The 140,862-nt window shown below is 56.9% G+C and overlaps 3 protein-coding genes, 1 long non-coding RNA gene and 1 other non-coding gene across 9 annotated transcripts in view; 3 read left to right on the top strand and 2 right to left on the bottom strand.

Moving 5' to 3' along the window:
• Positions 1-4,147: 4,147 nt before the first annotated feature.
• Positions 4,148-12,668, top strand: LOC144579842 (uncharacterized). The gene is made up of 2 exons (XR_013528292.1): positions 4,148-4,699; positions 7,921-12,668. It is a non-coding gene; the product is annotated as an uncharacterized LOC144579842 (long non-coding RNA).
• Positions 12,669-13,495: 827 nt separating this feature from the next.
• On the top strand, positions 13,496-69,158 carry LOC144579688 (maestro heat-like repeat family member 5). The gene is given in 28 exon segments (XM_078352475.1): positions 13,496-13,532; positions 14,492-14,727; positions 14,729-14,820; positions 15,568-15,796; positions 16,193-16,321; positions 19,523-19,802; positions 21,229-21,339; positions 27,213-27,412; positions 31,028-31,094; positions 31,097-31,116; positions 32,347-32,451; positions 33,964-34,099; positions 34,387-34,553; positions 38,062-38,208; positions 39,029-39,183; positions 54,001-54,163; positions 55,602-55,783; positions 61,317-61,465; positions 61,820-61,953; positions 62,736-62,776; positions 62,778-62,877; positions 66,232-66,311; positions 66,313-66,394; positions 66,996-67,047; positions 67,050-67,138; positions 67,807-68,218; positions 68,420-68,494; positions 68,927-69,158. Coding segments are annotated over 28 exon segments (3,771 nt in total). The 3' UTR covers positions 69,028-69,158.
• On the bottom strand, positions 56,699-56,774 carry LOC118148709 (small nucleolar RNA SNORD5). Its single transcript, XR_004735625.1, has one exon. It is a non-coding gene; the product is annotated as a small nucleolar RNA SNORD5 (small nucleolar RNA).
• Positions 69,159-71,332: 2,174 nt separating the features above from the next.
• Positions 71,333-116,122, bottom strand: PTP4A3 (protein tyrosine phosphatase 4A3). Of its 5 annotated transcripts, XM_035276571.3 has the most exons (7): positions 85,538-85,648; positions 83,828-84,045; positions 81,712-82,643; positions 77,827-77,919; positions 75,991-76,121; positions 75,259-75,333; positions 71,333-71,952 (listed from the first exon to the last, which is right to left on the bottom strand). In XM_035276571.3, the coding sequence occupies exons 3-7, from the start codon at positions 81,814-81,816 to the stop codon at positions 71,835-71,837; spliced, it is 522 nt and encodes a 173-aa protein (XP_035132462.1). In that variant the 5' UTR covers positions 81,817-82,643; positions 83,828-84,045; positions 85,538-85,648; the 3' UTR covers positions 71,333-71,834. The 5 variants fall into 5 exon arrangements, with proteins under 5 accessions (XP_035132462.1, XP_035132463.1, XP_035132461.1 ...); XM_035276572.3 differs by lacking the exons at positions 83,828-84,045; positions 85,538-85,648 and adding an exon at positions 116,041-116,122; XM_035276570.3 differs by lacking the exon at positions 83,828-84,045.
• A 21,449-nt stretch (positions 116,123-137,571) lies between these two features.
• GPR20 (G protein-coupled receptor 20) overlaps positions 137,572-140,862 on the top strand; it is a 13,185-nt gene continuing 9,894 nt past the window's right edge. The window contains exon 1 of the mRNA XM_008983168.5: positions 137,572-137,658. The gene's annotated coding sequence lies outside the window, so the exon portion shown is untranslated. The remainder of the gene's footprint in view (positions 137,659-140,862) is intronic.

Here is a 140,862-nt window from a genome sequence, read left to right on the forward strand (position 1 = left end):
TGCACTGCTCAGGGACCATGAGAACCTGGCAGCCAGAGACCGCCGGCCTGTCCCCACCAGCACTCTTCCTCCTGACTCACCTCGGGTCAGTCTGGTGTCCACAGCTGCAGCCTATGAGTGCTCTCAGGGCAGCTGAAGCCTTGATCCAGCCTCAGGCTAGCCTGTCCCTTCAGACCACAGGGCTCCCACAGGCATTCCCGAGACCCTCAGAGCCCAGCTCAGCAGTCCCATCTTCAGCAACTCCAGAAGACCCTGTGAAGTGGGTCAGACCTGGCCCCCGCCACAGAGAGCTCATGCAGGTTTCAGTTCCCCCTAAGTGGGATCAAGCGCTGGTGGGGGTGGGGACATGAGACAGAGAAGGGAACCAAGCCTAGGAAGACACATCCCAGCATGGTTTTACCGGGGATGGCCTCAGACCTACCCCGCCTGCCCATGAACAGGTGTGGCCTGCTGTGTCCCCAGCAGGGGTGGTCTGCAGGCAGCTTGGTAGCCAGAGATGGCCTCAGGGAAAGAAGGGTAAGTGCTCCCAGGGGCCTGAGCTGAGGCCTGGCTTCCCAAAAAGAAAACTCCAGCCGCAGACTCAGATGTATGTGATCAAGCAGTCAATGCCCCTGGAGCAAACTCATGCTCCCCCTTCAGGTTCTAGCTCACACCACCTCCTCCAGGAAGCCCACCTGGCCTGCTCTGCACCTTACAGCCTCTCAGACCTGGCTGGAACCCCCATCAGAAGTCACTTGTTTGGATATGCTCCCATGTGTCCTGGCGAGGACCTCAGGCTGCACATGGTCCCATGTCCAGGGCCCTGCCCCTCAGGGCCACACCCTCTGAGCAGCTCAGGCTCCAGCTCCCTCTGCTGAGATTCATAGGTCAGTGCCAGCCTCAGACTTAGGAAGGTGAGCATGTGGGAGGTAGGGGAGGCCAGGGTTGTAATGGCAAAATCCTGTACCCACTCTGTCTTCCCACCCCTCTGAGAACCCCTCAGGACAGGCCTGGGGCACCTCCTCTGGGCCAGACTTAAAGGCCTTCCCAGCCCCAGCGAGTGAGCTGGAACCCTTCTCCCCAGGTGAGCTACACTCCCCGCCCTGCCCAACCTCCAGCAGGCTGGGGTGCAGCCGAGGAGACCAGCAGCAGCCAAGGCTCAGGGTGGGATGCTCTAGACCTGGGGCTGTGCACCCTCCTCACCACCCTGTAGACCTGGGGCTGTGCACCCTCCTCACCCCGCTGTAGACCTGGGGCTGTGCACCCTCCTCACCCCCCTGTTGACCTGGGGCTGTGCACCCTCCTCACCCCCCTGTAGACCTGGGGTTGTGCACCCTCCTCACCCCCCCTGTTGACCTGGGGCTGTGCACCCTCCTCACCCCCCTGTTGACCTGGGGCTGTGCACCCTCCTCACCCCCCTGTTGACCTGGGGCTGTGCACCCTCCTCACCCCCCTGTAGACCTGGGGCTGTGCACCCTCCTCACCCCCCTGTTGACCTGGGGATGTGCAGCCTCCTCACCCCCCTGTTGACCTGGGACTGTGCACCCTCCTCACCCCCCCTGTTGACCTGGGGCTGTGCACCCTCCCCACCTCCCTGTTGACCTGGGGCTGTGCAGCCTCCTCACCCCCCTGTTGACCTGGGGCTGTGCACCCTCCTCACCCCCCTGTTGACCTGGGACTGTGCAGCCTCCTCACCCCCCTGTTGACCTGGGGCTGTGCAGCCTCCTCACCCCCCTGTTGACCTGGGGCTGTGCAGCCTCCTCACCTCCCTGTTGACCTGGGGCTGTGCAGCCTCCTCACCCCCCTGTTGACCTGGGGCTGTGCACCCTCCTCACCTCCCTGTTGACCTGGGGCTGTGCACCCTCCTCACCCCCCTTTAGACCTGGGGCTGTGCAGCCTCCTCACCCCCCTTTAGACCTGGGGCTGTGCACCCTCCTCACCTCCCTGTTGACCTGGGGCTGTGCACCCTCCTCACCCCCCTTTAGACCTGGGGCTGTGCAGCCTCCTCACCCCCCTTTAGACCTGGGGCTGTGCACCCTCCTCACCTCCCTGTTGACCTGGGGCTGTGCACCCTCCTCACCCCCCTGTTGACCTGGGGCTGTGCACCCTCCTCACCCCCCTTTAGACCTGGGGCTGTGCACCCTCCTCACCCCCCTTTAGACCTGGGGCTGTGCACCCTCCTCACCTCCCTGTTGACCTGGGGCTGTGCACCCTCCTCACCTCCCTGTAGACGTGGGGCTGTGCACCCTCCTCACCTCCCTGAGCCTCGCTTGCCCATCTGTGAAATTGGACTGAAGACCTGAGGTGAACAGAGAAATGATGAGCCTTTGAGTAAGGACGATACGGTATAGCAAAGCTGCAGCTCAGCCTGCCTTTGGAGAAGCCCCTCACCCCCGAGGGCTGACTTCCTGGCCACCATGTGATGGGGCCTGTGTGGTTGAAGACCCTCTGATCTTATGAGAAGTGGGGCTGGGCCTGGAACCTGCCACGGGGCTGCTCCGAAAGGTACACGTGTGTCTCCCATTTACTCACAAAATGGCAGAGGTGGCACACAAAATCGAGTCCCCTGCATTCCTGGAGCAACGTGAGTGGGGCCTGCACAGTTCCTTCTCGTTACCATCCTGTGTGACACCCCACTGACGAGGCCACAGTGCTGGGATCACCCCCATGGGCACAGTGCTCAGGAATGTGGAGCACACCTGGGATCTGGCCTCCAGCCATAGGGTCTATGCCCTCTGCTTCCTCCCTGCAGGCCCTGAGCACCATCTGAAGTCCCGAGAAGCAGCATCCCTGTGCCCCGTCCAGCCTCCAACCCCCAGCCTTTCCCAAGTCCCTGGCTGGGCCAGGGTCTGAGCTGGGCATGGAGAAGGATGGGAAGGCTGAAGCCCAGCCCTCCAGGCACCCCTGGGCGGGAACACCCCCGGCTCTCGGACCTCAGAGTTGGCCATAGTGACTGTGGTCCTGTATTAACGTGACCTGCACGTTTTCCGCCCTCCTGTTCTCCAGCTAGCTTGCCCCCAACACCAACTCTCAAGGCAGGTGCAGATCAACTTCAGCCGAGCCTGGTGGGCTCTGCTGAGCTGCAGTCCTGAATGACAGCTCAACTAGCACTATCGTGGGGCGACTGCGAGAGGAAGAAACAGTTGGTCCTGACACACTCGTTCTGCAGACCACCACTGAGCACCTCCTGGGGGCCAGGCCCCGGCTGGCTAGTACGCTTAAACCACGTTGTATCAGTCAGAGAGACATCTAAGCTGTTGTAACAAAGCACCCCAAATACAGCGGCTAAAACAAAACAGAACATTCGTCCCCCTCCTGCAACAGTCCAGCCACTGCAGGCCTCAAGGGCAGCTCTACTCCATGGGACCACTCAGGGACCCAGGCTCTTCAGCCTGTGGCTCTCCCCTAGGGGCGGGTGTCCTCATCAGTATGCACCACATCGCAGCCCAGAAGGGGCAAAGGCAGTCGTGGGCTAGCAGCTTCCTTTCGAGAACACAAGGAGACACTGCCCACACCACTTCTCCAATTCCAGGGCTGAGGATTTGGTCTTGTGGTCCCCCTTAGCTTCAAGAGAGGCTGGGGCATGCCATCCATTCCTGGGTGGCCATTTGCCCAGCATCTGGAGGGACAACCTCCATTTGGTGGCAAGAATGAAGGCAACATCTTAGCTTGGGCTCCCTGCAGTGGAGAGCGTGGACTTCCTGGGGCTGCTGTAGCTAATTACCATCATCCTGGGTTCAAGTGGCATCTCTGGGCCAAAACCAAGGAGCCAGCAGGCCCACACCTGCCACAGAGGCTCTGGTGGAGCCTTCCTCGCCTCTGTGGGCCACTGGTGGCCGCCTCCCTCCAGCTCTGTCTCCACGGCCACATGGCCTCCTTTCTCTCTCTCTAGTCAAACCTGCCTCTGCCTCCTGGTAAGGCCACACAGGACTGCATTGAGGGACCACCTGGGTAATAACGTCCCTAAAGATTCTGAATTTCATCACAGTTGCAAAGTCCTTTTTTGCCATAAGAAGTAACAATGACAGGTTTCAGCCAGAAGAACATCGATACTTTTGGGGCCATTCTTCGGCCCCCAACACAGACCCCAAGGCAGCAACTTAGGGCAGGCATGTTCTCAAGACATGATCCCAGGTACCACCACAGGGTGTGGGAGGAAGAGAGACTCAGAAGGAGGGAAGCCATCATGGAGCTGTCAAGCACTCGGCATCCTGGAAGCCACCAGGCTTGACCCCACTGGGTCAGCCCATTTGAGGGGTAGGGCTGAGCTGTCTGTCCCCACCCTCAAGTCACAGGTCAAGGGCTGCTCCTGGGAAAGCTGGATTCCCTGGCATCTTCAGCAGTGGCCAGAAAGCCCCCCACAGAGAAACATAGGTGCTGGCAGGTGAGGGATAGTGAGGTTGAGAGCCCGAGGGCCGGGCAAGGGGCAAGAGCAGCTTCGTGCAGCCCACCCTCCAGAGCCTCAGGACTGAAAGCTGGGAGAACAACAGAGAGACCTGGAAGGAAATGCCGGCATGAAAAGGAAACGTGTAGGGAGCTCTGACCGCATCGAGGTGGAGGGGACACTCCGTATCCATTCTGCGATCTGAGATGGCCTCTCCGGGAATGACACTGAATTGGGGGCGGCAGGCCTGAGGAGGAGCACATGCCAAGGTCCTGTGGCAGGAAAAAGCCCCGCCCCCGAGGAGCAGGAGGCAGCAGTCCAGGACGCCTGTGGCTGGTAAGCAGTGAGCCGAGAAGAAGCCAAGGGCCCCAGCAAGATGGGAAAGACGTGTAGGAGCCAGCTCCCTTTTCCCACCAGGCCACGGCCCCACGTTCCTTTGCCCTCTGCCATTACTGTCAGCCCCTCCTTCCCCAGCAGCTCCCTCCCTGTACGCTGGCCTCTGCTGCCTCTTCCAGCGGTCAGGAAGGCCCCACCTCCCTGAGGGACAGAAAAGGGGGCCCAGCAGAGGAAGCCTGGGGTGGAGGCAAGCAGGCCCCAGGCCCTGGCCAGGGTTAGGGGGGTGGCTGCTGAGGGAGGAGGGAGAGCAGGCTCGTCTGGTCTCCCCAGAAAGGCCCCTCCTAGCACTCCCGCCCCAGGAGTTATTTTTAAAATCTCATTTTCAGAAAGCGGAGGAGAAAACCTCTTTCTTTTGCCTTTTCTCCACTCTTTATTCTGTGAAAGCGTAGGAGAGGGTGTGGAGGAGGAGGGGAGCCCTGGAAGGCAAAGACAAGCCCTGGGCACTGTCCCAGCTTGGGGACCCCGGCCTGCTCCTGACCTGGGGCTGCCCCACCTCGTGGGCCCCACAGCCACCAGTGGGACCCTCCCCGAGCAATCTTGGCATAGGGAATCACCCACTTGCAGGATGGGGACCCACCCAGGGCCCGGAGTGGGCGCTCTCACTGTCCCCCAGAAAGGGCCTCAGTCCATGCCCGCTGTGCACCTGAGGGCAGCGAGGCTCAGATAGGACGGGGACTCCCTCCACTGGGAGCACAGGGCCCCAGCAAGAGCCCACAGCCCCACCAGACCACAGCTGCGGGGAGAGGGCAGGCAGGACTCTAGGCCCTGCAGCCCCAGGCAGGGATCCCAGCGCTGCCACCCGAGGCTGGGTCAGGTGTACTCAGTGGTGGGCTTTTTGCTTTTGTTTTTCTGTGGTAAGAACACTTACCATGAGATCTACCCACTTCACAAACGTTTCAGTGTGCGGTGCGGCCTCGTTAACTGTGGTGCAGTGCCGACTGCAGACTTCTGCAACTTACGGTGACTGAAACCGTATCGCCACTCAACAGCAAGGCCTCCTCTCCCCTTCTCCCCGCCCCCCAGCCCTGGGAACCACCACTGCACTCTCTGCTTCTGACTTTGACTGTTTTTGATTCCACGTAGAAGCAAAATCAGGCAGAATTTGCCTTTCTGGGTCTGGCTCCATTGCACTTGGCATAAAATCCTCCAAGTTCATTCACGTCGTCAAATATGGCAGGTTCCTTCTTTTTAAAGGCTGGATAACATTCCATTGTATGTATAAACCACATTTTCTTTCTTCGATCATCTGACCGCAGACACCTAGGGCGTGTCCGTATCTTGGGTGTCCTCAACAGCGCTGCCGCCATCATGGCAGTGGAGCCACGTCTTCAAGATCCTCAATCCACTTCCTCTGGATGGCACCCAGGAGAGGGGCTGCTGGATCATATGGCAGCTCTATCTTTAGTTTTTCCGAGGAACCTCCATGCTGTTTCCTTCCTCGGCGGCACCATCTTACATTCCCACTGACAGAGTACAAGGTTCCCTCTCTCCGCACCCGGTCAACACTTGCCATCTTGTCTTTTTGATGCCAGCCATCCTAACGGGTGCAAGGTGATCTCACTGTGGCTTGGATTCGCTTGTCCTGGTGATCAGTGATGTCGCGCACCTTTTTATATACCGGTTGTCTTCTTTGGCTAAATGTCGATTCAAATCCATTGCCCGCTTTTTAATTGGATGATTTGACTTTCTGCTATCGAGTGACAGCAGTTCCTCATGTATCTTGGATGTTAACCCCTTATCAGAGAGAGGGTTCACAAGCGTTCCCTCCCGTTCCACAGGCCGCCTTTTCATCGTGTTGTTTCCTTCGCTGTGCAGAAGCTTTGAGTTTGCTGTAGTCCCACTTGTCTATTTTTGCTTTTTCGCCTGTGCTTTTGGCTTCATATCCAAAAAATTGTTGCCAAGAGCCATGTCAAACAGCACTTCCCCTGTTTTCCTCTAGGAGTTTACAGCTTCAGGTCTTCTGTGGGGGTGTCCACTGGTCAGACAGGGCCACTGTCTCCTGGGAAGGGAACCTCAGGGAGTCAGGCCTTGGGGCAGCAGCCAGGGGAGCCGGTGGTGGGACCCAGCTGGACGAGGGGCATGGGTGACCTCCTGGCCCCTCTCGTCACCTCCAGTCAAACCACAGCCCCCACGGTCCCACCACCCAGGCAGGCACAGCACAGTTGAACAAACCACACTGAGAATCAATGCTATGGGAGCCCGGAGAAATCAGGGGTGGCTTCCCCGAGGAGGTGGCCTGGGCAGGGGGTCTCAAAGGACAAATAGGAACGTGCACAAAGGAGTTTATTTAGGAAAGTTGGGGGCAGGGTGCATTCCAGGAGGAAGGCACTGCCCACAGCCTCAAACCTGGATGCAGCCTGGGAACCCCAGGGAGTTGTGCAGGGGCAGAGAGAAGGAGCCTGGGAGGAGGCCAGAGGACTGCCCCGCCCTTCAGTCTGGCCCCTTCCTCACTGCAGGCGAACAGCAGGAGGGGGAACGGCCTATGCAAAGGCTCGGCGGTGGGACCCACGTGGCCCCTCCTGCGCTCCCTGCCCCAAGTGGGCGGTGGGATGCCACGCACCCCTACCCACGACGCCCCTTCTGCGGGTCCCCGGCTGGAGGGAGGGTGCAGCGGGAAGGGCGGGTCCTATCAACGCGGGCGCGTGGGCGGGTGGCACGTGTGCCGCTCACAGGCCCCCCAGTCGGGGCCGCTGCCCTCGCGCCGCGCGAGTCCTGCCTGGGCCCGCAGCGCCATCTGCCGGCCGCGCTGGGGGCGCGTCGCGGAGCAGGCGGCGGGAGGGAGGGGCCTTCCCCGGGCCCACCCAGACAGACTGGCACCCTGGGGAGGGGGTGCCGCCGGTCCAGCGGCCTCGTCCTCACCCTAGGCTTGGGTCTGGGGACCTGAGTTTGAGACTCATTTCCAACACCGACTGCTGTGCGACCAGCCGCTGGCTCCGGCCCTCTCTGAGCTCCGCCCCAATCCCAGGGCGCTGAGCAGAGGAGGAAGGGCCACTGGGACCCTCGGTGGTGCTGCGCTCTTACAGCGGGAGAGTGCACCGCGAGGCGCGGCGAGCTTCCCGGGCGCACGGTCGGCGGAGAGGGGGCTGGATTTGATTGGGGGCGGCCTGCCCAGACCCACAGGCTGAGGTCCCAGGCTGTCCCCCTCCTGGTTCCTTCGGCAGGAGAGGACCCCGGAGGCGGCGAGCATCGGCACCTGGAGCGGAGCCCGGCACAAAGCAGGAGCAGAGACCTAGGCCCAGAGCGGGAGTCACAGCTCCAGCCCCGGAACCTGCCACCCGCACGGGGACCTGGGCCTAGGGAACGAATGGCCCAGGCTGGGTCATCCACGGGTCTCCCAGGAGGCAACTGACGCCCAGAGGAGAAAGGGGCGGGCCCAAGGCCCCTGGAGGACACACGTCCGAGCCCGCATGCACAGACACAGGCCCACACACAGGCCCACTACCCCAGAACACGGAAAGGTTGCTGGATGCTGGAACCTGCCGCTGCTAAGCCGAGAGCGCTCCTCTGTAGATGTTGGCTATTAGTGCGTTCACATCATTTTTCTATTTTTAAAAACACATTTAACTCTGGAGACCACAGAGGCTGCGATGTGGGTTTGGAGGGGCAAGGTACGGGTCTCCCTGGTGCCTGCGGCCGGTGCTGTGACCTCTGCTGTCCCTGGGGGAAGCTGGACTCGCGCTCCAACAGGACCCTCGCTCCCACTCCGAGTCGGCCCCAGCCACATTTGTCTGGGAGGCCACCCTTTCCAGCATCAGGGAACTGGCTAGTTTTCTGGGAGGCCACAGGAAGGAGGCGGCTTTCCAGAAGGGTCAAACTGTGTGTGGACCTCTCAAGGTCAAGAGAGCAGAACTCCAGAGTCTCCCCCGAGCCGCTCTGGCCCTGAAACGCCAGGCCGTGTCAGAACACATGATCTCCAGGATGCGGGCTCTGGAGCTTTGGGACAGCAAAGCTCAGATGTGCAGAAATGCAATTTCCCAGGCAACCCCCACACTATGATGCACTTATGGGGTGGAGCAGCCTGGCAGATGTCCTCCTATAGTCCTGGCAAGGGGACAAAGAGAAAGGAGGAGACAAACTCTGGGCAGAGGGACCAGGAAAGCAGAGCCCAACAGGGTCCACGGGAAGGCCTTTGGGAAGCTGTATCTGGTGTGATGGTTGAGGGGGACAACAACCTGGCCCCGGCAGGATCCTGGAGAGGTGGGAGGGCGGTCACAGTGCTGTGTCTAAGGTCAGGACCCGGCCGTATTCACTGAAGCACTCCATTCATTCCGCCGGTATTTTCTGAGCACCTACTGCGTGGACCAGGTGTTCTAGGTGTCGGGGATACCGCTGGGAACAAAAGGGATAAAGCCCCTGCTGCATGCCTTACATTCCAGACTGCCAGTGGGAACAGAAGCAGGAAATAAACCCTATGGTGGCACAGGGCGTGAAGTGATATGGAAAGAAGAGGGGCGGCGAGTGGGAAGCGTGGGGTCAGGGTCTTCAATCAGTGCATCACGAAGGGGACAATGGAGCAAACACTAAAATCAGGTGAGGGACTGAGAGCCAGGCGGCCCTCCAGATTCAGAAGGGTGTTCCCCAGAGGGAAGCAGCAGCCACTGCCAAGGTCCGGAGGTAGACGTGCACCCGGTGGTGTGAGGGCCGCATGACGGGTGGAATCGGCAAGGGAGAGCGGAAGGAAATAAGGGAGGAGACCATTTTTGTTCTCATGTGTCTTTTTTCTTTTTCTATTAAAGTATGATTTACAGATGATAAAATTCACTATTTTTAGCGTATAACTCTCAAATTCTGACAAATGTTTATAGTCATGGACTCACCACCACAAACAAAATATGGCGGGGGGCACGCGACTCCCAGACAGCACCATCTCCCAGACACCCGCTCCGGCCCTCTGTAGTGAACTTTCTCCAGGTCCCAGTCCCTGGGAACCGCTGACCTGCTCTCTGTTTAGTTTCACTTTTCCAGAATGTTGTGAAAGTGAAATGGCACCACATGTAGCTTTTGGAGTCCGGTTTCCCTCGTGCAGCATCACGCATCGAAGAATCCATGCTTTTGTGTTTATCAGGAATTCCCCCCTTTTGTTGCTGAGTAGCAGACTGTGGATGTGATATGGCTGCTTTGTACATTCCCAGGTCGAAGGACATGTGGCTTATTTCCATCAAAAGCCACGACAAGTGTTTGTGTATAGATTTCAGCCAGTAGTCATTTCGCTTGAGAGAATGCCTAGGAGCAGGTAGCTGAGCCATGAGAATGTAAGTGTACATTCAACTTTATTAGCCAATACCAGGCTACCTTCCAAGAGGGCTGTGCCACTGCATTCCTGCCGGCCACACGTGAAGGCTCAGAGCTGCTCTGCACCCTCACCAGCACTTGGCATTGCCAGTGTTTCTGATTTGGGCCATTTTAGTAGGTGTGTGGTGATAGCCCACTGTGGTGTCAGCGGGTTTCCCTCATGAGGAATAGTGCTGAGCACTTTGAGGTGCCCCCTTGCCGTGCGTCTGCCTCCTCTGATGCCTTGTCCCAGGCTTCCTCCTGTGTTTTGTTAGTAGGTGTGTGGTGATAGCCCACTGTGGTGTCAGTGGGTTTCCCTCATGAGGAATAGCGCTGAGCACTTTCAGGTGCCCCCTTGCCATGCGTCTGCCTCCTCTGATGCCTTGTCCCAGGCTTCCTCCGGTGTTTTGTTAGGCTGCCTGCGCTTTGTTTTGTTTTCCTTTGTTTTGAGTGTTCTTTATATATTCTGGAGACGGTCCTTTATCAAATATGTGATTTGCAAATACTTCCTCCAAGTCTGCAGCTTATTTTTTTCATTTTTTCGTAGTTATCCCTTAAATAAGAGAAAGGGGGACCCGGTGCAGTGGCTCATGCCTGTAATCCCAGTACTTTGGGAGGTGGAGGCAGGAGGATCATTTGAGCACAGGAGTTCAAGACCAGCCTGAGCAATAGAGAGATACTCTGTCTCTATAAAAAAAAAAAAAAATAGGCAGACATGGTGGCATGCCCCTGTAGCCCTCACTACTTGGGAGGCAGAGGCAGGATCATCTCTTGAGCCCAAGAGTTCGAGGCTACCGTGAGTGAGCTATGCTTGTGCCACTGCACTCAGGCTAGGCAACAGATCAGGACTCTCTAGAAAACAAAAATAAAATAGAGAGGGGAATCTCTAAAAGAAAATGATATTTATTCAAACATTTAAGATTCTTATATCTCCTTGATTAATGAACTGATTCTCTTTATCCCTGTTATATTATTTACTCTAGAATATACTTTGTCTGATATTAATATAACAACACAATTTTCTTTATATTTACGTTAGCATGACATACTGTTTTCCATCCTTTTACTTTTCATTGATTGGTGTCTATTACATTTCAAGTGGACTTTGCATAGGCAGTGTACATGTGGGTCTTGCTATCAATTTGATAGTCTCTGCTATTTGATTTTGGTGCCTTTATCATTTATATTTAATATGACTATCCATATGGTTTTAGTCGACCATCTTGTGATTTGTTTTCTCTTTGTCTCATCTCTTTTTGTGCAATGTTTTTCTCTTCTTCTGCCTTTATTTGCATTGAGTGATTTTTATGAATCCACCTTATCTCCTTTGTGGAACTGTTAGCCACACATATTTTGTTTTGTGTCGTTTTATTGTCTAGTCATTGCTCTTGGGTTTCTATTATACATGTTAGCTTATCTCAGTTTACCTTCAAGTGAAATTAGAGTATAAGAACCTTGCAACATTTTGTTTTTATTTCCCCCTCCTGGCTTTTGTGCCATTATTGTTACATATTTTACTTCTATATTTGTCATAAACCCACAATGCATTATTATTTTTACTTTACAATTTAAAACTAAAAATTCTATTTACCTACATTTTTACCATTTCCAGTGCTCATTATTCTTTTGTGTAGTTTCATTTTTTCCATCTGTTGTCATTTTACTTCTGTCTGGAAGACTTTCTCAAACATTTTTTATGGTGCAGGCCTTCTGGTGATATGGTCTTACGGCTTTTGTTCATATGAAAAGCGTTTTCATATCACCTTCCATTTTTACAGGTATTTTCTCTAGGATGGAATTCTAGCTTGACAGATTGCTGTTTTGTTCTGTTTCGCTCTTTCAGGGCTTTAAAATATTGTCCACTATCTCTGGCTCACACTGTTTCCAACAAGAACTGTGCTCTCATTTTTCATTCCTTTCATGTGTCTTTTTTCTATGGCTGTTTTTAAGATGTGACTTCATGTAGTTTTCTTTGTATTTCTTTTGCTTGGAGTTGATTGAATTTCCTGGATCTGTGGATTTATAACTTTCATCAAATGTGTGAAGTGTTCAGGTATTATTTCCTCAAATATTTTTTCTTTCCCCCTTCCTTCTCCTGTAGAGAGGCAAATTCCACATACAAAATGCCATGTGATGTTGGTCCACAGCTCACTGATGCTGTTTTATCTTTTCCAGTCTTTTTTCTCTATATGTTTCATTTCTGGGTAGTTTCTATTGCTGTGTCTTCAAGTTCACTCATCTGCGTTTCTACATTGTCTAATCTGCTGCTAAACTCTGTATCCATCTTTTTATGTTTTCCAGGTCTCTCCTTACCATGCTAATGTGTTGCTCTACCATGTTGAACATGAGAAATATATTATTTAAAATTATGGCAAAAACCACAATTACTTTGGTACCAACCTTATAGTTACAACTGGTTTACTGTCCTTGTCTACTAATTATATTATTTCTGTGTTGGTTTCAATTAATCGATTTTTTTCTCCTCATTATGGAGCATATATTTTGCTTCTTTCCATGCCTAGAACATTCTGATTGGATGCTAGACATTGTGAATTTTGCCTTGTTGGGTACTGGATATTCCTGTACTTTGTAAATATTCTTCAGGTTTGTTCTTGAACACAATTAAATTACTTGAAAAGTTTGGTTCCTCTGAGGCTTGATTTTAAAAGTTTGGTAGGAAGAGCCAAAACAGTGTTGTCTAGGGCAGACTTTTCCCCCATTACTGAGGTCATACCATTCAGAGCACGCTACCTAATCCCCTGTGAATGACCAGCTTTTCCACTCTCGCTGGTGAGCAAAGGAACTCTTGCCAGCCCTGTGTGAGCTCCAAAGATTGTTCCCTCTACTCCTTTTGGGGTTTCATGGTTTTCCCAAGTGCACTGAGCTCAGATGAAGGCGGGGGATGCAGGGGATCCTCTGCAATGCCCCAGAACTCTCTCCGCCACTCTCTCCTGTCCCTCTTCCCAGCAAACTCCAGCCCCTTTGGCTCCCCCAGACTATCACATCCACTTCCTCAACTCAGAGAGACTACTGGGCTTTATTGGGCTCCCTCTCCCTGTGCTGCAAACTGGAAACTTCCCAGGCAGCTGGCTGTGGCCACCAGGGCTCACCTTCTTGCTTTTCCATTTTCAGGGATCTTTCTCCTGTGCTGCTGTTGTCTGATGTCTGATAATCATGGTTTTGTATATTTTTTCCAATTTTCGAGTTGTTTAAGACAGGAGGCTGAAGCTGGTCCTGGTTATGCCCTCATGGATGGAGGTGTCAGTGTCTTACACGTCATTTAAGACAGGAGGGTGAAGCCGGTCCTGGTTACGCCCTCATGGATGGAGGTGTCAGTGTCTTACACGTCATTTAAGACAGGAGGCTGAAGCTGGTCCTGGTTACGCCCTCATGGATGGAGGTGTCAGTGTCTTACACGTCATTTAAGACAGGAGGCTGAAGCTGGTCCTGGTTACGCCCTCATGGATGGAGGTGTCAGTGTCTTACATGTCATTTAAGACAGGTGGGTGAAGCCGGTCCTGGTTACGCCCTCATGGATGGAGGTGTCAGTGTCTTACACGTCACTTTCAGGACTTTGAGTTTGGCTCTGAGTGAAATGGGAGGCAGGGCAGATTCTGAGTGGCATGATTGGACATGCATCCCTCCCATGGTGGGACAAATGAACGCATAAAATATTGAAAGATGAACTGCCTTCTAATGCACCACAGAATTCACTGATTTAATTTGCTGACTTTGTTTATCTCATTCACTGAGGCATTCCAGGAGATGCCAGAACATGCCCCTCCCATGGCAGCACTTGGGAAGTGGCTACTGAGAGTGAACAAACAAATAAGGTCAGGAAGTGGGTGGAGCCGGAGGCCGTTTCTGCCCCAGCGGCCCATTGGCAGGAGTCGTGAGAGGGAACCAGGCTTGGGCAGCTTCCCCCCAAAAAAGATATGGTCTCTTTTGGCCCCTTATGGCCCCTAACACAGTCTGAGGCAGTGCTTTCCCCACATTTGCAAGAGAAGAGGAAGGAGAGGAGGAGAAGGCAGAGATCAGCTTAGAGGAAGGAGAGGAGAAGTCAGAGGCCAGCTTGGAGGGAGAAGAGGAGAAGGCAAAGGCCAGCTTGGAGGGAGGAGAGAAGGAGAAGGCAGAGGCCAGCTTGGAGGGAGGAGAGGAGGAGAAGGCAGAGGCCAGCTTGGAGGGGCTGGATCTCCCTTGCTGTGTTCTCACTGCTCCCACAGCTCTCCCCACTTCCCTTGGGAACTCCTCCAGTGATGTCTGGGTGACCAGGGCAGTCTCACATGTGTCTGAATGAGGAATGCCATACCCTGAGCCCTGCCATGTCCCACCAGCCATGTCTGTCTCAAACCCAACCTCAGAACCTGACGCCTGCTGGGAGGCCAGGCCCCACCAGGCCTGCAGGTGATGCTGCCTACTCAGCAGTGTCCCTGAGGCCTCAAGACCCCGCCCTCCTCCCAGGGCCCAGCCAGTCCCTTGAACGGAAGGACAGACACGTGGAAGGATGTAGCCGAGCCCAACGGAAGCCAGTGCAGCACTTAGCACCCCGCACTAATGCGGAAACATACACACCCAGACACCGACTCCCAGGACCCCTCCTCCATTTCAGAATCTCCCCCGCTGTCTCCACATCCCCGAAGGACTCGTCTTGCATGGAAGTACCCCAGGACTCTGCCCACAGGGATAGACGGCCACACCCCCACCACCATCCTGCTCCACAAGTCGCAGAGCAGCCAGGCCGCGCTCCTGCCACAGGAGTGCCGGTGTTCATGGAGGAGGCTGCAGTGCAGGTGACTTTCTGCCCCGGCTCAGACAGGACAGACATGGGTTGGCCCCAGAAGGGGTCAGGCTCCAGCAGATCCCACCCTGTCCCTCCAACAAAAGCAGTCCTGAGAGTGACAGCCAGAAGGAGTCTCCACTCCAGGACCTTGAGGGTGTCAAGTGGTGTGGACATAGTGAAGCTTTCAGTGGAGAGCCCTGCACACCCGGCTCAGCCTCTTCATGCCTCCCGAGGCACCATCCAAAGCCCAAGCAATGCCCAGCTCACCCTACACCCCACCCTCCACCATCCTCCCATTCCCTTTCACACCCCAGCCCTCAGTCCACGCCTGGCCCCTCCGTTATTCAAACACCATTGACTGCTGGATGACTGGATGGATGGTGAAAGGACATGGAAGAATGGATGCGGGGAGGGAGGGATGAATGCATGAGTGGGCAGGTGAACACATTTATGAATAGATGGATGTTGGGCAGATGGACAGGTGGATGAATGGAAAGATGGATGAACAGGTGAGCTCGTAGATGGAAGGATGAACAGACGGAGCATGTGGGCGGACAGACGGATGGCTGGATGGACAGGTGGATGAGGGAGGAGTGGGTAATGGGAGGATGGGAGTATGAATGGTGAGTGAGGACGTGCTAGCACACCTGCGCTCCTGCTCCTTACCTAGGTTGAACCCCAGAAAGTCCATTTGGACCATCAGGAGGTCCCAGACTTCTCGTGCATCCATTCCCCAGTTCTCATTTTCCATCCCCAGAGCCACCCTCCTGCCCGCCCAGCCTTGCTGCCACCATGTGACCTACCCACAGCCTGCTCACACTCATGCCTTCCTGCCCACCTTAGCCATCTGCTTCAAGATGCTGCAGGACATGAGCAGTGCAGACCCCTTCTGCCTGAAGTACATCATCAAGGTCAAGAACATGGCTCATGGCTCCCCCAGCCTGGTGATGGAAACCACCCACCACTACTTCATAGACAACTCAGAGGTGGGGGCAGCTTGGGCCACTGGGGCAGGCACAGGGGGCAGAGGGAAGGGTCGGACCCAGAGGTGGGCTCTAACCCGGGGTCCTGCATAGAACAACCACATGACTTGGGGCAAGCCTCAATTTCCTCATATGTGAAATGGGCTGAGTGGGGAGGGAGAAAAGTGGACCCACATGCATTGGCCACCCTCAGAATGCGCTCGTGAGGTGGCCATCCCGACCCTCACTGGGGGGGAACCTAAGGCGTAGGGAAGCCAAGGGGTTTGCCTGGAGTCACAGACCATGAAGTGGCAGAGAGAAATGGCTCCTTTGGACCCGCCCCATCCACACCTCTGCCCACACCTCCCAAACCATCTGACCTGATCTGTCTCCAACCCACCATTGCTCTGCCACCCACAGATTTCCAGCAGGCACAAGTTCCGGCTGTTCCAGACCCTGGAAATGGTCATCGGGGCCAGTGACGTCCTGGAGGAGACCTGGGAGAAAACCTTCACGCAGCTAGCCCTGGAGAACATGACCAAGACCACAGTGGGCCTCCCCTCCCCAAGCAAGTGGGCCAACCCCCCATGGGTTTTGGGAATGCCAGTGGCTGCCCCAGGGACCCAAGCGATGCCAGGTGTGCCCAGCCTTGTGGCTTACCAAGCAATTCCATCCAGTGCCTCGCGTCCTTGCCCCCAGCCACTTCAGTGAACGAGCACACTTTTCCATCTCACTTTCCCATTTAAGGAAGGTGAGGCTCAAAAGAGGGCTCAGAAGTGGGGGAGCCCTCTCCTACCAGGAGGTCTGTCCCTACAGCAGGCTGTGGTTCTGCCTGCAGCCCAGCTTCTGAGAGGCCCCTGCAAGTCTAACCCAGTCCTCAGGCTGTACCTCTGTCCTTGGCCTCCACCTTCTGGCTTCCTGGCTGATGGAGACTTGGGGTCTGGACCTGAACTGCCCCACCCACCCCACCCTGCCCCCAGCTTGCAGTCTGAGATCTGGCCCTGGCCACCAACAGTCTCCACTCTAGAAGCTGGGGAGCAGGTGGCTTAGACTGACTAGGCCAGGGCGGCCCCAGGGGACACCTCAGTACGCGCACACACTGGGATGCCCAAAGAAGCAGGAGTAGGCACCATTTGCCCTCTGTGTGGTGCTGTGTGACCAGTCCTGTGGTCACGCAGAGGCAAACGCCACTGCAAGTTCTTCATACAGCTCCCCCCGAAACGAGAGGCACAGCACACCACACTGGGCCATGAAGGCCTGCCCCACGCAGGGGTCAGGAAGCAGACACAGGCCAATCTGGACACGCCTTCGGGGCCATGGTGGCGGGAAGTAAGCAAGTAGAGACGTCCCCTAGGAGCTACGGGGGACAGCGGCAGGTCAGGGCATTGTAACGGGACTTCCATGCTCCCGCAGATGTATGCGGCTTTGGCTGCTCATCCAGCCCTGCAGTTCAGCAAACTCATGGAGGGGGTATTAGGAATAGGACATCAAACAGCACACGGCCTGCAAGCATGGCCAACACACCCTCCACACAGGGCTCTGTGACCCCATTTACAGATATAGAGGCCGGGGCTCAGAGCCTTAGGGACTGGCCTGTAGTCACCGCCCAGCTGGTGGACAGCAGGTGGGTGAAGCCCCTGAGCTCCCCCAGAGGAGTGAGTGAGGCCACCCCAGGTGTGAAGGATGGGGAACGGGGAGCATGGGCCATGTCCACCTGGTTTTTCTACCTCGTTTCTTGTTGCTTTGGAATCCTATGCATGTGTTTCTCACACTCACTGTTGCCAAGTCCATCAGACGCCTCTGCAGTTTACAGATCGAGGATCCTGGGGAGCTGGGGTCAGGGAGCAGTGCCCCTGGGAAGGCGAGGACTTCAGGATACTCTCAGGAGCATGGTCTGGCCTCAGCCTCCCTGAGGGTGGACAAGGCCCTCCTCGGGCTTCATGAGGAGGGACCCCTGCACGGAGTCACGCATGAATGAGGCTGCAACCAGTCTACATTTTCTGTTTCTGAAGATACCGCAGCCCTGCTCCAGCCCCCAGAGGAAGTACACACTTCTGTGGGTCCTATCTGCCACCTGGGACACAGAGGGGCATCAAGCACTCTGGCACCTAGGGTCAGTCTCCTAGTGTGCCTGCTCCCCGCTTCCACAGTGTGGTTGCTATTGTCCTAAATGGACTGTTAGCTGACGTGGGTTTTTTGAAAGAACAAAATCAGATTCAATCACCTTCTTCATGAGAAGCCCCCATGGCCATACTTAGCAAAAATTAGAAATGATATATCCATTTCATGCGATGATTCAAGCTGCATGGCAGGGCTCAGAAACTCCGACTTTCAGAAGCCCCCAAGTGCAGGCAGGCCTCCTGCTCACCTGCCTCAGAGCCACAGAAGCTGCCTATAGCTCCCATGAAGACCAAGAAAAGTGGAATTCAAAACTGTATCAAGATCCAGAGGGAAGCACACACTTCCTGAGAAAGGGCCTGGGTGTGACCACATAGAGCCTCGGGGCCCACTCAGGTCCTTCCTGCTGAAGAAGCCTCCCCCCGGACAATGGGGGCTTGGCCAGGGTCAGGGAGGCCAGGGGCCCAGGCAGCGGGGGTCTACCCTTGAGCAGCTGATGCCCTGGGTCTCCTGGACGGGAACATGGCCTCTGGTTCCGAATTCATGGTGAAAGAATTAAGGGAGGTGACATTGTCCTGGGCCACCAGGAGCTCAGGAGGAGAGGTGATGTGGACTAGAGCTTCAGGATGAGTGCCTGAACCCAGGCCTCGGAGCACAATCTAAGGGGAGTGGAGGTGCAGACAGGCACACAGCATGAACCAGGGTGCAGAGGCAGGGAGGAGGAGTGGGAGGAGGGACTCAGAGGCAGGGAGGAGAAGCGGGAGGAGGGACTCAGAGGTAGGGAGGAGGAGGGGGAGGAGGGGCTCAGAGGCAAGGAGGAGGAGGGGAGGAGGGGCTCAGAGGCAGGGAGGAGGAGGGGGAGGAGAGGCTCAGAGGCAGGAAGGTGAAGGGGAGGAGGGGCTCAGAGGCAGGGAGGAGGAAGGGGAGGAGGGACTCAGAGTCAGGGAGGAGAAGGGGAGGAGGGGCTCAGAGGCAGGGAGGAGGAGGGGGAGGAGGGGCTCAGAGGCAGGGAGGAGGAGGGGGAGGAGGGGCTCAGAGGCAGGAAGGAGGAGGGGAGGAGGGGCTCAGAGGCAGGGTGGAGGAGTGGGAGGAGGGGCTCAGAGGCAGGGAGGAGGAGGGGAGGAGGGACTCAGAGGCAGGGAGGAGGAGGGGGAGGAGGGACTCAGAGGCAGGGAGGAGGAGGGGGAGGAGGGGCTCAGAGGCAGGGAGGAGGAGGGGGAGGAGGGGCTCAGAGGCAGGGAGGAGGAGGGGAGGAGGGGCTCAGAGGCAGGGAGGAGAAGGGGAGGAGGGGCTCAGAGGCAGGGAGGAGGAGGGGGAGGAGGGGCTCAGAGGCAGGGAGGAGGAGGGGGAGGAGGGGCTCAGAGGCAGGGAGGAGAAGGGGAGGAGGGGCTCAGAGGCAGGGAGGAGGAGGAGGGGCTCAGAGGCAAGGAGGAGGAGGGAGAGGAAGGGTTCCAAAAATGGACACAGACCAGGATGGCCTCAGACTTCCTCACCCTCAGTTTTCCACCAAAAGAAACATGGGTTGTGGCAGCTGTCCTGCCCCTCAAACCAGCCCTGGCATAGGAAGACACCAGGGCTCAGAACAAGCTTCTCTGATGTACCTCCCACCCTGCCTGCTCCCACCCCACCCAGGAGCTGGAAGACATATGCCATGACATGGCCAGCAACGTGGTGGTGGCCATCTGCAGGCACTCGTGGTGGGTGGTGGCACAGCATCTGGAGACAGAGCTACTGACGGGCATCCTCCTGCACCGAAGCCTTCTCTATGTGATGGGCGTCCTGTCCTCCCTCGGTATGTGGGCGCGAGGTTGTGGACAGGATGGGGCAGGTCATAGAGAGTGGTCCAAGATGGGGGCTTTGAGGCCTCACACGGGCAGGGCACAGGGGCTGCATGTCACTTGTGCAACATCAGGTAGCTGCATGCTGAGCGGGAACAGGCTGCTGCCCTGAGGATCCCCACTGTCCCCCACCCCTCAGAGGGCCCAGGCTGTGCTCAGGACCTCCCTGGAAAGAGCAACCCAGGCCCAGCTGTGCCAACCCCTCCAATGGCTCACCCACTCCTGCTGTCAGTATTGCAACAGCTGGGCCTGGGCGGAGCCAGGATGACAGAGGAGGGTCAGTCAGTGGCCTAGGACAGGTGTGTTGCTGGCACACAGCTGGGCAACTCCACGACCAGCTGCTGCCTCTGTCTCCTCCCTTGGCCACACATGGAAGGCTGGCACTCAAATGAGCCCTGGCATGTGAAAATGCGAGGGCTTGAAACAAACCACTCAGAGAAAGAGACAGAGCTCAGAGAGGCAGCATGGCAGGCCAGGGCCACCCGAAGCCTTTGCCGCCTGCAGTGTCTGGGCCCTTCGTCCACCATAGCCGTGGCCTCCAAGCTACAGGAAGGGCCGGCCTGGACAGTGGGGCCTCTGAGGACCCCAGAGGAAGGACATACAGGGAGGTGCTGACACAAAAGAGCACACTGGCTGAGCACCCACCCAGTGCCAGGCCCCCAGCCACACAGAGGCCAACCTTCATGAATTCACTCATTCATTCACAAGCACGTGCTGCTGTGTTTCCCACTGGGAGGTCCAGGGCTGCCTTGAGAGCAGCTGGAGGAGCCCAGAGAGGAGAGGGACCAGCTGCCCGGGGGCCATCAAGGAGGGCTTCCTGAAGGAGGCAGCCAGTGTAGGCCACATCTAGAGATATCCATAGGAGGGTGAGGAGGGAAGCTCCCTCTGCCAAGAGCCTTCAGGAGGAGTTGGTGGGCAGCCACAGTGAGGGGTGGGGTTGGGGTGTGGCAGGGCCTGTGACCTACAGGGAGGCCCAGGTCCAGCAGGGGTGTTTGGACCCTAAGGCTGGGGAGAAGCAGGACCCTGCTTGGCTTGGCCTTGCCCCCCACCCCGCCCCAGGATTGGCAGGCTGGGTGGAGGTCCCTCTGCACCTGGGAGTACTGCTGAGAACCCCAGATCTCTCCCCAAAGCAGCGTCTCCCTCTGAGATGGGTTCCAACGTTCCCAAAAAGCTCTCCACTCTCAGAATGCCTCCCTCCCAAAGCCTTATTTTCCCACTCTTGAGGGGCCATGCTTGGCGATGCCCCTCCATTTACCATGAGTGAGCCCAAGGCCCAGAGAGGAAGCCCCCCACCTGAGGCCACACAGTAAGGGCAGCAGGGCCACAAGCCCAGCCCAGCTCTCTGAACCCAGAGCCAACCCGGCTCACATCCCTCCAGCTCCCATGCCCTACCCACAGAGCCAGGGTGGGCAGAGGCCGGCAGTGTCAGCCCAGGCCAGCACTAATGCTTGGAGGTGACAGTGTCAGACAGGTCCCTATGACCCTTCCCTCCCCCTACAGAGGAGCTCTTCAGCCGGGAAGACAAGGCCTGCTGGGAAGAGCAACGGAGCCACATAGAAAAGGGGCCTAGCTCCCAGCCACCTGGCCTTCCACGGGGCCACCAGGGGAGAGGTGGCAGGATGGGTGCCTGGAGAGGAAGGGAAGGTGGAAGGAAGGAGAGAAGCAGAGGGGAGGGAGGAAGATGGGGGAGCAAGAGGGAGCAAGGAGGGAGGGAGGAAGGTTCCCCACTCTGTAGATGAGCACACAAGTCTGGGAAAGGGAGAGGACCAGTCACAGAGCTGGTCACTGAGGCATCAGGATTCATACCTTGGCCAGAGCTGTGGCCACGGAAAGAAGGAAGCAGGCAGGTGGACGGAGGGTGCCCCAGCCAAGAACCGGGCTGTGCAGGCCCTTCTCTGAACACACCCAAGTGAGTGAGGGGCTGCCATGGCTGAGAGAAGGGACACGACACCCCTGCCGCCTGGGTCCAATTCAACCAGTCCAAATTCAACCAGTCACCACTCTGTGACCCGGGGGACCCACTTCACCTCTCGGCACCTTAGTCTCCTCATCTGTCAAATGGGAATCCAAGCACTTCACTCAGAGGGTGGTTGTGACAAGTACAGGAAGTAATCCATGTAGTGTCGGGCACCGTGCCGGCGACACAGGAAACCCTGGCTGATGGCATAATTGTCCTTTGGTGAGAGCTGTAGTGGTAGTGACAGGAGCAGCGGTGGCAGCGGAGAACGTCGTATCGGAACGGCATCCAGTAGAAACAGCACCACAGCAATACAAGCAACTCAGAACAAGAAGACAAAATTCACCGAGCACAGAGAAGACTTGAACACAACGTTAACCAATTCATCTAATAAAGTGCAAATAAAATATTTGCCAGGGTGTGGTTGGGGGAAGCGGAGATGGTTCACGGCTGCAGAAAGTAGGAAGAATGAGCAAGATGTACGTTGGCTAGCACAGCAGGGTGACCATAGTCCATTGTTTAATTTCAGATTTTAAAATCGCTAAAAGAGGCTTGGTGTGGTGGCTCATTCCTGCAATTCCAGCACTTTGGGGGGCCGAGATGAGCAGATCACTTGAGGTTAGGAGTTCGAGACCAGCCTGGCCCATATGGTGAAGCCCCGCCTTTACTAAAAATTCAAAAATTAGCCCAGCGTTGTGCCGTGCACCTGTAATCCCAGCTACTCGGGAAGCTGATGTGGGAGAATCCCTTGAAATCGGGAAGCGGAGGTTGCAGTGAGCCAAGATTGCACCACTGAACTCCAGCCTGGGCATCAGAGTGAAACTCCATCTCAAAATAAATAAAATAACTGAAAGAGGGCTGGGCATGGTGGCTCACCCCTATAATCCCAGCACTTTGGAAGGCCAAGGCAGGCGGATCACCTGAGGTCAGGAGTTCGAGGCCAGCTGGCCCAACATGGCGAAACCCTGTCTTTACTAAAAAATAAGAAAATCAGCTGGGTGTGGTGGCACGCACCTGTAGGCCCAGCTACTCGGAAGCTGAGGCAGAGAATTGCTTGAACCTAGGAAGTGGAGGTAGCAGTGAACCAAGATCATGCCATTACACTCCAGCCTGGGCAACAGAGTGAGACTCCATCTTAAAAAATAAGAAAATTAAAAAATAACGAAAAGAGTATAATTGGATTGTAACACAAAGGATAAATGCTTGAGGTGACGGATACCTCATTTACCCTTATGTGATTATTACACATTGCACACCTGTAGCAGAATATCCCATATACCTCATAAATGTATATATGTGCTATATACCCACCAAAATTTAAAATATTAAATTTTAAAAATTCACCAAGATAGACCATATGCCAGGCCATATATCAGGTTTCAACAAATTTTAAATGGCAGAAATCAAACAGAGTATATTCTCTAACTAAAACACAAATTAGAGTTCAATATAAAATATATCTGGAGAAACTTCAAATCCTTGGAAATTAAACAAAACATTTCTAAATAAGAAGAAGAAATCGCAAGGAAAATTAGAAAATATTTTGAACTGAATGATAATGAAACACGACATATGAAATCTGTGGGATGCAATAAAAAGCAATACTTAGAAGGAAATTTATATTTAATGTCTATATTAGAAAAGAGGAAAGATACAAAATCAATTATCTAAGCCTCCATTTTAAGAAGTTAGCCAAAAAATGAGAAAAGAATCGACTCAGAGTAAGTAGAAGGAAGGAATAACACAAACTAGAGCAGAAATCAAAGAAACAAAAAGGGACAAAAACAGAAATGACTAAAACAAAAAGATCAATACATTGAGCCAGATGCGGTGGCTTCTGCCTGTAATCCCAGCTACTCTGGAAGCTGAGGCAGATGAATTGCTTGAGGCCAGGGGTTCAAGACCAACCCGAGCAATGTAGTAAGATCCTGTCTCTAAAAAAACATATTGGGGTTGAATATGAGATTTAAAAAATAAAATTTCTAAAACTTAGCCAGGCATAGCAGCTTATACCTGTAGTCCAGCTACTCATAAGGCTAAGGCAGAAGGATTGCTTAAGCCCAGGATTTGAAGCTGCAGTGAGCTAGGATCAAACCACTGCACTCCAGCCTGGGCAGCAGAGCAAGACCAATCTCTATAATAAACAGATAGATAGACAGATAGATAGATAGACCTGTCACTAGACTGATCAAGAAGCGAGAAAACACAAAATACCAATTTCAGAAAGGAATAAGGGACGACACTACAAATCCTTTGGACGTTAGAAAATTATAATGAATATTCAATAAATTAGATAATTTAGATGGAATATACAAATTCTCTAAAAACCACATATTACCAAACTGATATAAGAAGAAACAAAAAATGAATAGTCCTGTATATATTAAAAAATGTAAATCATAATTTAAAACATTCTCACTTAGAAAACTTCAAGCCCAGACATTTCTCTGTGAATTCTATCAAAAAGTTAAAAAAAGAAGTAATATTGATTCTACACAAATTTCTTCAAGAAAATAGAGAGGAAGGAATAATTTCCTAAATCATTTTATAAGGGCAACACAACCAAAGACATTACCAAAAGAAAGAAAACTAAGGACCAATGTATTTTATGAAAATAGACTCAAAAATCTTAACAAAATATTAGCAAATTGAATAAAAGGATAATACACCATGATTAAGGAGGGTTTATCCCAGGGACACAAGGTGAATTTAACATTTGAAAAACAGTAAGTGCAATTCAACACATTAACAGAATAAAGCAGAAAAAGTTCTATCATATTTATAAAAAATAATGTGGAAAAGGCATCTGACAGAACCCAACACCTTATCACGATAAAAGCTCTCAACAAACCAGGTGCAGAAGGAAAGTGCCTCAGTGTGAAGTGGACGTCTAGAGCTAGAGTTAACACACTTAATAATCAAAGACCAAACACTTTCCCACTAAGATCAGGAATGAGGCAAAGGTGTCCTTTCTCTCCACTTCCAGTCAACATTGCACTGAAGTTGCCAGCCAATGCAGTAAGGTAAGAAAAAGGAGAAGGGCAGGAGGCTGAGGCAGGAGAATTGCCTGAACCCAGGAGGCAGAGGTTGCGGTGAGCCGAGATCGCCTGGTAACAAGAGCAAAACTCCGTCTCCAAAAAAAAAAAAAAGAAGAAGGGAAAAAAGACATAGAGATTGCAATTGAAAAAGTAAAACTATCTCTTGTGTAGACAGTGTGACTATGTTCTTAGAAAGTCTTACAGAATCATATTTAAAATACTAGAACTGATAATTACTAAGAATTGGATCGAGCAAGATCTCAGGATACAAGTTCAATATACAAAAATCAATTGAACTTTTATATACTGGTGACAAACAATTAGAAAATACACTTTTTCTTAAAAATGACATTTTCGGCAGCATTAAAGATACAAAAAAAGATAAATGCAACAAAATATATGCAATATTTTTAAAAGCACTGCAAAGAGAAATGAAAACAACCCTTAAAAATGGAGAGAGATGGTGTTTGTAAACAAAACGATTCGATAACTATGTCAATTCTCCCAAAATTGATTCATATACTGAATGTGACACCAATCAATCTCAGAAAACTGTATTGTAGGATTAAATATAAGCTATGGAATACATTTTTATAAAGAAATTCTGAAGAACCTAGCATAGCTAAAACAATTATGAAAAAGAAAAAAGTTGCAAGAAATCCACTACTTGATTTCAAGATTTACTGCAGGGCTGCAGCAAACAAGACATGAGGCCCTGGCAGGGGTTAAACGAATAAATCAATTGAACAGGATAGAAAATCCAACATGGAACTACATGTAAACAGTTGATTGATCTTTTTCAAAAAGGTATCAAAGCAGCTCAATGGGGAAACATTGAACAGATAGTTCTGAAACCATTTCACATACGTAAGAAAATAAATGAACTTTAGTGCCTAGTTCAAACCATTCCCAAATGTTAATTAGAGATGGAGCCAAGATCTAAAAGGTAAAATTGAAAACTGTCTAGAAAGAAACATGGGAGAAAATCTTGCCAGCCTTAAGGTAGATAGATATTTCTTAGGGCTCAGGAAGTAATCATCATAAAGAAAAAAAATATGCTAGAGTTTATCAAAATTAAAATGTCTCATCAACTGATATCACTAAGAAAACAAAAAGGAAAGCCACAGACATGGAGAAAATACTCAATTTATGTATCTGACAAGAGACTGTATCCAGAATAAATACAGAACTTCTACAACTCAGTGAGCAAGAGACAAACAGATCAGTGTTTAAATGAGCAAAATAGCCGCAAAGCACTTCAGGAAGGAAGACAGCTGAATGGCCAATAAGCAAGTGAAAAAACGATCAGCATCGTTAATCCTCAGGGAAGCCCCAGTTAGAACCAAAAGAAGGCTGGGCACAGTGGCTCATGCCTATAATCCAGCACTTTGGGAGGCCGAGGCAGGTGGATCATGAGGTCAAGAGATGGAGACCATCCTGGTCAACATGGTGAAACCCCATCTCTACTAAAAATACAAAAATTAGCTGGGCATTGTGGCGCATGCCTATAATTCCAGCTACTCAGGAGGCTGAGGCAGGAGAATTGCCTGAACCCAGGAGGCGGAGGTTGCGGTGAGCCGAGATCGCGCCATTGCACTCCAGCCTGGGTAACAAGAGCAAAACTCCGTCTCAAAAAAAAAAAAAAAAAAAAAAAAACCACACAAGAAACCGCCTCTGTGTCTCCCCCAAGGGCACACAGGTGAAAAAAAGGACCACGGCAGACATTGGCAAGGACGTGGGGTGCGTAGAACGTTGAAGGTGGGATGGGAAATGGCACAGCCTCTTTGGAAAACTGACATTTTCTTCTGAAGTTAACATACGACTCAGCAATCCCACTTTTCAGTATTTTACTCAAGAGATGTGAAAACACACATACACAAAATTACTTCTACAAAAATGGTCATAGCAGGCTAATTCATTCTAGCCTTGAACTAGAAACAACCCAGACAGGCAGAATATTGCACAGCCCCACGAAAAGATCTAAAGTCAATCATCTAAGTGTCCATCTCAGGAAACCAGAGAAGGTTCAGGTTAAACCTGAACCAAGCAAAGGAAATGAAATCACAAAAGTTGAAATAGTAAAAGAGGAATGAACTTTCAGTACACGCAACGACATGGGTGAATCCCGGAAACCTTGTGCTGAGTGAAAAAGTACCAGACACAGAAGATCACAGACGGCATGCTTCCAATGACATGCTTCCACACAGACGGCATGCTTCCAATTACATGCTTCCACACAGACGGCATGCTTCCACACATTACATGCTTCCACACAGACGGCATGCTTCCACACATTACATGCTTCCACACAGACGGCATGCTTCCACACATTACATGCTTCCACACAGACGGCATGCTTCCACACATTACATGCTTCCACACAGACGGCATGCTTCCACACATTACATGCTTCCACACAGACGGCATGCTTCCACACATTACATGCTTCCACACAGACGGCATGCTTACAATTACATGCTTCCACACAGACGGCATGCTTCCAATGACATGCTTCCACACAGACGGCATGCTTCCAATGACCTGCTTCCACACAGACGGCATGCTTCCAATGACCTGCTTCCACACAGACGGCATGCTTCCAATTACCTGCTTCCACACAGACGGCATGCTTCCAATGACATGCTTCCACACAGACAGCATGCTTCCAATTACATGCTTCCAGCGTCATGTGAGTCTAGAAAAGGCAAAACTAATCTGCGGTGAAATCAGAACCATTCTGTAGTGATGGAGCTTAACCAGGAAGGGGCAAGAGAGATTTTTGGGGTGGTGGCAAAAGCTCCCTATCCTGAGAGGATGTGAATTACATGAGCCCTGTTGGAAATAGATGTTCAGTGTCGCAAAGAAAAATTAGCACTGAGACAAAGGATCTTTCAGCAACGCAGTTTTTATTTTACGTCCTGGACTGCAGGAAGGGTACCTTTGCTAGCCATCTTGCCACAAGAGTACAAGGAACAAAGGAAAACACACAAATGTATACCTTACACATTTGGAATTGTTCTTACTGCTGTGTCTGATCTCCATTGGCTGGAGCCAGATCTCACAATTTAAACTAAAACCCAACTGATTAACAACTTAAAACTTTTTTTTTCTCTCGAGACGGAGTTTCGCTCTTGTTACCCAGGCTGGAGTGCAATGGCGCGATCTTGGCTCACTGCAACCTCCGCCTCCTGGGTTCAGGCAATTCTCCTGCCTCAGCCTCCTGAGTAGCTGGGATTACAGGCATGCGCCACCATGCCCAGCTACTTTTTTGTATTTTCAGTAGAGACGGGGTTTCACCATGTTGATGAGGATGGTCTCGATCTCTTGACCTCATGATCCACCCGCCTCAGCCTCCCAAAGGGCTGGGATTACAGACTTGAGCCACCGCACCCAGCTCAACTTAAAACTTTTCTAAACAGGTAAAAGCTGGAGAGCTGGGACATGCCTGTAATCATGTCCAGCACAGATATCCTGGTTAAAGCACAAGGACACAGAAAGTACTATGTGCCTGTAAGCACGGCATGTTTAACAGCTACATAGGATAGGGCTTAACAAAGAGTTATTAGCACACTTATTCTGTAACAAGAAAGGAAATGTTAAAAAGGAACTATTCTACTTCCCACCAGCTCTACAGCAAAGATCTGTGCACTTCATTGTGAGTTAAAATACCTTGAGTTATTTTAATACTTAAAACTTTAAAAATGAAAAGTTTTGGGAAGGGATGTGCTTCAAAAATCAGAATATTTTATATTTTTTAAAAGTAATACGATATACACACTGCATATTCCAAGAACACCCTTAGCAGGTCTGGGCAGATGCAGAATGAAATAGATTAGCATCCCTGCTACAGAAGCAGACAAACAGTCACACCAGGTCCCACAAATTGCATCACGTCAGTGTGGCCCAGTGTCTGCTATCCAGTGAGGTTGCTGCAAAGCTGTGGGTGAAAAAATGTTTAATTTTCTGAGTTCGGGAATTTGAATTTTAGGCAAGGAACTCTAGTGCTGTTATATGCAACAGTGAACAAAGACAGTGAACGTTTGGGGGAGGGGACCTTCTGGGGGACCTGGAGGCTTTCTGGGGGTTGGGGTTTCATGGAGATTCTGCTGAGACCTGTCTTATGGGTGAGAGAGCCCCTCCAGGTCCTGCTGTACCCCAGTGTTTTACAAATGGCCAGGAGGAGGTACACCTTGGGCAGACCTTGGTGGGGAGGAGGCATTTCCATTCCAGGGACCAGGGGATCAACCCCAAGGAGGGTGGAAACAGTCCCACCTATGTCTTCTGCAGCACCAGATGCTCCTCCTGCTCCCGGCATCATGAATTCAGTTTTCCTTTAGGACAGACTTCTAGAAATGGAGTTGCTTGGGAAAACTGTATATCTTAAGCTTTGATATCGATATTGCCTTTTAATTGAGATTGACAGAATCTTCCAAAACTGCAGATCCATTCACTCTCCCACCACAGGACACCTGCTTGCTGATAGTCGGTGTTCGACTTTTTGCCAGTCTTAGTCAAAGCATTGCATTAGTTTTCATTCCGTGAGTATTAGCGAGGTTGCATGCACAGTATCTTCTGTGCACATCTCCTGATCATTTTACCATGTCTCGTTTGTCGCCTTCTTATTGATTTATAAAGTGGGGGTTGTTGATCTCGGGTGTTAACCCTTGGCAATAGACAGCAACAAAACTCAAAACAAAACTTCACCTCATCTTTCAACTTGATTGACAGCAATTTTGCTGAACAAGCTTTTTAAAATGTTTATCTTCACGTTTGTCAATCCTGCCTCTGACCCTCCCTCCCTCCCTGCCGACCTTGAGAGCCAGCGAGAAGTTCGGGCTGTCCAGCTCTGCAGGCCTGGCCATCATGCTACGTGGCAGGGTCAGGTCTGAGTTTTCACCGAGCTCCCCAGTAGCCTAAGGGAAGCAGAGAAGAAGAGAGATGAGCTCCCCAATCTTCTAGGGGTCCCTGCAAAACCTGGAGTGAGTCTTCTTCCCTGCAGGGTGGGCCCACTCTCACCACACAGCTACTAAGTGGTGGTGCTGTGCCCAGGGTGTGCCCAGCCCACTCTGCCACCCCAGGAGGCTGGAGGAAGGAGCTCCAGGATTGCTCTCCTGGCCTGGCCAGTGCCCACTCCTTCCTGGGTCCTGTTTAGTAGAAGCCGTCCCTGCAGGGAGATGCCAGCCATTGCTCATGGTCACCAGCTGGTACATGTGTGGCTCCTGGACACAGTCACCACACCTGACCTCCTAAGGTTGAGCGGTCCTCAGCCTGTGGCCAGAGCTGGAGTTAACAGAGCCCCTGCTGGGTGCCAGGCCCTAGCTCCTTTATCTCACCTTCCCCACACCAGCCCAGGGTAAAGAAATGCTCCAAGAAATGAGGCTGTCTGGGGGAAGAGGCAGGGTTTGAACCCTGTCTGTGCCTCCCAAGGCTGAGTCCAGGCTGGAACTAGACAGGTAGACATTTAGGGTGTGGTGGTGAGAGAATGAGGGTACCCTGGGCCCAGGGCAACACAGCTCTCCAGAAGGGTGGCACCTGGCCACACCCCAATCCCACTGCAATTCAGAGTGACCCCGTTACCTGGTGACATGGTAACAATGAGGCTGGTTCACCCAGGAAGTGCCACCCGGGGTCTGGGGCTCTGGCACTGGGAGTACTGAGCTGGGGTTCCTGTTGACTCCCATGCCTGCCTCCGCCCTGGTAGGTGGGGCAGGATTCATGCCATTCTCAGGTGAGGAAAGTAAGCTCAGAGAGGTAAAGCAAGTTCCCCAAGGCACCTAGAGAGTGGCCAGAGCCCAAGGGCTCTGCTTCTGGTGGGGCCTTCAGGAGAGGGGAGCCGGAGGCATTTCTGTGGTGCCCACCCTCCCTGAGCCTGCCCAGCAAGCAAAGCAGTAAAGACTAGGGGCATGGCATGTAAGACCCAGAACTCAGCCCATGGCATCATTGGCAGGGCCTGGCAAAATTAAGATGCCAGCCCCTGCTTCAAACCTAAGAACCTCCAGAGCATTCACCCAGCACATGGCCCTTTCCAGCTCGGGACCCTGGGACCACTTGGGGCCCCTCCTGTGAAGCTCACCCTGCAAGGAACAAACTCCCCTGTGCCACTGACAAACCTGTGCCCTGGGTAATCACTGGAGGCCTCCCCAGCCGTCCCCACATCTGCCAAATGGGGGCCATGGCAGCCCCCTCACAGGCCCAGTGGTGAGCCCCAGTGATGAGCAGCCTGGCACATGCAGGAGGTGGGCCCCCCTCAAGCCCTGCGTTCACCTGGGCATGGTGCTGCCTGACCACCCTGGCCTCTATGCAGAGCCTGTATAACAGGACCACAGAGGCGCTGGACCTCATGCTGCAAAGCCTCATCATGGAGAACCCCACCAGCTGCATTTTCTGCTGTCGGTGAGGCTGTGGGGAGGCCAGGCAGCTGGGACCAAGGGGTCCTTGGCCTGTGGCCAGAGCCCAAAGGTGGGCTTCCCAGAGGAGGCAGGGCCGGACCTAGAGGCTTCAAGTGGTCCAGGAGTGAGGAGGGGTGAAGGCCCCCACTTAGGGATCATAATGGTTTTGGGAACTGGGGAGGAAGGGACAGCAGGTGGCCTGGTGGAAAGAGGGCTGATGGGCTGGGCACAGTGGCTCATTCTTGTAATCCCAGCACTTTGGGAAGCCAAGGAGATGGATCATCTGTGGTCAGGAGTTCAAGACCAGCCCGGCCAACATAGTGAAACCTTGTCTCTACTAAAAATACAAAAAAAAAAAAAAAATAGCCAGACGTAGTGGTGGACACCTGTAATCCCGGCTACCTGGGAGGCTGAGGCAGGAGAACTGCTTGAACCCGGGGGCTGGAAGTTGCAGTGAGCCAAGATCATGCCACTTCACTCCAGCCTGGGTGAAAGAGCAAAACTCTGTCTCAACAAAAAAGAGAGAGAAGGAAGGAAGGAAGGAAGGGAGAGGAAGGGAGGGAGGGAAAAATGGAGGGAGGAAGGAAGGAAGGGAAGGAAAGGTCCAGGCCTCCCCTCCTGGAGACTTCCCCTGCAGTGTCCCCTGAAGGGTCTCCAAACCCTCTGCCCCTACTCGCACCTGCACTCCCTGCCTTGTCAGGAGGGAGACCAGTGAGGGGGCAGGCGGAGGTCCAGGGAGGGGCGGCTAGCTCTGGCTCAGAGGTCAAGGCTTCTCGCAGCCCTGGATGAGGACTAAGGCAGTCACGGGCAGAGAAGGGAAGGGCAGGGCCCAGCAGGCAGAGAGCACACAGGGCAAAGGTGAGCAGTGCAGAGGAGCCTAGCGGGTCCTGGGGTAGTCACAGATATGTTTCTGGGACACCAGTGGTCACAGAATCTCCAAATACCGGGTACCTTCATCCTACTTCAGAGTCACTAATTATACATCTCATCATTTATCACCTCAATAAAGAGCTCAGATTTGGCCTAAAACTATTGAACATACCTGTTTCGAGATGCCTTTGTAAGCCTCTGAAACCCAGAGGCAGGGCGTTGCCTTGGATGGATGGAGCCTTGCGGAGGGGTGGAGCTGGGGTGGGCGGGCCTGGGCCCAGTGGGCGGCACCTGGGCACGTGGTGGGCGGGGCCTGGGCCAGCGGCCCCACAGAACTCTCTCCCTGACCCTGCCCACCCCGCAGCACCTGTACATCTGGCTGGCGTCGGAGAAGGCGCAGGAGCGGCAGCAGGCTGTGCACAGCTGCATGATCCTCCTCAAATTCCTGAACCATGGTGACTACTTGGATGTGAGTACGAGGCTGGCACGTCCCACACCCCGCACCCGCTCTGCCGCTGGGCCTCCTGCCCTGGATCACTGGGGCCCAGCCAGAGCCGCTGTCCTCCCAGATCCCTCCAGGGTTCGTAGGGTTCAAGGCCCTCTGAACACCTGCCTCCAGGACAGGCTGGATCCTTGAGTCCCCTGCACCCCGGCCAGGCTCTATATTGACAGGCGACCGAGGCAATCTCCCTCCTTGCAAGTGAGGGAACAGGTGGGCAGGGGCAGGACCTGCCCGAGGCCTCACAGCTGGGATCTGAAGGCAGGTCACGCTGACCTCTGACCCCTGACCCCTGACCCCTGACCCTGGAGCTAGCCACCTGTCCATGCACCTGAGGCTTTGTACAGGTGTTTCTGTTTCACAAGCCCCAGCTTCTCATCTGTAAAGTGGTTGGAAATGGCCCCTCCCTAGAGGCATATGGTGGGGCTCGGATGAGGTGGAGGCTGTGAGAAGGCTGGTAAACTGTGCGGCCCTTCAAGAGAATAGGGTTCCTGCTGCATGGAGTGGCCACCCCACCCCCCCCCCACCAGTGCAGCCCTCATCATCACATGGCTCACAGCCCCCACAGTAGTCACATGGCTACTGCCCCTGGGTTGCATCAACACGTGGTCAGAGAGTGCGCTTGGTGACTATCCACCCAAACTGCATTAACTCCCTAGGCAGACTGGGGGATGCAGAACTGAGTTCTTTGCCCTGGTGCCTGGAGGCTGCCTGGCCTAAGCAGGTCAGGAGGCAGAAGTGCTGGAGGGAGACGGGCTGTTCTGCCAAGGGAAAGACTCTGCACTCCTAGGAGGAGGAGGGCAATTAAAGTGGCTTCAATTTACTCAAAATCCATTTCAACATCGCAGGACTGGACCAGAGTAGGGCAGGAAAGGTACTCACCTTGCACACGAAATTTACCATGGCAACAAAAATTCTGTCATCAAGAGCATTCACATTTTCATGTGATGTTTTTAAAGATCAGTTTGCCAAGCTATGGCCCATGGGCTGACCACCTGCTTTGGTAAATAAAGTCTTATTAAACCAGGACCAGGATGAGGATGGGACAGGCAAGGTGACAGGCAAGGGCAGGGTCAGATCCTGACGTCACTGGTCTTAGTAAACCAGGACCAGGATGAGGGTGGGACAGGCGAGGTGACAGGCAAGGGCAGGGTCAGATCCTGACTTCACTGGTCTTAGTACACCAGGACCAGGATGAGGGTAGGACAGGCGAGGTGACAGGCAAGGGCAGGGTCAGATCCTGATTTCACTGACAGTTTTGAGATTTTGTTCATCATGGAGTTTTTTGCATTTATTCTGATTTTTCTAAATGTTGCATTGAAATATTATTTCTCTTGATTACTGAATGTCTTGCCCAGTCCCCAGGCCTGGCCCTGCCACACCACTGGAGGGGTCATCTCTGACGTAGGCTGTGCTGGGTGACTACATGGCAGAGCTCTGCAGGGAGACTCTGCATCAGTGATTCCCTTTCCTTCAACACAGCCAAAGGAGAACTTCAAACGAATTGGGCAACTGGTGGGCATACCAGGGATGCTGTGCCAGGACCCAGACAGGGTCGCCCAGTGCTACAGCCTGGAAGGGGCAAGCTGTCTCTACCAGCTCTTGATATGCCACAAAGGTGAGCTCTGTGGCATACCAACCTCTGCCCCAACTGCAACCTCTGGCAGACCCATACCCACACCCCTGACCTCAACCTTGCCCCAGATTTGCTCCAAAACCCAACTCTGATCTGAACCCTAACCCTGTAATGGCCTCACCCTAACCCCCACCACTCTGACCCCAGTCCCGAAACTGGGCACAGGCCTGACCCTGATTACAAATTACCCTACCCTAACCCTGCCCTGTCCCAAACTAGACCATAAGCCCACCTTTGCCCTGCCCTTACCCCACTCTGCCCCTGGCCAGCTGGAGAAGGCTTGCAGGCAGAATTGCAGGCCCCCAAGGAGCTCTCCCAGGCCCATTCGGATGAAGCCCCACTCTGGAGCAGTGGAGATCAGAAGGCCACTCCCCTGGACCCCCAGGAGATGGCGAAGAACCACTTCTCCCAGCTTGGCAGCTCCCAAATCATCAAGGTCAAAGCCTTAGAGTGGAGGGCAGGGCAGGGGCATGACCAGAGAATGCCACATATGGGGGAGTGGTGGGTAAAAGCACTCTTTCTCTCCCGTGTTGTTGAGATGGAGCCAGGAGGGTTCAAGGGGCCAGCACACATTAGATGCCTACTTATTACCTATACCAGGGGCTTCACAGACATTACATCCCTTCCACAAATTTTATAAACCACATTGAAGCAAACAGTGAAGAAATGGTGGCACATGGCTGGTCAGCGCCCCAGTGAAATCTGACCCAGCCCTAGCTACTCCAGAACCTGTGCTCTTGGCATCTGTTGCAAACCACTGTTGTGCTGAGGCCAGTTAGAAGTTCCGTATGGAAAACCTAAAGCCCTAGGGCCAACTCACTGTGTCCAGAAGGGAGAATGCCTCACTTGGCTGCAGCTGACCCTAAAGAACCTGCCCTGGAGGCAGAGGCAGGGCTGGCAAAGAAGAGTTTCATGGGCAGCCAGCTTGGTGGGGTCAGCAGTGAAGGGCCCCCAACCACCCAGGCCCCCAGGCAGGCTGCAAGACTAGGACCACCATGTCCAGGACTTGGGAAGGGATGGCTGCTTCACCCCATGTGGTGCCTGCACACAGACCATGGGCATCCTGCTCTGGCTCTCCCCAGACAGACAGGAGAAGAAGGGAGAGGACGGGAGGGTCTGCTAATCATAAAACCATCATAGAACCACAGGGATGAGAAGGTTTCAGCTGGAGAACAGACACTCTGGGTCTCAGTTCTGGTCCCAAGTTTGTCCCTGACTCCTCATGTGGTTTTGGATACATGACACCTTTATCACCACCCCCACTGTCATCATCACCACCATCACCACCACCAGCACCAGCATCACCACCACCACCACCACCACCATCACCACCACCACCACCCACCAGCATCACCACCACCATCACCATCATCACCACCACCACCATCATCACCACCACCATCACCACCATCATCACCACCACCATCACCACCACCATCACCACCACCACCACCCACCAGCATCACCACCACCATCACCATCATCACCACCACCACCATCATCACTACCACCCTCATCATCACCACCACCAGCATCACCATCACCATCGTCACCACCACCATCACCATCATCACCAGCATCATCACTACCACCATCACCATCATCACCACCACCATCATCACCACCACTACCACCACCAGCATCACCATCACCACCACAACCATCATTACCACCACCAGCATCACCATCACCACCACCACCATCATCACCACCACCACCAGCATCACCATCACCATCACTACCACCATCACCATCATCACTCACCACCACCAGCATCACCACCATCACCACCACCATCTCCACCATCACAATCATCACCACCATAATCACTGTCACCACCACCATCACAATCACCATAACCATCATCACCATCACCATCCTCACCAACACTATCACTGCCACCATCACCATCCCCATAATCATCACCACCCTCATCACCAGCATTATAATCACTGTCACTATCACCACCACTAACATCACCACAACCACCATCACCACCAGCACCGCATCAACATGCCTACAACCACGTCAGCATCTGCATGTCTGTGACCTGCACCACCATCATCACCGCCACCACCACTTCTACCATCACTGCCACCTCCATCTCACATTTATTCCTGCCCTTGACTGAACTAAGATGCCTCCAGTGTATTTGCCAATCCTGAGATTGTAGTATTCTGAGAATCTAACCACCATTCCAAGTTGGATTTCTTCACAAACATTCTAAATGCTAACTTTAACCAAAAGGTTAACATTCTAGCAAATGATTTTAATCATCTAACAAATATTCTACCCAGACGTATAATAACATAATATTCTTTTAAAAAGTTCTTACCATAAATCTTCCACTAAAATTATTTTAATATTCTAACCATCACGCTAATACTCTAACATTCTCACAAACACTGTATCGACATTTTAGAATTAAAAGATTCTAATAAATATTCTAACGTCCGCTGGGCATGGTGGCCCACACCTATAATCCCAGCACTTTGGGAGGCTGAGGCAGGTGGATTACCTGAGGTCGGAAGTTTGAGACCAGCGTGACAAACTTGTAGAAACCCCGTCTCTACTAAAAACACAAAATTAGCTGGGTGTGGTGGCTCATGCCTATAATCCCAGCTAATTGGGAGACTGAGGCAAAAGAATCCCTTGAACCCAGGAGGCAGAGGTTGTTGTGAGCTGAGATCATGCCATTGCCCTCCAGCCCGGGCAACAAGAGCAACACTTCATCTCAAAAAAAAAATTCTAACATCCAGCATTAACACTTATTTTTATGTTCTAATATACTTAGAAACAACCTAACAGACTTGCAAGCACTCCAACAAATATCCTAACATGCAGGCCGCATCGCCGTCCTGACGTCCTTGCAAATGCCCCGATTTTCTATCAGACTGCCCTCCTATCACTCCTTCACCAGCTTCTAACTTCCTTTGGTTGAATGCTGTGCGTCCCCACTCTGCAGAGATCCCTCTGTGAGAATGGGCTTGTTCTATCTCTGTGCTACCCAAGGTAGCCACTGGCCACGGGGAGCCAGCGAGCACTTGAAATGTGGCTAGTACCGCTGTGGAACTGAATTTTTAATTTTACTTACATTGAAATGTAAATAGCTGTTTGTGGCTAGTAGCACTGCCCAAAGTCTTTCCAGAAAGTTCTACGTGTGCAGCAGTGACCAAGCCCCGGTCCCCCCTTCCAGGAGGCCATAGTCTAAGGTTATGAGGCGGGGGTCACACCTACCGTCGTGCATTTCTCAAGAGCCCTTTCCTTACCCCTGAGCTCACAGCTGCTTGTGGAGGTGAGACCCACCTTCCTGGACCTTTAGAGCCACTTCTGGGAGGAGATGGACACAGGGTGGCAGGGTCCTGGGACAATGCTGTCATAGGAACAGGAGCTGGGTCCCAACCACCCCCACCTCCACCTGCTCCAAGGCTGAGGGCAGCCCACGCACCCTTCTGGGCCTGGGACTTGGCACAGGTGACCTTGAAGCTCCTCCAATGTATTTGTGAGCCTGGAAGTTCACTTTCTCTTTGATAAATGCTCATAAGGAGGACTGGGCCCTGGCTGCAGGGAGGACCCCACGGGGCTGAGGCTGGCGGATGAGAAAGTCCTATGGGCAGAGCACAGCGAGGAGGTGGGGGGAGACTGGCCCAGCCACACAGTCCTGCAGCAGGCACGGGGTCTGAGTTTGGAAAAGAGCCCAGGCTGTGGTTGGCTCTGACAGATGTGGAAATTCACAAGTCTAGACTGCAAATCGCTGGCAGGTGCTTGGAACCCAGAAGAGAGGGGCTTAGGAGGCCAGATATGCTCAGAGACTTGGGAGAGCCTGGGACAAAGGAGAAGGAGTAAAAGCAGAAGTGGGGAGGCAGGTGCCCTGGCATGGGTGCCCTGGCACAGATGGCCCAAGGTGACAGCCTCTCTCCCTCTCCACCCCTGCTGTACGGGAGATCATGCAGCAGCTCACACTGGAGGAGCTGAATGACCTCACCTGGACAGCCATCGACGGCCTGGGCTCCACCAGCCCCTTCCGCACGCAGGCAGCCTCCGAGATGCTGCTTGCAGTCATCCAGCAGCACGGGGCCAAGCTGAAGACTGTGAGGGCACTGGAGCCAGGCCAGGAAGGGCCAGGGGGCAGAGGGTGGGCCCAGCGGTCAGCATCCGGGGCTCAGGTCCTTGGGCCTGATGGGGGAGACACAGATCCCATCCTGGGCAGCAACTAGTCTGAGGAATGAATGAATGAATGAATGAATGAATGAAAGGCCCAAGCAAGTCCCCTGGGTCCTGGGTGGTGACTTCAGGGTCTGAGTAGCTGCTGTGTGCCCTAATACGGGAATGGTGGGAAAGGATGGGAACAGCACAGACCAGCCCCCTGGGGAGCTGAGGTCTCAGGGAAGTCAGGGACACACAGGCAGATGTTGCCCAGACAGCATATGGGGATTTATTGGTGGGGGAGGGGCCATACAGGGGTGAGGGGTGCACCCCAGAGAGAGGGTGCCGAGTGCCAAGTCCTGCATGTGGGCGAGCTCAGGCAGGGAGACTGGCACTGGGCATTAGGGGTGAGCAGGTGAGACCCCAAGGAGAAGGCAGGGTGCCCTAGGCACAGGGCACTGCATGTGCAAAGTTTAGGAATGAGATGGGAGGTGGGGGGCCTGGACCTTCCAGTGCCTGCCTGGGCAGCGTGGCCAGCATACGAAGACCTCAAAGGCCATGCAGAACATGGTGGGACCTGTGCCCCCAGACTGGGACTTCTCTTTAGACCAAGCATCCAGGGCAGGGCTGTGCCCCCACTCACATGGCTCAGGACAGGGCTATATCTGAAGGGGCTCTGTGCTCATCAGGGCGAGACCTCCCTCTGCCTCCAGGCACCCAGGGCAGGGCTGTGCCTCACTGCCAGACCTCTCCCTCTCTGCACAGGTTGCCAGCATGGGCTGGGCCATCCGCCTCCACCTGTGCTCCCTCCGCATTCCCCAAACCAAGGAAAATGCCCTGCATGCCATCACCCTGCTAGCCCAGAGCCACACCCCCAAGCTGGTGGCCACCTTCCTGGACATCTCCATCCCCCTGAACAGGTACCTGCCCCTCTTCCCTCACTGCCCACCTCCTGGCATCCCCCAGGCAGGGTGCTGACCTCTGCCTCCTGTCCGCCCCTATCATGGCCCACACGGACCCCCATAGGGCTGGGTGTATGGAGGGAACCCATATCTGTTCATCATCGCACGCCTCCTGGGTGGGCACAGGGGAGGCACTGCCCACCATCTCCTGTCCCGGCTCCACATGAAACACCTGTCCCAGCCCAGCCACCCTGTCACCTGAGGAAGAGGTCACAGGACCCTGGGTGCTCCTGGCAAGACCCCAGCCCACACCAAAGCCCCACCACCCAGCAGCAAAGCCCTCTGTCTCTCCTCATCCACAGACACTCTCTTCTCCTTCCTGCTCTTCCAGAGTCCACCCCTACGTCCCCCAGAGGCCACCACAGCCCTCTCAGGTGGGGCTGGCTTTTCTCCCACAGCCTCCAGAGCCCTGGGCCTGGAGATGGGCTAGGGTCCTTGTCTGCTCATGGCCCTTCCTTTGCAAAATCCCAGCTCTGGACCCCAAGCCCTCAGTCCACACCCCCTGCTACCCACCTACCACGCACCTGCCCTGGACGGCCCCTCGCTGTGGTCAGGGACACCCCCTCGCTCACTCCCCCGACCTGACTCCTGGGGATTTCCCTGTCTGCCCCTCACTCTGACTTCTCCAGGCCCAGATCTCGTCTCTCCCAAGAACTTTGTCCTCCACCCCCCGCAGCCACCCACTCCCCCGGCCATCCCTTGGTGTGACCATCACCAGCTTCAGGCACTCCCATCTTTACAGCTCGCCCCCAGACCCAGTGAGCCTTGCCCCCCGGACCCACTGTGCACTGCCCTGCTCCCCTCTTGCTCCCGCTCACCTGTCCTCACTATCTCCCTCCTTTCGGCCTGGGCACACCTGGCAGGAAGACAGTGACTCCTACACACACACAGGTCCCTGGCCCCAGCTGCTGGCCTTGCTCCCATTTCACCGAACACTTTGAAGCCACCAGAGCAGGGCTGTCACAAGCTCCCAGAGCCCAAGAGTTGTTCCCAGGGAGGTCTCTAATTCCCATGTGGAAGCACACCTGTGGTTCTGTGGGTCACTTCTAGTTCCACTGCACTGTGGTCAGGGAATGTGGTCTGTCGTGATTTTAGCTGATGAAATTTACAAATCTTTTAAAGGCTTTTTGTGAATGTCCCACTGGCACTCAAGAAGGAGGTGTATTTTCTGCTGTCAGGGCGCAGAGTTTGAGATACCGGCCTGCCTTGGGACATTACAGGTTTGGTTCCAGAGCACAACAGAGCGAGTCACGTTTGCCTTTGTGTTTCCCAGTGTGATCTGTTCAGTGGGCAACAGCATTATATCTTTTTAAAGAACAATGTACCTACCTTAATTTAAAATTGCTTACGTTCTAAAAGATGCTAATGAGCACCTGAGCCTTCGGCAAGTTGCAATCTCCATCCTGGTGGGTGGTGGCTGTTGAAGGTTCAGGCATCTGGCAAGTTCTTAAAAGTCAGACAACAATGGAGTTTGTAGCATCAATGGACTCTTCCCTCCCCAAACGATTTCTCTGCAGCACGTGATGCTACTTGAGAGCATATTACCCACAGTAGAATTTCTTTCAAATTTGGAGTCAATTCTCTCAACCCCTGCCACTGCTTTATCAAATAAGTTCATGGAATATTCGAAATCCTTTGTTGTCATTTCACCAGCATCTTCACCAGGAGTAGCTTCCACCTGAGAAAACACTTTCTTTGCTCATCCGTGAGAAGCAGCTCCTCATCTGTTCAAGTTTGATCATGAGATTGCAGCAATTCAGTCACAGTTTCCGGCTCCACTTCTAATTCTAGTTCTGCTATTTCTACCACATCTGCAGTTACTTCCTCCACTGAAGTCCTGAGCCCCTCAAAGTCACCCGTGAGGGTTGGAATCAACTTCTTCCACACTCCTGTTCATGCTGCTATTTCGCCCTCCTCCCCATGAATCACGAATGTCATTAATGGCATCTAGCATGGTGAATCCTTTCCAGAAGGTTTTCAATGTACTTTGTGCCCAGATCCATCAGAGGAATCACTATCTATGGCAGCTACCCTCTTACAAAGTGTATTTCTTAAATAACAAGACCTCAAAGTCAAAATGACTGCTCGATCCATAGGCTCCAGAATGGTGCTTGTGTTCGCAGGCAGGGAAGCAACATCAATCACCTTGTACAGCTCCATCAGAGCTCTTGGGTGACAGACGCATTGTCAATACGCAGTCATATTTTGAAAGGAATCTTTAGTTCTGAGCAGTAGGTCTCATCAGTGGGCTTAAAATATTCAGTAAACCAAAGCTGTCATTCAGGCTTTGCCGTTCCACGTCCAGAGCACAGGCAGAGTGGATTTGGCATCATTCTTAAGGGCGCTAGGATTTTCCGAATGGGAAATGAGCATGGGCTTCAACTTAAAGTCGCCAGCTGCATTAGCCCCTAACATGAGGGAGTCCACTTGTCCTCCGAAGCTCTGAAGCCAGGCTTTCACTTTACCTCTCTAGCTGTGGAAGTCCTAGATGGCATCTTCCAACAGAAGGCGGTTTCTTCATTGAAAATGTGTTGTGCAGCCGCCTTCATCACTGATCTTAGCTAGATCTTCTGGAGAACTTGCTGCAGCTTTTCCACCAGCACTTCCTGCTTCATTTTGCACTTTTTTGCTATGGAGATGGCTTTTTTCCTTCAACCTCAGGTACCAGCTTCTGCTAGCGGCAGACTTTTCTTTTGCAGCTCCCTCGCCTCTCTCGGCCTTCGGAGGACGGAAGAGTTAGGGCTTCCCTGGATCGGGCTTTGGCTTATCAGAATGTTGTAGTTGGTTTGATCCTCTCTTCAAATCACGAAACTTTTTATCCATATCAGCAATAAGGCTGTGTCTCTTCCTTCATATTTGTGTGTTCAGTGGAGCAGCACTTTTCCCTTCCCTGAATCCTTGTTCCTGCACTCACAGCCTGGCTAACTGGCCCGAGAGTCCTTGTCTTTGGCCTGTCTCGGTTTTCAACACGCTTTCTTCACTGAGCTTCATCATTTCTAGCTTTCAATTTAAAGTGAGAGAAATGGGACACTTCCTCTCACTGGAACACTTATTAGCGGCCACGTTTTGTTATTAACCGACTTAACTTCAGTGTCGTTGTGCCTTGGAAAAGAGGGAGGCGCAAGGAGCAGTCAGAACACACAGCATCTGTGGATTCCATTTGGCTTCTTATATGGGCACAGCTCATGGTACCTTAACTACAATAGCAGCAGCAAAGATCACTGATCGCAGATCGCCATAGCAGATTAATGGTAATGATGTTTAATATGTTGTGAGAATTAGCAAAATATCACACAGAGATGTGAAGTGAGCACACGCGACTAGAAAAATGGCACCAACAGACTTGCTCAATGCTGGGTTGTCACAAACCCTCAACTTGTAAAAACTGCAATATCCGAAAAGTACACTAAAGTGAAGCCCTGAAAGAGGTGTCTCCATGTGCATAAGGTTGACCTTGATTGTGTTGTCAGGTTTTCCACATACTGAATTTCTGTCCTCCTGATTTGTGCTGGACTGAGTGCGTGTTAAAGTCTCACTAAAGAAATGACGGTGTGTCTCTGTACAATTTCAACCCCTGGAGTTTGACTTCATGAAGGTGGTGGCCATGTTATTGAACACACACATATTCATAAGTATTCTATCTTTATGAAGTGGGACTTTTGCATTGAGATGCCATTTTGTCATGCTTCATGCTTCGGGGACTGGAGTTCTACTTTATGTGTTCAGAAGCATTAGCCCTGCTTTTTATTGTGTCCATTTGCCCAGTGTGCATTTGTCTTCCTCCTTCTTTCAGCCTTTGGGAGTCCCTTTGTTTTAGGTCTCCATCTTACATACGACACAAGGTTTGTCCTGATTTGTGATCCAAATTGAAAATCCGTTGTAATAGGTGAGTGAAGCCTCTTGATGGACACGGTTATGTTTGGTCTGTCACAACATGTTGTAGTTGTGTGTATTTCATTACACGGGCTATGCTCCTTTTTCTACAAGATGTGCATTCTTCGCTCTTTAACTTCAAGTTTGTTTTAATCTAGGAGATGCATTTTTGTCCTAGTTTTTAATCTTTGTGCGCCTAATCTACGTTACTGCCCTTATTCCCCATTTTTATTATTCAGCCCTTTAATAGATGGACTCTCACTCCGTCACCCACCCAGGCTGGAGTGCAGTGGCACAATCTCAGGTAACTACAACCTCTGGTTCCTGGGTTGAAGCAATTCTCCTGCCTCAGCCTCCCAAATAGCTGGGACTACAGGTGTGCACCACCACAACCAGCTGATTTTTCTGTTTTTAGTAGAGACAGGGTTTTGCCATGTTGGCCAGGCTGGTCATGAACTCCTGACCTCAGGTGATCTGCCCACCTCAGCCTCCCAAAGTGCTGGGATTACAGACAGAAGCCACTGCACCCGGCCAGGTTTGTGCTTTTTATTTGATACTGATCCAGGGCAGGTAAACCCCAAAAGTGGGGCTTACCCCAGGAAGGTTCTTAGTTTCGCCCAGGAAAACACTCAAGAGCAAGCCCATGGTGTTAGACAGCAACTTGGATCAAAGCGGCCATGCACAGCAGCAGCAGAGGGGCTATTCCTTATAGAGCAGGGACACCCAGAGGCAGTGAACCCAGAGGAGCAACTCAGAGGCACTTCTGCAGTTATGTGCAAATTACCGGGCAGGTGCTGCAGAAACTTTTGGAAAAAAGGTCATTGCTATGGAAAGGGGTGGTAACGGTGCAGTGTTGCCATGGAAATGGTAAACTGGCCTGGCACGCCAGTGGGTGTGCCTCATGGGAAGGTGCTCTGCCTTGTCCCTAGGAGAGCTAGTCCTCAATTTGTTCCTGTGTCCATACCCCCGCTCCTACCCCAATACTCTAATTCCCACCTGTTTTCTGCACAACAATCAGTGAGATTATTCTATTTGCCTCTTTCTGTCTCCTTTCTTCTCCCATTTTTCAGATACCTATTTATACTCTGTCAAAACATTTAATATTCACACTCTAGTGCTCCACCCTCATCTCCATACTGACACACACACACTGTCAGTTCCTAGGCTGAAGTTTTCCAGTCAGCCCTCAGTCTGAAGAAGCTCATCCTCTGAAAGATTCAGAATTCTTTAAGTTCTTTTATGTTGAAAGTTTTTTATTTGAAGAATGTCTTGGCTGGATATAAAATTCTTTGTTTACATTTTCTAAGTCTTTTTAAAATGCTGTTTCACTGTTGCCTTGCATTGTTTTCTAAAAGTGAATGACAACAGGGTTTTTTTGGGTTTTTTTTTTTTTTTTTTGACACTTGTATGTTATTTGATCTTATTGCCCAGACACTTTAAGATTTTTTTTAATCTTTGAAATCTAATCATTTACTTAGGAAATGTCTCAGAGTTGATCATTCTGGATTAATGTTCCCAGGCACCTGGTACATCCCTTGATTATGTCGATTGATATCCTTTTTGATGTTGTTGTTTCTAGAACATTTTCTTGGTTATCGTGTTGAATATTACTCATGTTCCCTTGCTGTTCTTCTTCCTCAGGGACTCCAATAATACAATTGCTATCCTCCTGTCTTCCATTTCCACTACTTTCTCTCTGACCCCTTTTACTCCTTCTTAAATTCACTTTCATTCTCTCGGCTGTTCTCTTGTTTTCCTAAATCACCTTATTAAGTTATCATTTGAGTCTTATCTCTCTTGGATACCTGGTAATTCTTCTTCATTTCTGAGATAATTTTTTCATTTCATCCATTTCTTTCCTGAAGTCAACTCTGTTTTCAGCTCCTATTGGATATTGTTTGTCCTTTTTTGGATTCATAATTCAAGGTCATTTTCATATCTTTAAATGCTTATTTGAGCATATTTAATGACATGTAACATTAATGTTATCTTAGGGTTTTTTCCAGCATCATGATTTTTTCCAAGGAGAGCTTCTTATTTTGTGTGTGCTGATTCTTGTTTTCTTGTTTTTTACAATAACTCTATGGATCTGCTCATTTTGTTTCTGTTCATGTGTGTGTTCTGTGAGTGTTTTATAGGATTTTAAGTTCAATGGCACCCTCTTCTGTCAATAGAGCAAAGTCCAGGTAAGTTAATAGACAGTGATAAGCAAAAGGGTTATGGATCCTCCAATATCTTTTGTTCCACTTCTATTGCACTTTTCCCTTTTAGCTCTTTCCCTATCACTACCTAATCTCCAAAGGATACTTTCCTTTCTTTTTTGCCCTTTTCTCTCCCAAAATCTGTGCATTTTGAAGACTGACTTTCAAATCAGGCATACTTTTAAGTCACTTCTCTGTGGTTGGGGCTCTGACCTACTTGAACGTTTTTTTCTTTTTCAAGACTTAGGGTGGGCGTAGTCTTCCAGAAGATGCTTTAGATCAATCTTAAGCCCTGTTGCTAGCTCCTTCCTTCCCTCCTCCCCCACAGGTTCTCTCAGCCTGCCTTTATCAAAGCCTTATGGGAGAATGAGATGGGGTGGGAGTGGCAGAGATTTCGTGCTGAGGTTGACACTCTTCTGTTTCTGCTTAGAGTAATTTTGAAGTTTGGGAATTCTCCGGAATTGCGCTGGAGTCATAGTTTTTGTGTAGTTTTATTTCCCTTCTTGTTTTTGTTATATGTCAAAGAAATTTTGGGAGGTGGATACCTTGGCAATGGCATCGTCTTCGGCTACTTAAAAGTGTACCGTTCTATCTTATTGTATTGGAATTTTTATCTTATTTCTTCAATTCTAAGAAGTATTTTGTTCACATTTTAACATTTGTGAAATCAGAGTGCACGTTACATTGATGGTCCCTTACACCTGGATTTATGGAGTTTTCTGCCAGTCACCTGGGGACACTAAGAACACTTTAAATTTAAAAGTCGCTGCTTGAGACTTTATTGGGTCACATTGGTGGTGTGAATTCAGACATCCAAACAGGTGTGGGTTCAAATTCCCAGGATATCTGTACCCTTCCCACTTTTACCCGCTGTGCTGGCTGAAGCATGAAGGTTTGCTCGATTCTTCTTCTGCCCGGCAGAGTTCTGTTTATTTGGATCACACTTAAACTGCACATGAGACCTTTGGGTCCCAGCTCTATGTTGGGGTCTCCTATAAGACTCCCATCTTGGCCAATTTTTCTTTCTTAGAGGTACATGAAATAAGGGTGAGGTGTGTCCTAAAAGTATAAATGGAATTATACAATATGTACTCTTCCAGTATTCTTCTGTTGTCTGGCTTGGGTTTTGGGGTTTTGTTTGTTCATTTGTTGGTTTGTTAAGACAAGGTTAGTTGCCCAGGCTGGAGTGTAGTGGTGCAATCGTAGCTCACTGTAACCTCAAACTCCTGGGCTCAAGTGACCCTCCCACCTTAGCCTCTGACTGGCTAGGACTACAGGTATGCATTGCTACACCTGGCTAATTTATTTATTTTTTCTTAGAGATGGGGTCTCATTATACTGCACAGGCTCATCTCAAACTCCTGGCCTCAAACAATCCTTCCACCTTAGCCTCCCAAAGCGCCGAGATTATAGGGATGAGCCACAATGCCCAGCCTGTCTGGCCTTTTTTTTTTTCCTCTAATATTATGTGTCTAAGATTCATTTTAGCATGTTGTAGTTCATTCATTTTTGTTGCTATATCATGTTCCATTTTATGAACGCCAGTTATTCTTTTTACTATAGGTGGACATTTGGGTCATTTCCTATTTGGTACTATGGTTAGCAGTGCCTTGGTGAATGTGTGCCTGGATGTACATAAGCGCTCAGTTTCCAACGTGTATGCATCTTGGATGGAAATGCCTGCATCATAAAGCTACGCATATATCCAACTCCAATACATAATGCAAAATGTTTCCGAAGAGCGTGTACTGATTCACATGCTCAGCAGTGTTTTTTTAAGGGTCCCTGTTGCTCTGCAGTTCACTAACACTCAGCATTCACTTTTTAGCCAGTAATCAAAGTTGTAGCCAATCTGGTGGTGCTATTAATCAGTGTTGTGGTGTTCACTTTCACTTTCTTGTTTAAATGGAGAAGCTGGACATCTTTGCATCTCTTTTTGGCCTCTTTGGAGATACGCCCATTCAGATATCCTGCACATGTCTCTGCTGTGTTGTCACCATTGCTGATTTCCATTCCCCTGGCTCACCCTATCTAAGGTTCATCATTCTGTTGCTTTCTTTTTATTTTGTTGTATTGCACCTAAACATATTCCTAAAAGTATTTTATTGTTTTTATAATTTCATATAAATCATCATTTCATGTAGGTTATAATTTTTACACTCATATGAAAGGCATTATGTTGCATATACTTGTTGGAGATTTCCATCTGCCTAATATTACTATAGATTTTTAGAGTTTATATTGTCTAATATTAAGCCTCTAGTAATATAACACCACCAGTTTTCTTTTATTGATATTGCACAGCGTGCCCCTTCCCAGACTTTTACTTTTGTTAGTTCTACATTCTTTTGTCTCAGACGTGTCTTTTGCAAACAGCATTTAGTCGGGTTCTGTAGCCTGACGATCTTTGTCTTTAACTGAAGCACTTTCTCAGTTTACAGTTACTATAACTGTTTATATATTGAAGATTTAATTTACCATCTTTACTTGCTTTCTGGACCAAAAAAAAGAACCTTCAAAATCTTCAGCTGACTTAATACACTCCCAATGTTAATGCCCTCCATGTTTAATTCGGTATATTTTTAAATCTCACAAGTCAATATTTGTTTAGAGTTCCCCATCTTTTCACTATTTTCTTTGCTCCTCATTTCCTTTTAAGCCTCACACCCCTTACTTGAGGCCATTTTCCTCCAACCTAAAGCAAATCCTTTAGAACCTTCTTTAGTTTGGGTCTGCTGTTAGCAAATGCTTTCAGTTTTTATGGGAAAATGTCTTTATTTCCTCTTCAATCTTGATCAACACTTCACTGGGTATAGAATTCTATGTTGGCAGTTATTTTCTTTGTACACACCAAGCTAACATTCCATCGTCAACCGGCTTCCATTACTGCTGTTGAGAAGTCAGCTGTGAGTGGGGCTGCTGCTGTTTTTATAGTGCTGTGTGCTTTATCCTCTGACTGGCTTTACAGTACTCAGTTTTTTTCTGGTTTGGGGAGTTTGTTGTTTGTTTTTATTTGTCTGACAAGTCACCACAGTGTGTCTAGGAGTGGACTGTTTTTTAATCCCGTCTTGAATTCCTGTTCCGGAATATTCTGGTTCTGGAAGAATCCCAGCCATTATCGCTCCACATAGTACTTCTCCTGCATCCTCTCTCACTTTCTTTCTACAGCACTGATTAGGCACATGTCAATATCTCGTCATATCCTCTATTTCACTAGATCACTCAGAGTGCTTTCAGGAACAGATAACACACTCAAATTGGCCAAGGTGGAAAATGTAATAAAAGAACTATTGGACAAGGGTAGAGTTTAATGTGACTGACAGAGGAAGGGACAGTGCCCCAGGAATAGCAACTATGCTGAGTCATTGCCACCTTCTAGACCTAACGGGGCAGGGAATGGGCATACTCTCAGAATCAAGGATGTCTGTATGGCTAGACCACAGGACAGATGAACACAGTCATCCTGGGGCCACTCCCAGGGAGAGACTAAAGTATAAATGCCCTCAGTTCCTCCACTCCCACCTTCTGACCTCCTGCTTACCGTTAGCCAAGTCAACTGGAAGCCAAAGCTCAGGAGAGTCTCTTGATGGAGTCTATACAGGTCAGCCTCCTGGGGCATGAGGCAGGGTGGGGAACAGCAGAGATGAGATCTGCAAGGGCAAGCAGAAGATATGCAGCACAATTTCTTACTTCCCTTCTGTTTCCCCATATTTGTGTCTCTCATTGCTGAATTCTGTATAATTTATTTTGAGTTATCTTCTAGCTAATTCTCCTTTAACCATGTCATTCTGGTGTTAAAGTTTTCCACTGCATTTTTTTTACATTTCAGATTTGGGTTTTTTTTTTATTTCTAAAAAGTCATTTTGGTTCTTTGTCTCACCAGCTCTATCACTTATAGGTTCCTAGTCCCTGGAGACATTTTTAAGTTTGTCTTTTATTTCTTTATTCATAATACTTGTTTTGTTTTGTTTTGTTTTGTTTTGTTTTGTTTTGAGACGGAGTTTCGCTCTTGTTACCCAGGCTGGAGTGCAATGGTGCGATCTCGGCTCACCGCAACCTCCGCCTCCTGGGTTCAGGCAATTCTCCTGCCTCAGCCTCCTGAGTAGCTGGGATTACAGGCACGTGCCACCATGCCCAGCTAAATTTTTGTATTTTTAGTAGAGAAGGGGTTTCACTATGTTGACCAGGATGGTCTTGATCTGTTGACCTTGTGATCCCCCCGCCTCGGCCTCCCAAAGTGCTGGGATTACAGGCTTGAGCCACCTAATACTTGTTTTATAGTTCATGCCTGATAATTCCAAGTCTTCAGGTCTACTTCGTTATTCTTGCTGTATGGTACTGATGGAGTCTGTCTTCCTCATGTGTTGGATTATCTTTGACTACATACTAGATGTTGTTTTTGAAAGAGAAAATGTAGGAATAATTTGAGGCCCACAATTAAGATATTTTCTTCCAACTAAGACAATTTGTCTTTGTCTCTGCCAGTCACCTAAGGATACTGCAGCCCATGATTACCTTAAGACAAATCCAGTGCTTGAGATTCCCTGGATGCCCCCACACAATTCAAACCTGACTGAAATTTGCTTGGGTTTTTTTCACACCCACTTAAGCACCAGCCTGGAAGTGGCAGAGGGTCTCCTATGAGATTAACCACATTGTGCCGTCTCTCAGCTTCAGTCTCTGTCCTTTTATCCCACAAAACTGTCAAAACTGAGGATCTAATTGTCTAGAATTGTCAGATGCCCTGAAAGTATCAGCTTTCCTGCTCCCAACCCCTGAGGGTCATCATATTCCCCACATGTTGACTACAGTCTTGTCATCTCTTTGATACTTCCAGGACCCTTGTTTATATTTTATTTCTTTTTTTTTTTTTTTTTTTGAGACAGGGTCTCACTTCATCAACCAGGCTAGAGTGCTGTGGCATGATCTTGACTCACTGCAATCTCTCCCTCACAGATTGAAGCAATTCTCATGCCTCAGCCTCCCAAGTAGCTGGATTTATAGGCACATGCCACACACCTGATTTTTGTATTTTTGGTAGACATGGGGTTTCATCACATTGGCCAGGCTGGTCTCAAACTCCTGACCTCAAGTGATCTGCCCACCTCATCCTTCCAAAGTGCTGGGATTACAGGTGTAAGCCCACCAAGCCCAGACTAATATATTTTTCTCCAACCTTTGGAGTTGTTTTCAATGGAGGAGTTGATTCAAGTAGCTTAGTGCCCCACTACCGGAAGAGGAAGCCTTCTCATTTGTTTTTTTAAAAAACAGATCTATTGAGATATAACTCACAATTTGGCCATTTAAAGTGTACAATTCAATGGGTTTGGCATGTTATTTTTTAATTGTATTATATAAACGATGCCATTGTGTCCACTCTGAAGTGTATGATTCAGGCATTAATTATATTTGCAGTTGCTGCACAGCTACCACCACCGTCTAATTCTAAAACATTTTTATCACTCCAAAAACAAACTCTGTAACTATCAAACAGTAATTCCCCATCTCCCCCTCCCCAAAGCCCCTGGTAACCTCTAATCTATTTTCTGCCTTATGTGTGGCTCTTCTAGACATTTCATGTGAGTGGGATGATATATTTGTCCTTTCAGGTCTGGACTGTTTCCCTCTGCCTAACGTTTTCAAGGTCCGTCCATGCTGCATGGCACGTGCTGGCACTTCATTTCTTTTCATTGCTGAATAGTAATCCACTGCATGGGTAGACGACATGTTCATTTGCATTTCCTCTGCCTTTGGGCCGCCATGAATAATGACGCTGTCAACACTGGCACACAAGCATGTGTGAGTCCCTTCTCTCAGTTCCTTTGGGTGTGCCCCTAGCAGTGAAGTTTCTGGCCACGTGGTAGTACTCTGTTTAGCTTTCTGAGGAGTGGCCATATCGTTTTCCTGGAACCAGCAAGGTTCCAGGGTTTCTGTCTCTCCACATAGTCGCCAACACTTGGTGTTTTTCATCTTGGGGCTGTAGCCACCCTGGTAGGTATGAAGTGACATATTGTGGTTTTGATTTGCATTTCTGCGAGGATGAATGACACTGAGCATCTCTTCATGTGCTTATTGGCCATTCGTATATTGTTTTTGGAGAAGTGTCTATTCAAGCTCCTTCTCTGCTTTTGAATTGGGTTTTTTTGGATTGTGAGTTGTAGCTCCCATTCCTTAAGTCCACGTGAACCAGACTTTGTCCACTGCTGCTCCAGTAGAATGGTTGTCATCAAGGTCAGCCATAACCTCATGTCACCAAGTCCAGTGGTCTATTCTCTGTCCCTACCTTATGTGGCCCGTCAGCAGAATTTGACTCAGCCAGTGACTCTCCTCCTGGGAACGATGCCCTCCCCAGCTCTCCTCCTCCCTCTCCGGCTGCTCCCGCTCAGCCCCCTCTACCAGCTCATCTCCCTGATTTCTTAGCCCTGGCCACAGGGCTGACCCTTGATCCTCCTCCTTAGCTACACTCACCTCCATGGCAGCCACATCCATCCCATGACTTTATATATCCCCTAAACACTGACCCCTCTGGCCCAGGCCCCTCCCCAACCCCCTGACAGCAGTGCTTGGGTGTCACACAGGTGTCTCCCACTGACCCAGCCAGGCCCCACCCCTGGCCTCCCCCAACCCGCCCCTCCTGCAGGCTTCCCCATGTCCTACCTGGTGACTCCGTTCTCCCAGTGGCTCAGGCTGGAATTCCTGGTGCCATCCGGACTCTTCTCTACACCCACATCCCACCCCCTAGGAAACCCTGCCAGTTCCACCTCTGCCTGTGTCCTGCCCCTGCTGCCATAACCCTAGTCCAGGACACCACCGCTCTCACCTCCAGTGGCTTGCCCACTTCCAACCATCCCCCCGTCCTGGAAGAACACACGCAGGTCATGCCACGTCTGTAAAATCCTCCAGTGGTCCCATGTCACTCAAACCCAAGGGCAAAGCCTCCACAGTAGCCATCAAGTTTGTGCTGTGGCCCCGATGACCTCATTGCCTTCCTCTCCTCCTCTCCCCTCCCCTTCCCACTTCACCCCAGTGACACTGGTCTTTCTTTCTGCCCCCTGGCTGTCTGTCTGGAAGCTTCTGTCCCCTCCCCCCACATTGCTGCCTGACTTCCTCCCAATATCCTCAGGGCTTTACTCAAGTGTCCCCTTCCCAGGAGACATGTCCCTGATTGCCCTGTCTGAAACTGAAGGCACCCAGACTCACCCCCTGCCCCCTATGCGGCTTTTTTCTCTGGAGCAGCACTGAGTATCCGGCACTCCACAATTCCTGCTGTGTCCCCACAACGTTGTCACTCACAGGAGGCTGAGATTCCTGCCGATTCCACCACTGCTTGGTCCCCTGGGACACTGTCTGCACATGATGGCACTGGGCTCACACCTGCCGACTGGGGGACAAGCCCACAGGGAGCAGAATAGAAACATCTGCCCTCTGGGCACACACACTGACTCAGGGGACAATCCTCCTGTTTAAGCCTCATAAGGCTGGCACTGCCCACTACTCTGCAGTAAGGAATCCGAGGCTCAGAGGGGCTAAGTGACTCCCCCAGCGTCACACAGCCAGCATTGGGTAGAGCAGGGGTCTGAGCCCAGATCCTTCTGATTCCAAAGGCTCTTTCCAGCTGGGTAGGAACTCCTGGAGTCCTCCGAGCTGCTGAGCCCACCCAGTCAAGGGACAGATGGGCCTGGAGTGGCTTCCCCAGGTTTCAAGGGCAGCTGCCATTGAGTGTCTTAAAGCAGGGGTGAAGGCACACAGGACCACCCTCCTGTGGTCCTCCCCTCCCCTCAAACCCCTTCCACTCAACACTCAGACCCAAAGATCATTTAGGGCAGTATACAGGGTCATCGAGGTCACCAGCCTCTCAGGGCAACCCAGCTGTCCCTTCCGTCCCTCCAGGCCTCACCGGGCCATGCCCCATGGATCCATGGAAGGGCCACCAGCTGGACAGGCCTGGCTTCCCAGCTACAAGGCAGGTCCTTGATCAGGGCAGGTTTCCTCTCTCCAGTCTGCAAAATGGGCACTGTACCAACTGTAAAGCACTGTGCTCATGCTCATGATGACCTGTAACCTGAAGCAGGTTGGGCCGAGGAGCTGGGACCCCGCAAACCCAGAACTAGGAAGGCATAGTCATGAAAGTCTTCCAGAGGGAAGTGACTTTGTGGTGAGCCCTAAGGGCAGAGGGGAGGTAGCCTGAGACGGAGCACTCTAAACACCGGGACTGAACAGGTGGGAGCCCCAGAGGACAGGAAAGAGAGCAAGGGAAGGATAGGCAGGGGCTGGAGGTCAGAGATCAGAGGGCTTGGAGGCCATGGCTTTGAGTGCTGGCTGGGGCTCTGGTCTGCAGGACCTGGAAGCCAAGGAAGGTGACAAGCAGTTAGGAGATGGGGATACATTAGAGAACCTCCAGCATGGGTGAGGAGCTGGCGGGGAGACCCTGAAAGTGGGAAGACAGGAGGAGGCCAGTGTGGATATGAGATCACAAGTGGGGACCAGGGGCACGTGTCCAGCCCCTGCCTCAGGCCCCTCCCTCGCTGACCTACAGTGCTCTTATCTGCACTGGGCCCACCCCACTAGGGTCCAGCTCAGGACCCAGCCTAGGTTTGCTGTTCCAGGCATGCAGGCTCTGGCAAGGGTGGCCTGCTGGTGTGGCTGAGCCCAGCCAGGCCCGGGTGGCAGCACTGCCCTCATGTGCCCCCTCTGCCCACAGCCACACCTTCCAGCTGTGGAGGGCCCTGAGGGCCAAGCTACCCATGAGCCACCTGGTGCTGGCCACTCTGCTGGGCTGGCTGCAGGAGCGACCCCTGCCCACTGGTGCCAGCGACAGCAGCCCCCACCCCAAGGAGAGGACCTCCCTGCGCTCACTGGCCACCGCCCTGTGATGCTGGCCACAACTCGGGCACTCACTGTGTGCCAGACTGTCGGGGGCACCCCACATCCAGGCTGCTGCACCCACTCCAGCCCCGGCCTGGAGGGAAGCTGCCCAGGGCTGACCGCACAAGCCCAGCTCCCGCCTCCTGGCCAAGGGCTGTGGGCTCCTGTCTGTGAATCAGGACAGTGCGTCAGTGCCCTGGGCTGTCAAGGGGACTCACTCGCTGTGGGGAGCCTTGGAGAGGGGCTTCAGGCAGAGGGGGAGGGCGTGGAGAGACTTGATAGCCCTCCCCATGCTTGGGTTCTGGGGAGTCATAGGTTCTGGAAGAATCTTAGAGGCTGCCTTCTGCAGCGGCCATCGTCCGCCTCCCTCCGTAGGAAGTCCCCAGCTTTCCTCAAAAGCCCAGCACTGCCTCACACTCCCAGGAGCCAGGAGCTCCCCTCCAGGCATGGCCACACCTGTGCCCCTTGCCTGGAGCCTGATGAGGCCACAGCTGTTCCTGTGTAGAGTTCTCCATGCTGAGTCCCTGCCCCAAGTGCCCCCTAGCAGTGGCCCAGAGCTCACAGCAGCCTCCTGCCACCCAGAGCCCCCCCACACAAGCTGCTGTCTGCAGCAGGGCTGTGGTTTAACAGTGGTGGCTGATGGGAGAGCACCCCCTGGGTCCCAGGCTCTGTCAGCTGGCCATCGCCAACACCCACCAGCCCTGGGCTGATGCTGCCCCCTGCCGGAGAACCACACAGCAGTCTGGGTGAGACCCACCCAGGCATAGTGGGCAGCCTTCCCTGCACCCCACCGTGCTGCCAATTCCTGCTCTCCCCAGTCACTGCTCAGTGCTGGCCCCACCCTGAGAACATTCTGGACTGAGTGCCCTGCAGGCACAGTAGGCCTTGGGGGCTGGGAGCTAAGGCTGCTGTCAGCTAACTGCCTGCCAGGACCATAGGTTCCCAACTCCCAGGCATCAAGCCCTACTGTGTGCCAGCCTCAGAGCTGAGGGTACCGTGGGACCACACGGCATAGGACCTTGCCTTCAAGGCAACAGAGGGGAGGGCCCAGATGCTAGCAGGTCACCCTCAGACAGGAGCAAAGTGCAGAGGGCAGATGGCGGCATCCAGCATGCAGTCGGGGGGAGTCACTGTGTCAAGATGGAGGTCTGCAGGGGTGTGGGGTGGACAGCATCCAGGCGGACAGCTGGGGCCATCCAGCAGCAGTGAGACCCAAGCAGTGGCTGCAGAGGGTGCAGGAGAGGGCCGGGCTGAGGCTGCAGAGGCACAGGGGCCAGGCCCCATCTGGGGAGGGACAGCATCTGGACACTTGGACTTGGTCCTGAAGAGCTTGGAGCAGGGAGGGACGAGCATTCTCAGATGTGGCTTTTATGGGTCAAAACCCCTGCTCCTGGGATCCAGGGCCTGGGAGTCTCACTCCACGCCTGCCCCTGACAGGCCATGAACACGCTGCATGAGCTGCAATTCCCCCGGGAGTTCAAGCAGGCCATGCAGGAGGCCTACCCCGAGACCTTCCTGGCCCTCCTCACCTAGATGCACTATGTCTTGGAGTTGAACCTGCCTGGGGAGCCTCAGCCCACACAGCAGGCCCAAGAGGCAGCTGTGCCCAGCCCCTAAAGGTAAGACTAAACATCCCAGGCCTCCTGGCCTGGCCACATACAGGTGCTGAGAAATGCTGAGTGTATGATAGAATTATATTGTTTGCTAAGAAGAACAGTGGCAAGGAAAACCTAGCCACCCACTCCCCTACCCCCCAGCCCCCAGCCCCTCTGGCCACTGCCACCACCACCACCACCACAAGTAGAAAACTGCTTGGAGCATTCTAAAGTAGCAAAACAGTCCACGGATGCCATACACCGTGAAAACAATTCTTTCAGCGGGGATATGTGACCTGCCCCCGGGGCTCCCTCGTGGAGAATGCTTTCTGGTTCATCTGTGATCAGTGGTAAGCAGGCACCAGCTGCCTCCCTACTTTATCTTGGTTCTGTGAGAAAACACAGACCACCTGTTTTTAACAATTATCACCTGTTCAGAGAGAATAAATGCTTGGGTCAGCATCTGCTTGAGGCCCTCAGCCCGGAATGCGTCAGCCCCTGAGGTTCTCGGCTCGAAGGCTGCTGGCCCCGGAGAGTCCCGCTTTGCTGTTCTTCCTGGGTGTCTGCTCCTCCATGCCTTTAGCGCCACCTGGCCAGCGGGGTCGGGGGGGGGGGGGTCGGTCTCCGCTGCCGAGCTGGTCTTGGCACAGAGGGTTCTGCAGGCATCCAGGGCACGGACAGTGTCAGCCTCCTAGGGCACGGTAACCAACATGCGTGCCGCAGGAATGTTTCATCTCCCAGTGCTAGAGGCCAGAATTCTAAACCCCAGGTGACTCCAGGGCATGCCTCCCCGAAACCCGCAGGTCCTTCCTCACTGCTTCTGGTTCCCAGTGTCTCGTGGTCACTCGGGGTGCTCCAGGGCTGAGGCTGCACCATACTCATCTCTTCCCCTGTGGTCACCTGACCTTTCTGTGCCAGGGTCCAAATTTCCCCTTATTTTTTTTCCAGCCATCAAGTTTCAGTTCATGTCTGTTGAGTGGTTCAGCAGTTGAACAGTTCAGTTCAGCATCTGAATAAATGTCCCCTTCTTACAAGGATGCCAGTCATTGGGTTAGGGCCCCACCCTAGCAACCTCGACTTAATGACAACTGCAAACACCTATTTCCAAATAAGGTCGCACTCACAGGTACTGCTGGTCCACTTCATATCTCTTTTTGGGGGGACACAATTTAACCCACAACAGTCATGAGCCCAAGCGCCATCCACAGCCAGGACTGTGTCCTGCTTACCTGTCACCTGAGGGTGCTTGGCAATAGAGACATTCAGTGTCACTGCCATACAGGACTGCACAGGGACAGCATTACCAAAAGCATCCATGCAGTGAGCCACATCTTACCCCAGCGGGCTTCCCGAGAGGGCTCCAAATGAATGTCATCTTCCCTGCTTTACAGATGAGGCGACTGAGGCTCAGAGTGGGTCAGAGGCTTCCCCTGAGCCACACAGCATGTCCATGCAGAGGTGACCCAGGCTCACCCATGGGGGCAACGCCTCTCCAGACCCTCTCAGGCATCTCATTGGCCCTCGCCCGCTCCCCTGTTACCCACCCCCCCACCCCTCCGTCGTATTCTGGCCTCAGTAGGGCTGGCTGCCTTCGTCTTCACTCTGCCCCAGGTCGTATTTCCAGAACTCCAATAAGCAAGTCTTTAAAACCCGCTGGGGCCGACTCTTTTCAATTGTTTGTATTATGATGTGCGTCCCGCAGTCTGTCCATTTTAACAGCTCTCCCCAAGGCAAGTCACTTTTTAAAAAATGCCACTTCTTCTCATCTTGCCTCTGAATTCGAATGTGCGTGAAGTTCCTTTTTATTCAGTTCAACAGTGCAAAATGCATGAATCTCCCCTAATAAGCTAATAAAACGTTCTCCTCCCAGAACGTGGTGGGACTGGGAGAAAGCCTCACCCATCTGCTCCTCCCCCTGCTGGAACGTTCTTCCCCCAGCCACCCTGCCTCTGCAGGCTCTGCTCACCCGCACCCCGCTGAGGCCTCCTCCACCACCCTCTGAAATAGCAGCCCCGTGGTGCCTCCCACCCCCTGCTGCCTTATTCTCCCCGCAGCCCCGCCGTCAGCTACCACCTGTGCTCTGCGCCTTTTACCTGCTTTACTAACTGCACCCATAGACTGGAAGATCCTGAAGAGCCAGGGACATCTGTCTCTCGCGGGTTCCCCCCCAGAGCAGGGATGTCTGTCTGTCTCACTGGGCCCCCACACACACACCTGGGCGTCTCACTGGGGGCCCCCACACAGCAGGGATATGTGCCTCACGCGGAGCCACGGGTGGTTTCCGCTCAGGCCGCTCCGCCCTACCGGCTGGCCGCTCTCCGGGCGGGTACCCCCGGAACCCTGAAGGTGGCCCCTGCAGCCCGAAGAGGAGAAACTCTCACCACAGGCACAGTCCTTGGCTCTGATTGGCCTAGCTTGGGTCACATGCCCACCCCTGAACCAATCACTCTGGCCACAGGGGCCTGTGCGGCTCTGATTGGCCAGGCCCGGCTCCCACGGCCTCTGACTGGCCCAGGGAACGGAACCTGCCTGGGAAGCCCCCGCCCACGCAGGGGCCCAGGCTCCAATTGCCCAATCAGCTGCCGTGCCACCATGGAGACTGGGGGTCCTGAGAGCACAGTATCACCCTGGTGTATCCCAGTGGCCAGGGGTCTGAAGTCCCTGCCAGGCTGCTGTGGCACCATCAAGGTGGGGACAGGGGCCCAGAAGGGCATCTGGATGCGCAGCATCTGGATCTGCATGCCCAGCACAGGACACTGTGGGGCAGCAAGCGAGTCTTGAGGACTGGTGGGGCTAGTCCTGGGCCTCTGACGGTCTCATGTCCTGCTTAGATGGATGGGCCTCTGCGACCAGCGAGCGGCAAGTGGGGTTGGGCAGGTCACCCTTCCCTGGGCAGGGCTTCAACAGGGGCTGCCAAGCTGGCTGGAGGGGCCTTCCTCTCCCCTGCTCCTCCACTCACAAAGCCTTTTCCTTAGAGACGTTTCCTAAGTCGGTCAGTTCTCAGCTGGGTCCACCTCCAGCCAGTCTCCGCCCTGCTCCACAAAGGAATTCTCATTGCTCTCACATGTCATCCATGTGGGCCAACTCGTTAATTCTAATGGGCTACATCGTTTCTCTTTATTTGGAAGACATTCATCATCCTCGCCCTCATCTCATCTTCATCTTTCCATCTGTCCCCCGGGGATTTGGGGGCAAAAGCTTGTGATCAAAAGAAGAAGAGGAACTTCACGCTCATTAGGTTGACTACTGTCCAAAAAAAAGAAAAATCAGAAAATGAATGTTGGCGAGGATGTGGAGACATTGGAAGCCTTGTGCACTGCTGGTGGGAATGTAAAACAGTGCAGCTCCTTTGGAATAGTTTGGAAGTTCCTCAAAAACTTACATGTGGAATTACCATATGGCCCAGGAATTCCACTAATGAGTTTACACCCAAAAGAAAGGAAAGCAGGCACCTGGGACAGATATTTGCACACCCTGCTCACAGCAGTGCTATTCACAATAACCCAAAGATAGAAGCAACACAAGTGTTCATCAGTGGGTGAACAGGTAAGCAGGCTGGTCCACCCAAATAATGGAATACTATTCAGCCTTGAAAAGGAAGGAAATTCTGATACAACGTGGATGAACCTTGAGCACATTCTGCTGAGTGAAATAAGCCAGTCAAATACTGTATGAGTCCACTTACTGGAGGTCCATGAGTTGCCAAATCTATAGAGACAGAAAGTAGAATGCTGGGTGCCAGGGACTGGGCAAAGGGAGAGTGGGGAGTTTAATGGGGACAAGCTTTCAGTGTGAGCAGATGAGAACATTCTGGGGATGGATGGGGGTGATGGTTGCCCAATATTTGAATGTGCTCAATGCCCTGACCTGTACACTTAAAATGGTAACTTTTATGAGATGTGTATATTACCACAATTAAAAATAAAACCAGAAGAGGAAAGTGTGGGAGAGGGAAGGGGGTCTCATGGACCCCCAGGCTGGGGAGGAGTGTGGAAAGCAGAGGGGCTTTGCCTCCTCTTTCTCAGGTGCCTTTGCCCTCTGGGAGCAGAGTGAGGAAAGGGGGTTGGTCGGGTATGGGGCAGGCGTCACTGGGATGCCAAGTGTCTAAAAAGGCTGAAGGCAGGCAGCAACGCTGGGACCAGAGGAACGGAGATGTTTCCTTGTCTGCGGCCAGGCATAGATTCAAGGGGCTCTGCCTTCATTGGCCTTGGTGCTACACATGGCTTTCTCCCTGAGCATGGCCGGGGGTCCTGGGCTGGAGGTGGTCTGCAGGTTTACGGACCTGCAGGGGAGTTGGACGTGGATTCCCAAGAATGCTAAAATCAGCCCATCTTTCCAGAAGCCCTCCTGTGGCTGCAGGGACAAGGCAATCTCAAAGAACAAACCATCCAGTGCCCAAGAAGCCACAGGACCAGAAGCTTCTGGAATCCTGGACCAAACAAAATGCCACCCCCCCCCACCAAGTCCCCTTCTTCTGAAAACAACTGTCACTTTGTGGCTGAGACCAGTGACCTGGAAAATGCTGCCTCTTTTTATGACACAGCTAAGGGCAAGAGGACAAGCCAGCTGGAATTTGGATTGGCACCATCAGAACTTTCATGGATGGCATTTCATCATTTGACACTTGGTTTTGCAAATCTGCTCAGAAACGTGCCTGGTTCAAGCTGATGGCCTCGTCCACCCGGGCGTGCTCACACATCCAGGGTGATGCCCTCACACTGACCGAGCTGGGGAGGTGGCTGGAACAGACAGACAAGCCAGCAAGCCAGGGCCATCTCATGTGTCATGAGCCTGCATGCTGGGGCTTCCTATCTGTGCCCCAGGGACTGCGTTCAGTGACAGTGACATCCTGTGACAGTCACATCACTGGCAGGTTTGGAGCCAGGGCCCAACTTGACCCCACCTCTGCACCCCTGGCCAGGCTGTGTGCCAGGATGTGTCACCTCTCCAGACCGCTCCCTCCTCTGCTGAAGGAGAATGACAGTAGAGTCCCACCTCAGGCTGGGCAGGTGAGGCACCGTCCATGGCACCTGGCAGCCACCAAGCACACAGCAACACCACAAGCCACACACAGCATCTTTGTACGTCACACACAAGCAAGGGCCGTGCCGCTGGCTTCTCCGTGTCCACTGAGGGCAGCGGAGTCTCGGGAGGGGAGGATGGACACTTCCCTGGCTCCGCCATGCCACACTTCCTAGCTCTCCCACACCTTCATCTGCTGCCACCCTCTGTACCCTTCGCCCATATTTAAATGCTGCCATCCTCGAGCTGAACCCTGCCCCTCCCTAGAAGGGCACTCCCGGTCTCCTGCTTAAGCAAGACCCAGGTCTGAGTGGGCACATGCTTCCTCCCCGTGCCTGTCCCAGCCCCGCCAATCCTAGGCCCCCGCATTTCTGTGCAAAGCAGGGCAGGAGAGGGCAGCCCTGGGGCCCTCAGTGACGTCAGGCACAGGAACCAGAATGTGGCTTCCTATCTGGGTCAGCTGGGCACCCTTCCCAGGGCAGGGGGTGGCCCAGGTGGCCACTTGTGGCCAAGGCCCTGAACCCCCTCTGCTCAGCTGCAGCATGTCCCTGGAGGCGCTGAAGAGCCTGCTGTCCACCACAGGACACTGGCATGACTTTGCCCATCTGGAGCTGCAGGGTTCCCGGGAGCTCTTCACCACCATCCACACGTGCCCGAAGGGCGTGGGCCTCCTCGCCAGCTACGGTGGGACCAGGGCAGGTGGAGGCAGCCTGCGTCAGGCCACGCCCATCCAGGGGGCTGGGTATCTGGACTGCAGTGAAGAGACACGGGACATGGGACACAGCCCCCTGCCCTCCATCACAGGCACACACCCAGAGCCTTTTGATTCCCCCAGCCCTCACCCTGGCCCAAGGCTGTCTAGGGGACAAGGGTTGTGCCTGCATCTCCTTCTCCCCCATGTCCAGCCCAGGCCTGGCATGCAGTGGGCAGCCAGTGGGTACAAAGGGAGTGGGAACATGCCTACCACGTTGGGACTTTTCTAGACGCTGGGCCCAATGGGATGGGTGAGGGAAGGTGGGCTCCAGGCAGTGACCCCAGCCCAGGTCCTCCCATGCAGGGCCACGGTGCAGAACCACTGCAGGCAGCTCAAGGCGGTGCTGCGCCAGCTGCTGCCCAGGCTGCAGAGCCCAGAGGAGCGGGAGAGGAAGGCGGCCATCCTCATCCTCACTGAGGTAGGGCGCATGCAGGCAGGGAGCACCTCAGATGCCTGAGCCTAGTTCACTCTAATTCCTCCAGCCTCCTTGACACCCCAGCAGAACACACACCAAAGCTCGGCCTGACCAGGGCGGCTGCCCAGACAGACCCCCTTGCACCCCTGCCTTCCCACTCCCAGCCCCTGGAGGGGGCCGCAGCCTTTGGGGGACCTGTCTTCCCACTCAGCCCTCCCTGGCACAATCGCTGCAGAGTTGAAGGGGCACTGGGTGCAGACTCAGGCTCCAACCAGCCCTGTCCTGCCTGTGCAACTCACGGTGAAGCCAAAGGGGAATGGATGGGTAGAAGCAGACGACACTGGGGGTGGCATGCTTTGCAGCTGCAAGCTCAGGCAGAGGGTGGGGGGCTGGGGCAAGGAGCGTGCCTTTTCCATAAGTAATACCAGTAGGGGAACCCAAGCGAAAGCCTCATGCCAGCTCCCACCAGCCGCCTGGGCCACCCTCCATGGGAGCTCTATCCCCAAGTACCCCACAAGCCTGACTCATGATACAAGTGAGGCCTCGCCTGGCTGTGTGACTTCAGGCAAGGCCCTTTCTCTTTCTGGGGCTCAGTTTCCCCAGCTGTACATGAAGGGGTTGAACCAGGTACCAAATACTTGTTAACTAAGATACCCAAAGGGTACTGGTCAGCTTCCCTCTCTGAAACTCCCAACCGGACCCTGGACCTAGAGCCCCACTCCTCAACACAGATGCAGACACCTCACAAAAGAGTGACCTGCCTGCCCTCCCAGGGGCCACCCTAGTTCCTCTACAGCCCTCCCCTGCTGGAGGTGCTTCCCAAACGGCTGCCTTGACCTGCTGACACGCGGCCTCTGGGACCCCAGCCCCGAGGTCCACGTGTCCAGTCTGCAGGGCCTGGGGAACATCCTCTTCCTCCCGGATAAGGTAAGGGCAGTCAGGCACCGTGGCTGGCACACCCCGATCCCACAGAATAGCCAGAGCACCGTGTGTAGGCAAGGGCCATCAGGTCGGAATCACCACTCTGTCACTTCAGGTGGTGTGGTTTGCGACACCTGACTCCACCTCTCTGGACTTGTTTCCTCATCTGTAGAACGGGGCAGGCTGTGGGAGGGGTGAAGTCTATTCCCCGGGGGCTGAGTCTCCTTACACCCACAGAGAGGGGGACCTTATTGCAGACCTCCAGGTGGCCACTGTGAAGCCGGCCAGGTACCATCCCAAGGCTCAGCCAGAGAGGAGAACGCCCTCTGAGAACCCTATGAATGGGTCTTCCCAACCCCCCGCTGATGTCTCCAGTCCCAACCCATTCTACCTCACCACCATCATCATGAACAGCTGTGGGAGGGAAGGCCTGTGATCTCACCTTCGGGAGATCTGGTCTTACCCAGTTACAGCCCCCAACTTACTGACACTGCCCTTGCTGTGGGGGCCCAGGGCACCATGCAGTGGTGAAGGGTCCAGGCCCTGGACCTATCCCCGCCCAGCACCTTCTAGCTGGCAGGCTTTGTCAGTCCTCTGGGCCTCAGCGACCACATCTGTAAAATGGGAGCAGTAATAGTGCCTGCCTCCTATGGTAGGCAGGTCAGCCCTAGAGGCACTGGCAGCAGCAGCAGCAACCTTCCTGCCTGGCTGACTGCACAATGAAAATGCCAAGTTAGAGGCAGAGATTTTCTCATCTGATCAGGAAGTGTGGAGCCTTAGCCTCCCCTCATCCACCCCAGGGGCTGTGTTAGGATCCCAGAGGGGAGGGACATGCCCAGCCCCCACTTCTGTTGCTGTTGGAGGAGGCAGTTATGAACATAAACATTTTCAGGGCTTGTGGGAAGAAGTGTGATCATGGAAAGGCAGCAGAAGGGACAGTTTCCAAACAGATCCCATGTCATTTGCCCGGCAGACTAGTTCACGCTAATTCTGTTCCACTCACAGGTCTCCGCATGGTTCAGAAGAGACCTCCATTAGGGTCACAGCTGGCAAAGCCTGTTGCATTGTGCATGACGCATAGTAGGTGCTTAATGGAAGATGGAGACTAGATACCACTTCCTCATTAATCTGTTCATCCCCCCATCCTTCATCCATTCATCCATCCATCCATCCACCCATCCACCCACCCATTCATCCAGTCCACTCATCTCTCCATCCATGCATTCATCCAGTCCACTCATCTCTCCATCCATCCATCCATCCACCCATTCATCCAATCCACTCATCTCTCCATCCATGCATCCATCCATCCATCCACCCGTTCATCCAGTCCACTCATCTCTCCATCCATGCATCCATCCATCCACCCACCCATTCATCCAGTCTACTCATCTCTCCATCCATCCATCCATCCACCCACCCACCCATTCATCTAATCCACTCATCTCTCCAGCCATGCATCCATCCATCCACCCACCCATTCATCCAGTCCACTCATCTCTCCATCCATGTATCCATCCACCCACCCACCCATTCATCCAGTCCACTCATCTCTCCATCCATGCATCCATCCACCCACCCACCCATTCATCCAGTCCACTCATCTCTCCATCCTTGCATCCATCCATCCACCCACCCACCCATTCATCCAGTCCCCTTATCTCTCCATCCACCCACCCACACATCCACTCATTCATCCAGTCCATTGCTCTCCTTCTATGCCTCCATCCACCTACCCACCCATTCGTCCTTCCCTCTATCCATTGATCCCATACATCTACCCATCCATCCCTCCACCCACCCACCCATCCATCCAACCATCCACTCACCCATTCATCCAGCTATTTACCTACCCATCCATTCATCTCTCCATCCATGTCTCCACCCATCCAGCCACTCATCCAACTATTCACCTACCTATCCATCCACTCACCCATTCATCCCTCCATCCATCCAACCATCCAACCACCCTCTCACCAGGCATGCCTCCATCCATCTACCCATTCATTCATTCCTCCATTCATCCGTGCATTGATCCCCCCCATCCACCCACATATCCATCCCTCCACCCACCCACTTGGTCCTTGGGTCCTTCATCTATGACTCATTCTTGCATTATTTATTTTGCTCATTCTTTATGTATGCATTCATTCAATCAGTTATTCATGTTTGCTCCCCCATTCAGTCATATCATTCATTCATTCAGTGTTTGGTTGTCTCTGTACCATATGTCCTACCAGACAGGGAGATGATCAGTAGGAAGTTTCCATGTGCCTCCTCTTAACCATGCACTGAATACAGGGAAGAGAGAAAGGCAAAGAAGGGCCCTGCAGATCAGGAGGACCAGGTCCAGAGAGGAGGGATGGTTCCCTGCCTGGCATCAAGTGGGGTGTGGGCAAGAGCCACAGAAGGCCAAGAGAGACAGGCCCCGAGAGCACTGCCAGCCAGGGAGGCCTGCCAGCGTGGGGATGGGCAGACGGGACCAGGTGTGGCTGGTGCTGGCCACCGCACTCCACGCTGAGCAGAAATAAGCCATGCTGTGCATTTCCATTAGAATTCCGTTCTTTTGTCCTGTTCTGACCCAGCCAGAACCCTCGTCTTCAAACACTGGCTGCAAACATAGATGCTCAGAAACTGTGTGCTGAATGACTCACTCGCTGAACATAAATATTTTCAAAGCAAACAGCTTAGAGAGCTAACAACATTGCTTTAAACTTGTTTAAAGGTTGTACCAATCACCCTGGTTTGTACACAAGGCATTGATGAGGGTCCCAATGGCAAGAAACATCCATTGGTGGACACACTGCTGATCATTCATCCCAATAACTCAGGAGCTCACTGCAAACACGCAAAAAAAAAAAAGCCCAATGTGTTGGCTTACGGCTGCAATCCCAGCATTTTGGGAGGCCAAGGCAGGTGGATTGCTCAAGCCCAGGAGTTTGAGACTAGCCTGGGCAACAGAGTGAGACCCCATCTCTACCAAAAAAAAAAATTAGCCAGGCGTGGTGACACACACCTTTAGTCCCAGCCACTCAGGAGGCTATGGTGGGAGGATTGCTTGAGCCTGGAAGGTCAAGGCTGCAGTGAGCTATGATCACACCACTGTACTCAAGCCTGGGTGACAGAGCGAGACCCTGTCTCAAAAAAGAAAAGGGGCCACCCTGTCCAGGCCATGCAGCTCCTAGGGCAAAACCCGGGTGGGAGCACAGCTCTCCATGGTGGGCAGGGCCAGGCTGGGATCCATAGCTCTGAGTCACCCTCCGGTGCAGATGGGGTGAGGGGGGGCAAGTGGGAGGGCAAGGCAAGGTGCAGGGCCAGCAGGTCCTGGTGCCCTCCACCCACCAGCCCCACCGCCCCCAGGGAAGCCTGCTGCAGGGACAGCTGTGGCCCTTCCTCAACAGCTTCTTCCGGAGCAGCAAGCAGGTGGTCATGTGCATCATGGACACTGTCAGACACGCTGCACCGCCTGGGCGCGGGGTTCCAGAGCCTCAGTGTCGCCATCAACACACGCTCCTTTGAGGGTGTGAGCACTGGGGCGGAGCAGGGTAACCTCCTCTCACGCTCTCCAGGACCCTCCTCCCAACCCAGCTCCCTTTCTTTGCCAAGGGGGACCCCGAGCTGCAGCAGGGAGGCCCCGGGCCCAGGGGAGCTGCCCACTGGTGGCCCTCGGTGGAAGTGGGCCCCTGGTACGTACCCTTCTCCACAGGGCTGAACTAGCTCTCACATCCAGTGCCCAACTCCACTGGACTCCAGCCCCACAGCAGGCTGCCCAGATATAACTCTGACAAACCAGCATGGTTCACCTGGCTGTTTTTTCTTCACTGGAAAATTGGGGGATAGGCACCCCTCAAATGCATTCATGATGCTGGCTACCATGATGCACTTCTGGGTAGAAGGGAGATGTGATTTTTATGTCCTTGGAGACATAGCCCAGTGTGAGGGGGAGGCCCAGCCCTGCCCCAGGAGCCGAGAGCCTGGGTGAAGGAATCCTGCCGAAGGAACTGAGTTGCACCCCTACAATGAGTTCCACGGTCAGTGCCCACAATGAGGTGCGGGGTCCCACTTGGACCAAAGCCGGGGCCCCCAGACAGACCTGGCCGTGCCTCTGAGCCTCTACCTTGCAGGAGCGGGACGGAATTCGGGCGGCAGCCACGGCACTGTTCAGGGACCTGGTGGCAGCGAGCTGAGTGGTCTGCGGACCCAGGTGCACCAAAGCATGGTACCCCTGCTCCTGCATCTGAAGAATCAATGCCCAGCTGTCGTCACAGTCAGTGCCCACCCCAGGCAAAGCAGGTGGTAGGCCTTTGTCTCAGCCAGGGCTGGGGCCCACAGAAGTCCAGGGCACGGGGCAGACAGAGGGCAGCAGGGCTGCCTGAGAGTGGGGAGGGGTCCCACGGGACAGCAAGTGGCAGGCAGAGGCTCTGGCCCCGACTGGTTCCTCTGACCACAGTCGGCCTGTCCACTCCCCCACTGTGAACACACATGCAAGTGAGGCTTGCTGTCGATGTGGCAGGACCCAGCCTTTTCTGCCCACTGCTGTGTCCCCAGGGCCTGGCACAGGGTTGGGGGTCCAGCAGCTCAAGGAGCTTTTTGGAATATGGACTGCATCCTGCCTGAGGTGCCAGCACACGCCCTGTGCACAGCCCACAAAGTCACAGCTCGGCCTCGTGGGTCTCCCTGCCATGGAGAAAAGGAGGATACACAGCAGCCATGGAATGAACAGCCAGAGCCATGGGCAGGCCAGCCTGGGCTCTCAGGGTGGAGGCACAAGGTGCCACTGCCGGGGTGCAGGAGGCTTGCCGAGGGGCACAAGCAGAACAGAGCCAAGGATACCTGCACAGCAGGCTGCCTCCAGTGCCCGCCAAGGCCTGTGGTCTCCAGAGCAAGGGGCTCTGACATGGGTGGCAGGTGAGTCCTCCAGGCCTATCCCCACAGCAAGCCAAGTTCACCTTCTACCACTGTGCTGTACTGCTCCACTGGCGGCCACGGCACACCCTCTTCTGCACGCTGGCCTGGGAGAGGGGCCTCAGCGCCCGCCAATTCCTCTGGACCTGCCTGGTGAGGGGCCTGGGATCGGTGGGGAGGAACAGGGCCAGGGAGTGGGAGGGCCAGGCTTGCGGCTCCCTGTTCTCTCCTGCCTCACACACAGCTGCTGTGGCTGGGCACGGCAAGCTGGGGCTGGAGGTCCATGGTACCCCCATGGCACCCCAACCCCTGTCCCACCCAGGCGTGCTCTCCTGCCAGATGACCCGAAGCCAGGAGGAATTCAGCATCCACTTGTCACAGGCCCTCAGCTACCTGCACGGCCACTCCTGCTACATCAAGACCTGGGTGACGCTCTTCATAGGTGGGAGGGCACAGAGCCGGACTTGGAGACCCCCAGGCCTGCCCCCATCCAAGTACCCTTGACCCGCCCTGACCCACCTGCCCACAGGAGAGGAAAGGGGTGGATGAGGAGCAGCTTTGGGCTGAAGATGGGGCAGGGGTGGCCTGGAGCGCCCCAGGAGACAGGGAGCCCCGAGCCGCCAGCTGCCCGGCTGTTGCGCAGGCTACACCATCTGCTACCACCCCAAGGCCGTGTCCCAGAGGCTGAATGCTGTGGACACCAACCTGCTGTTCCACAGTAAGTGGCCCTCCCTCCAGAGCTCCCGCAGCCCAAACACCCCCACCCCCACCCAAGCACACTAAGACCCACTGCAGACAGCAAGACTAAGGCCCCAGAGGGGACCCTCCCCCAGCCCAGCGTCAGGACCAAGACCCAGGCCTCCTGAGCAACACCCAGCCCCCACCCCACTTTCATGTCTGGAGGCCGAGATCCCCCCCAGGCCCCCATCAGGGCACCTGGGGCCTGGACTCACACCCGCTCCACAGCTGCCTCATGGCACCAATAAAACAAGGGACCAGGGAATGGCGGTGGCAGGTGAGTGTGGAGGGAAGTACCCAGGTCGGAATCACAGGAGGTGGACTCTGAGCCAGCCTCGCCACCACCCAGGCTGGAGTGAAGGGGCTGCTCCTGGGCTGGGGTTGCCTCTGACCTGCTCCTCCTCTCCTGGAGCTTTTGAAGATCTCAAAATTGACCCAGAGCCGAGCATCCAGGAATGTGCCACCAGGCAGCTCTCCTTCCTCCAGGAGGTGTTGGCCAGACCCAAGCAGTGACCTCCGGCTGTCTTCCTCCACTGCCTTCCCCTCCCCTGTGCTCACCTGGCCAGCCCTTCCCCATCTGCCCCTACCCAGAGCTTGATTGCATAATAATTTTTCACTTGAAAGAAAAATCTAGATTCAACAAAGAAGCATTACACGTGTCAGCTCCCTGCCGACTCGCCACAGGAGACAGAATACCAGGAGACACAGGCCCCAGGAGACACTGGCAGGACTTGGGGACAAGCTCAGGGTCAGGCCAGGGGTCAAACTGTGAAGTCTGTGGAGCCCCCTGCAAGTGGGCGCCTGCCCACTCCTGGAGACAGGGTCACCTTGATTGGGACCTCAGCCCAAGCCACAGCCTGCCAGAGTCTAGAGTCCAGGGTCCCAGGTCCCGAGGGCTGGGTGGGCGCGTAAGGGCAGCCTCCGCCAAGAGTCACTGCTCGGTATTCAGTCTGTCTCCAGCTGGGAGTGCCACAGTGGCTGGGGCTGACAGTGGGGTGGGGTCCCCTCAGTCATGACCCCCAGCCTCGGGCCCCCAGGGTCTCCCTCCACCCTCACCTACATCCTCTTCACCCCATTCAGGGTGAGCAGCAGAACCGGCCTGGCCCACCCGGGACACACTGTGGCCTGAGGCAGGAGTCTTGGCTCTCTGAGCCTCGGCCATTCCATCTGTAAAATGGGCAGTAACACCTTCCTCCCAAGACACCTTGGAGGGATGAGTCCAGAGGCAGACACCCTAACTCCTAGAGGGACACCTGGGGACCTGCCCAACCTGCAGCCTTGGCCTGGGGTCCACACGGCTCCTGGAAAGCCCCTCCCTGCAGAGCTCTGCCTGGGGTCTCATCCCAGGCTGCACCTCCCTCAGGACCCTGTCAGGCCAGCCACCATCCCACCGATGGGATGATCCAGCCTATACCCCCTTTCCCATCCTGGCCAGCACTGACCCCCACTCCACACTCAGCCAGGTGGTCCTTCCACCTGGAGCATCTCCCCCACCTCCCTGCCTGGTACTCTGCACTGCACCCCCCCGGCCCTGCCTCCAAACCCCCTGCCCCCCTGAGGTAGAGTACCCCAAGGCCCTGCCTCCATACTCCCATTCCCACTGCCCTCACCAAGGTGGAGCACCCCAAGTCCCCACTTCCATGCCCTCCATTCCCCCTTCACCCCCCAGATAGAGCACCCTAAGGCCCCACCTCCCTGCCATCCACCCATCCCCCAAGCCCAGCCCCCCGAGGCAGAGCACCCCAAGGGTCCACCTCCATGCCCCATCTATTTGCCGCCCCCCGAGGTGGAGCACCACAGCTGTACTGGGAGGCTTGTCAGCCTGTCTTCCCCCCAACCTGCTAGACTGTGAACCTCTCATGGCAGGGACAGGGTTACACAGGGCCAGCAGCGCTGACCCCAAAACTTGGCTGGTGGATTAAAAAAATACAGCAAACTTCACCCAACACGTGTCGGATTTACTTGAGTTCCAGATGTGTTTGAGGACAGGAGGGAGTAACCCTCCGGGAGAGCTGTTGCCCTTTCTCCACACAGGAGCTGGGGAGCCAGGTCTGTATCCCCTTAGCCATCTGTCGGCTTCAGAGGCGGGGCCGCCTGAGACGAGGCTTGTCCCCGTCTTGTCCACTGACCTCCTTCAGCACCTGCCTCACTCCTTGCTGGAGCCCCAGGGCAGAGACCACTCCCAGGCTCGCCACACCCTAGGCCAGCCCCAGGCCCACCTTCCTCCCACCTGGGGCCATGCCCTCCGTGTACCTCGGCCTAGGGTGGGGTCAGCCCCCAACAGAGACATGAGCAAACGTCCACACCCTCTGGCAGGCACCACCCTCAGGTGCCCAGGTGGCACCCTCAGGCACCCTGCTCCCTGGCCTGATGGACGGTGCCTTCCTCTACCCCAGCCACTGCCTGTGCCCTTCCCCAGGCCTCAAATCTTGAAATGTGGACACCTGTCTGGGGCGGGGCAGGGCAGGACAGGGAGGCCAACTCGCCGGACACTGGCCCTGAAGAATTGCCAAATGAAGCCCTGTCCATCCTTCATAGGACAATGCTGATGACCTGGCCTCACCCTCTAACACCACAGCCCCAAGAACGGTCAACACGGTCACCCCAGCCAAAGTCGGGCTCCAGCCTTGATAGCAGGACAGGGCAGGCTGGCTCCTGGGTCGGGGTGCAGAGACCCAGCATGGCCACCAGAGGGAAGCATGGGAGCACACAGAAGCCCCATCCTGGGCAGCAGCCCAGCATCCAGACAGCAGCCGCCAGGGGGGCCCCCAGGCCAGGGCCCGCCCCACCTAACCCCACAGCCCACTCCACACACACGGCCATGGCTCCTGTTTTATTGCCTTCGAGCATCCAGAGCACCTGACTGTCCCAGGGTCTAATAACTTAAGGTGCCAAGAACAGGTCAGGGCAAGGGGCTGCAGAGGAGGGGCTGGGCCCAGTGATTACAAAATAGACCCCCTCCCTGCAACAAACAGGCCGGAGGAGGCCGGCCCAGGCTGCTGTGGGAGGGGGTGGGAAGGAGGTCTGGGGAAGAGGGCACCCAAGCCACCTCGGAGAGACAGAGCCATGGGCAGCGCCACCAACAGAAATGGCAGGAGGACACACGGGGGCGGGGCGAATGGGGGGATAAGGGGATGGGGGGATAATGGGATGGAGAGCATAAGGGAGGAAAAGGAAGGTGAGGCCGGCCAAGGCACGGAGCCCCTGCTGGGCTGGGCTGGGCTGGGCTGGGCAGGGCAGGGCAGGGCAGGGCAGGGCAGGGCAGGGCAGGGCCACCATGGGCCCCAGGCCCAGAAGCCAGGCCCAGCCGGGGTCCTGAGCTACATGACGCAGCAGCGGGTCTTGTGCGTGTGTGGGTCTTTGAACCGCAGCCTCTGTTTAGGCCGGTATTTCTCCAGGTAGGTAAGCTGCTTGCTGTTGATGGCTCCTCGGCGCTTCCTGGGAAGAGGGGACAGGGTGGGATCATCCGATGCCCTGGCTCTCCCACCTCGCCTGCCCCAGGGGACTGGAAGCTGAGAACGCAGTGGGCTGCAGTGAGGCCTTGCAGCTGGCCAAGCCCACCCCGCCCAGGGCTGCTTCCAGAGTCATAGCCACCCTTCCTGACGCCTGCAGCTCGCCCAGCTTGCCTTCCACACTCACCAAAGCATCAGCTCAGGCTGACTCCCTGAGCTCCCTATGGCGCCCAGGATTCCCCAGCTGGGTAGGACCTTCCCCAAGGCCATGAACCAGCAACAAGGGTGGTGCCTGGGCACCTCCACCATCCAGGGAGGGGAGCCCTATCAGTAAGGGAGGGGCCGCACCCAGAATTCCCACCCAGCTCTGTGACCTCCCAGTACAGCGGGGACCTGAGCTGCATGCTCTCCCTGTCCCTGCCATCTGCTCCCTATAGCAGGGACCTGGGCTGTGCATTCACCCTGTCCCTGCCACCTGGTCCTTGACTGCATGCTCATGGCTCGGGGGGACAGAAGGGCTTCCTGGAGGAGAGGATGCTGGAGCAATACCTGCCTGAAAGGCCCTGAGATGACAGGCATGGGGGCCTAGGGCTGCCCACTCAGCCCCTCTGGAGGCTCATGCATCCCCACCTGCCAGGACCTCAGGGGTGGCCATGGGCTGGCCCAGGCCAAGGAAGTGGGGGTGGAAGTAACCCGAGGAGTCTCTGCCCAGCAAAGCTGCAGGCGCCTTCCTGCACCATGGTGGCTTCCTCTGCCCCGCAGCACACAGGGGAAGGCGTGGCCCTCAGCCAGGCCTCAGTGTAGGGCCCCAGCCAACAGGCAGCAACAGGGGCAAGAAGCACCCGTGCCGTTCCAGGCTACTGGGGTCTGTGCCTGCCTCCATCCGCAACACGGCCCAGCCTGTCCTGCCCAGCGCAGCCACAAGGAAGCAACAAGCCCCAGCTCCCCGAGGCATGGGGCGGGGCCTGGGAGCATGTGTGGGTGCGGGTCATGTATATGCGCACACGTGTACCTGTCTGTGTGCGTCCCTGTGAGCAAACACCCACTTGTGTGTACGTGCCTGTTCACACACCTGCCTGCACCTGAGTGTGTGCCTGCGTATGTCTGGGTCTGTGTGTGCACACATGTGATGTGTGTGAACATGTGCCTGCATGTCCCCCATGTGTGTGTGAGCGTGTCTGTGTGTGCCCGTGCAAGTCCCAGTCTCCCCAAGGAGACCCAAGCACCTGCAGGCCACTCTCACACAGACCCACAGGGCAGGCCGGGCTCTCACACAGACCCACAGGGCAGGCCGGGCTCTCACACGGACTCACAGGGCAGGCTGGGCTCTCACACGGACCCAACCCACAGGGCAGGCCGGGCTCTCACACGGACCCAACCCATAGGGCCAGCCGGCACGGCAGGAGCAAGCCTGCCTCTGAGAGGAAGAGGCCCTACCAGCCAAGCCTGTCCAAGGAGCAGCACAGGTGTGTGTGGGTAACCCCCCTATAGGCACCGAGGAATGAGAGCTAAGCAGAACCCTGGCAGTTAGGGCTTGAGGAATGTCTCACTTTATAGTGTTACGACTCAGCTATTTCCTTTTATATAATCCTTTACATAATCATATATTAGTTTATAGAATTAGGGCTTGAACAATCCCTTTATATAATCCTCTATATATAATCATATAATGGTTGATAGTGTGAGTGCCTAAAGAATATTTCTCTACATATATACCTATAATTATATCTTAGTTCATATCGGAGGAATGCCTAGAGTGGACACAGTACAGAGCATGAATTAAGGAATAAGCAGCTTATAATCAGAGGAATGCCTGGAGCAGACACAGCGCAGAGCATGATTTAAGGGAAAACAGTTATACCAGGACAAGAATCCACGGCCCAGGCGGCAGCGTTCAGCTGTGTGGCAGGCTTGGGGCGAGAGCCACTCCTCCTGCTGAAGGAGCTGTAGGACCCTCTCCAGTTCTTGTGGAGGGCCGCCCTCAGACCAGCAATCCACCTTGGTGACTGTGAACTTTATCAGCTCTTGCTGCTGTGCTGCTCGAAAAGCATCTTCCCATAGAACCCACTGGAAGCTGCCAGCAGGTGGCAGACAGCTCTGTCACTACTGTGTGACTTAAAGCATCTTCCTATAAATTTTCTTAGAAGTATTCTGCCCATAGATAGAAGTCTTGCACACTGCACCCTCCTCACTGCGCACTGCCCACCTTCAAGCCTCGGTGACCTAATGGGGGTGGACCCCTTACTTCGCACGGCCCTTGCCTTCGTGGGAACAGGACCCTTGCTGTGCACTGTCCACCTCCTGGCCTAGGTGACCTAATGGGGGTGGACCCCGTGTTTTATTGCTGATGACCCTATCACTATTCTTAAAGATTATTTCACTCACTGCCCTGCCCCCTAACCTATACACAATATATACTCAGGCTTCTGGATATTTGGGGCCTCGCCTGACTCCGCTTATAGGTGGCGTGGCATGGCCCCCTGAGCCCAGTTGTGTTTTCTTTGTACTTCTGTGTCCTGTCTCTTTATTTCTCAGATCCTGCGCCTCAGCACAGCATGAGGCTCACCCTACGACCTTGTGAGGCCATCAGCCCTACAGGTGTGAGTGTCACACTCACAGGCACACACATGGCAGGCTGGGCAGGGGCCCTATCTGTTCCCACAGAGTTGGCCAGCGAGAGCTGCTGTCCCAGCCAGACTCCCCCAGGACCCTCTGGGTAGTGGGCAGATGGCAGCCTCCCCCACCAGGGAGGCCCCCAGTCAAAGGCACAGGCAGGTGGGCTGGCCCGGAAGCCTCCGAGGAGGGCGGGGAGGGCCGAGCTGGAGTGTGCGGGGTGGAGGGGGAGGGGTGGTGAGCAGCTGGACTCAGGGCAAGCTCTGAGACACTAGCCCAGAGTCAGTGTCCCTGCAGGTGGACAGGGTACGGTATGAAGTTTCAGGTTCTTGCTTTTCATGGAGGGGGTAACCTGGCTGGCTCTGGGGTCCTTCCACCCCAGTCAGGATGGCTGGGCCTGAAGGAGCTCTGTCTGTGGAGGGCAGGCAGGATGGCGTGTCGAGTGGCCTCACTGTGTCCCTGTGTGGCTGCATGGTCACCTCGGGGGCCGCTGTCCCCACCACAGGAAACACCCCAGGCTTCCCTGTTTCTGCAGAAAGGCCTGGCTTCGGTGGATCATCATTGCCTCAGGGTGACAGAACCACACAGCCAACACCACTGCGAAAGCCAGGCCCAGCCCTGCGTGGGCAGCCGATGCCCCTCCCCCGGTGCGCACAGCCCCCCCACCTCAGCCACTCACTGGCGGATGAACTGGATGGCGTCCTCGTACTTCATTCCGCTCTCGATGAGGGCCAGCGCCACAAGGACTGGAGCACTGGGGCAAACAGGAGGGCTGGAGTCATCAGAGCCCACGCGCCCGTCCCCTTGGCAGAGCACCTGCTGAAGATGCAGGGCACTGGGGCCAGAGGGGCCCAGACTCCCTGCTGCCTGAAGCTCCCCCACAGAGGCCACACCTCAGAGCCCAGCCTGAGAGCTGGGTCCAAATCCTGGCTCCCTCTGGGGCAGCCTCTCTGTGAGCTGCTGGGGGAGGGTTAACAAGAGCTGGCAGGTGAAGTGCTAGGAGCCGGACCCAGGCCTGCTGTCAGCCCTGCTCGCCTGGGTTTTCCTCTGCAGATGGAGGTGTCCCACTGGTCATTTCATCTAATCCCAGCCATTCTTCCTCCAAGCAGCGGGTCTGAGCCCCAGCTGTGTGTGGGGGTATCTTTGGGTCTGGGGAGGGGGATGGCAGCCCTTTCCTGCACAAGGTGTCAAGACAGTTTCCACCACAGCAGGAAGAAGCTGGGTGAGACTTTGGGAAGCAAACTCTGCAATGCTGGGAGAGGACCAGCCTGGGAGCCCTAGACCTTGGGGCCCAGGTCTCCTGGAAGGTCTCGTGAACATGTGTTCAGCACCCACATCCAAAAGTGAGGCTGTCAGACCACGAGATGCCCGACCCCTGGCATGGCCAGCCCCGCCCTGCCCCGACGCTCACCGGCCCAGGCCCGCCACGCAGTGTACAGCCACGCAGCTGCCCGGGGCCTCACAGAACTTGGCCTTCACCAGACTCAACCAGTCTTCCACAACCTTGCCGGGTGGGGGCGCCCCGTCGTCAAACGGCCAGTCCTGCAGAGGGAAGCAGACATGAGGACCCCTGACCACGGCAGGGCAGGGAGCTCTGACAGGCAGAGGATGCCAGGAGCCCCCTAGGGTGAGGGTGACAGACCCCAGAGGACACACAGGAAGGGTACAGCATGGCCATGGGCATACCCCATAGTGGGTGCCTCAGACTCATCATTCCCTGCTCACTTCAGCTGTCCCCTCCAGGAAGCCTTCCTGGACCACCCCTTTCTGAATAGAACCTCCTCCAGAGTCACACAAATCCTAATCCCCACATCTGTCAGCCCAAGTTCTGGTTCTGGGGTCACAGTCCCTCGCACCTGTGTGCCGGTGGCAGCCTGAGAGGTTTTGGCGCAGCTGGTGCAAGGGATCTTGTCCCTGTGGCAGCATGCAAAGACAGCTGGCACATGCCACACAAAGCCCAGGTGCCAGGAAGGACTGAAGACGGGGCTGTGGGATAAGACAGGCCTCCGTTTCTAAGAGCAGGACCCTCAACAGGGGTTTCCACTGGGGCCTAGCCCATTGCTGCTGGCGGTTAATTTGGTCTTGGAAGATGACCTGCGCTTGCCTTTGTCCCATCCCCCAGCATCACGGTGAGGTGGACGACAGGAGTCTTCCCAGGGGAGGGCCTGGGCACTGCAGTGGGGATGGACATGTTTCAGTCTTGGGAAGGCGGGTTCAGGCAGGGACGCAGGACCGTGCCAGACCTGGGGCTGTCTAGTGCCAGGGAGAGCCCACTGGGCCCACTGAGGCAGACCTGCAGCCTTTGGGGGCATCTTGCCCCTCCCCAGCCACCAGGCAGGGCAACTCCTAGAGGCAACTGGTCTGTGTGTAGGCGTCCCCACCTCCATTACAGCAACTTACATCTGACCCCAATCCCTCCACTGCTGTGGAAGGGGAGGGAGGACGTGGGAGCCCATGAGCGCACCCCGTCTCCACTCTTCCAAGCAGCTCACTTTGAGGGGAGGAGCCCAAGGCTCGGAGTGACCTGCGGGGTCATAAGGCTGGGGAGGGCAGGGGCGGGATGCCCATCTGACCCCACACGCCGGCACAGCCACCGCTCCAAACCACCAAGCCGAGGTGAGGAAACAGCAACCCCTGCCAAAAGCGGGGTCCTGGCGTGAAAAGCAGTGGCTAAGGGGCGCTCCACACTGGGGAGCCTGAGGCCCAGGTGCAGCTGGACAGGCCTGAGCCGGGGCTGGCTCTAGGGCTGCAGCTGCTGTGGCCTCCCCACCCCCAAAGGGTATGGCAACAGAACTGCCCCGCCCCTCCTAGACCTGGGTCCCTAGGGCCAAGGGAGCCAAGGAAACTGCCCAAGGGTCCTCCCCAGGAGCCCACAGCCTGGCAACAGGGCCCCAGCCACTCAGGCAGCGAGACCGAGGGGCACCCAAGACAGGCCAGAGGAGGGCCTGACAGGCAGAGAAGCCTGCCTGCTCCCTTGGCAGAGGCACCAAGCATGTGCCACCCCTGCCTGGCAAGCCAGGCTGGTCCATTCTAGACAGAAAGACGGGGTACACTAGGGTGACTTTCTTGAGGTCACATGGCCCAACACCCTGGCCTTCCCTTAATGTACCCAGACATACACACGGCCCAGGCACAAACAGGCCCTGGGGCTGCCACAGGAGGGGCACCAAGCCACCCTGGCAGGCCCAGAGCCCCCACCCCACCCTCCCCCGGTGGCAGCAGCCACCAGGGTCCCGCCTCGCCTCACCACAACTGTAATGCCGTCCTTTTCCAGCGGCGCTTTGTCGTACGTCACATCACACACACGCACCACGGTGGTGGCCCCATACTTCTTCAGGTCCTGGGCGTGGGAGGAGGAGGAGGCAGGGCTGGGCTGGGCAGCAGGGCTCCCAGGGCACAGCTGTTTCCCCCCAGTCCCCCAGGACTTGAACATGTCCCCTCAGACCTCCCAGGGTAGAGCCCTGTCCCCTCAGGCCTGCAGGGCAGGGTCATGCCTTGAAGAAGCCAGGGAAGGGCATGTCACCCTCCAGCCAGGCAGACCCTGATGCAGCAGAGCCCACCAAGAGTGGACTTGGGGCTCCATGGCTGGTGGATGTGGCATATAGATGTGGAAGAGACTGTCCTAGGTCCCTCGGGCCACCCAGAAGCAAAGGTGTCCCCACCCACATTCACAGTCACCCACAGCTCAGCAGCTGGGATTCCGGCTCCCCAACACATCATCCCCTCCTCTGGGGTGCTCAGGACCCCAGATCTACCAGGAACAACATTTTTTCCAGAAAAGCTACTAGGTCCCTGCAGCAGGAACCGGACCCCCCAGCCCACACGTGAGCCCCTGCATCCTAGCAGCTCCCCAGGCTGAGCCGCATGGATGGGTTCAGTCCAGAGGGGCTTTGGGGTCTAAGAGGGGTGGGTATCAGCTGGGGTGACTCAGACCAGGGAGGGCGGGCACCACTCAGAGGGCAGCCAGGAGGGAGCTGGGCCCTGTACGCCAGCAGGGCAGACACACACAACCAGGGAAAAGGTCACAGTAGTTCACAGCCAGGCCGATATTTATACCCCCAGTTCAGGGGGTTCCACTCCACGGAGTCACGTGCGGGGGCTGTTCCCACCCCATCTGCTCTTGCAGCTATTTTGGGAGTGGTGAGGAATCAGCTGCTAGGTCTTGCTAGTCAAGGGACAGGGACATGGAACACAAGAGAGGCCAGCACCCAACTATCTGAGAATGCAGGGTGCAGGTAAGGATGCTGGGCTCTGTGACTGTGGGGTACCTCAGGGTCCCTCTGTACCTTCAGCAGAGGGAACAGCCACCCATACCAGGACTTAGCCCTAGCCCTGGTGACAGGCTGAGCCCTCCCTGATCCCGATCACATACTGAGCCTTGAGCAGCCCTAATCCTGGTCACATGCTGAGTCCCGATCCTCGTCACACATTGAGCCCCAACTGTGGTCACACATTGAGCCCCAAATGTGGTCACAAACTGAGCCTGGATCTTGGTCACACACTAGGCCCCGACCCTGGTCACACATTAAGCCCCGACCCTGGTCACACACTGAGCCCCGATCCTGGTCACACTGAGCCCCGACCCTGGCCGCACACTGAGCCCCGAAACTGGTTGCACGCTGAGCCCCAATCCTGGACACACACTGAGCCCTGGTCCTAGACACACACTGAGCCCTGGTCCTAGACACACACTGAGCCCCGGTCCTGGTCACACTGAGCCCCGGTCCTGGTCACACTGAGCCCCAATCCTGGTCACACACTGAGCCCCGACCCTGGTCACACACTGAGCCCTGGTCCTGGACACACACTGAGCCCCGGTCCTGGACACACACTGAGCCCCGACCCTGGTCACACACTGAGCCCCGGTCCTGGACACACATTAAGCCCCGACCCTGGTCACACACTGAGCCCCGACCCTGGTCACACTGAGCCCCGACCCTGGTCACACACTGAGCCCCGAAACTGGTCGCACACTGAGCCCCAATCCTGGTCACACACTGAGCCCCGGTCCTGGACACACTGAGCCCCGGTCCTGGACACACAGTGAGCCCCAATCCTGGTCACACACTGAGCCCCGGTCCTGGACACACACTGAGCCCCGGTCCTGGTCACACACTGAGCCCCAATCCTGGTCACACTGAGCCCCGGTCCTGGACACACACTGAGCCCCGGTCCTGGACACACACTGAGCCCCGGTCCTGGTCACACACTGAGCCCCGGTCCTGGACACACTGAGCCCCGGTCCTGGTCACACTGAGCCCCGGTCCTGGACACACACTGAGCCCCGGTCCTGGACACACACTGAGCCCCGATCCTGGTCACACACTGAGCCCCGACCCTGGTCACACACTGAGCCCCGACCCTGGTCGCACACTGAGCCCCGACCCTGGTCGCACACTGAGCCCCGACCCTGGTCGCACGCTGAGCCCCTTCCCTGGTCGCACGCTGAGCCCCTTCCCTGGTCGCACGCTGAGCCCCAATCCTGGTCATACATGGAGCCCCGGTCCTAGACACACAATGAGCCCTGATCCTCATCACACTGAGCCCCGATCCTGGTCACACACTAAGCCTCGAACCTGGTTGCACACGGAGCCCCAGTCCTGGTCACACACCAAGCCCCAGTCCTGGACACACAATGAGCCCTGATCCTCATCACACTGAGCCCCGATCCTGGTCACACACTGAGCCCCAACCCTGGTCACACACTGAGCCCCGGTCCTGGTCGCACAGAGCCCCGATCCTGGTCACACACTGAGCCCCAATCCTGGACACACACTGAGCCCTGATCCTGGTCACACACTGAGTCGTGATCCTGGTCAAACATTGAGCCCTGATCCTGGTCACACACTGAGCCCTGATCCTGGTCACACACTGAGCCCTGTTCCTGGTCACATACCGAGCCCTGGTCCTGGACACACACTGAGTCCCAACCTTGGTCACACACTGAGACCTGACCTTGGTTACAAGCTTAACCCTGATCCCAGTCACATTCTGAGGCCTGACCCTGGCTGCTCATCATGCTGTTCTCACCAATCTTTCTGTCGGTTCTGCTGTTACCTCAGAGGTCTCAGCTGTGCAAGTGATAGCCGTCTTCTGTAGGGTACCTGGCTCAGTGTCCAGGGTCCAGGCTCCCTATGGCAAGGTGCCCAATGCCTCCTGCTCCACAGTTCTCAATGCCCTCTCATGCATAAATCCCTGCTTCATTATGACAAGGCCATGAAGGCGTATCTCATGTGGTAGAGGACTCAGCCACAAATGACTCTGCACACAGCTGCAGCCTCTGACTCAGCCTGGCACAGTCAGAGGCTTTGTCAACGGCCCGTACAAGGCCATAGACTCTGCAAACGGGCCCAGGCCTGCAGGCATCAGGGCACTCTGCAGAGGCCAGGCAGATCACTGCAGTCTCCACTCCCAACACGGCTTCTGCAAACGCATCTGCTCCCATGTGCCGGGGGGCCAGTGGCGGCATTTCTGCCTGCTGTCTCTCCAGGGCACAATGGTCCCTCCCTCCTGCAGTCAGCACTGACACTTGCCCAGTCCCCACTCACACAGATATCCAGGCCCTGAAGCCCCCAGCCCAGCCTGGTCTAGCCTGAGGCCTCACCCAGAGCCTGGCAATGCAGAGCAGGGCAATGCCTGGAGGCCTGGCCCACCATGGAGCCGACCTGCCCACCTGTCCCCATCCACCTGCTTCCCCATAAGCAGCCACTTCTCACACCAGGGCACCTCCTGCCCGCTCAGCCTAGGCACAGATGCCAAAAGGAAAGCAAAGGGCTCAGGAGGGCCCCAGCCCAGGCCACAGCTGAGCGTGCAGAGCCTGGCCCGTGTACCCCCGGCTTCACCACTTGCCTCTATCCACGTGGCGTGGAGTCCCTCCTGTCACACGCCAGCCCCCTGCAGGCCCCCTAGGGACCCAGTTGATCCCCCAACACCCTCACCCCCGAGGTCCCAAGGCATCCCCACGTCCCTCCTCCAGGACCCTGTAACGGGGCACTGAGCCCTGCTCCAAGGCCGTGAGCCCTGTCTAGCCAGCCAGGCCAGTGGACCCCTCTTGAGAGGCCTGAGCACAGCTCAGCTGGGCTTCGCTGCCACCTTGGCTGGACCTGCCCACCCCGCCGCCATCTGCACTCACCTCAATGAAGGTGCCGAGGCTGGCGTTGGTGGGGTTGTGGGTGATGAGGAAGCGCATGTGTTTGTAGCTCACCTCCACTGGGGCCGGGCGGTTCATCCGAGCCATGGCGCCTCCAGGGCAGAGAGGGGCTGCAGGGAAGGCTGGGGACACAGACCTGAGAAGTCCCCACGCACCCCCCAAAAATGAGGAGAACGAGATCCCTGTGCTTGTCCAAGAGAAAGAGATCTTTTTAAAAACCCACCCCCACACCCCGCACAAATATTGTGCAAATAACTTGGGCGTGGGGGAGGAAGCTGCCCAGAGTTTGGATAATTAAAAAAGAAAATCCAACTCTTAAAAAAGCAAAGGAACAAAACAGCCCCCCAAAGTACTGTAGGCAACTCCAAACTCCTGTCTCTCAGAGAGGGATAGTCATAAAGGGGCAAAAAATAAAAAGAACTACCAGAAAAGCTCAGCAAAGAAAACTTAAAAACCCAAAGGAAATCCAGCCGCCAAGCAGTGTCCAGAGCTGGACCCCACGCTGGGGGCGCCCTCTCCACATCGGTGGATGGGCAGACAGCCTCCTTCACTCAGAGGTGGTCCCCAAGCCCACAACAGCCAGAGTAAGAATGAACTTGAACTGAGCCAACTCCAGCACCCTTGGGCCAGGGGTCACCGGCAGCGGCCGCGGGGACAGTGGCCTCTGATGTGCAGGGCCTCTGTCATGTTACCCCATCGGGGTATGGTGAGTCCTGGAGGGGGACAGGGGGCTCAGGCAGTAGAGCTGGCCCCAGGCTGGACAGCAGAGGCCATCGGCAGTCGAGGGCAATGGTGACAGCCAGCAGCACGGGGACCCTCAGCAGCAGGCTCTGGGACCTCGGGTGCAGCAGTGCTCAGGGCTGGACCCCGCAGCCCACTCCATGAATCCCAGGCGGGTCCACAGCACACAGCATCTGGGGGAAAAGATGAAGAAAATTAACAGAAAGGGATCACAAGGGGTCACCCCACCCTCCCATGAGGGGTTCAAGCCTGCCCTGAGCCCACAGTCAGAGGCGACACTTCTCCTGGGGCCTCCTCCTGACCATGCTGAGTGACCCTCTTAGGCCTCAGTTTCCCTACATGGGAGCACAAGGAAGAACGGCTCCTACCAGGACTGACCCAGGCCTGGAGGCAATAGGGCAGCTACCATACAGCCAGCAGGGCATAACGGAGGACACAGGGGACAGGGATTTCAGATACACACACACCCCCAGGACATGCTAAACCCCAGCACACAGAGGACAGGTCCCTCTAGGGTGACAGAGACCAAGCTCCCCTAAGAAGCCTGAGCCTGGCCCCTGCCAGCCCGCTCTGATCTACGGAAAACCCACCCAGGACAGCTGCCCTCTCCTCTTCTGATTCTTGGCCACTGCGAACATCTGAGCCCAGGTCTCTCTGGGTGGCCCATCCTCAGGGAATGGGGCCCAGGCACTCAGTCAGTGCTGCCAGCACAAGGAGGTGAGGGGCCTGAGCCCACAGGTGGCCAAGGGCCAACTTAATCGCCCGTTGCTTTCTGCAGAAATTCTCCTTCCTGTCAGCAGCCCCCTGCCTGCCAGTGTCCCCCAGCCCCTGTGTCTCCACCGCTCACACAGGGCTCAGCCAGACTCAGGGGATAAACAGGCCAGGAGCTCAGGGAGGCGGGGACAGACAACACCAAACAGGCCAGCCGTCAGGCACACATGCCAGGGTGGCGACACCACAGGTAGCCAGGAGCGGGTTCACACGGTGAACAGCCCTAAGAGGGAGGCTGCAGGGGCGCCAGGGGCGGCTCAAAGTAACTCCACACCTGCCTCTCCCCGTCTCTGGGTCTCATGGCCCCAAAGCTCCCAGGCAAGGGAGTCCCAGGAGCGCACAGCCCCCTCCCCTCTCTCCGGAAGAGCTCGGACACCTTGTGCGAGGCGCTGGCCTCTTTGTTACCCCATTAGCACAATGATGGGCCACAAAAGATCCCTCCAGCGGTGACCCAGCTGTTAGCAGACCCTCCAGCCCCCTGGACTCAACCCAAGCCCAGCCCTGTCACTACTGCCTGCCACTCAGGAAAGGCACTTCAGGCCCCTCACCCGGCAGAGCCCTCCATCCCCCAGCCCACCCCTCTCACCTGTGCCCCTGCCCAGCACCCCTTCCCGGCTGCCCACCAGGCAGGCCAGGTCACTGGAGCCTCAGCCCAGGTGCAGGGAGGGCACAAGGCCTGGGCCCCCGGACTCGGAGGGTGGCTGGCGGGGACGGTGGGCTCCGCCTTGCCTGCCCTCCACACTCTGCGCGGTAGCCAGTGCTGCGGGCTCAGAGCAGGCGCCACATCTCATGTTCTTCCGTTGCCTGGTTCAGGGAAGGTTAAAATAGGCAGTGGCATGGGACCCCCAGAAGGAGGTAAAGGTGGAGACAAGGATCCCGTCCCTGGTCCTGCCAGCCCCCACCCAGCCCAGCTGGAGCCAGCACAGGCTCTGAGTGCAGGTGAGGGAAGCCACCAAGCACGAGCAGCACACAAACACCCAGGTCCCTCCTGGGGCAGCAGGATGTCCCCGTGTGCGTGCGCGCCGGGGCGAGCTCATGTTTACAGAAAGAGAAGAGGAAAACTGCCCGAGAAACCACGTTCCTGGGGTCGCCCCCTGAGGAGCCGGCCCAGCTCTCATGCCCAAGGCTGCCAGGGACCCCAGCAGACCCCACAGGAACAGCACATGGCCTGGCACCGCCGCCCAGTGGCCCCACTGCCCAGTGGCAATAGACAGGTCCTCAGGGCTGCAGGTTGCTGGGCAGGGAGATGGCTCTGAACCACCCCACACGACCACCCACCTGAGGCCAGAGGATGCCATGCATCCTCCCAGCTAGAATGGTATCAGGGCTCCAGGGAGAGGTTGGACTGGGCTGGGGTCTTGCCACACACCCCACTTGGCTCCGCAGCCTGGGGCCCCACCCCTGCCCAGCTGAGAGTAAAGCAGGGAGCCCCCAGCATGACTGCGGGACTCTGCCCTGCCCAGTGGCTACTCCCCAGAGAGGACACCCTTCCCTGACCACATGCCCCCTGAGCACCGGGGAGGGCCCAGAGAACAAGGATGAAGGATCCCCAGCGATGGGCACTCAGTGAAATGGGGACAGGCTGCCCCGGCCTCCATATGTTATAAGTCTCTGCCCAGCCCGAGGCCACAGCACAGGGCCCACAGGCAGCCTCAGCCCCTCCTTCCCTCCTGCCACCAAGCCCTGCAGCCCCTTCCCAAGATCTGGCTCAGTCTCCTCGGACCCGCAGGCCCAGGGCCTTCAGCTACTTTCAAACCAGTATCTTCTCAAGACCCTTTAAGCGAGAGTCCATCCCTGTCCCTGTTTGCCAGATGAGGAGAGAGGCCAGGGAGAGGGGAGGACAATTCTCTGGGCCCAGGCCAGACCAAGCGTCCAGTTAAGTGGGTTCTCTCTGGCTCCAGGCTAGGAGGCAGGAGCAACACGGATCCCCGTACAGAAAAGGAAACTGAGGTTCAGGGAGGCTACCACCCTCCTTCCCGATGGCAAAGCCGGTTAAGAAGTTTGAATCCAGTGTGAATCCAGCGCCCTTCAGAGAGGGCCCCCCTGGGATACTGGGGAAGAGGCTGGAGGCCCGCGGCTCAGTGGGTCCCAGGAGAAGCAAGGCTGGACCGTAGGTAGGGCTGAGGTGGGTGCTCTGCGGAGTTCCGAGGGACTAGGCGCCAATGACGTCCTGGTAAGGGGCACAGCCCCCTCCCTCGGCACCAGCAGGGCTCCCGCCCAGCCCTCTGGGGGGCACCACCTCCTCCCCGGCGGGGCTGGGGGCCCGGAAGGCAGCGTCCCCACCCACTAGGCTCACCCACACTGCAGGCATCCCGCCGTTTCCATGTGCGCCTGGCTGAGGGGTGCCCGTGGCGCTGGGCCGGGGGCAGGGCGCCGCCCCTCCACAGTGGAGCTGACTCCAGGCACTGCTGCCGCTGCCGCCTGCAGCTATTTATAGCGCCCAGGCATCACGTGGGGGGCGTGACCGGCGGGCGACCTGGCTGCCAGGGGCTCCCACACCTGCCGCCTAAATATAGCCGCGCCCCGCCCGGGAAACAAAGGGGCCGCACAGGGCAAGCGCAAGGAAGAGGAAGCCCAGCCAGGAAGGGGAAGCGTGGGGTGTGGCAAGGGCCCGGACCCCTCCGTCCTCCCGCTGGGCCTCTCCCGGTGTCCGTACTCCCTAGAACCTCGGGGCTCTCCCAGACCCCCTCCTGGGGCTTCTCTGGACTGTGGGCTGAAGGGACCACAGGGCAGGGGCTGCCGGGCCAAGCCCGTGGTGGGGAGGCCTAGAGGGGGCGCGCCTAGCTTTGGTTAATGGAAATGCGGTCCCTGGTGCAGGTGCTGGCCTGCACCCAGAGGAGTAGGGCACCCAAGTCCCCCCTGTTCAGACCCCTGCCCAGCTCACCAGCCCCCACCCAGGCACTCCTCTATGTAGTTACTCAGCACCCACCGTGTGCCGGACACTGTCCCCTCAATCCTCATGACCCACTGTGGCTGGCTATGCTGGTCTCCCCTAGCATTCTGGTGAGGAAACTGAGGCACTGAAACGAGGAACACACTCAGGTCACACTGGCAAGCAGGACTTGGCCAGGGAGCTATCTCCACAAACTCCGAGGCTACGCCCTGATGCCCCCTCTTCCAGGAAGCCCTCCCAGACGATCTCAAGCAAATGCCTCCCTGGGACTCCTGGCTCTGCCTCCTAGGAGCACTGTGTCCGGGAACTCACGTGCTCCTCAGACTATGAGGCCCAAGAGTACAGCCGGCATCACAGTCCACTCTGTGCCTGCCCTGGCCACACAGGGCCCTCAGAGCAGGGTGGAACAGGACACGTGGCATCCCCAGCTTGGGGTCCCTGGAGGCCTGGCCTTGCCTGCAGCTCTCAACCCGATCTCTGCAATCTGGGGTAATCAAGGGGCCCTGCTGAGAGCATGCCCCCACCAGGCTCTGCCCACCCACACTTCCAGACAGCATCACCAGCAGCCTGGCCCAGCTGTATCTGCAACCCTCACCTCCTCCCACCCCTAGGTGGGCAAGCAGGCAGGGGAGACAAGGACAGGAGGGCTGTGCCCAGTCTGGAGGGCCCCACAGGAACCCCCATCCACAGGCACATCAAGCCAGGTAGCCCTGCCTGTCGGCTCATGGACCCACGAGGGCATGAGCTCCCTGGCAAGGACACCCACCCATGTAGGCTCACCCAGCGCCACAGGAAGACTTGAGGCTCTGACTCCACCCAGTGCTCTCAGCTTGCCACTTCCAGCAGCATCTCCCTGAAGATCCAAGGCAGGAATGGATCGGCTTCAGGGCCTCTACCCCACCAGTCTCAACCTCAACCACTTTCTAAGGACAGCAGGCTAGGCGCTGCATTCCACGAGCAAGGCACTGACACCCGCCACATTGCAGTGACAAACCCGACGGCTCAGAGAAGCTGAGCAACCTGCTTGAGGCACAGCCAGGAGGCAGAGGAACCACAGCTGGAGCTGGTCTTACTGATCCCCAGAGACCGTACTTACCCCAACCCTAACCCTCTGTGAGAGAGGACCTCTGGGGTAAACCGCTCTTGCCACCCCAGCCTGTTTTCTTATCCATGAAAGGGTTCCCATCAAGCTCTGTGGTGCTACAAGCAGACAGAGCCCATCATGCCTGTGGCTACAAAGGTGGACCCCGGCATCCTCGGCACCCCCACCCAGGCTGCACCCCCTTGCCTAGGGCCCTCTGGCCGGGCTGGGGGGCACCTGCTGCAGCTGGCACAGCACCAGACCTTTCGGAGAAGTCTATTTATATCCAGGCAGGAGCCGTTCCTGGAATCCTACCAGAGCGAGCCTAAGACTGCCCATTGCTAGGGGGACCAGGAAGGGAGACCCAAGCAGGCCAAGCCCACGCCTGATGTGCTAAGACACATTCCCAAAGTCCTCCAGGCCCCCACGGCCAAGCCCCCCACCCCATCCTATCCCCTCTCCCCTTGCTATGTGTCCTTTAGAGCAGAGGGTCCCAGACCCCAGGGAAGGCATCCCAACTGCAGGAGGACTGAGAGGTCGTCAGTTTCACCCACCTCCCGCACAGGCCCTGGCACCAAGAGGGCTTCCACTTGTTTGTGGAGGAACAAATGACCCAATGTTCTGGGCAGAGGTCCAGACCTGGGAAACAGACAGAGCCCATCATGGGATCTGGACCCGAGGTCTAAAGGAACCTCAGAGGTCACCTACGCCACACCTAAGCCCCAGCTTGCACACCTCCGGTGAAAGGGAGCTCACTACTCCTTAGCATCCCTTATGCCCTTCACCCCAGGCAGCCTCCCAAGCTATCAGTCTCAGTCCCCTTCTCTGGTGCTTCCCGAGCACTCACTGCAGGGATGGGGACCAGCAGGAGGAGAGCTCCTAAGCAGCAGCAGCCCAGGGTGGCGAGAGGTCAGGGAAGGCTTCCTGGAGGAACTGGCCAGAGAGGAAGCAGGCACGCTCCTGATGCCAGCTAGACCCCCTACCCCAACTCCCTGCGTGACCCTGAGCCAGTGCTAGCCCTCTGGGGCCCATGGCTGCCTTTACAAATAGAGATGCTGCCAGAAAAAAAAGCCACCTTCCAAGGTGGTGCCAGCTCCAAGCCGGTCATGGGGTGCCTGGCTGCAGTCTGGAAGCAGAGCTGTTGGGCACTGGCTCAGGTTCTACCCACTGGGCATCTGCAGACCAGTGGGCTGCAAGGACAGACCCCTGCACTCAGCCACTGCCCCTCCGGGCCACACATGGCTTCAACAGTGCCTTCTGAGGCATGGCGCTGACTTGCCAAACTGGGAGACCTGCCCTGCTCCTCCTGAAGCTGCTCAAGTGCTGCCTACCACCAGTAGTGCCCAGGTTGCCACAGCTCCACCACAGCTTCCACAGGCAGGAGGGGCATGGGGAGGCACCCAGTGAGAGCATGGGCGAGGCCACGGGGCCCCACTCAGGCTGCCACTGGGCCACAGGCACCCAGCATCGGGCAGGCGATGCCCCCCAGGCACCAGGAGTCCCCCAAACCTGTGGCCACTTGGGCCCTCCCAGGCCTACCCAGAGCCTCCCAACCTCCAGCGACACCAGAGAACCACCCAGGTGATGGTAGAAACCTGACCCCAGGAGGTCTTAATATGACCCTGTGGTCTGCTGCGATGCCCGATCCCATCCCAGGACTCGGACCTCTTCCCCCACAGCCCAGCGCCAAGCCCCAGCCCTCCCCACCTGGACTCAGCTCAGCCAGCCTCACCCCTGTGGGCCTTGACCATCCCCTAATGGGACTAGGGATGCCAGAGGAAAGGAGCAAGGGAGGACAAGCGTCAGGGGAGAGGTGGAGGAGGGGACAGTCACAGGGAGGGGTTCTGACCCACACGATGGTGGTCAGGACTGGGCTCTGGACTCATGGCCTGGGGTCAAGCCCAGTGCTGCCCATGACTGCTTCTGCCCTGTGAGCCTTGCTTCTCCACCTGTAAAAGGTATGACAAGCCCTACCTCACCGGGGTCTGGAGGGGATGGCAGGACAGTGGGCACTGACAGCTGGAAGACAAGGCCTCTGGCAACAGCTCAAATGAGGAAACTGAGGCATGGTCAGGGGAAGTGCAACTCCCAAATGTGGCCATGCAAACCCTCCAGGAACTCCTCTGCCACACTCGAAGCTCACCTGGCAGCAAGGCATTTAGGGCATCTTCCCCACCTGGGGGTGAAATACCGCCAGGTCCCCTCCTAGTTCCCCCCACCCCACCCTTGTTGCTCCCCCAGCATCCCAGCCCTCCACCTGCCCTTCCTGCGGGCAGGGATGCGGGTGTCAGTGGCTTGGAAAGCATCCCAGCAGCCACTGCCAGCCATGGTGCCTCTGGCATTTGAGGCCCGCCTGCCCAGCACAAAGCCCACTACCCCCTCCCCATCCCCATCCCCAAAGGGCACCCCACCCTCCGCACTGCCCTGCACCCTCCTGAGGCTCAGCAGTGCCTCTGAGCCTCCCTACTCCCACCCTGGACCACAGGACTCCCACCAATGAGGAACAGGGACCAGGCATTCATCTGCCCATTCATTCATTCATTCACGCAATTGACAAATACGTACTGAGCACCTTCAAGGCCCAGGTGCTGGGCTAAGCATGGGAGATTCAGGAAAGAAATGGACAGAAACAGCACACAGTCTGCCCACCTTCTCCCGCCCTCACAGGTGGGCCTACCCAGCCGCCCCTCCACCACTTGCCCTGCCAAGCCGCCTCCTGGACTCCCCAGGCAGGTGAGCCAGGTAATGACAATATTGTTGGGTTTCCAGGGAGGGGTTTGGGGTGCCCACATGCCGGCATCTCCACTGAGTCAGGGGTCACTTCCTTCCTGGAGCCAAGCAACTTGGTTCTTCAACGAGGCACCATGCCAACCTATGCCTCAGTTTCCCAGGCTGTCACAAACAGGGAAAGGCTTCCTGGCTCACAGCAGAGTTACTGCCAAGGCCATCAGTTCAGGTCCCAGGGCCGTCAGGCCTCCAATCACCCTACTGTCCCCAGCCATCGACACAGCCAAGGCCTCCACAGGGCTGCACCCACCTCGCCTCCCAGCCCACCCCCACAAGCTCCCTCCCCACCTCCTGGCATGGCTCATGCTCTGCTCAGACACCACCTCTCAGGGAATCTTCACTCCCCACTCCCCGTGTCCTGGATCCCTCCTCTGTAAAGAGGGATCGCAACCATCACTCCCTTACAGAGTGACTGGAAATAAAGGAATCGGGTCACAAAAAGTGCTTAGGGTCTGTTGCTGCCTCTGTGACCCCTGTATCCCCAAGTCCCAGCGAGGATGCCACCCCTTCTCCTCTGGTCTTGATCTGAGTCCAGCAAGGAATGAGCCACGCAGGCCTGGGCATCCTCTGAGGCCACAGTGAGCCCCTGGCTGCCACCTCCCTGCCCCCCACCTCCCTGTCCCCTGCCTCCCTGGGGCCCAGGTCTCAGGACCTCTCACCCCTGTCGTTATGCCTTCTCCTTGTCAATATCCCTGACATGCCCAGGCAGCTCAGGACCCCAACCAGAGAACCATGGGAGAGCACAGGTCTTCTCAGAGGGCCACCACCAGCTAGCCCTGCTTTCCCCACCCGGTTGGGGTCTCTAGTCTGCCACCCCGCCCATCTCCCACCCCTACCCAGTCAGCCAGCCCAGCCTCCCCACCAGGGCAGGTTTCACGGGAGGTATGTGCGTCCCTGCCTCTGAGGGCAGCTCGATTCAGGTTTGGTTAAGTGTGCGGCCCACTTCCAGCCCAGACTACACTTGGGGTCAAGAGCCCATGTAATCTACCCACCCACCCAGCAAGCCACCCCCTACAGCAAGGCCTGGCACAGGACCGGAGACAGAATGGTAGTCCCCACCCTGCTGCTGCTCACATACCTTCCATGGCTCCCTATGGCCTATAGAACCAAGTTCTGGCTTTTCAGCCTGGCCCACTGGCCCCTGCCCTTGCTTCCCTCACAGGTGGGGAGGGGGAAGGGAAGGGGATGGGTTAGAGTCACACCTCCATGTAACCTCTTCTCTCTGCCCAGAATGTCCCTGGACACACCTCCTCATGCTCAAGACCAGACCAGAGTCCCTCCTCCAGGAAGCCTGCAGGTGCTCAGTACCTGGGTCCCTCACATTTCCATTCATACATGTACCTGCCAAACACCATCTGGGCTCCAGGCCCCATGGTAGGTACTGGGTGGGGGTCAGGGGTGAGCAAACCCCACAACCCACCCTCAGGAGTCACTGGGTGGGTGGAGGACAGTGGGGGCAGGCATTACCCAGGCGAAGGACTGCAGCAATGGGAAGCGGCACGAGACCCACAGAACCGCTGATTCCCATCCCTCCCGTAATGGCTGAGGGAGAGCAATCACAGAGGCCTCTCTGAGGAGGCAGGCTTCAGGCAGGTGGGATCCTCCCTGAGGGTGGCATGGGCTACCAAGGTGGGGAATGTAGCAGACTCTCCGCTGATCCCCACAAGCACAGCACACATCAAGTCTGTCCCTGCTGGCAGCTCAAAGCCCTTTCACAGCCACTGTCCCATCACCCCCATCCCCAAGCGCGCTGTCACCGCCACCAGAGACAAGCTTTATGAGTCCCATTTTACACAGAGGCTCGCCAGACTGGGCAGAGCAGAGCCGCCAGAAACCCCAGCGCTAAGCCCAGGGCTCCTTCTCTTCCACCCCAGCAAATCATGAGAGCCTCATCTGTTCAGAGCCCACAGGAGGCTGAGGATGAGGGAGCAGCCTGCAGAGCAGCCGAACAGATGGCAGGAGGCTCCCGCCTGGACTCAGCCACCCCACCCCAGGCCAGCTCCTCAGATCCTCAACTCAGCCAGAGACTGGCTAACCAATCCAGAAAGCCACTGAAACTTCAGACCTCACAAGGATTATTAAAAACCAAGATAAGAGCAGAGGACCACCTAAGCTGCCATTTGTTAACAACAGTCGTGACATTTGCCACATACCGGGTACCTGATTACTGACAGTCTGATGATTGTCGGGGTCAGGTCCTGAGGCTCCTCTATTAGCTGGGGAGCTTCCGCAGCTCTGAGCCCCCAGCTGACTCGCCCTACACAGCGGGGTTCAGCAGCCTCCCCAGCTGCTGTGAAGATGAAGTGAAGTCAGTCCACACTCAGGGCAAGCGAGAGTGGCATCTGCCCTAACCATGCCAACCACAGGGCCGCATGGCCAGGCCGGTTCTGATCCCACTGCACCTCGAAGGGCACCTGTGTGACTGGGTGACCCAGACAGCCCTGGTCCACCCGCTGTCCTGGAGTGACAGCTCACAGCACCTCCTTTGGTGATAGAGTGATGATAAGGGGCAAACCACGTGGCCATTGCTTGATGACCCTCCGCCAATAAGACCGGCCACGAGCAGAGGGAATCGGGAGGTTTCTCCTCCGCACAAGAACCAGGCTGACCCCCCACCCGCTGGGTCCCCGCCCCTGCCTCCAGACGGTGCAGCCGGGAGTCGAGGCCAGAGGTCAGCGAACTCGGGACCCAGCTCACAGGGCTGGCCTCCAGGACATCGCCACGTGGGGTCTAGGGCAAAGAGCCCAAGGAGAGCGGGGTCCCAGCGCCGTTGGAGGGGGCTCTGGGGAAGGCGCTTCCGCCACTAGGGCGGCGCCCTCGCCACCCGACTGACTGCAGGCTCGGGCCCAGCGGTGCGCGTGCACAGAAGGCAGAACCTCTCTCCCCACCCCCTCGGGCCTCTCTCCCTGGAGTCTGGCCCGCCAAGGCTGGTACAGACACTCACCCAGCAGGCGGGTCCTCCAGGCTCCGAGTTCGATGCACCCTGCCGCGGGCTTTATCCCCGCCTGTACAGGCCCTCCCCGCCCCCGCGCCCCCCTCCCCTGCCCTGCCCGCCCCACTCTATTCGCTTCCCCTCTCCGCGACTCCTACTCCCCTCCCCACACCCCCACCCTCCCAACCCTCTAATCCTCCGCCCCCACCTCTCTCCCACCCCGCCCCCTGCACTCCACCCCCCAGTCCCGCCCCCTGCCCCGCCCCCTGCCCCTACCCGCAGCCCACCCCGCCCCCTGCCTCCCACCCCTCTCCCCATCCCGCCCCTGGCCCCCTGCCCTCCGTGTACGTCAAAAGGTCCCACCCAGAATCAGGCGGGGGCGTGGGGCTAAGCAGTCCCCCCAAGGATCCCGGAAGGCTCTGGCTGGGGCCTGGAGTAGGGACAGGAGCCGCAGGGTCCCAGGGCCGCATCGTGCACCCTGGTCGGGGCAGAGGGCAGGAGGGCCCCTCCCACGCTGGCCTGGGCTGTGGGGCCCAAGTAGGGGAGACGGGGGGGAAGGGCGGTCCCCAGGGCCCTGTAATAGCAGGAGCCAGCAGGAGGGGGCGGGAGCTGGGGGTGCGGTGGCAATGCACACAGACCCAGACCCTGCAGCTGGGCTTGCGAAAGACTCGGGGCTGCCCAGGGCTCCAGCCTGCCGGCTCACTGCCTGCTGCAGGCTGGGAAGAGGGGCCAAGGGCCCGTTCCTTGCTGCGCTGGAGGGAGCCTCACGGACCCCCACCACTCCCACCTGCCCACACAGAAGGGCCTGGGCCCCTGCAGCCTGCTTCAACTGTGCAGCCCCAGGTCCTCTCCCTCCCAGGTGGCAGCCCCAGGCTCAGCAAGCCCTCACTTCATCCTGTTGGCCCCATTTCCTCCAGGAGGAAATGCAGGGAGACAGGAGAGGCGATTTAGTGGACCCCACCCAGGCCCCCCACCACCCACACCCACCCACCCCCACCCCATACACACAAGCTCTAACATAGTTCCTTCCGCAGGAAGTGGGAACTCCACCAGTGGAGGAGGGGCTGTTCCCGAAGTCCAGGGCCAGGGTCAGTTGCCCCTCCCCCATCAGGATGCTGCCCCAACCCTGGTGCGATGAGGAGGGGTGGAGCCCTCATCCCTCACCCTGGAAAGGATGAGGGGTATCTCTCAGGCCAGCCCAGCTCCCACTAAGAAGTCCACGATTATCGCTGCTACCCCCAGCCACCCAGACAGTTGCCCCATAACTCACCACTCCCTGCCCAGGCACCCCATCCACCTGTGCCAGTCTGGAGCTGCCCACGAGTCACCAACCCCCAGCCCAAGGCTCTTCCCAAGCTCAGTGCCCAAGCTCTCCCCAGGTGCCTGCCCAACCTCTCCTGCTCCTCAAGACCCCTGCCAGGTGCAGGGACTCACACACCTGCCACCAGGCTTCTACTCCCACTCACCCTCTGTCTGGCTATCCTTCTCTCTTCCTGCCAGGCCACCTCTTCTAGCCTCCCCGTGAGTGAACCTCCCCTGCCCCAGCCACCTTCTGCCACTACAATCCCAGAGGCCAGGTCTACCTGGAGTCACCCACCAGGCTGGGCCCCCTGGCCCCTTTTGAACTCTCCATGGGAGGATACAAATCTCGGGGGTTACTGTTCACAGTGGCCTAATGTCCAGCGAGTGGACAGGACAGCTCCACATGCAGGCCAAGTCATGGCTCAGCTAGGACTCCCAGGCCAGTACTCATGCCCCTCCGGTGTGACTGAGAACCCGGTGTGGAAGCCGCCCAGTGGGGAGCTCTGGCAAGCATACATGACCTGCATACACCAACATATGTGCTCATGCGTAAACATACGTGCCACAGACACAGACGACCAGATAAGACACCAGTGCCAGGAAGATGGGACCCCCCTGCCCCGCAGCAGCCAGCCCTACAACACCCTCCAGAGCCTCCAGGAACACCATGAGCCCCGAGTCTCCCATGTCCTCCCATCCATGCCCCTTCTTTTGTCTTGCCTGGAAGGCCTCTCCCAGGCTGGAAGGAGGATGGCACAGGAGGCCTCTCCCACAGCCACATCTGCTGTTGACCAGCCACTGCCCTCCCTGCTCTAACCCTGACCCATCCTGGAACAGATGCAGCTGGACTCCTGAGTGTTTCCAAAACCATGGCCTTTGTTAAATGCAGGTTCCCAGGCCACAGCCAGATCAGGAGCCCCACTCACATGCGCACACATGGCCCCACCTGGCCCTGGGCAGGTGGGAGCCGTGTTCTGCTGGCCCTACCCCTCCCTGCCCCCAGCCTCCCGCCACAGAGCTTGGTTATAACACATCTGCCAGCAGCAGCTTCTGTCAAGAGTCAGTCACTCTGGAGTTCAGGGTGCTGGGTCGGGCATCCTGCGGCTCCCGGATTCCAGACAGGAGGAAGCTGGCATGGAAGCCTGCCCTGGCCTGGGCATCAGGCCTTTATGCCCACAGTCCTGCTGCCTTCCTCCTGGGCCCCATTTCGCCCTGCTGATTCCTGCTGCCGTGCTACCCACGTCTCCAAAGCCCATACAGGCCAGTACCCAGCAGTGGGCATGGTGTCCCAGAGGGCATGGAGTTCCATTCGGCACTCATGGCCTCTGAGAGGGAGCCTCTCCTCACCCCAGCGCCTGAGCCCTGCCAAGAATGTGAAGACTCCAGCAGCCCCAGAGGAGGCCCCTAATCTGGCCCCCAGGAGAGCTCAGGGCCTCTCTGGCGCACCAGGCACAGCCCCTAACCCTCCTGTGCCACACACCAGTGGACCCTCCGCAGACACAGCTGACCCCAGAGTGGGAACTGACCCCCAAGCACTCCACAGGTCTACATGCCTGATGGTCCCTCCTGCTGGCCGGAGGAGGCTGTCCCCGAAGGTCCTCACCCACAGTGGGGGAAGTGCATGAGGCCAGCATTGAGCCCACTGGGCCTGGCTGAGCCCCACCCCAGATGTCCCCTGGGAACTCCAAAACCCTCCCATGCATGCTGCATGCCTCAGGGCCCCTCTCCCAAGCTCCCCAAACCTCGTTAGTCACCAGCACAACGTGGGAATTATGAGCGCATCGCAAGGTGAGAACACACAGGAACTGTACCTGGTAGTGCCCAAGGAGTTGTCCCAGAGGCTGAGAGGGCAGGGGTGGGCAGTGGGCACACTGGCTGTGGGAGGACTCAAGCTAAGCTCGCTCTGCAGAAAGGTTCCAGAGTTCGGCTGAGTACCATGTGCCTGTGGTCCCTGAGGGTGGCTGGACCTTGGGGCCACTTCCACTACACACAGAAGCCGTGGGCAGGGCGGCAGGCATATACACCGCTGCCGTGTCACAGAAGAGGAAGAACCCTTGCTCAGCTGCTGCTCAGCGAACCACCCCAAATCCCAACATCCCCTCCCTGAGCCCAATGTCCAGTCCCACGGAAGGCAGAGAAGGCCCAAGAGCCCCCTCTGTGCAGTGGCCTTGCATTGTGCCCTCAGCACAGGCCACACCCACATCCAGCCTAGAGCAGTCTTGGAAGGCAAGCATCACCCCACTTTATGGATGAGTAAACTGAGGCTCAGACTGTGCAGTCTGTGAGAGGTCTGAGGGGCTGAGAGGGGATTCGGGGCCTACCCAAGGCAGGCATTTTCTCTGCACTTTCTTCTTAAAGCAGCCGAGACCTACACTCCACGTTAGTGCCCCGGCAGGCACAGTCACCCTGCACTTCAGTCCCCAGAATCCCCTTCTCTATGCCACCCAGGGCCTGTGAGGTCGGGGGGGGGCAGGAAGGGGGCTTGAGATCATGGAGCTGGCCAGGGCCACTGGCCAAGGTCCTGGTGGACGCACGTCAGAGGGGCCTGTGGAGCCGCGGGAAAGAGCTCTGACCTGGCCTCAGGAGGCCACGTCCAAAATAGCCAGCTCCGCACGGTGAGGGGACTCAGCCTGCGTGCACGTAGGTCTCTCAGCCCGGGCACTGCCAAGCTGGCTGTGGAAGGTCATAGCTATTTCTGGTCCAGCCCAATGGTGAGACGCAGTCTGGCACCCCCAGAGCCAGTGCACACAGCGCCAGCGAGGCCCAGCAGAATGGGACTACCCTCAGGACATAGGGTGGGGGGGCTGGGGGGCCCCACAGGCTCCCCACGGTGCCTAGATCCTGCTGGGGGGGGGCCAGTGCTGATGGCCTTTCCTCTCTGAGCCATCTCCCTCCGAAAAAGCACATGCAGTGCCGAGTCGATGAGTTACATACACACCACTGGCTTTCACAGGCCACCACCACATGCCAAGCCCTGTGCTGGGCACCTGGGTAGACAAAGAACCAGACCTAGTCCCTGAAACAATCAAGAGGGACACAAAAAGCGGGACTCAGCCACGGACTTGAGCTGCTGTGACCCCAGCATGCAGGAGGAGAGTGGTCTGTGGCAGGGAGGCCACCCCTAGCACACAGAGGCACCCCACGCCTCGCCGGCCCACAGCGCCAGAGCTGCCAGCACTGGCCAGGCTCCATCCACCCTGGGTACCCTGGGTCTTGGTCTTCCCCATCTGACAAATGGGGAACCTGAGGCTGAGAGTCAAGACTCTGCCGGTGACCCCCAGGTAGAGCCTCAGCTCGAAGCCAAGGTAGGTGGGTTCCCTGGGGCCCAAGGGAGGGGACAGCTCCTTCCCATCCTGGAGGCCAGGCCATTGCTGAGCCCATGGACACTGTCCTCACAAAGGGCTGCCGGCTTGGGAGTGTGACCTGGTTCCCCTCCTAGCTCCACTGTAAGCTGTGTGATGGGCACATCCCTCACCCTTGCTATGCCTCAGTTTACTCATCTGTAAGATGGGTCACTGGAAGGCTGCCTTTCATGGACCTGCCCTTGGTGTTCTCCTGGGATTGGAGGGACATTCCCCTTTACAAGAGGCCTCGCCTGAGTCCCTGGAACACTGGCACTGTGCCAGGTACCTGCAGGGCCTCTGAGAGGACACCGAGTGCCCTGGGAGGGCCACCACCTAGAGGACAGTTCCCAGCAAGCACCTCAGGAGAACCTGGGTGAATGGGGCTTCTTCCCACATGGCTTCTTAAAGCCCTGTTCCTCCACAGATGTGGGGACCTCGGAGCCAGGCGGGTGGTCAGCAGGACATTTCTGGAATGTTTTTGAAACCAGGCACTAGCAACAATGATACCTCAAAGAACTCTACCTTGGTAACACTGGATTGGGCCAGCCCCATTCCCCCAGTCTGGCTGGGAGCCTAGGCCAGGGTCTCCCGACTCCTGCCCATTGTGTGGCTGTGGGCAGCTCTGTAGTCCTGGGGCCTCATCCATGACATGGAACCTCAGACAGCCCAGGCCGTGGCATGAAGGGAAGGCAGGCAGACCACGTGGGCGGTGACCTCAGTGACCATCAGCAGCAGGGGCTGGGCAGAAGCAGGCCTGGTCACCTCCCCGACCCAGCCTGTATGTCTCCACATTTGTCACAGCCATGGTGACAGTGGCTGGAGGGTAGCAAGTTTAGCTCCCAGCTGCAGGCACTGGCTGCCGTGGCAACAGCCAAGGCTAGACTGGATGCCTAGCCCAGGTGGGCCGCAGGCAGGCACTGCCCCAGGGAGGGGCTCTTATTAGCAAGCACCACTGGGCACCCAGTCACCGCCCCTCACCAGCCCAGCCAGGGCCGGAGGCGACCTGGGTCACATGGTGCATCCTGGGAGCCGGGCATGCTGAGCGGCCTGGTCTGTCCCCTGTGAGAACTTGCCCAGCTCCCAGGAGAGGAGGGGGACCATCACAACCAGCAGACCTAAGGGAGACCTGCTCTCCCAGGCATCTGAAGACTCCAGGCAGGTGGGGAGCCCCCACCCCAGGGAGGGGCAGAAACCTATAGGCACTTTCCAGGTTTCTGGAACACATCCTGCCAGCTTAGGGGCTACTCAGAGCCCTGTGCCATCTTATGCCCTCCCTGCACAGCCCCTCAGGGGCTCTTGGCATCACTGCAGTGCCCAGCAGGGGTGGGCAGGAGTCCAGGCCACAATCACCAGGCCTGCAGATAGACTAGACACCAGATCCAGGGATGGAAGCTCAGATCCCTCCCATTCCCTGCCCCACCAGGAGCTGCCACCAAACAACCCTGGACCTGAGGGGTGGATCTGGGGGTAAAGGGAGCTCAGAGGAGCTGGTCCCTACCCCACCAGTTCCAGGGCTCAGAGACAGCCCCAGACAGGAGCTTGGTAGTGCTGCGGCCAGGCCATTCACACGGGCCTGGCGGATGATGCAGCTCCCAGCCCTCCCCCAGCAGGGCCCACGGAGGACTTGGGCAGGCGGTGGCGGCTCAGCACCTTGGGGACTGGGAGGCTCTGAGGCCACACTGCCTTTATGTTGAGGCCAGGGATCCCCAGGGAACCACGCAGACTGGAACACCACCCTCCAGAATCAAATGCCCCAGCAGACCACCCCAATGAGCGAAGACAGGCTAACCACATCAGGGCATGGTGAGGCTACATGGCAGGTGGGCACTTCACAACCTTGCCCACGTCTTCACTCCCTCCCCAGCAGCAAGGCACTCTGAGGGCCAGGGAGGGGCCTTCTCATTCTGGTCTCTAGCACCCACCAAGCTCCCACCCTGCCCTGAGCCCTGGGCAAGTGCCAGCATCCCTCTGTTCCCCAGCAGCTGGTGACGTCCCAACGGCACCGGGAACCCAGGGGCAGGGCAAGGGCACCTTCACCCTGTTTTACAAACTTCTGACAACATCTCGAAACAGCCTGTGTGGGCAGGGGTGCTATCTAATTTTTGTTTTTGTTTTTTAGATAAAATTCATAAAACATGGATCCACTATTTTAGCCTTTTCTTTTTTTTTAATCTCACTCTGTTGCCCAGGCTGGAGTGCTATGGTACGATCTTGGCTCACTGCAACCTCCACCTCACAGGTTCACGCGATTCTCCTGACTCAGCACTCGGGATTACAGATGCCCACCTCCACACCCGGCGATTTTTTGTATTTTTAGTAGAAACAGCATTTTGCTATGTTGGCCAAGCTGGTCCCAAACTCCTGACCTCAGGAGATCCACGCACCTCGGCCTCCCAAAGTGCTGGGATGACAGGTGTGAGCCACCATGCCCGGCCACTGGAACCATCTTCAGGTGTCCCCTTCAGTGTTTTAATATACTCACAGTGCTCTGTGCTCATCCCCACTAACTCCAGAACACTCCATCACGCCCGCTCAGCAGTCACTCCACCCCTCCTCCCCCAGTCCCTGGCGACCACAAGTCTGCTTTCCGTCTCTGAGGACTTGCCTGTGGGGGACATTGTCTACGAATGGCCTCACACACCATGTGGCCCTCTGCGCCTGACTCCTTTTGCTTCTCCTGGCATTCTAAAGGCTCAGCCACGGCACAGCCTGGGTCCATGCCTGCTCCTCCTCTTGGCAACCCACATTCTACTGCAAGGATGTGCAATCGTCTGGCTTCTCTGGGCCACACTGGAAAAAGAACTGTCTTGAACCACAAATAAAATACACTACCACTAATGATAGCAGATGACAAAAAAAAACCCTTATGTTTGAAGAAAGTTTACGAATTTTGCCAGGTGCAGTGGCTCACACCTGTAATCCCAGCACTTTGGGAGCCAGACAACATGGCAAAACCCCATCTCTAATAAAAATACAAAAATGAGCTGGGCGTGGTGGCAGGCACCTGTGGTCCCAGCTACTCGGGAGGCTGAGGCAGGAGAATCACTTGAATGCGGGAGGTGGAGGTTGCAGGGAGCCAAGACTGCACCACCGCACTCCAGTCTGGGCAACAGAGTAAGACTCCATCTCAAAAAAGAGTTTACAAATTTGTGTTGGGCTGCATGCAGCCCACGAGCTGAGGACTGGGCAAGCTTGTTCACCGTATGTGCCTGCCATGTTCTATTTATCCATTCCTCAGCTGATGGACATTTGGGTCATTTCCAGGTCTGTCTTAATTTTATTCTCAGGCACTGAGCCAGGGCCTGTGCGGGGCATTGCAAGGTTGGAGGGGGCTACACCTTAACCATCACCCACAACTCCTGTACTGCCAAGACCTGTCAAGTACAGGAGGCTGAGGTCCTACCAGATGCACCCTGTGGGAGTCCCGACAGCGTGCCCACGTGTGTGAAGGAACGGAGGGAACATGAGAGGGACTGGGGGTGGGGAGGCCTGGGAGTCCAGGCTGGCATGTGGAGGGTGGGGACACAGGGCAAGCAGGCAGAACCCAGTCCCATACCTTCCAGCACCTTTCTGGGCTGTGCCAGGCTGCCGAGGGAAGATGCTGAGCAGGTCAGGGTGGGATGGAGGTCCCAGTGACCAGGGAACTTGGGGAAGGGCCCTCCAGGGTCCCTGGCAGAGAGGGCAAATGGTACCCCCCAAGGGCTCGACCCACTCCCCCGGAGAGAACCCAGAAGATTAAGGTGGCGTCAGAGACGGGCCTTGGAGGGCAGAAAAGATAGATGAACACGTTTTTGGAAGCTAAACACATAACCTGCATGACCTCGAGCAGACAAGGAGCACAGGGCAAAGACTTATTTAATTCACTCAGTGGGAACAGCAGGAGGCAAAGCCGGCTCAAAGGAGGATTCAGGGCTAAGTGCCCACAGCCCTCGCGAGACCGCACAATGGATTAAGATGGGAAAGAGGTAGGCTGTCCCTGACTGCAGACAGCACGGCCCCCACCACTCACCATCTTCCCTGCCACACGGAATCCACTGGCACCTCTCCCAAAACTCTGCAGTTCATGCAGGATGTCAATGAGTCTGGGCCCTGTTTGATCACAAACAGTGGACCGGGACTTCCCCAGAGTTGGCCTAATCAATCCAACAGAGCAAAGGAGAAGAAGTAGGCATCCAGGCGGAGGCGCAGCTTGAGCAAGGGCCGGAGGCAGGAGGGCAGGCCGCGGAGGGAGGACGGCAGGACTTCCCGGGGGAAACCTCAGGGAACTGCTCCCTGGGAAGGGTGGGCTCTGGGGGGCAGTGGAGAGAGGAAGGCAGGGCTTCCCAGGGGGATGCCTTGGGAAACTGCTCCCTGGCTTCTCAGAAGTACTTCAGGGAATGGACAGGTCTCCACAGTCCCCAGTCCAGGCATGTCACAGAATCAAGTGCAAGGTGAGGAAGTGGAAAGTCCCAGAATCCACAGATGGTGCAGAATAGCAGCCATGGGCAGCTGACAAGCGAAATGGGGACACCCAAGCCCAGAAGCCTAAAGCCACCACCCGGTGGGGCCACCGAGGGTCACCAAGAATCTGGGATACCCACCTGGCATCCTGTATCCTCACCCCTGCCCCCAACCTAAGTCAGATCATAGCCCCTCTGCTCAAAGCCTCCAATGGCATCCACATCACTCAGAAGGAAAGCCTGAAATCCTCTGGCCCTAAAGGCCCCATGCGACCTGTTCCCTGCCCTCTGCCCTCTGCCCTCTGCCCTCCTACCACTCCCCCCTCCTCACCTGCTGCAGCCTCACCTGCCTCCCAGCTCTTTCTGCAACTTGCCAAGCACAGTCCTGCCTCCAAGCTCTTGTCCTGGCTGTGCTGGCGGCCAGGAACCCACTCTGTTCCCACGCCATCCGGTGCTGGCCCCCTGCCTATCACTGGGATCTCAGGTTCAACATCCTCCTGTTCCCCCTGCTAGCCACCGAGACCTGTCCTCCATCCCCCACCCACAGTAGGGTCATCTGTCCCCCTTCTGGCAAAGCTTGTCAGCCTCTCACCCCGCACAGGGTGAGAGCCCGGCCACAGCCCCACCCTTGGCTGCCTGGTTCTCAATGAGCACCGCACACGGCAGGTGCTGGCTCAGTGGAGGTGTGAATACATTCAACTGTCCTGTGAGCAGGAGTAAGGCAGAGCCAAGCACCCCTAGAGCTGGATGAGGATGCTAAGGACAGAGGAGGGAGGACCTGCCAGCAGCCATTCCTTCCCCCGCAAGCACTCCCAGCAGCACAGTCACCAGAGCACCTGTGAGTGGGCCCGAAGTCCCTGCTTGGGTAGTCTTGTGGAAAACAGGTTCCCACCAAAGGCACCTGGAGACTGGGGGACCTGGAGGAAAGAGAGTCTGCTGGGTGTCTAGCCAAAATTGCCTGGGAATCTCCCAAGGAAGACAGGATATGGCCAAGCACCCAGAAAGAACTGGTGGCCACTTCTGCATGGGACCCACAGGACCAGCAGCCAGGCCCACAGAGTCCAAGGGACCAGGGTCCCCACATCCTCGCTGCTCCCTCACCAGGGGCCAGGGCTCGATACAGCACCAGAGAGGCCCTGCTCTTTCCTGCAGCCTTGGGGGTGACTTGTCTGTCCCTGTCATGGACTGTGGGCGGCAGACAGGAAGGTCTGATTAATCCATGCGGGGTCCCCAGGATCAGCACAGGGTCAGGCCCAAAGCAGGTGTCAGTTAACGCTGTGGGAGGAGGATTTCTGGCAGTTTAAATTACTTCTTGAACACGCCTGGCAATGTCGACAGTCAGTACCCAGTAAGTGCTGCCAGTTGGTGGTGCTTCCTGAGTGCCAGGCGCTGTTCCATGCCCTTTACACATAAAGGCTGTGTGGCTCCCAGTGTTGACAGGAGGTGTGGGAGGAAGCTTAGCACTGGGACAAGCCGCCTCAGAGCTGCTGCTCCTGCTTCCATGCCCGCCCCACAGCTGCCTCCTCCTGGAGGCCCTCAGGGGGGTCCTTGAGGATGGAGCCCCTGACTCTACAGAGATACTCTGCCCCCAAGCCTCTGCTGACTCAGTACCATCTCCCGAGGATCTGTCCACTCTGTCCACCCAAATCCCACCTCCCTGGAGACCCACTCACCAGCCCATACTTACTGGGCACCTACTGAATACCATGGCTAAACTTTGGGTCCAAGGGAGGTCACGGGAGAAAAGGCTCGGTTCCTAACATGACAGGAAACTTGGCAGAGCAACCAGGAGAGGAGCCAGACTCACGGGGGTCAGAGACCCCAGGACCCCAACCAGCCCTGCAACAGGACAGGGGAGAGAGGCCCTCAGCTGCTGGGGGGCCCTGCCCCAACAGACCCTCTAACCCCATGAGAATCTCCTATCCTTGACCCAGGTTCTACCCCAACCCCCTGAAAGGGGGAGAAGCACAGAGGCTCCGAAGAGGGTCCACGTTGTCCTGCCCCGCCTGTCAGTACATCCAAATCCCACCTCCCTGGAGGCGGCACCTCAGATAACACTGCTGCTTTCAACGTGGCTTCGGGAAAATACTGATGAGAAAAAAAATGGCTTCCCATTCAGGGCCATTGTGCAGCCTGTGCACGTGCTCTCCAGGTCTTCGTGGGTTTTCTCCCCGTCCTCTGGCTCCCACACAGCCCAAAGCTGTGCACATCAGGGGAACAGGTGTGTCGACAAGGCCGGCTGAGTGGGCGTGGCTGTGCATGTGGGAGTGTCCTGCAATGGAACAGGGTCGAGTGGGCGTGGCTGTGCAAGTGAGAGAGGACCAGGTCCTGAGTGGGTGTAGTTGTGTATGTGGGCGTGTCCTGCAATGGAATGGGGTCCTGAGTGGGCGTGGCTGTGCATGTGGGCGTGTCCTGCAATGGAACGGGTCCTGAGTGGGTGTAGTTGTGCATGTGGGCGTGTCCTGCAATGGAACGGGGTCCTGAGTGGGTGTGGCTGTGCATGTGGGTGTGTCCTGCAATGGAACAGGGTCCTGAGTGGGCGTGGCTGTGCAAGTGAGAGAGGACCAGGTCCTGAGTGGGTGTAGTTGTGCATGTGGGCGTGTCCTGCAATGGAACGGGGTCCTGGGTGGGCGTGGCTGTGCATGTGGGTGTGTCCTGCCATGGGACGGGGTCCTGAGCCAGGTTGGGTCCCACCTTGTGCCTGGAGCTGCTGAGATAGGCTTGTCCACTTGTGACCCTGAACTGGGTAGGAAAATGAATCAATGAATAAAAATTATTGCAAAATAAAAACTTGTCTAATAGACATAGCTGACGAATGCATGACGATAGGCTGTGGCGTTTGTGATGGTTTAATTTTGAAGTGCATGATGGCAGAAGGTGCCCCAACCATGTTTGCGACTCAGATGCGTGTTCTGCCACCAGTCACTGACCCACCGACAGCTGGGGAAGCAGTTCCCCTGTGTAAGTCACCTTTCTTACCTGTATGTGTATCTCGCATTTACCTCAGTGTTGAATATTAGAAGTGTCTGGGATCGTCACTGGAGTGTGGTGACATTTGTGTGACCAGAAATACCTGGCAGAAACTTAATTCTTATTTCTATCTATCAACCTCTGGTAACACTAGTTTCCTTAAACCAAATTGCACTTAAAACCGGCTTAAAGTCACAGCTTACAAGAAACTATGGATGACGTTACGTGAGGCTGACTGCACACTGTGCCCAGGAGAAAAGTCCGGGGTGCCCTGTGGCCAGCCCGGGCCCAGCAAGGCCGCCCTCCCCAGGCTCGGCACTCAGACCAGAGCCTCCCCCAACATCCCACAACACACACACTGGGTGCCTACTGAATACCGTGGCTACACTCCACGTATACCCATCTCAGCAGCATCGGCATGCCGGGGAGAGCAGGGCCACCGCACACATGGTGCCTGCCTCCTTGGCCACACGAGATGCCACTGCAGGCTTTCTTCCGGGCTGCGTGCTGGCTGCATGCCCTCTTCACCTACTATCTCCGTAACAAGTCAGGATGGAGGAGAAGCTGACGGGGCTCTGCCTGCCTGACCCCGGGAGGTGGCTAACCCAGAGTCGTGCCACTGCCTCCAAAGCAGCGGCACCCACACCTGAGGGCTGCTGGGAGGCTGGACCTGACAACAACAGGTCTAGTGCATACAGGAGGTCCCTGGGCCCAGCCAGGGACCCTCCTCCTGAAACATCTATTCCTGCTCTGGACAGGCCCCGCTGGCCAGGCCCCTGAAGAACAAACCTCCCAGCCGCCCACAGGCACCTGGATCTGCCAAAGCCCCGGTTCTCACGCTCACTTCCTCCTCAGAGGGGGCTGGGGACAAAGCCTGAAACCCCAACACGCTCTCAGGGACGGTTTCACCCACGAAGATCATGAGTAGGCGCCTTCAAAAGGCATGAGGAAGGGGAAGCAGGAGGGGAAGGGATGGGGGAAAGTCAGGAGGGAGGGGAGCAGGAGGTATGGGGGAGGGGAACGGGGTAGCCAGAGGCGGAGGAGCCCTTCCCCAGCCTCCCCGTGTGGGTGGAGACTCCTAAAGGCAGGAGGCTGGGACAGGCTCGAGGCCCCACAAGGGTCAAAGCTCCCCCTAGGGCCAGGCAGGCCCCGCTGGCAGTGTCCGTGGGAAAGGCCCTGGGCCCAGCCAGCCAGCCACACTCAGGCCTGTCAGTGGGCACTGGGGCTGCCACAAATGCCAGGGCAGCTGCACCATCCCGTGGGGTGGAAATCCAGGCCCGAGCCCACTCCAGGAAGGTCCAGACCTACAGGGCGATCCAGGGGCCTGAGCAGGGCACAGAGGGCTGTGGGAGGTGGTGGAGAGGGGCTTCTACAGCACCACAAGCACCCTGACTGGTACCATCCATGCCCTTGGCCCCCGTTGGCCACGCCAGTCCCTGCCAGCTGCACCAGTCCACCTCTCCCTTCACCTGCCTCACCTACACCTTGCAGCCTCAGACCCGCCACCAAGGGTGTTCTCCAAAGTTCCCAGAGGCTGCACCCTCTGCCAGCACCCCTCCCAACTCCCTTCCCCTGGACCTCAACTGCTGCCCCAGGTCTCTTCCTCCAGCCCCATACATGGTGGCCTCTGTGATGTCAGTGGGGGAGTAGGATCCCAGGAGCTGGAGGAACGGCCCCTGACATCACACAGGCCACCCTGGGCTGAAACTGAGTGGACTCGTCCATGCCCCAGGCTGTGAGCTTCGTGGGCCTGGGCCCTGCTGGAGTCCATGGTGGGGGAGGGGTAGGTGACTGTGTGGATGGACAGATGGTCAAGCTCCGTGAATGGTTTGGTCCACGCTCCAGCCCACGTGCCCCAGCGCCCCGGAGCTCCACTCCACCTGCTGTTCTCTGAGCTCCCTGCCCCCATATGCTATCCTGGGATTCCACGGCACAGACCTCTGAGCCGCTGGCTGTCCTCACAGGCCCAGGGCCCCTCGGGACGGCCCTTCCGGTGACTTCCTGCCAGGGAGGCCAGGGGGAGGGGTAAACAAGGCCTCCAGATGGCTTCCTGTGGCTGGGCAGCCGTGGGAACAGCCCAGCCTGGGGAGGCCACCAAGGGAAGGGAGGGTGGGAGCAGGGGCTGGCCAGCAGCATCCGTCAGCAGAACATCTGCTGAGATGGACCCGCTGCCATCTCGGAGCCTCCAACATGGCCAGGGGGGATGTCACACCCTGTTTACAGAGGGGGACACTGAGGCACAGGCAGGCAAGTTGCCCCAGGGCCAGCCGCGGGGCCCCAAGCCCATCAAACCCAGTGCCCTCCCCTCCTCCCTTCCATCTCTCTGCCCTCATCGGCAAAGGGGCAGACGAGCTGGCTGAAGGCCATCATGACAGGACATGCAGATGTGCAGGTACCAACACATCTGTCTTCCATCCCAGCACTGCGACTCCCCAACTGTGCTACCTAGCAGGCTGCCAGCTGCAGATACCAGCTTCCTGCCCTGGGAAACAGGGCAACCATGGCAGATGCCACCAGGGGACCCTGAGGTTTAAAGATGTGCCCTGGGTGAACTCCTGCTGCCAGCCCAGAAGAGGCTCTCAACGGTGCCGTTGAGAGTGATGCCGTTTCATCAGGTCCTGGGTCCCCAGGAGGAGCCCATCCTCACCCAGCTTGCCCCTTCCTGGAGCCTCATCCACAACTCCCTCCGTATGGTGATGCCACCTCCTCCCAAAAGTCCACCCTGACTACCTGGTAAGGGGATCCTCATCCTGCCCCAACAAGACCTCAAAGTCTTGGGGATACATGCTCCAGGAAGGTGACTGTCATGTCCTACAAATCCTACTCACCGTGGGATCTCTCTAGGGTCAGGACCGCCCCTCTCTGCCTACTGCCATCCCCATGGGGCCAGTGTGGGCCTGGGCAGCCCCCCAAGAGGTGGCAGGAGCTACACAGCAGCCAGAATAGGGACGAAGGGGGTGGCAGGGCACACAGCCGGGCACCAACAACCCTCCCATCTGACCCAGGGCTCTGCCAGTGGGCAGAGAAACACTCACACCAGTGCAGAGACACACGTCCCAGCTATCCACAGCCTCACTTAGGAGAGCCCATCATGGGGGTGGGAGGAGGCTAGTTAATAAACAAACATCCTGCCAGACCCAGAGACCAGGGTCCAAGGGTGCCACTGGGAAAGGACCACAGTCACCACCAAGGGAAATTTCAAGTGAGATGGCAGAACAGCACACGAGTCCAGCCCCATTCCTGTGAAGTGAGGCAGAACCCAGAGCTACTGCAGCTGTGTACTTCCCGGCTGCTGGAATTTGTACAACGAACGTTACCAAGCGTGTGACTAAAACACTGTCCACATGTTTGTGCTGGACCCTGGCTCACGCTGTAATCCCAGCACTGTGGGAGCCCAAGGCAGGGCAACCAGCCTGGCCAACATGGTGAAATGCCACCTCTACAAAAAATAGCCAGGCATGGCGGCGCATGCCTGTGGTCCCAGCTACGCCAGAGGCTGAGTCAGGAGAACCGCTTGTGCCTGGGAGGCGGAGGTTGCAGCTGAGATCGGCCACAGCACTCCAGCATGGACAGAGGGAGAGACTGTCTCAAAAAAGAGAAAACAAGTACATGTTTGAAGCGTGGTTCAAATGTTGCCTCTCCCCCATGGGAGCTCCTTGTGGGTCCTACTGGTGCTGCCATGGCAGGTCCCCAGCCTGCCCCAAGAACACAACCTGACAGGTAGGGAAACTGAGGCACCACGGACAGCCCCCCCCCCAGGTCAAAGGCCTGGAAGAGAGGAAGTGCGTGCCACCACAGCACAGTCCATCCATGGCAGTCAACAGCTGAGAAGCAAGCAGCCTGGGTCAGGTGCTGGGGCTCAGCTGCTAGACCTCTGTCCTAATCCCCACTTATCTGCTGCAGACTCTGGGGTCTCCCCCAAGCTTCCTATTCTCCAGCTACAAAAACTGAGGCCCAGAAAGGGCAGGAGCATGGAGAGCTGGCAGAGCCAGGGCCAGACCTTGTAGATCCCTAGGGCCATGCAGAGGGGACAGGGAGGCCACCGAGGGAGGGGCAGCTGGGAGCCCCGGGCACCCCCAGGGACCCCCTGAGCTCCACATGGCAATTCCCAGCAGATGGGCCTCTGGGCAGCCGGCCAGAGGGAAGCAAAGCCCGGGAGGAAGGGCCTCCGAGGCTGACCCAGGACGGAGAGATTAAAGGAGATGTTTGCCTTGGCAGGGGCCCCAGGTCTAGGCAAGCCAGAGAGGAGGGGGCCAGCGTTCCAGGCACCCACAGAAGATACCAGAGTGGGGGTGCCAGAAGGAAGAGGCACCCTCTCAGGGGCAGAATGGGTGAGCAGGTACAGTGTACCGTGTGCCACAGCAGTAGTGGTGACGGGGACAGGAGACAGGCGGGAAGAAACCCCGGGTGGGGTGGCAGGGAATCCTCCAAGGCCTCCGGAGCCTCTTCCAGGAAGCCTGAGTCACAGGAGGGCCCCAGGCCCAGGAGAGCAGCTGGGAGCACCAGTCCCGTGGGAAGGGGACCAAGATGAGGACAGGGACAGGACAGGGCCACCCATCACCTCCTCTGGCTGGGCTAGGCCTGGCTGTGAGGTCTCCGTGGAGGGTGAGGATGAGGCCGTGGGAACAGGCTCCTGCAGCTCCCCAGAGGGAGGGGGAGTGGCAGAGCTAGAGAGAGTGGGTCCAGCCCATCCTCCAGAAGGGGAAACTGAGGTCCAAGAGAAAAGCCTCCTGGACAATGACATCATCAACTGAAGTGTGCCCCGGGCAGCCCAGGCCCGGACACTGGGGAGACCAAGGCAGGACCCTCCTCAGCCAGGCCCTGAGCCCCTGTCCTGGGGTCCTCAGCTTCCAGAGTCCAGGTCTAGCACATCCGCCCTCAGCCACGGACTCCAGACCCTCCAACGCCCAGGGTTAGAGCCTTCCTCCTGATGCCCCATTTCCAGGACCCCACCCCAGGGAAACCTGATCCCCGCACGCCCTGCTCCACCTCTCCACCTTACCACCTCGCTCTAGAACATTCCCTGGCTCCTGCCACTCCATGCCCCAGGATGGGAGTCAGGGACTTGAACCCTAACATGCTACAGTGTGGGGGTTCCCAGACCCCCATCTGGCCACATAAGTACTGGGGACTCCTGCAGGGGAGTTGTAAGCTCCAGGAATTGGGGTGTGCCTCAAACAGAACCAGGCAATCAGGGGATGCTTCCCCAACTTCTAAGCACTCATCAGGTCCAGCCTCTTATTTGCAAGTGCAGAGCAGAGACCCCATGGGCTTATGCCCACCCCCGAGGGTCACCCAGCAGGAGACTGGGGCCCCACTGGCCCACTCCACCTCTCATGCATCAAATAAACCCTGAGCACTGGCTATGCCAGGCCCCGGGCAGAGGGCACAGGGGCCCTCTGCTAGGCCATCCCAGCGCCAATGGACCCTGACCACATCTTCCAGGGCCAAGGCTCCCACCTGGGCACCTCCAGACAGGCCTCAGGCAGACGCCTCCCTCCGTGCTCCACCTGCACTGACCATCCAGGGTCCTGCATCCAGGACTCAGCCACACACAACCAGGCTCACACATCATAACAGCAGTAGCTTGGCAGACCCTGCACAGAGGGCTAGTGGTGCCAAGTCCTCAGAACCAGGGGCAGCAGGAGGGCAATGCCCAACTCAGGTCCAATTTCCACAAAACATTTTGTTAAACTCCCTCACAGCTAATGGGCAAGGATAACAGAGTCTCCCTGACGCTGTCCAGAAAGATCGCTGCCTTATACAGATGAGAACGCTGGTCCTGAAGAGGCCAGAAGCAGACTCCACAGCCACTGAGGCACTCGGGCCAGGAGGCAGGGTCCTCATGTGTAACATCTCACCCTACCACCTGCCTTGTGAGGGTTTGTGGGGGACGTGTGCCCCACCTTCACCTCCTGGCTCACTGGACTCCCAACTGAGGCCAGCAGGGAGCGTCTGCCCAGCAGCCAGGCAGCAGAGGAGTCCTTGTTCTGTACTTGTGGTAGGAGCTGGGCATAGCAGAGGCACTTCCCAGCAGGACCACCACCCTCTCCCACCCAACCGCAACCCCAACCCAGGATAGGCCTTACAGGAGGACACCCCAGCCCACCCAGGTGGCTCCATCCAGGTCATTGGGACCTCCTTCCAAGAGCCCCCACTGTCTGGAGCCTGTGTGACCTCACGAACTGACAGAGCCTCAGCCTCTCACTGTACAATGGGCAGATGGTCTGTCCTACTGTCACAGGGACCCACCAGGATGGGGTTGGCACAGCCCTGCACACCCTGGCAACCACCTTCACTAAGCCCCAGCTTCCCTGCCTGTAACGCAGCTCTCACTCCTGCTCCAGGAGCCGCTCTGGCCCTCAGGAGGCAGCTGGAGTCACAGGCAACACAAATCAACCTTCGTTCTTCCCCCTAAGCCTTCCAGCCTGGCACCCTCCCTGGCTGGGAAAAAAGCAAGGCAGGAAAGGCTGCTCTCCAGGTCCCCAGCCAGCTTGGCCACCCTCCCACAGGAGCACATGGCTCAAGGGCACGTCCCAGAGAGCACAACCCAGCCTGCTTCGTTCCCTGGACCCTTTGTCCACTGTGCCTGGAAACCCAGCAGGCTCAGCAGACTCAGGACTGGCACATCAGCCCGTCAGCATGGTCTCCTCCCACATGAGAGAAGGGTACACTGAGGCTCAGAAGGTGACATGGCCAAGCTGGCACTGCCAAGCTAGCCCTTCCTGAGGCCACCTTCTTCCCATCCTGTAACCCCCATCCCCGCCTTATCTCTTCCAGGCTCACTCGTCAGCAAGTGCCCTTTGTCCCACATGGGCCTGTGGCACAGCTGCTCCACTCGGTGCCATTCTGTTTCCAGTGGACCAGAGCAGGCACATACAGTAGATGCTCCCGGGCTAGCCGGCTCAGTAAGAGAGGAATGCTGGACTGGCTGCCCGGGGCCAGAATCCACACCACCTGATGACCCTCCCAGGGCCAGAATCCACGCCACCTGATGACCCGAGCTGCTCACCCCACTGGCACTGCTGCCCAGATGACAAGAACCCTCCCCTGCCCATTAACTGACCTTTCCCCAAAAAAGACGCACAGCTAGTGTTCAAATTCCTGCCCTCCTCCCAGCAGTGACCCTGGCACGTCACTTCTCCCCTAGGGTCCTTCTCTGGCTCTAGGGCAGGACGGTATTATGAACACTTACCCCAGTGGTCTCAATCCTCTAGCATTAAGGGAGGTGAAACAAATCAAGTGCTATGTATGAGTCGATCGTGGTCCTGACTGATGGCACCCGCAGCCCAGATAATGGGCTGGTTCTGGCTGGACCTTGATCACCAAGAACTGCCGGGAAGCCCCAGCTTCACATGGCACGGGGTTACAGTCATGGGGGGTGGGGGTTACACATCAGGTTAGGCCTGCTTCCTCTGAGCCAGTGGCAGGGTTCAGGGGGCCGGGGAGCGGGGGCCAGGCCAGGGTGGGGGAGGGGAGACAGCCCCATCAGTCCCCGGCCAGGGTGGCCCTTGGGGGCAACAGCAATAACTGCACTGCATTTCCGTTCCTTCCAGAAGCATGGACCCTGACATCCAGGGAAGGCATCCCTACATCCAGGGAAGATGCCAGGAGAGGAGCCAGGGGCATGGGGGCAGCCCTACATCCAGGGAAGATGCCAGGAGAGGAGCCAGGGGCATGGGGGCAGCCCTACATCTGGGGAAGATGCCAGGAGAGGAGCCAGGGGCATGGGGGTATCCCTACATCCAAAGATGCCAGGAGAGGAGCTGGGGGACATGGGGGCACCCCCACATCTGGGGAGAATGCCAAGAGGAGGTAGGGGGCACGGGGGCAGATGAATGGGGGCTGCAGGAGGGAGGGGTGGCACATGCACCCAAGGAGAAGCAGGGGTGCATTGGGCAACAGTCCCCAGGGTCCCCAGTTCCTCTCCAGGAGGAAGGTAAACCTGAGGGCCCACTCTCAGAACCCCAGCTGAGCCCTGAGCCATGTGGTCATCCCTGGCTCAGTTCCACTTCCAAACCATGAGGCTGCCACTGAGGCAGCCAAGTAGGTGGCCACCAGGACCCTCCGCCCTCTGCTAGGGCTCCTGGGTAGAAGGAAGCACCGGTCCCTGTTCCCAACCCACCCCCAGAGACCCCACCCCACCAGCCCCAGGAGGCCGGCCTACCTGATTGGCGGGCATGGGGCAGGTTTTGGGCAGGCACCTTGCCCCCTGGGCCACCCCGCAATCGCACTTACCCCACTCACAGGGCACCAAAGTCAGGCGGCGGTGACGCCACGCCGACCACGTCCCTGTGTGAAGTGCAGTACCCCCACCTGCAGACCTCGGCCACTCCCACCCAACCCTGAACTGTGTGGAGAGGACAGGTCTTATCAGCCCTTGGACCCCTCCCAGGTCCCTGCCTAGTGGTCCTGCGGGCAGGTCCAGGTCACAAGGAGGGATGTGAAGCCTTTTTTACTTCTTGGGTGTTCACACCTGTCACACCTGCGCGGCATCACACCTGTCCTGCCAGGAAGACCTGTCACTGCTCCCATTTCACAGGTGCTAAATGGAGGGGAAAGAAGCCAAGTATCCGGCAAGCAACTGGGAAGCCAGGCCTCCTCCTGCCGCTAGCTCAGCCTCGCCTGCTGCAATTGCTAGGAAACGCCACTGCCGGCAGGGGAGGTGCCAGGGACCAGAGGGAGGAGCTGCCCGCAAGGGTGGCCAGGGCAGAGGTGACAAAGTGCCCTGTGGTGGTCGGAGACAGCGAACATCTGCTTACAGCCTTTGCTCAGGTTTGGGACCTCCATGGAACAAGGCAAGCCCAAGGTAAGGTCTTGGGGGGTAAAATCACTGCTCTCTGCCAGTCCCAGGCCCAGGAGCTCCCGGCTCAGCCCCTCTGGCCAAATGGCACCTGGATACCAGCCTGGTACCCCTTCCACTTAACTCACACTTTCACCAGGACCTGCCAGCCAAGGAAGGGTCTCCCTAAGCTGCATCACTGCCATCTGGACGTAAGTACCCAAGGAGGTCACGTGCACAGGCACTGGGCACCAGCAGACACTGCCCACCCTGGCAGTGAGCGGGAGGGCGCACGCCAGCTTATGCCCCTCTTAGGCTGACTGTGTGCACCTGTTCCCAAGTCCTGGGGTAGTAAAGCCATGTCTGTATGGCTTGGAAGGAGGTATACCACAGAAACTGACCAACACTCCAAGTCAGGATTTGGTTTGGCATTTCTCAGGTGTGCCCTCCTGTCACTTTTGAGCCCAGCCACCCATGATGACTCCAAGACCTCTCACCATCCAAACTGCCTACCTGTCTGAGAGAAGGCCACCCGCCCAGCCTTCCTCCGGCCTCTCGAGTCCAGTGCCCGACTGCATTAGCCAGCCACCCTCACCATGTCCTGGGCTGGCACTGCAGACAGAGAGGGACCAGTTGAGGCCCCCAGCCTTACTCCGGTGGTAGGGCAGGCTTCCAGGAGGAGGGCAAAGGCAGAGAGGAGCAGGCCAGGGGGCGTCTCATTCCGCCTGCATCTTCTCCCATCTCGCCAGCTGCCTATAGGGGCCTGTCAGTGACCTGCCCACTCCGCCAGCCAGCCACACCCGCTCTCCAGGTCCATCGCAGGGCCTGGCACAGAGTAAGTGCTTGGCAAACACGTTGGGGGTGTTGAGGGGTGGCCAGCTCCCTAGTGGAGGTATTTGGAAACAGCCCAGGAGTTTCTACATGGGGCAGCTTCTCCTCCTTACAACGGTGAAGGGAGCCGGGGTGGTGATGGGGAGACCCCCAGTTGCCTAATTCCATTCAGGTGACAGGCTCGGGCCCCCCATTTACAGCAGCCTCCAGGGTGGCCAATCAGCCAACCCTTCGCAAATGGGAACGCCAAGGCTCTGCTTGGCCCTGCAGGTTAGGGGCTGCACCGACTCCTCCTCTCTGGGCCTCAGTCTCGTCATCTCAGAAATGGGGTTAGCAAACTTCCTGGGAGGATTTCAGGAGTTCTGTGAAGCAGAGCTCTGCACAGGGCTGCCGAGGGGCTGATGTTTGTGCAAAGCCACGGGAACCCTGTGTTCAGTGACCTCTATCTGGTCTGGAGCCGCAGACACTGCTCCAGCAGTCAGAGCAGACTACAAGGATGCCCAGCACCCACCATCACGTGCGTGGCACACCCCAGAGCCCGCAGGCAGAGAGAGGAGGTGCAGCACGTGCCTTTCTGCCTTGGCTGGGGGTGGCCAGGCACACTGTGAGCAGCTGGCCCGGACCCACACTGCCCTTAAAGCCGCTATCAGAGAGGGTCAGGGAAACCCCCTCACTAAGGGGCTGTCAGGGGCTTCCCTCCAGGAAGCAACAGGCCAGGGCAAAACTGCTCTGCCCACTTGGAGCTAAGCACCCCACCACCCACCCGTGCGGCCACCAACTGCCCAGGAGATCCCAGGGGCGTGTCAGGAGTCACCCGTTTAATTCCTATGGCACGTGGATATCGGCTGCTGACCTGATTCTACCCGGGGCTGCTTGGAGGGCTGAGGCGCCGCCCGAGTCCCAACAGTGGTATGGTCTGAGCCGGACTCCACCCGGCCTGAGACCTGACGCTCCGCTTCCCCATGACTCCATGGACATCCACGACCCACCCTGGAAGCAGGGAAGGCTGTGGGGTTCCAACCCCCCAAACTGTGCAGCTGAGGAAACTGAGCCGTGCGTGAACAGGGGCAGAGCCAGATCCTGGGCGGAGACCCTGGGCAGGATGAACTCGGAGCAGGAGGTCTTCCGCGCCCCCAGGAACAGGAGCGGGTCACCCCTTCCAGCCAGGGCTGTCCTGTGGCTGCGCTGGGGAAACGGCGGCCTCCCGGGACTCGGGCCCGGCACGTGGCAGCCTCCAGCCTCACGTTCGTTGTCCGCGGAGCGGCCACCAGGCGCAGGGTCCCGGGACGCGCCTGCAGGGGGAAGGCGGCGGCCCTCCCACCTGCGCGCCCCGAAGCAGTGCCCGGAGCAGGCAGCGGGCTCGCGCGCGGACTGCCCCCCACGCGCCTGCACAAAGCGCCTCGCGCCCCCGCCCCGAGCGGGCGCGGAGGAGACTGACCTGGCGGTCCGGGCGGCGCCGGCACGACGGGCGGAGGGCTCGGGACGCGCGCACCCTGGCGCACAGGCGCGGCCGCGGCTCCGCCGGCTCGGGGGCGCGCCGGGTCACGTGGGGGCACGGCCCAATGGGAGCGCACCCCACGCCGCGGCCGCGCGGCCGCGAGCCCGCCACTCCCGTGGCCGCCACGGGCTGGGAGGAGGCGGCCGCGGGGGCTGACCTTGGCTCCTGTGCCTGGCGGGCGCCTAGGCCAGGTCGGCCTGGGACGGGCGGGCGTCGGAGGGGCAGTTTTGAAGCCCGAGTGGGGAAGAGGGCGGGATGCGGCCGAGGCCAGGGAGTTCACGAAACTTCTCAGTTTCCCCCTTAGTCGATGGGGGCTGGGTCTCGTGGCCCCAGGCGAGCTGGCTGAGGGGATGGGCTGGGGGCGACAAGACACAAGCCACCCGGCCCGGGTACTTGGGGTCAGACCGGCTTTAGGACCCCCGGACCCCCGTGTTATCAGGGCGGGTGGGGCACCCACCAGACACGTGGTGCTCAGAAGGGCATGAGGTGCCCCACCCCGTGCCCGCAGGCTGTGATGCAAGCCCAGGTGAGGGCTGCATCTCAGCCTCCAGCCTGTCCCTGGGAAGCTCTCAGGGGGCTCCCTTGGGGACCTTGAGGGCGTCCTCTTCTGGGTCACCCCTTCCTAGTGAGGCTTGTGACTCCAGTTACTGGAAAAACCGGCACTAGTTCACGTAGGAGGCCCAGGAAAGGGGGAAACAGAGACAAGCTGGGGTCTCCCAGCGGGCCTCACCCACCCAGCCCTGTTCCATGCCAGTCCCTGGACTCTTGGCCCAGGCGGATGTTCAACTGCTCAAGTCCTGCCTCCACTTCCCCTAAAAATGCCCTTCCACCTGTCCACCCTCATCAGCCAGAGAGACCCCGGGAAAAATGGGAGTGAGGGCCACTTTCCTCTACAAAGCCTCCGGGCACCACCTCACTGGGGAAGGCCAGAGACCCTAAACTGTCCCAAGAGCACCCGACTGGGCTCCCTCCCAGCCACCTGGTTGCCAGCCTCTCTGAGAGTGCTTGCAAGCTTTTCTTCCAGCCCAAAGCTTCCTTCCTGCCTAAGGGCCTTTGCACCTGCTGTGCTTTCTGCCTGAACGTTCACCCCAGACTATCCCAGGGTCTCTTTCCTTCCCATTTTGTGGTCCCCATCAGCTGCCGCCACCTCTGAGGTCAGCCTCTACTGGCCGTCCAGTCTCTCGACTCTGCCAGAAAATCGCCCAATCAGAGACAAAACAGGTCATGGGCCAGACCTCCTCTGGCTTGTCCCCAGTGCCCAGCATCTGGCACAGAGCAGGTGCATGCAAATCCTGGACAGGTGGGCGAGCTGATGGTGTCCAGAGGCCCCTGGTCCTTCCTAAGGGCAGGGGTGGAGATGGCTTGGAGGACAGAACCTGGAAGAGCTGGGTTCAAATCTGGCCTTAGCTCATTCAGTCCTCGCACAGCCCATGCTGGGAGAGCTAGTGTTCTCCCTGTTTTACTGATGACACACAGATAAGGTCAGCAAGTCCCAAAGATTGCCCAGCTTGTTGGGAGTACAGCTGATACAATGCCCACATTTAGCTGCTAAACCGGGTGTCTACTTGGTGTGTTCAAGCATGCACGGGAAGGTCGAGGCAACATCCCGGGTGCGCCAGCTTTGAGGTCCTAGGAAAAGGGGAACCTCCCATTCAATGCTTCTATTGCCAGGAAGTTTGGCACCTGTAAAAGCAGCTGCTTCCCATTTCATTGTGGGTCCATTTTAATTATTATTTTTTAAGTGTTTAGCTTCAGGCTGGGCACAGTGACTCACACCTATAATCACAGCACTTTGGGAGGCTGAGGCAGGAGGATCGCTTGAACCCAGGAGTTCAAGACCAGCCTGGGGAACATAGTGAGACCCCATCTCTACCAAAAATAAAAAATTAGCAAGGCGTGGTGGCATGCACCTGTAGTCCCAGCTACTCAGGAGGCTGAGGTGGGAGGATCGCCTCAGCCCGAAAGGTCAAGGCTAAAGGAAGCCCTGATTTTGCCACCACACCCCAGCCTAAGCGAAACAGTGAGACCCTGTCTCAAAAAAAAAATAAACAAAAGCATTAATAAATAAATGTTTGGCTTCATCCAGCCTGAGCTGCACGAATACCCCTGCCTGTTTCGTGCTCTTTTCCTCCTCTCCTGTCCGAAATCTCAGAGAGGTTTCTACCCCGGCCACCCAAATTTGCTGGGGTGAGTGCGGGCTGCTGAGACGCTGCAGTCTCCTTCCTCCCCACACGCCTGTCATCCTGCAGGGAGTCAGGGGCAAAGGAGACTCCTCCTCGCTGGATTCATTTCAGTTCTCAGACCCTCACCGAGTGCTGACCGTGTGCCCGGGACGGCTACCTACCTGCCATCCCACCCAGTCCACACGGAGCCCTGCAGAGGAGTCCCTGACACCCCCATTTTGCAGATTAGGAAGCAGAAGCTAAGTGAAGGCAGAGTTGAGATTCAAACCCAGACCTGGTGAAGCCAGAGCCGTCCAGCTGCTGTGAGTGGAATGGGCTGGGCATGAAGGGGCCTGGGGAGCATCCTGGGATTTCACAGCCAAAGAGAGCTCTGTGATCTGAGAAAATGGGGCCTCAGAGATGATGGCTGAGCCACGAAAAGGTGGGGTCAGAATTCAGGCCCAGGCTCCTGAATTCCAGACTCCAGAATCTTCCCCCCACCGGGATTGAGGTACGTTCCACAGAATGAATCCCAGCTCGACCTACGCCAGTCACTGGACCTGCCCAGGCCTGGAGGCATGGCCGGGAGGAGGCCCCCAACGGGTGGAAGATTGGGGGTGGGGTGCGGACGGCGCAGGACAGTCTAGACAGTGGTGGGGCCCAGTCGGGCTGACGGGATTAGGAGATTAGCTCCAAGGAGGACAAAGATGAGGTCAGCGCTAAGTGGATTTCTGGAAAGACTCCTCCAGCCCAGAAGGGTCCTACAGGAGGGGCCCAGGCTGGGGGACCTAGATCCAGCCACGGAGGGCATGGGTGGGTTCATGGCACCCGCAGCAGCTCTTGAGCCCATTATCGGGCTGCACACTTCCACCACTCCTGGTCTCAGTTTCCCCATCTGTAAATGTCATAGTAGCTCCAACCTCATGGGGCTCTTGGGAAGGCCCCATAAGTGCTTCTGCCTGCACAGAGCACTGTCTTTCTGAACCCTCCTCCAGCCCTGAGGGTCAAACAAGAGAAGAACGAGCGTGTCATGTGGTGGGAAGTTAGGTAAACAGAAGCAGGGTGCAGCAGTATACGTCTAGGAAGAAAGTAAGTGTGGGGAACCATGCTCTCGGGACCACCTCACATCCCCTCTGCACCCCGATTTCAGCAGCAGTGGCCCATGCTGAGTGGGAGTTGGACCCTCCTCCTTACCCAACAGTGCCCGCCTTCCATGTGTACCAAGCCCCAAAGGGCAGAGGCGGGAGCAGCCCAGGCCAGCCCTCCGAGGTGTGGCAGGGAACTGGCGGATGCACCCGCCCTCGTCTGCAGAAGGGCCGCCCTCAGGTGTCCAGCACATGATCCAGGAGGTCCTGAAACCAGCTGAGACCTTGATAACACACCTGGATGGCTCCCTCACCTGGTGTCACCACAGATAAACCATCTACACCATGTCTTTGTCTCAGGCTCTGCTTTCGAGGGAGCCAGTGGAAGCAGCCATGCCCCCCGTGCAAAGAGGAAGCCGGACCTGGGGCACTGGCGTGCAGGAGCTGTGAGGGTCATTTTTGTTTCCCTCATTGCCCCGTTTCATGAATGCAGCCGTGCTCCTGTGAAGCTTGCCGTGTGTGTGGCGGGGGGGGCAGAGGGGGTTAGGAGTTCTGAGTGGCTGGGCTGGGCAGTGCTGGCTGGGGTCCCATGAGATGAAGTCACATGGCTGGGGTTCCAGGCATCATGCAAGGGCCCAACTGTGGCTGGGGGATTCCCTGCGGAGCCCGCTCATCATCCCAGCCGGCCAGGCCGTGTGGGTTATTAGCTGCTGCCTCCGTGTCTTCCTCTAGATGCCCCTCTGTAGGGATGCTTGGGTGTCCTCCCCAGGAGAGCAAGGTACATATAATTTGGCCTCAGAAGCCACCCAGCGCCACCTTGCTGTGTTCTGTGGGGCACCCAGGTCTGCCTTGACTTGGTGGCCCCCAGCTCCTGGAGGACCACCGCCCACAGGCGGTCCGGCCAGTGAGGAGGCCCGGGAGGGTCAGGGCGGGCCAGCAGGCGGGCTTTGGGGCACTGGCCTCAGGCACGTCACATGGGCGCCCCCTTGTGGGGCCTGTGGGCAGGGCCGCTGCACCAGGTGCCACCTAGGTTCAAGTCCCAGGTACCGCCCTCAGCCAGGTCTAAGGCTCTGCTGTAGATGTAGAGCAAGGTTAAACATTTTTGAATGAGAGACCTGCCTTTCCATTTTTGCCCCAGGCCCCTGAAATTATATATTTGGTCCTGCCTGCAGCCCCCATCTGGGCCTGGCCTCATTTGCTGGGATTCAGGGGAGACAGCAGCAAAAAGCAGCCACATGCCAGCCCTGCAGCACCCCATTCAGGGTGAGAGGCAGAGCCGTAGCTGGGGTCTGGCTCCTCACCCCGCAGTCCCCAAGAGGGAGGACGAGATCCCTGCACAGGTGCAGCCCAGAACACTAGCAAGCGGGAAGCGACAGGCTGGGCTGTGGGGAGCGATGGGCTGGGCTTCAGGGATCGACAGGCTGGGCTGCAGGAAGACCGCCAGCTGGGTCTCAGCAAGCTCGCCCCTCCATGTGACCTAGGCAAACCTCCGTCTGCAGAGGGCAGGCCCCACGGGAGGTCTCCAGGGGAGTGGGGAGTGGCCTTCCACCGGGGCCTGTCCAACCCACCCACCCAGGCTCAAAACACCCCTCTCCCCTGTACCCTGGGCGTGGGTGTCCAGCTGGTCCTGAAGCCCGTTGTGTGTACTTCTACGCAAGGGCACTGACAGAGCTCTCATCCAGCCTCATTTTCTGGGGACCTCGTAGACCCTGGAGGGGCCCACAGAGCTCAGAGACCGCCACCAAACCAGGAAAACCTCCCTGCTTCTGGCATTGAAGTTCCCAACCCTCAATCCAAGAACAACTTGGAGAATTTGTGATGCGGCTGTTTTCCCCTGTTCTTTCCAGATTCAGTGAAGCTCCCTGAGCTGAGGAGGAGAGAGGAGAGATGAGGAAGGCAGAGAGGGGACAGGGGGAGGAGACTGAGGAACAGAAGGAAGAAGGGGAGGAGGATGAGGGAGGGGAAAGGGAAAGAGAGGGAGGGGGAAAGGGAAAGAGAGGGAGGGGGAAAGGGAAAGAGAGGGAGGGGGAAAGGGAAAGAGAGGGAGGGGGAAAGGGAAAGAGAGGGAGGGGGAAAGGGAAAGAGAGGAAGGGGGAAAGGGAGAGGGAGGGAGGGAAGGGAGAAGGAGGGGGAGAGGGAGAGGGAGGGAGAGAGGGAGGGAGAGGGAGGGGAAAGGGGGTGGAGAGGGAGGGAGGGAGACAGGGAGATGAGAGAGAGAAAGGAGCCAGGGAGGGAGGGAGAGAGGAAGGAGGTGAAGGGGAAGTAGAGAAGGGGAGGAGGCAGAAGATGCTGGGGAAAAGGATGAGAGGGGCCTGGTGCCTGGGCCCTGTGCCTCCCACTTCTTAGCAGCTGAGGCCTGTTGGGAAGGTTGAGTTAGGGAGCTCCGTGCCCCCATAGCGGGCAAAGCAGGGCTGACTCCAGGGATGCAACGGTGCAGAGGGTCCAGATGTCCCCGGCAGGCCCAGAGGAGGGCAGAGCAGCTGGCCCACACCCAGGGACCCAGGCCCAGGCAGGCTGTGACTTGCCCAGCAGCAGGGAATGTGGGGCCAGGCCCCCATGCCCGTGTATGCTGAGCCTGCATGCTGAGCCCCTGTGGGGAACCGGGTGGGGGACAGAGTGACCCTCCCCTGAGGTCGTGGGGCCCAAACACTGATGCTGCCCAAGACCCGGCAGGTCCAGGCTGAGGAAACCTGAGTCCCCAACCCTCTCACCCTGGGACGGGGCCCTGCAGGAGCAGCCTCCAGCCTGGCCCAACAACCCCTCATATCTCCCTCCCCACCGCCCATGTGCACGTCTGTCTTCTCCACTGGCCTGGGATCCATCAGCAGTTGCCATCTCCTTCGTCCCCAGCAGTGGGCACTCAGGGACAGGAGCTGAGTGAGGCCCCGTGTGAGACGCAGGGACGAAGACACCAGTGGGGGTCGCATGGCTCGCTGGAGTCCCACCTTCCCGGCTGCTCTGGAGTCAGGGAGGGCCATGGGTCTCACAGCACGTCCTCAGGGCTGCTGACCACCCCTGTGGGGCCTTTTCCCAGGAAAAAGCCTTCATTCCCAGGGAGCCACCATTGCCAAAAGTACCGCTTGACAGGTACCCATCAGCGGACACGTGCTGAACTTGAACAGTGCCTTAAACGGGGGTGCACACTGGCCCAGAAGAGGGCAGGGCAGCTGGCCAAGGACCCTCTCTGCCTCTCAGCTCAGGTGGCCACGCCCCGCCAGTCACTAGGAGAGTCCTCATGGACATCAGATTACAGCCCGCCGGGCTGGAGAAGTGGCCTCCCTGAGTCACCTCCCAATCATCACAGTCCCCGTCTGCAATGACGGGCCTCCTCGGAGCTGACTGTATGATAAAGTATATTGTTTGCTGAGAACATGGCAAAGAAAACGTGGCCGCCCCCACACAAGTGGAAAACTGCTTGGAGCATTCTAAAGCGGCAGAACAGTCCACGGATGCCATACACTGGTGAAAACAATTCTTTCAGCGGGGATATGTGACCTGCCCCCAGGGCTCCCTCGTGAAGAATGCTTTCTGGTTCATCTGTGATCAGTGGTAAGCAGGCACCAGATGCCTCCCTAATTTATCTTGGTTCTGTGAGAAAACACAGACCACCTGTTTGTTAACAATTAGCACCTGTTCAGAGAGAATAAATGCCTGGGCCAGCGTCTGCTCCAGGCCCTCAGCCCGGAATGCGTCAGCCCCTGAGGCTCTCAGCTGGTGGAGGCTGCTGGCCCCAGAGTCCCACTTTGCTGTTCTTCCTGGGTGTCTGCTTCTCAATGCCTTCAGCACCACCTGGGTGGGGTTTCTGCGGCCGAGCTGGTCTCGGTGTTTCTTCTTGCAAACAGAACCCCATGAGGAATCCCAGGTTCTAGCTGTGGTGTATTCCTCTCTCCAGCAAGCATCACACACCTCTTGCGTGCTGGGCCTGTGCCAGCACAAGGCGACAGCAGACCCTGTCCCCTGGCCACGTCAGGGAGGGGTTGGGGAACCAGCCAAGGAACCACAGGAGGACGCTAGCAGTAGAAGCCGGGTGCCTGCAAGGGCAGTGGCAGTCCCAGAGCCAAACACCAAGAAAACGCAGGAGCCCCTGATGCCAGCGCGCTTAGCCACCGTCAGCCTGGGTGCTGAAGATGCTCTTGGGGTCCACGTTGAGAGAGAGGCTGGAGCTGGGCGATTGCTCAAGGGAGTTTAGAACAGGGTGTGGGGCTTGGCGGGGGGACTCCCACATTTCCAGCACGGCTTAGAGAACAGTCAAAAGTGGATCCCACCCTGGGAGAGTAACCAAGCCTCTCCGGGGACTCCAGGTGGTCAATGAGGAGAGGAGATTCCCCGCCCCTCAGGAGACCAGCCTGCTGGCCTGGGCTTGGCAGCAGCTGAAACTCCTTTTGGGGAATTTTCTTTGGAGCTGATTTATGAGGCACAGAAGAACCCAGTGTGAGCCAGCCCCACCCGCTGCGTCCAAACACGGCCTGTTGCTGTGGCCACCTTCACCTCGCTCCTGGCTCAGGGAGGAGTGACCTGCCAGGGCACACACAGCCCCCTGCCCAGAGCCAGCCTGATCCCCGACCTCTGGCCCTGGGAGCATGTGGGCAGTGCCAGCTGAGGAAGTGGAACCGCCAGTCTGGCGCCCACTCCACTTTCTACGTTTCGGCAACAGGGTTGTTTGAGAGACAGGGTCTGGCTCTGTCGCGCAGGCTGGAGTGCAGTACTGTAGTCATGGCTCACTGCAGCCTCTAACTCCTGGGCTTGGGCGCTCCTCCTGCCTCAGCCCTGTAGCTTGGACTGTGGCATGTGCCTCACAGCCAGCTTGGCAGATTTCTTCTTGTAAACAAAACCCCACAGGGAGGAGCTCCAAGTTGGAGCGCTTATTTACCAGCAAGCATCAGCCAAACCCTCCTGCATGTCAGGCCTGTGCCAGGCCCCATCCTCCGGCCACGTCAGGGAGGGGTCAGTGAACAAGGAAGGAACGACAGGAAGATGATGTGAGCACGGCCAGGCACGTGCATGGATGGCAGCTGGTTCCCCTCCCTGCAGGACACACCACCTGAGGCAGGGACCAGCAACATTCCCCGTTCAGGCAGGGGAAAACAGGCACAGTGGGAGCAAGTAACCCTGGAGTGGGATCAATTAGGGAATTGAGTGGGATGAGGCCTAGGTATCCAAAAGAATTGAAAGCCAGGACTCAAAAACTAGCATGTGACCGTGCATAGCAGCCCTATTCACAACAGCCAAATCCCGGAAACAGCAAATGTCAGTCAGCCGTCACTGGTAGCGCATTTCTACGGTGGAGCAGCATGCAGCTGTGAAGAATGACGCTCTGATCCACGCTGCAGTGTGGATGATTCATGAGAACACGAGGCTGAGTGAAAGAAGCCAGACACGACAGACTGTATATTCCATGCTTCCATTTACACAAAATGCCTGGAGTTGACAGATCCTAGAGCTGAGCGCAGGATGGTGGTTGCCGTTTTGGGTGATGGAAGTGTTTTGGGAACACACAGAGATGATGGGGCTCCACCCAGTTGGAAATAGATATTCTTGTGGCACGATGGCTACTGGGAGTACCCTTCCCACAGTCCAGGAAGTAAAGATTGCGTTGCTGAAAGATCCTTTGTCTCAGTGCTGATTTTTCTTTGCGGCACCTGCGAATGTGCTGACTGAGGCCGGGTTGCACGCATCTTTCCTGAATAAGAACAGGACGCCATTGTGGAGGGAGAGGCCGCTCACAGGGACTGGGTGGCCAGGACACCACTGCTGTGCGCCAGCCCCTTCCGGGCTTGGGGTCACGCCCCCTTGTATTAGGCCTGGCCAGCAGTGACACTGTGGTCCCTGGAATGTGAGTAGAAGGGATGAATGTGACGGGCACTTTTAGGAACCAGTGCCAATTCTTCCACTCTTCCCCCACCACCGTGGACCTGAGGCCCTATGTTGAGACCACAGCGGCTGCAGGCAGTGGCAGAGCTGCCGCCATTCAGGTCCCCAGGCCATCAAGGGGCGAGAGCCCCATCCCCTGCCACACCGACCTGCATTCATGGCATCCAGAGACTCACTCCACCATCGCTAAGGCTACAGAGCAATCAGGGGCTCGTGTGGCTGCAGCAAACCCAGATGGTCCTGGCCACTCACCTGCCCTAAGGGGCCAACATGTGAGCTGGGCCCTCAACGAGGTGAGCCGTGGCCAGCCTGAAGTAAGAGCAGCAGTGCGACGGCCCGCAGCACACTTGTACCTGGTGTGTTGATAGTCAGGGCCTGGCAGAGCCCTCAGTGGGAGGCACAGGCTGTGGGGGCCTGGCTAGGCTTCCTGCTAGGCTTCCTCACCAAGGGTGGGAGCTCCTGGCGATTTTCAGCAGGGACGGATGCAAGTGGCTCCAGGCTGTAGGAGGGCTCTCTGGGCCACATGGACACTGGGTACTTGGAGAAGCAAGTGACGGAATCCCAGACTTCCCTGGGTTCCTGGTAAGGAAATTTAGGATCTCACATAACAGGAAGTACAGAGGGACTGTGGGCTCCAGGATAGGGTGACCACACCCAGCTGTGCCTCTAAGATTTTTTCCCCACCCTTATTCTCAGGCAGGCTCCCCTCATGCTCATAAAAAGGCTGCCTGTCTATCCTGGGACAGGAGAGCGCTCAAAACCCACAATAAGCTTCTGGTCACCTCTCATTGGCCCAAAGCCAGCTAGGCTAACCCACCCTGAACCAATCATTGGCCAGGAGAGAGGGTAGCCCATCTGTGATTGGTCAGAGGTGACAATGTAAAACCCTCACAACCCAGCCATGCAGAAAAGGCTTTGGGAGCTCAGATCCTCAGGAATCCCAGCTCCAGCACTGCTCAAACACTTGCCATAACTCCCTACTGCCTATAGGGCAGAGCCCCAACTCCTGAGTATGGCATTCTAAGCTCTGTGTCCCTAGATGATGTCACTCTTTAACATGGTGGATTTTGTGTTGTGTGCAACGACCGTGAAAGTTAATATGATTACTCCCTTGAGAGAGGAGGCAACCCAGGCAAGGGGAAGTTAAGTAACATGCCCAAGGGCCACTCAGCCAGCAGTGGCGGTGGCAGGACTCACACCCAGACACTGGCCCAGAGCCTCCCCTGCCCACGCTGCCAGCATCTGGCCGCTCCCCTCCCCGTGGACGGCCATGGCACTTCAAGCCCTCTGGCCGCTGCCTGCGGTTTCCTCTCTGCCAGTCATGCCATTCAGTACATGGCAGGCAGGTTTGCTCCCCTATCTTCACAGAAAACCAGTTCAGGCGGCCCCTCCTCCAAAAAGTTTTCCAGGCTTGCTCCTCTTAGCAGCCTGAGGCCTCCCCTCAGCACTGCCCCTGGCCTGCTGAGTGACCTCCGAGGCCTCACCTGTGAGAATGCGGACAAGCCTGGGAACAGGGCAGCCGAAGACACTGTGTGGAGAGGGTGCCCCGAGTCCCCCGTGGTCCCTGCCCGTATCCGGCCTCCCTCCCCCACCTGGAGTTTCTGCTGACGGCCTCAGTGTAAACACACCGAGGCAGCAGGAGAAGAAGTGTCAGCGGGTCTTAAACAAACCTGCTCCGCCGGAGATGGGGAGCAGGCTCACAGGCGGCGGGGGCCCAGGCTGGAGGGATTTGGATGGGATTTAAATGGGGCTTGGTTTACAGAGGGAAAAAATAATTGTCTACAAGGCCTCAGATAAAGTAAAGCCCATTTGTTTCTGAATGAATGAAGGGACACATGGAAACTGACGCCATCTACTTGAGACTGGGCTCAGGGCATTACTCGGTGGGAGCCTGACCGTAGGCTGGCAGTGGGAAACAAGCAGGCAGACCCTTGGTATTCACTTGGACTGGCATCTCGGTGTGCCGGCAGAAGCCAAAAGCTGGCTCTGGCACAGCCACCCTGGCTGCACAGAATCATGGCAGATGACCGGCTGGGCACAGTGGCTCAAGCCTGTAATCCCACCACTTTGGGAGGCTGAGGTGGGCATATGGCCTGAGGTCAGGAGTTCGAAAACAGCTGGCCGACATGGCAAAACCCCATCTCTACTAAAAATACAAACATTAGCCAGCCGTGATGGCAGGCACCTGTAGTCCCAGCTACTCGGAAGGCTGAGGCAGGAGAATCGCTTGAACCCTGGAGGTGGAGGTTGCAGTGAACCAAGATCATGCCACTGCACTCCAGCCTGGGTGACAGAGTGAGACTCCTCGGGGGAAAAAAGTGCTGAGAATGAGGCCTCTGCCCAGATAGCTAAAGTCAGCCCTGGGCCAGGCCCGGACATCCCGGCGGTTCTGATGCGCAGGCAGGCGTGAGTGCACACAGGCTCACTTGACCCCACACAACTGTTGCCTCATTTACTCCTCACACAGCCCCAAACATTGCTGTCCTCACTATGCAGATGGGGAAACTGAGGCACGGGGAGGCTGAGTAACTTGCCTCTGGTGGCAGATGGTGGGGCCTGGGTTGAGATCCAAATCTGCCATTCCAAAATGTCCCCATCACCCATTGATTAGTCATTTTTCTGTTGCCTCCTCCCTCAGATCGGGGTCCCAGGGCAGATACTGTCCTTATCAGACCGGCAGTCCTCAGGGCCACATCCCCCTCCTGACTTGTATGACTTGTGTGCTGGCGTGGGTGGCCCAGGGTCCTCATCTCAAGCCTCTGAGCTGCAATGCCCAGGCCCTTGGGTAAAGGCTGGATCCCGGCATGCCTCGGATAGGGGGGTTGGTTCCTGGGGCTGGGGCTCTTGGGGAGGCAGCTCTGGTGGGCAGGGAGGTGCTTCTCCCCTTCCCTGCCCCTGTGCAGATGGAGGACATGACACATGAAGCATTCCCCTGGACAGTGGATAGTGCTGGGAGCCTTCCTCACCCTGCCGGGCAGTCCCACCCAGATGGACCCAGATGCAGAGTGAGGAATTGCAGGTCCCATGGCCCAGCTCCCAGCAGGAAGAACACTGAGCCAGGGGCAGGCTGGCCTTGAACACTTGTGGGATTTTGGCAATTCCCATGCCTCTGGGCTTCAGGCTTTTCGTGGGTAAATTAAGGAGTCTGGACCCCATCCAGTTGGGGCCACACTGCCTGCTATGCTGGTCCACTGGGCCAGCTGCCCAGCGGGCCAGGGCGGGGGTGGGGGTGGCAGTCCATCCAGCCTCCTGGGGAGCAAGAGCCTCATTGATTGGTGATGCCTGCCAGGGACCAGCCAGGGATGGGGCAGCTGTGCCCCAGGGCTTCTCTCCACCTGCCACCCTCACCCACAACCCAGAAAGAGAAGTTGGCATCCAGCTACACATTTCTGCCTGCCGGTATAGGGGCGCAATGGTGAGATGCAGTGTTGGTGACCCACGAGGGGCTGACTGAGCAATGAGAGGGCAGAGAGGTTTCTGTGTTAATATTTATATTTTATTTTTTAGAAATGAATAATAAGTACAAATCCGTGGAAAGAAGCCATTCGCAGTCACCTGCTTCCCCCTGCCCAGAACAAATCTTTGCTCGTGTCCTGCGAGAGTTGCTTCCAGTCACTGCAGGCAGCCTTTTGCTATTCCTTGAGGAAGAAAAGGACATGCCAAGCTCACCGTGCAGATGCCACACACGGCCAGGAGACACAAAGGTGAAGCACAAAAGCCACCTGATGCTGAGACCTGGAACCAAGCCCCGACAGTGGCGTCCAGCCCCTGACGGCCTTCTCTGCCAGGGTCCCAGAGAAGGACAGGTAGATGCATGGTCGGCTGGACACATGAGGTGGATCGTCCGCAACCCATTTCTCTTTGGATGTTGGGGGGCTCATCTGAGGTCCCATCCCAGTCTCTGTGACCTCCAGGCCACCAGGCTGCAGACAGAAATCAGCCCCTGGAGGATCTGGGCATGAGGGCGGAGAAGCTCTTCCAGCAGCTGACCTGGGTCCAACCCTGTAGCTCTCAGGGTCACTTCGAGGGCTGTCTGCCCCACCTGCACAGAGCGGGACTGAACCACGCCACGGTTCTAACCCACGTGGGTTTCGGACCCTTGACAGTCCCGATGGCCCCTTGTGGCACAGACATGGGCAACTGCACACACACCAAGTCTAGGGGCTCGTGAAGCCACTAGAGCTGCCCAGGACCCAGATCCAGGCTCTGAATCAAAGGATGTGGGGAGCCTCCCAGCTAAAGGGAGGAAAGACTCTAAGAGCTTCCTCTTGGAGAATGTTTTCAAGTGACCCAACTGTCCACCCACTGCACACACAGGTGCCTGGTGGAGACAGGCGGGACTGGTGGCCAGCACCCCAGGGTCCTTGCTGGGTCTGAGAGGGCCACACCCCCTTCCCTATCCACAGCCATGCCCTGCCTGCCTGCTCCCCAAACACCCACAGGCATCTGCTTCTAGACACAGTCCACAGTAGTCCACCCCCAACTGTCCTGCCCCTGCCCCCAGCCAGAACGGTCCCTCAGTGTGACTCCCCCCTGAGGCCAACTGCCCCTCCTACTACCCACCAGTGGGGTCGCTCCTCCCTTCTCTCCAGGAAGCCCCACCTCCTCCTCCACTGACCGGGACCTTCATCCCATCTGCCACGCCAGGCAAGGCCTTTGGGGATGGGGCCCCGCAGGGTCTGGCTGGGGTCTTCGGAGTTTCTCACGTGCACCTGCATGACCGCCCCTCGGGTGAACAGCACAGGTGGCTCCGTGCCCAGCTGCAGGGCTGCTGTCATGAGGATGCTGCCATCGCCGCCATCGCTATCATGACAGCCATTTGTCCCTTTGTGTTTGTGAATCTGCTGCCTCGTTTCCTGTCAGACTCAAGGCTCTCACACCCCCACAGAGAAAGGCCTGAGTCGCAGGGTCAGGGACAGTGCCCAGTGTGGGCACAAGGCTCATTTCCTGAGAGCGGAGCTGGGTGGGGGGTGGGGGGAGTGAGGGCCTGAGCCCAGAGTCCAGCTCATCAGAGGGAATGCAGGGCCTGAAACCCATACCCTCACTGTGACCCTCTCCAAAAACAGAGGCCCGGGCAGGATGGGAACTGGGGAGCTAGTCATCCACAGGCATCCCTGGCCATGGGCAGCCACCCTGCATCCTGGGAACATGCCTGCCCCACCCAGGCCCCTCACCTCCTCCCCAAGTTTCAGCGCTCCCACCCACTAAGCACCTTCCAGGCCTGCTCTCTTTCTTTCTGACACACCTCATAAGCAGGAAGTGGCCTTGGGCCTTCCACAGGCAGGCCTGCTAGATCCCAGACCCCAGCAGCTCCACCTCGAGAAAGACAGACGCACAGGGCGTCTGGGAGGGGACTTCGAGCACCTCCCCATCCCTCACCAGAAAGAGGACCCCCACCCCTGGCCCGGGACAGGGCACAGAGGTCACGAGAAATGCTCAATGTAGTGCCACCTGGTCTATGAGAGGCTTTAAGGGTGCCAGGGTAGATGGGGTGTCACCTGCATCGGGCTGTGTGCCCTGACTGCTGACTCCAGCCAGAGAATGAGCCTTGACCCCACTCATGCACTGAGCCCTGATCCCGCTCACGCACTGAGCCCTGATCCCGCTCACGCACTGAGCCCTGATCCCGCTCACGCGCTGAGCCCTGATCCCGCTCACGCGCTGAGCCCTGATCCCGCTCACGCACTGAGCCCTGATCCCGCTCACGCACTGAACCCTGATCCTGCTCATGCACTGAACCCTGATCCTAGACACACTGATCCTTGGTTTTAGTCACAGCCTGAGCCCTGATCCTGGTCACACAGTGGCCCTGACCCTGGTCACAGGCTGAGCCCTGACCCAGACCTCACACTTGACCCCCATATGGCCCCATGAGTTGATCAGGACAGAGAGGTCAATGCTCTCGACTCCAAGTGAGCCAGCTGAGGCTCCGAGCCATGGAGCCCTGGCCTTGGTCAGCTGCCAGGCTGGGACCTGAGCCCGGGCAGCTTAGACTTTGCACCTGGTTCTCATTCCCACCTCCAAAGCACCTGAGGACCTGCCTCAGCTGGTGCCCTAGAGGAGCAGTGACAGAGTTGGGGGTTGGAGGAGGTAGCCCCTCCTGGATCAGCGCCCATGGGGCTGGGGACAGAGAGGGTCTGTGCCCTGGATGGACAGACAGTGAACAATGGAACAGCGGCCGGTAGGGTCAAGAGGTGGGTGGAGCTAGGGCTGCCAGCAAGGCTTGAGCCCCGCTGGGGGGCCCCCAGGAAGACAACTCAGGACAGAACAGGCCGACCATAGCAGGTAGCAGAGACGGGGAAGGCTATTCCTTAGTGAGAGGCTCCACAGCTCTTGGGACAACCTCAAACTGGGCCCCACCAGCAAGGCCTAGTCCCAGCCCCAGGACACGCCCCTCCACCCACCAATACCTTCTCCAACCTCAGTTTACCTGTCTGTAAAACGCAGGAGAATCAGGTTCACAGTGGCTTGTAGAAACTTACAAGGCTGTGTGCCCTTCAGGACTTGGTTCTGAAAGAGTGAGGCGCACCTGCTGGACGTCACGCACCCCATGGGGTCTGGGAAGCACCTCCGCTGTGCGCGGTCACACTTCCGCCACCAGCCTTGGTGGATCTACACATGGGAGGGACAAATGGATTGGGACTACCCCTGGGCTGGGACCAGTCAGTCTACACAGCTGAGTGGGTTTGCGTCAAACCTACCTAAATGCCTCCCTATCTCAGAGCAGTTTGGATTTCGGGATCCTGGGTTAGGGCTTCAGCAGGGACACTGAGATCTGCTCTGCAGCCCCCACCAGGGCCCTCCCTACCCTGCTGGAACTACCCATCGTTGGGTGTCTTTCACTCCCCTTTGCTCGGTTCCCAGCGCCCTCCCCCGCCTGCTGACCAGGAGATTTGGCACCAGCCCTCTGGAAAGTGGCCTATCCCGCCAACAACAGCGTCTCTCCTCCCATTCCCGAGCACTCCTCCAGGGCGGCAGGCAGTCGGCAGAGGCAACAGGCCTCTATAAATAGTGGCCCTGACTCCTCCACCTCACTGGGGTTGCACTCCCACTGCCCAGATGGACAGACCCAGGTAGGAAGGAGAGAGGCTGGGACTTGCCCAGGGCTCCCCCAGGAGGGAGGGGCAATCCTCAGAGAGGAGGGGAGGAACCCACTGCAGGAGGGTCTCTGCACAGAGAAATGTGAGGCTCACAGCCACGGGGCCAGTCTGAGACCCTGGCTCACCAGCATAGTTCAAATCCTGGCCCCACCTCCCAGAGCTTTTGTTTCCTTGCTTGTAATAGTGAAGGTAATATCGACAGTATATCCCCCCACTACCACCCCCGAAGACCATCAAATCCCTTCCACTCACCAAGAGGTGGTCTCCTGGCCCCTAGGAGGAGAGGGCAGGATGCAGGTCCAGTTCTTAGGATCCTCAAAACCCAGCCAGAAGGAGGTGAAGCTGCAGCAGGAAGGAATAAGGTTAGGAACGAGGAAGAACTTCCCACATGTAAGAGCAGTGTGTACCACCCAGGAAGGCTCTGCGGGGAAGTTTCTACAGGCAGAATAGGGGCCCAGGTGCCTGCAATGTTGCCATGCCAGCCTGGAGCCCTGCCCTCCCCACACATTTTTAAGATGAGTAGACATTTGCATTTATTGAGCTCCTACTGTTTACCTTCCCATAGGCTCAGCAACAGAGAGGAGGAAGATGACACTGGTCCTGTCTCAGAGAAGTCAAACATCTGGCTGGAGACAAACTTGGCCCAGAAAAATCCCAGCAGATGATCCAGGCCCAGACTGCCCCAGAATTCAGGGCTAAGACAAACCAGCAGGCAGGCTTCCTGGAAGAGACGGCCTGGCAGCTAGAGGTGGGTTTGCACCTGTGGGAAAGGCATTCTAGGTGGAGAGAGCAGCGGGCAGCGCTGTGCAGGTGGGAGGCTCAGGCTTCTGCAGAGGTGGTGAGGAGAGAGTTTGAGTCCTGTTTTCGGTCCTGTTTTGAGCTGGTGGCCAGTGCCGGGGTGGGCTTGTCCCAGAAACCCTAAACCCAAGCAACTTTGTAAAAGTTTGGGATCACAGAACTTCTGAGCCAGAGAGTTCAGAGCTCAGAGCCTGGGTCTCCACGTCCTGCTCCTTAGAGGTCACCAGTTCCCCTGCCCACCAGTGCCAGATGTCCTGCCAGTAGCTCTTGGCATGTGCAGGCCTAGGCCACTCACAGTGACCAAAGCCCGTTGCTATGAGGGAAGGTGGAGGGTGGGGCAGAGAACAGCAGCTGTCACTGCAGCATCCCCACACAGACGCCACCCCGGACACCCATGCTCCCCACTCCTGGGCCAGCGAGACAGCCAAGGTCAGGAGAGTTGGGGTGCCCAGGACCACCCCTCTAAGGCCTGCCGAGCAGACAGACACAGACAGACACAGTTATTCCCATCCTAAGGGGCCGTTGGGGGCTGAAATAGAAAGCAGGTCCCGAGCCCTGCTGCGGACGTGGCTTGTTCTTGACCTGGGTGGACTGGGCCGACTCTGGAGGGAGTTGCAGCTTAGCCTAGCCCAGCCCAGCCAGCTTGTGGGGGCCACCCCAGGCAGGTGCCTGGGCCCAAGAGGGATCTCAGACCCCACCCTCTCTGCCCTGAGGTTCCTGGCCGGCCTTGGGGTCCTTGCCACAGTTCCCCAGAGGCTGGGGTCCTTGCCACAGTTCCCCAGAGGCTGGGTTCCTGGAGCTTCCAGAGAGAAAGCAGGCCTGGCTCAGCAGGGCAATGTGGGGGCTCTGAAAGGGTGAGAGACTCCAGGCCTGTTCCCAGCTCCACCCTCCTAGCTGTGTGACCTTGGACAAGTGACTTTACCTCCCGAGCCTCCCTTTCCTCTTCTGCAGATGGGAACGGGGTGCCCATTATAAGGTGATTTGGGGGATTAATCATCTTCCCCTGTGCCCAGCACTCCGGAAGCACTCAGCGAGTGGCAGCTGTTACAGGTTTGCATCGGTGGGCACTGCCTGCTGAGTGACTGACCTGCTGCACCCGTGATTTCAACCGAGTCACATCCCTGCAGGGCACCACGCAGTGGGACCCCATACTCGGCCCTGTTTTGTGTTCCAGGGATAAGGTGTGCCAAGCAAGGTCCACATGGCCACCACAACCCCCGCCACCAAGCCCACTGGAACTGTGCTTGCCCTAGCACATGTTCTGATCCCACTAGAGCCCCTCCCTGGCTGGGCCAAGTGTCAGAGGAGGCCACAAAGGGAGGGAGCAGGACCAAGTCCCTGAGAGGACCCTGGGGACCTCCTCTCTCCAACTCCCTGGGGAGTCTATTGTCCCAGCAGCACCAATGTGGGTCAGACCCCAGAGGCTTGGCCGCCTCCTCAAACCCCAAGTGGAAGATCTGGGATGGTGGGAACCCAGTGGCCTGGCCTTCGAGCTCCCATGTTCCCACCTGACTTTTCAGGGCCCAGCTGTGTGCGACCGAGGGAGGGGAGGGACTTAATCCCCTTGCTCTCTTCAGGAACCCTCACCAGGAGACGAGCAGGATGATGGGGCTAGTCCAGACACAGGCCAGGTGGAACGGGACATATGGGAAGCCCCCAAGGTGGTAATCCTCCTCCTGCTGTCTCTGCTTGGGGGAACCCACCACTCACCCAGCACGCCACTCACCCAGCACCCCACTCACCCAGCACCCCACTCACCCAGCACCCCACTCACCCAGCACCCCACTCACCCAGCACCCCACTCACCCAGAACCTCACTCATCCCGCCCCTCACTCACCCTGCACCCCACTCACCCCGCCCCTCACCCAGCACCCTACTCATCCAGCTCCCCACTCACCCAGCACCCCACTCACCCAGCACCCCACTCACCCAGAACCTCACTCATCCCGCCCCTCACTCACCCTGCACCCCACTCACTCAGGACCTCACCCAGTACCCTGCTCACCCAGCACCTCACCCAGCACCCCACTCAGCACCCCACTCACTCAGCACCTCACTCACCCAGCACCTCACCCCACACCCCACTCACCCAGCACCGCACTCACCCAGCACCGCACTCACCCAGCACCCCGCTCACCCAGCACCTCACCCAACACCCCAGTCATGCAGCACCCCACTCACCCAGCACCTCACTCAACCCGCCCCTCACTCACCCGAACCCCACTCACACAGCACCCCACTCACACAGCACCCCACTCACACAGCACCCCACTCACCCAGAACCTCACTCACCCAGAACCTCACTCATCCCGCCCCCCGCTCACCCTGCACCCCGCTCACCCTGCACCCCGCTCACCCTGCACCCCACTCACCCAGCACCCCACTCACCCCGCCCCTCACCCCAAACCCCACTCACTCAGCACCTCACTCACCCAGCACCTCATTCACCCAGCACCCCCCTAACCCCGCACCCCCCTCACCCCGCACCCCCCTCACCGAGCACCCCCCTCACCGAGCACCCCCTCACCGAGCACCCCCCTCACCGAGCACCCCACTCACCGAGCACCTTACTCACCCAGTACCTCACCCCACTCATGCAGCACCCCACTCACCCAGCACCCCACTCACCCCACTCGCAGCACCCCACTCACCCCACACCCCACTCACCGCGCACCCCACTCACCCAACACCCCACTCAACGAGCACCCCACTCACCCAGTACCTCACCCCACTCACCCAGCACCCCACTCACCCAGAATCTCACCCAGCACCCCACTCACCCTGCACTTCCTGAGCTGGCGCTGGGTGGACCTGGAGACCTGGATGATGTGAAGCACCCTTCCCAGCCACAACCTGGCCGGCCCCAAGAAGGCCAGGGCATGAAGGGGGCACCTGCCCAGGTGGCGGGAAGGCTGGCGTGGAGTTCAGCTGCGTCGGAGCTTTGGAAGCAGAACCCCTCTCCGGCCTTGGTCTCCTCATGTATAAAAGGTGAGGCCAACTTGGCAAGTTCCATGGTCTCTGGACCCAGCATTCCCCTGTGGCCCTGCTGGCCCATTCTGTAGGCTGAGACTCAGGGGAGTGTGGCAGGGCTGGCCCCATCCACACCCCACACTCTGACCTCACCCTGCCTGTCAGGAGCCAGTGCTGGCCCAGAGAGTGTGAAAGGCTGATGGCCAGAGACTCCTGTGCCTTTCTGGGCCTCAGTTTCCCCAGCTAAAACAGACACAATAGTGTTCTAAATGAGATCACTGCAGCCTGTGGGCTCAGCCCAGCGGCAGCGGGGAGGTTGCTCCAGAGTGAAGAAACCATCCTCTCCCAGAACTCTCAATGGCTCCCACGGCCTACAGGCTCAGCTCCAGCACTCTAGTGCGCGTAGGGGCTGCTGAGACTTAGTGTGGAAGTCCCCTGTCCACTCCCAGCTTTGCTCCCCAGGAACTATTCTGATGATCTCCTGTCCGTCTGCCCATCTAGGCTGCCTGCCTCTTGTTACGTCTCCCTCTGCCCCCTCCAGGAAGCCCTCCCAGACTGCTTCCCTCCCTAGCAGGCTGGGTCAGGACCCCAGGGCCCACCTACTCTCTGTTGGTCTGCATCACACTAGCCTGAGCTCATCAGGGAGGCCCAGCACCTCCTCTGGGGAGCCTTCCCTGAGTCTCCGGTGCCCAGCACAGCCCACTCAGCAGGCACTCGGTGCTTAGGCGGCTCGAAGATGAGAGTGTGAGTGTGAGCAGAAGCACCCGGGATGGGAAAGAGAGGAGACGACAGTACATGGCCCCGACCACTCCCTGACCTCACCCCCCGCCCCCACCCCAGGCTGGCCACAGACTCCGGCTCCAAAGCCGTCCGGGGGTGTGGCCCTCCGGCTGCCCTCTGGGATCAAGCCTGTCAATGGGCTCACTTTTCCTCCAGTGCTGGGGTGCAAGACCCACACACATGCTCTCCCCACCTGCTGACCCGGGTCCCATCCAGGTCCCTCCCACACACCCAAGCCCATATGCCATGTGCCACCTGTGCATGGCGCAAACAGGCCCAGATGCCAGGCATGCAGGCTCTCTGTCATGAGCATGCACGGACACAGCCAGACCCGGGACACATGCAAAACACAGAGCCATGCGGGAACCCTGCTGGTGTGGCCCTCTAGTGTGCTCCCACCTCCCACCTCCCACCTCCCACCCCACACAGCACACACCAGTGCCAGCCACCGTCTCCTGGGCCCCCACAGCCCCTGGGACTGGAGGTACCACTCTCTCCCCCTTCCCCACTCCTGGATGGTGCAGCTGAGGGTCAATTCCTCTGTGCCTCAGTTTCCCCGTGTCTCCAGTGAGTGTGGGGACTCTGATGCCCAGGCACCCTCCCTCGGGCTTGGAGCCTTGGCTCCTCCTGGGGGCGGGGAAGGAGCCTGCCCCGCCCCCACCCTGCTGCCTTTGCCCAAAAGGAGCCCCAAGCGCTGGACTGACGTCAGGCCCTAGGAAGGCGAGGTCCAGGCTGCTTGCAGAGCTGAGAGCTGAGGACTCCCTGACTCCAGCCTGCCAGGGTGAAGCGTGGTAAGTGCCCCTGTGGGCTGGCCCTGTCCTCCCTCTCCCCAGCTTCCCCAGACTGGAGGCTCCAGAGCTGCTCCCTGCAGGGGTCCTCACCCCTAGCCAGGCAGGATTGGGAGGGGAAAGGCAGAGAAACTGCCTCTGAATCCAGGCTGGGGAGCGCTCAGAGCAGGTCCTGCCAGACAGGCAGACATTTCTCAGATGAGAAAACAGAGACCCGAGGGAGAGCGCGGGTGGGAACTGGGCCAGCTGCATGAGGGGGAGTTGTGCGTCTGGGTACCCACCCAACTCTGGATTTCATTCATTCACTCATTCATCCCTCCGTTCATCTCTCATGGAGCATCTGCTGGGTGCCCAGAACTGGGCCTGGATTTCCGCACCTGGCAAGGCAGCAGGGTGGCCCACAGGCCAGTCCAGGGATGGAGTTGGGAACCCCACAGACACTTGGCAGGCTCTAGGGTCTCAGTCACCACCCTCCCACCACTGGGGCAGGGGCAGGGCCAGGGTGGGGGCTTTGTGGGGATGGGCTCCGAGCACCACTCTCTCTCTGCTGAGTAGCCCTCCTGCCATCCCACAGCTCAGGCCCTCTGCGGCAGCACTGGTGCTTCCTCTCCCCCTCAGAGGTGGAGAAACTGAGGCCCAGGGAAGTCTTGCTTGCCAGCCCCAGTATGGACCTGGAAGCTGGCCCCAGCCCTGTGAAGCTTGCACTGGGGCTGCACTGTGAGAAGGCGGCGGGGCAGGGTCCCGAGGGGGCAGCGGGCTGGGAACTGGCCAGCAGCCAGGGTGCCGGCGGGGCAGACGTGGAGCAGCTGGTGACCTCGAGGGACCGGGAATGCGCCCCACAGGAGGCTGGGCCTGCCCACTTGCCCGTCTTCTTCCCTCAACAGCTGCTCATCCTTCCCCCGAGCCCCCGGGGCTCATCCAGTCCCTGGGCTCCAGGGTGGTCTCCTAAGTGGCCGAGGTCAAGTCTCTGCCCTTCTCTGAGCCACACCGTGCAGGCCCATCAGCAAAAGCGAGGTCTGTGGCCGTGCATTGGACGGTTTATGGGCACTTCCTGGGGCCCACGGTTGGTCTAGTTGTCTTCTTGTCAAGTTCCTGGGATGAGTGGGATTAGCATCTCCACTTTATAGATAAGGAAACTGAGGCTCAAGGTCAGAGGGGGCTTTTAAAAACAGCTCGTCACTCACCAGTGACTCCTTGACTTAGAGGGGCCAGCCCAGGCCAGGGCCCCAAGGCAATCCCAGTCCACTGGGGGAAGCACAGTGAACAGAAAAGCAGGGACATAGGGAACTGCACGTGGCAGGCGCTGTGGGGGAGCCAGGCGGTGCAGGTGGGAACCACTCGTGCTGGGCACTGTGGGGGATCCAGGTGGTACAGACATGCAGGGCTGCGGGCTCAGGAGGGCCTCCCTGAGAAGGGGCGTCAGGGCCCAAAGAACCTCTCAGGTTGACCCCTCAGCACACGTTCTAGAGCCGTCCCCACAGCCCGGGCATCTCACAGAGCCGTGAACACACAGTCTGCTTCCCACCTCCAGCCCTTCCCACTGCCAGGAGCACAGTTCCGGCTGACCCTCCTGAGGCCCATCCTAGCCGTGCCAGCCACCTCCCACCCTACCTCAAGCTGTGAACTCAGGATGGTGGGGCCAGGTCTGCCTGGGACCCCTTTGTGCCCCCAGTGCTGGGGTCTGACTCCCAGTCTGCCACCTCCAAACTGCACCGGGCTGTGTGGCCTAGGGCCAGCTGCCCAACCCCAGCCTCGGATTCCCTCTGCACACAGGGCTGGCACAGCAGAAGACTGAGCCTGGGCACTGGGTCAAAGAGCCAGCAGGCAGATCCAAACAGAGCTCGGCCCCATCCTGCCCCCTAGCCGAGTGAACCCAGGCACAAGACTTAGCTCCTCTGTGTTCATTCCCCACAGCACAGTGGGGCCGGAAGCACCCACCTGGGGGCACCTTGATGGTCATTGAGATCCCGGGAAGGATGAGCCAGCAGGGGCCCCTCGGATTGTGGGATCCTAGCTCCCCCCGGGCAGGGGCTTCCAGGACACTAGGGTGTCAGGGGTCTCAGGGGGCCTCTGTGGGACAGTGGCTGTGGGTGCCCAGGGCCGTCACCAGGTGGCACAGGCAGAGGGAATATGCTGAGAGGACCAGGCTGAAGGTCTTCAGGCAGAAGGAGCAGGCTGAGGCCAGGCCGGTGTACACGACAGAATGCCTGTCCCAGCAGCTCCTGGAGAGGCTGAGGTCGGGGAGGAGTTTCAGGGGCTGCTGCAGCTACAGCTATCCCAGCTAGAGGTGAGCAATGAACTGGGTGACGGGGAGGCAGGGAGGAGCTGGCGGGTGATGTGCAGGACCTCCAACTGGCTGTTCCCCTCCCAGAGACACTGACGTTTCCATCAAAGCTATAGTCTCAGCGAAAGGGCTCTCAGCTGGTAGAAGTGAGGCAAAGTCGGGCAAGATGGGGCCCAGGGGCCCTCCCCCACAGAGCTCCGGCCGTGCCCACCAGTGACATCTCTCTCTGCGCTGGGGTGGAGGGAGCCCTGGGGTGGGTCGGGGGGGGAGTGGGGGGCGAAGAAAGACTTAGCTTCTGGCCAGGGCCACCTGGGACCTGCTAGGTTACCTGGAGCAAGTCTGACCCCATTTGGAGGGCTTGGCAAGCACCCACCACCCCTGAGTGGAAGGAACAGAGGCTCAGACTTGTCCAAAACAGTAGGTGACATTCTAAAGCAGATGCCTCAAAACCAAGAATAATCTTAAAAATTAAACCGGCACACAGTTCCCAAAATCATGGCTGTTTTAGCCCTGGAAGGCCACGAGGGCCACCCGGTCTGGGGTGCGGGCTCAAGCTCACACAGACCCGTGAGCACACACTGGGCCTCAGGGCCCCGAGAATCGCCTCGTGCAAAACTCCCGGTCCAGAGACGCTGCATCCGACCCTCTGATCCCAGCCTGAGCTGCACTCCACTCCGGCTGCGCCAATCCCACTGGCCGACCTGGGTCTGATTCCCAGCCCCACCAGCTCCATACTGAGTAAGCACTCACCTCTCCAGCCTCCAGTTCCTCATCTGTAAAAGCTGGGATGGCTGTGTGGATGCAAAGTGCCCCTAGCAGGTGCTCAGAGCCTCTGTGGGGAAAAGGCTGGGCCCATCCTCCACACCTCCACAGGCAGCACACAGGGTCCCAAGCCAGACCCCCAGCCAGGCTCGGCAGCCACA

Source organism: Callithrix jacchus, chromosome 16 (genome assembly GCF_049354715.1).
Source record: "Callithrix jacchus isolate 240 chromosome 16, calJac240_pri, whole genome shotgun sequence".
In the NCBI taxonomy this organism is placed as follows: Eukaryota; Metazoa; Chordata; class Mammalia; order Primates; family Cebidae; genus Callithrix; species Callithrix jacchus.

What these genes read in the sequence shown, in the direction of transcription:
- PTP4A3 (XM_035276572.3), bottom strand. Translation starts at nt 81,816, where the DNA reads ATGGCTCGGATGAACCGCCCGGCCCCAGTGGAGGTGAGCTACAAACAC. An exon ending in AGGACGGCATTACAGTTGTG is followed by an intron (nt 76,122 to 77,826) that starts GTGAGGCGAGGC and finishes TTCCCTCTGCAG; the next exon opens with GACTGGCCGTTTGACGACGG. An exon ending in TGCGTGGCGGGCCTGGGCCG is followed by an intron (nt 75,334 to 75,990) that starts GTGAGCGTCGGG and finishes TGTTTGCCCCAG; the next exon opens with TGCTCCAGTCCTTGTGGCGC.